The sequence below is a fragment of the Natrix helvetica genome, assembly GCF_964273705.1.
Source record: "Natrix helvetica genome assembly, chromosome: Z".
Classification (NCBI taxonomy): domain Eukaryota; kingdom Metazoa; phylum Chordata; class Lepidosauria; order Squamata; family Natricidae; genus Natrix; species Natrix helvetica.
In genome coordinates this window covers 85,407,477-85,530,387 of record NC_138554.1, presented here as the reverse complement: position 1 = coordinate 85,530,387, position 122,911 = coordinate 85,407,477, and the positions used below count along the sequence as shown (strand labels likewise).

The 122,911-nt window shown below is 39.7% G+C and overlaps 1 protein-coding gene across 2 annotated transcripts; it reads left to right on the top strand.

Annotated features, from left to right (window-relative positions):
- The first annotated feature begins 11,180 nt into the window (after window positions 1–11,180).
- DNAJC13 (DnaJ heat shock protein family (Hsp40) member C13) lies at window positions 11,181–122,699 on the top strand. Of its 2 annotated transcripts, XR_014176804.1 has the most exons (58): window positions 11,181–11,436; window positions 16,772–16,852; window positions 20,237–20,312; window positions 23,099–23,248; window positions 24,950–24,991; window positions 25,997–26,197; window positions 26,579–26,785; window positions 32,654–32,749; window positions 32,980–33,071; window positions 33,757–33,923; window positions 34,038–34,117; window positions 34,224–34,393; window positions 43,652–43,751; window positions 44,334–44,441; window positions 45,671–45,826; window positions 47,609–47,665; window positions 48,238–48,359; window positions 50,490–50,565; window positions 54,476–54,571; window positions 54,733–54,876; window positions 55,830–55,844; window positions 57,555–57,637; window positions 57,721–57,874; window positions 58,510–58,613; window positions 58,701–58,860; window positions 60,347–60,409; window positions 63,372–63,473; window positions 63,851–63,955; window positions 77,224–77,426; window positions 77,722–77,806; window positions 77,978–78,132; window positions 78,920–78,965; window positions 88,059–88,213; window positions 88,409–88,610; window positions 89,143–89,258; window positions 89,536–89,614; window positions 90,861–90,996; window positions 92,909–93,093; window positions 93,853–93,927; window positions 100,571–100,690; window positions 101,120–101,299; window positions 102,888–103,055; window positions 105,255–105,368; window positions 106,639–106,755; window positions 107,099–107,276; window positions 107,541–107,632; window positions 108,436–108,535; window positions 109,392–109,466; window positions 109,582–109,694; window positions 110,057–110,226; window positions 110,917–110,959; window positions 111,451–111,624; window positions 112,788–112,967; window positions 119,139–119,279; window positions 120,493–120,636; window positions 120,852–120,951; window positions 121,355–121,470; window positions 121,910–122,699. XR_014176804.1 is itself a non-coding variant. In XM_081971066.1 (57 exons), the coding sequence occupies exons 2-57, from the start codon at window positions 16,785–16,787 to the stop codon at window positions 122,005–122,007; spliced, it is 6,738 nt and encodes a 2,245-aa protein (XP_081827192.1). In that variant the 5' UTR covers window positions 11,181–11,436; window positions 16,772–16,784; the 3' UTR covers window positions 122,008–122,699. The 2 variants fall into 2 exon arrangements, 1 of the variants encoding a protein (XP_081827192.1); XM_081971066.1 differs by lacking the exon at window positions 121,355–121,470.
- Window positions 122,700–122,911: the final 212 nt, after the last annotated feature.

Below are 122,911 nucleotides of genomic sequence, written 5' to 3'. Positions count from 1 at the left end.
TGCACTGTTGGTATCATGCAAGCATCTTAAACCTATACATGCTATTTAAAAACAATTCTTATTGAGTTTAACGAGGTAAGAAAACAATTTCTAATAAAACAGGATAATTGCCCAAGCGAATAAGCCAAGTTTTATATTAGAATTTTAGATTCTCACCTTTCTTTGTATGAATGTAGTAAAGCAGTTGTGAATTTCAAATGCAAATATATTTAAAGAGCAGATTTTCCCACTTTTCCCACAATTTCATTTTTTTAATAGCATATGCTGTAAAAAGGCTATCCAATATGACACATGTTTGCAGTAGCAGAGTGACAATGTTTAAGTTAGAAGGCCCAATTTAATACTTAACTACGACAGGTATACATGCTTAAAACCTATCATGCTCTAATTCTACAATCTAGAGCATGTGACATTTATTAGACCAATGGCCTTGTACCTGACTCTGACCCATATTTTTTTTTAAAAAAAAAACTAAGCTAGCATACTGTATCTACCAAAGCAGAAAACATTTATTTTAAAAGTAAAAACAATGAATGGAAAATAAAAACAATGCTTGCTCCTGTGCAGTGTTTGATTTAAAATCCGTCTGCCCACCTTTGAAAAAGATCTGCGTAGATCATGCAGCAATAAGAGTATATAAGCCCTCCAAGAAGATAGAAGCCTTCTTAACAAATATAGATTTAAATTAAATATCTTTGACAATTGAGTCTTGGGTATGTAGAAAGTTAGCACCCACCCCTCTCCTAGAAGAATGAAATATTTTAGGAAATATTAAAAAGGCAGAATATTATATTTCCCCTAAAAGAGAAATAGAAATCTTAAGGGAAACAGAAACTCAGAACTTCAGCTCCTTGCCCCCAGCAAATATTTGGTGCCAATTGAGAAGGACTGGGCCAGCCTATCTACAAAACGAAAGGCTTTCAGCTCCAGGGTGATGGGATTAAGACATGACCCTCCATGACATAATAGGATTATCTAGCAGCAGGGCTCACTGCATTGGAAAATCACCTGGGGACATTGCATCACCCTCCAGGCTTCAACCAACAAACATTACCCCACATGGCCCCATGGGAGTCTGATTTCAGCCAATAGAATACATTTCTTGCACAGGAACATAAAGCCCAAGAGCAAGGCCCAAGAGAGGTTATAAATAATCCTCACTCTCCACTCCATGTGGTCAGCTGTTCAGGACCTCAAACCCATGTGGTCCTGTCCATCAATAAACCATCTTTCAAATCAGCCTCCATGTTTCCAGTGTCTTTCTCCCTACTTAGAACTCAACCAGATGGATATTTCTTCCAACAGGTAGCTTAAGGCTAAAGGTAAAAGAAAGAAGTAAAAAACTGTCCTAGGAAATTTTCAGTTAAACTTTTCCAATCCTTTTTAATTAGATGCATTGGACAAGGACAGAGAAATGTAAGCATTGATGATGTATTATGTTTCTAATCTTTGTAAAAATGCACCAACGTTGGATACTTCGCTAAGGAAGGCTTTTTTGTATCCTAAAACTATATGGCTAGTTTTCTGTTTAATTAGATAGCACATCTGAAAGTCAGGAATGTGAAAAGCAAGAGTTGTCTGTTAGGAAGTGGCTGGAGGGAGGGAGAAAGAAGTACAAGAGATTCTCTGGAAACAACCTTGGGAAACAGTCATTTATTGAACTGTCAAGAAATGTTGTGAATGACCTGTTAATTATTTGCAGATTTTACAGTTCAGTGACCTTGATAGCCTTTTGGCCAAAATAATTCTTCTGCTCTGTGAAAATAGACTATGGAACGTTGTCATGTCTAATAATTTTATTGTGTGGATATTGTATTTATCTTTGCCTTAAAGGATGATTAAAAACCACCTATTTATGAATAGATTTTACTTATAGAATTGGAGAATTGGAGGAGATTTAAGAGGTCAAACTTTGAGCTCAGTACAGAATCCACTAGAGAATCTGATGGCTGATTATCTAGATCAGTGGTTCCCAAAGTGGGCGGTACCGCCCCCTGGGGGGCGGTGGGATGGCTTAGGGGGGCGCTAAGAGCAAGGGGGATGGCAGGAGGGCGCTAGGAGGCAAGGGGGCGGCAGAAGAGTGCTGGAGGTGCCCCCCCCAGCGAGCTATTTAGAACCAGTTCGCTCACTTACCCCCACCCATCCAGAAGCTGCTCGCTCGCTCCCCCCGCCCATCTGCACTATGCTAGCCCTGCCCACCGCTCACTGATTGGCTGGCTCACCAATCACCCTGCCTGCCTCTAAGAGCCCTATCTAAACCCAGTTACCTTTCTTTCTGCTTGGCTTTCTATAGATAGGGCTCTTAGAGGCGGGCAGGGTGATTGGTGAGCCAGCCAATCAGTGAGCGGTGGGTAGGGCTAGCATAGTGCAGATGGGCGGGGGGAGCAAGTGATCAAAGAGAGGCCCCTTCGCTTCCCTTCGTTCCCACTTTGTCTCGATGAGGTCGCCGCAGCTGGGTGGTAGGTGACGGGTGGTAGTTTGTGCGGTGCGGCCAGCGCTAGGTGGTAAGCTCCCACCGCTGTCCCCACCGCCGTGCCCATGCTTGCAGGTGGCCATGCAGCCCTGTGCTATAAGCAAGCCAGGGATCCTTGCAAGACTGCTGAATCCTAAGGGAGATGTGAATGGAACCAAAATTTGAAAAAAAACAGGTGAAATTCTTTCTGGAGACCAGAAGCAAACACACATACACACATACAGACACACAGCAAAAGTGTCTGGTTTTGAATATAATCCCTAGTGCTTGGGGAAAAAATAGAGGAACATTTGGATAAACATTTTGAATTAACTTGGAAAGAAAATTGCTAAAATCACTTTTAGCTGTGTTCTGCATTAAGGATTCATTCAGTAGCATTTCTTGTTGAATTAGCAGAGTAATATTTACAACAGCCAGCTAAGATACCGTGTTTCCCCGAAAATAAGACAGGGGCTTATTTTCTTTTGCCCCACGAAAAATGGCCTTGGGTTTATTATAGGGGAGGGCTTATTATTTTCTGGGGCAGGCGAGAAGTGAAGCGCGCCTTTTACCTTTCCAGCTCCGTCGCGTTCCTCGCCATTGTGCTCAGGGAAGCGGCTGGTTAAAAAAAAACACCTTCTCCCGAGTTCAATCAAACTTCTTGAACTCGCAAGAGGTTTTTTTTTTTTTAACCAGGGCTTCCCTGGACACAATGGCGAGGACTGCGACGGACCTGGAAAGGTAAGAGGCGCGCCTCGTGGCCCAACACCGCCCACCTTGCCCCAATGGTAAGGCAGCCTGCCTAGCTCCTTTCCCTGCCGCCCCTTGAGCGAGGGGTGGCAGGTGGGGGGAGGAGAAGCGAAGCGCGCCTTTTACCTTTCCAGCTCCGTCACGTTCCTCGCCATTGTGCTCAGGGAAGCGGCTGGTTAAAAAAAAAAAAACCTCCTCCCGAATTCAATCAAACTTCTTGAACTCGCGAGAGGTTTTTTTTTTTTTACCAGGGCTTCCCTGGACACAATGGCGAGGACTGCGACGGACCTGGAAAGATAAGAGGCGCGCCTCGAGGCCCAACACCGCCCACCTTGCCCCAATGGTAAAGGCAGCCTGCCTGGTTCCCTTCCCTGCCGCCCCTTTAGGGTGGGGGGGGGGGCAGAGAAGCGAAGCGCGCCTCTTACCTCGCTGCGTTCCTCGCCCATTCATCCAGTGAAGTCCCTTGTAAAAAAAAAAACCTCATGAGTTCAACTACGGAAGTTTTTTTTTATTACAAGGGGCTTCAATGGGCGAAAGGGCGAGGAACCCGAAGGAGGTGTCAGTCTCTGGTATCTCTAGGATATGCGTCTGTCTTCTCCCCCCCCCGCCCCCCTCGCTAAAGGGACATTGATGAAGGGAAGAAGCCAGGCAGCCGTTACCATTGGTGGGGTGGGAGCTAGCAGGACAGCAACGCGCCTCGCACCCCATTCCCTCCCGAGCAAAAAGAACAACTCCCACCAAGCCCCAATGATAACGGCTGCCTGGCTGCTTCCCTTCCCCAACCTCCCTTTAGGGAGGGGGTAGCAGTGGGGGGGGGGGGAAGCGACGTATATCTTAGTGCTACCAGAGATTGACAGCTCCGCTGCGTTCCTTGCCGTTTCGTCCAGGGAAGCCCCATGTCAAAAAAAAACCCATGAATTCAACTAGCGAGGTTTTTTTTAACAAGGGGCTTCAATGGGCGAAAGAATGCAGCGGAGCTGTCAATCTCCAGTAGCTCTAGGACACGCGCCTGGCGGCTCCCCCCCCCTACATTGGTAAACGTTGCTACAAATGAGACTCCAAACAAATGATAGAATGGGGGGGGGGACGAAGGCAGAGGACAGAGAATGAAACAGAAAAGGAAGAGAAGGGGGGAGGGAAGGAAGGGAAAGGAAGGCAAAGGACAGAGAAAGAAACATTCTCCCCCCCCCTTCTCTTCCTTTCTTGTTTCTTTCTCTACCCTTTGCCTTCCTTCCCCCCATTCACTTCCTTTGCTCTTTCTTTCTCTGTCCTTTCCCTTCCTTCCCCTTCCTTCCCCCCATTCTCTCCCTTTCCTGTTTCATTCTCTGTCCTTTGCCTTCCTTCCCCCCCTTCTCTTCCTTTCCTGTTTCTTTCTCTGTCCTTTGCCTTCCTTTCCTTCCCCCCTTCTCTTCCTTTCCTGTTTCTTTCTCTATCCTTTGCCTTCCTTTCCTTCCCCCCATTCTCTTCCTTTCGTGTTTCTTTCTCTGTCCTTTGTCTTCCTTTCCCTCCCACCATTCACTTCCTTTCCTGTTTCTTTCTCTGTCCTTTGCCTTCCTTTCCCTTCCCTCCCTCCCCCTTCTCTTCCTTTTCTGTTTCATTCTCTGTCCTCTGCCTTCGTCCCTCCCCATTCTATCATTTGTTTGGAGTCTCATTTGTAGCAACGTTTACCAATGTAGAGGGGGGGGAGCCGCCAGGCGCGTGTCCTAGAGCTACCGGAGATTGACAGCTCCGCTGCGCTCTTTCGCCCATTGAAGCCCCTTGTTAAAAAAAACCTCGCTAGTTGAATTCATGGGTTTTGTTTTTTTTACATGGGGCTTCCCTGGACGAAACGGCAAGGAACGCAGCGGAGCTGTCAATCTCTGGTAGCACTAAGATATGCGTCGCTTTCCCCCCTCCCCACTGCTACCCCCTCCCTAAAGGGAGGTTGGGGAAGGGAAGCAGCCAGGCAGCCGTTATCATTGGGGCTTAGTGGGAGTTGTTCTTTTTGCTCGGGAGGGAATGGGGTGCGAGAGGGATCAGGTGGGGGAGGGGGGATCGCATTGCTGGACTCTTTTTGCAGCGGACTCTTTTTTTCATGGGACGGAATGGGGCGCGAAGCACTTTGCTTCGCCTGCTGCTCCTTTTGCGCTGGGCTCTTTGCAAGGGAGGGAACAGGTTTTTTTTGAAGTGCATTGCTGCCGCGGGATCGGGACAGAACAGGGTTTTTTTGAAGCGTATTGCTAGCCTACCGCTCTTTTTGCGGTGGGCCCTCTTTTTGCCCGGCAAACTGTACCCGTAGGTACGGCAAGAGCTGTGGGGTGCGTGGAGCATGCCCCCCCTCTTCCCACTCCGGTTTGGGGGGGCTTATTTTGGGGGGAGGGGCTTATTTTGGCGCATGCTCTGAAAAACCCGATTGGGTTTATTAGCAGGGCGTGGCTTATTTTCGGGGAAACACGGTAGTTTTATCTGTCTTATAATGTGCGTGGGTAGAGGACCTAGGCATAAGTGCAATGTTTGCCTGTGATTATATAATAAATTCACAGCTTATACATTTGAATTAGATGTTTTTCAATTCATATTTAACCTATACTTGATATACTTGTATTCAATACATAAGGTGTTAATTACGTCAATGGAAGAGATAGGAAACTGCATTAGTGATAATATATGTCTAAAAATGTTTAACTTAAAGAAGTTATAAGGAATCACAAATATGAGTGTGGAAAAAGTAATGTGGATGACCCTTTGCATGAGTTGTATTGGGAAAAATTAAAAAAAATCATCATAATAATAAGTAAAAAAAGAAAATGATTCCCCAAAGAGGTAAAAGGCTACCTTTTGCTAGAGTTATTCTTTGCTTCCAAACTGTTGAGGAAGGGGATTGGACTCCATTGTCTATATTTCCCTTTCCATCCCCATGGTTCTTTAGTGAAAATTATAACCCAAGAACATATAGATCTGTTAAAATGTTCCCATTCTCATTTTCCATATTGAGAATCCCTAGGTACCATGCAATAATCTCATCAAATAATTCAAGCAAATGTTGGTGACATTGAGCTGAAGTCAAAGTTCAAGAAATCGTACCAAGAGTTTTGGTTACAGAAAGAAATTTCTGATCGCTATCCTGCACTATGGACAGTAGTTAAGAAGCTCCTTGTTGCATTTCCAACATCATATTTGGTGGAACGTGGCTTCAGTATGGTCATCCAACTTCTCTCCAAGCAAAAAATTGACTCCAGATTATTGAACGTGGTGATTTAAGATTCCTGCTAAGTGATTTAAAAACCAGACATTGGAAACTGGTATCAAGCCCATCCATCACATTAAGAATTTACTGAACAGTGAAGTAGTTACTAAATTTTACTAAGTTTATTAAATTACTAGTTACTAAAGTTCTTGATAAATGACTATCAGACTTTGAAAACCTGGTATCACTGGATCATGTTCAACAATTTTGTTGAATTAACATTAACTACAAAGGTTTTAAATTAGATTTTGAATAAATGTGCAATTGTTACAGTTTTGAATTTTACTGTTACTATCTTCCCATCGTGCAAACCGCCCAGTCACATGTCCCCCAGCCACACCCACCAAGCCACGCCCACAGAGCCAGTCATAAAAAAAATTGAATTCCACCACTGGATGGGGGGCACTGAGGATAGGTTTGTAGCACCAAGGGGGTGGTGGACTGAAAAAAATTGGGAACCACTGACTTCCGCTTCCGCTGCTGATTGCGACGGGCAGGCTCTGCTTGCCCCGCGCTCTCCTGGTGGGCCCCTCACCCCTTGGGGGGCACAGGACGCCCCGTAGAGGCTTCTGCCGAAGGGGCGGCACCGCGGGGGATCCCCTGAGTCGGCGGCGGCCGGGGGGGACGCATCGCCCTAGGCGTCGGGAAGCATGATGGGGAGGCGCTCCGGCGTCGTGAGGAGGCAGCTGGAAGAATGAGCGATCAGAAGGACGCGGCTGCGGTGCGGTGAGGTGGAAACTCCCCCCCCCCCTCGGACAGGCGGCTGTAAACTGTTTTCGCTCTCAGCCCTAGGGGAGGAGGCAGGGAGAGAGCCAACTAATGACCCCACACTCATAGCAAAGGCGAATTTTGGACTGTAACCCTATAAATGAAATGATGATCTGAAAACCTTGGAAACTTTGAAAACTTTTTATTATGCCTCCTAACCCTGAAGCTGGCAGGGCAAGATGGCACACTTCTGTTGTCTTTATAAACAGTGAAAATTGACTCCACCTATAGAACTTCAGGCTTCCGGTCTTTGTCTCCGTGCTACCCAGACAAATCTCTTGTTGATTTGGATTTTTTGGATTCCCTGGAGTGAAAGACTTATTACTCCATTGCCAGAAAGTGAGACCAGAAAAATCTCCTTCTGCCTGGACCTTTAGTCTCCTGAACTCTCTTGGCGGTTCTACCCCTCTGACTGATCTTTCTCTGCATTGACTCTGAACTCTTTATTGTTCATAAAATGTCACGTAAAAAACCACAACCTGGGAAGCCCAGCTTTGCTGCCTCTGCCCCGACATCTACAGCATCTAGTCCCAGTACACAACCAACGATAACATCTTTGATGCAGCCTAAAATACTGAGACTGATTTTCAACAAATGTTTCAACAAATTCTAGAGGGACAAGAAGAGATAAAAAGGCAATTAAAAGAGATGAAAGAAGAACTTAAAGAGAACCAGGACCAGACCAGTAAAAACTCACAGAGACTGGATCTTTTGGAGGGGGGGACGGCTGAGATGAGGGGGGGGGGGATGGAAGGGGTGCAGAAGGGGAATAAAGAGCTTGAGATCCAACAGATGAAAATAGAATTTGAAAGAATGTCCTTTTACCTTAGATTTCAAAATGTGGTTGAGACAGATGATGAAGATATAAGGGACATTATGACAAGCATTTTAGCTGAATACATTCACAAAGAGAAGCAACAGATGGGGTGGGAACTAGATCTGGTTTATAGAGTAAATTCTGCATATGCTAGAACACACAACGTACCCAGGGAGGTACACATTAAATTTCTTGGAAAGACCACAAGAGATGAAATCCTGAGTGCACAAAGGGGGCAAGTTCTGAAATACCAAGATAGAGAAATAACCATTGTGAAACAGATCCCCAAGAAAGTGAGGGAGAAAAGGAAAAACTATTCGCAACTAGCGAAGAAACTTTACCAGAAGGGGGTGTGGTTCAGATGGCTGATGCCTGAAGGTATGCTAATATTCTGGGAGGATACAAGAATTAGAATTAACACAACCATAGAGGCACAAGCCTTTATGGAAAAAAATAAAGCACTCCTAGATAAACCAGATGATCTTGCACCAGACATACAGGACACGGGAGGGGCCGGAGCTCTGCCAGTGGGGGGAGAAGGGGCAATACCAAGAAAACTCAGATCACAAAAATGAGCAAGAAAATCTGCTTGATATAAAGTGATTGAAATTATTACCTGAATTTATATGCTGACTAAATATTGCTATTTTGTATTGAATTTTGTTTAAATGTATACTATGAGTATGGGGGGAGGGAACACCTGCCGCACACTGCAACTGCCAAAATTTGTAACCTTTTCCATTACCCCTTTCTTTTTTATTCCCTAAAATCAATAAAATTTTGTTTTAAAAAAAATAAATTGGGAACCACTGATCTAGATTCTAGACCTGTGATGACAAACCTATGGCACGCGTGCCACAGGTGGCATGCAGAGCCATATTTGCCGGCATGAGAGCCGTCAGCTGTTAATCTGCCTACTGGAGGACCAGGGGAGGAGGTTTTTGAACATCCAGTTGGCCCATTGGCCGTTTTTCCCCCTCCCCAGGCTCCGGAGGCTTTCCTGAAGTCTGGGGAGGGCAAAAATGGCTTTCCCCAGAGGCCTTCTGGAAGCCAGAAATGGATCATTTCTGAACTTCCAGTTGGTCTGTTGGGTCTTTTTTCACCTTTCCCAGGCTCTGGAGGCATTCCTGAAGCCTGGGGAGGGTGAAAACGGGCCAACTGAAAGTTTGGAAATGATTCATTTCTGGCTTTGGGAGGGCCTCCGGGTGGGCTGGGAGAGGCAATTTCCGCCCTATCTAGGCTTCAGGGAAGCCTCCGGAGGCTGGGGAAGACAAAAACTCATCCTCCGGGCGGGTTATGCACACATGCGCAGGGGGGTTGTGTGCAGATGCGCAGGTAGGCAGCGCACATTTCATTGTGGGTGTGGACACATGCGCGCACCTTTACAAAAGCTTCGCTATCCCTGTTCTAGACCCATAGCAAAGAAGAACTCATTCCTTTGAATATTGTCCTGTTCCATTTCTTGGGCAGTTAAACAGCCAGGAAGTTATCTCTGACATATAATTTGAAATATTCTTTATAGTTTTAATCCATTGGTTCCCGTCCTATAAAACAAGTAAGCAACTTTTACTTTAAAATTTGGTTTCTGTTTTTAAAAAAAAGATTTAGGGATGGAATCATTGCCTTTTTTTCTTACTCAAATTTATAAAGCACTTGTAAAACTTTAATCAAATCCTTTATGCAAATGGAAACTCTACAAATTATCATTACAATCAGATAGAACAACTTTACAGTATTGTCCAATTGGGGTTTTTTTTTTATTTTCAGAAAATAAGGCAGGTGTCATGTCCCAGAGGTCAGGGGAAGGATTGGAGGGATCTCTATCTGAAGTTTCTGTTTCTATTTCCTGCTTGGAAAGATTTCAATTTAAAGTTCCTGTTTCCTGCATTGCTGGGCTGTGAGTTTCCATTTCCTGCTCTACTGTGAGAGGAGTTTTGTTTGCACTGCTTTAAATTGCTTTTTTAAGTGGGAAAATTTAGTTCCTGCCTAGACTTCTTGCTATCACAGACTTTCAATAAAAGTTCCTTTTGGAACAACTGCAGTTTCTTGGGGAAGATTGGAGAAGCAAGACCTTACAGGGAACATTATTTTCTATGTTTGTAATGTCCAGCAACCAAGAAATGAAACCAACCGCTCCAAATTACAGCAGTATCTGACTCTTAACTTAGAAATCAATTTCCCTTATAAAGCTATTGGAAATGTGGGAACAATTGCCATTGGCAACTGCTTCAAAAGAGCAACTTTTTAAAACTTTCAAAACAAAAGCAAGAGATATTTGCAACATGTGTTACAGCGTAAGGTAACAAAATGCATGCTGAGTCAAATAGACAATTTTCTGAGTAAGTAACATTCACATATTAAAACTGTTGGAAGAAATGTCCTTCTGGGTTCGGCTCCAAGTGGGGAAAAAGACACTGGAGAAAAAGAGAAGGGAGGACTGAGATGCTGAGTCCCTGGTCTTATGCCCTATCTGGCCTTTGATCTTCAGTTTGTATTCTGATTGGTTGTCAGACTCCCATGGGGCCATGCAGGGGCTACTCTCTAGGCTGCATTTTGAATCCAGGTTTGGTTGAGTTCTCAGATGCCATGTGGCGAATTGGGTAAAGGGCCAATATTATGCCTTAATCCCATCCCCCTGGAGCAGAAGGGGAGAACTCTTTATTATGTAAAGGGACAGGCTTGGCCTTCTTAATGCCCATTGACAAAGTGGGTGGAGGCGGAAGCTACAGGGAGCTATTCTCAATTTAAAACATGTTTCCTCCTTTTCACATCCAGGGAAATATAATCTGCCTTTTCAATATTTCCTAGGATATTTCATTTTTCTGGGAGAGGGCTGGGTGATAACTTTCTACAAGAATTACAAAATTTTCATTCCATTCTCTCATTTTTTCAAATGATTCTCCAGTCTTGTTTGGCCAATCTACAAAACAAACTTGGCGCTCTATCGATCCTACAACTACCACGTGCCCCCGTTCACCCTACCATCCCCAAAAGCGATCTAACCCGCAACTGTAAGAAACAACCTTCTGTTCGATTTTTACCCTGCTGCCCCACTCGCCCTGTGGAACGTGGCCGTTCCTTTTCTAATAGGAAGCCGTCGACCTTTGCTTTCCTTCTGCTGTTCGTTCTGCGCATGCTCCAATTCCTTGAAAAAGGGAAGCGACGTGAGAAATGGAGGCGCATTCCAGGCAACAGGAGACGGGGGAAAGGGAGGAGCGAACGATCAGCTGAGTTTTAGTTGTCTCGTGATCTGCGGTATCTGCGCGTGCGCATGATGGTTGACTTCCCTGCCCGAGTGAAAATGGCCGCCTCCACAGCTCATCTCTGAATAGTACTAGACGAGTTTCGAGTAGCCGTGAAATCCAGCTAGGAAGAAGCTGCTCCGCAGCACCACTTGAAATTGTTTCTAGTGTTGCTGGCTCGGTACGTTTCTTTGCTATGCAAGGCTTGGGGGAACTACTGCAGCGGGTCAGGGTAAATGGATGGAAAAATGAAAATGGCAAGAGAGATTCAGGAAAAGCTTTGCAAACAAGCGTGGATAGGAAGAGAAAAGGTGTAACTAGGGATTGTCTACCTCTTTTGTGAGCCGAGGCTCTGTTGATTCCATGCACCGTCCAGTCTGCTCCCCATGCACTGAAATAATAAATGAGGAAGAGCAAGTATCCGGCTCTTCTCCTCCCCGCCAACCCAAACTTTTGTATGAAATTGTCGAGCTTTCCTTTAGCTGGGCCGTAGGCAAGAAGTTCATTACCATAGGGGCGTCCATGTATCTGAATTTATTCCCGTAGGTGCTGTAGTATCACACTCCCTTTGGCTGTTTCTTCCCTTTTGGTACATATGCTCCTTGTTTGTAGTTTTCAGGATAGTGAAGGCTGATGCCACAGTATCTCTTCCATGTCGTCTCTTTTCCCTGTCCAACACATGCAGTATCTTTATCTGCTCTTTCAGAAAAGTACCCAGTAGTAGTAGTGATGTAACCTAAGCAGAACAGTTAGTTTATGCTTTTAACTTCCAAACATTTTGGCAATTATGTATGCCAGAATGTTTAGCTTATATTATGAGCTGAAATTGATACAATGGGTTTAAAGTTGCTGTTATGGAAATGTCTTTCTCTCTTAACTATACATAGTGGTTTGAAGTTCTCTGTACTGTATTTTTGCAAGGGCTTGCAGAAAACTTATGGTTCACAAACTTAATCCTAGCTAAGTCAATAGCCTTTTCTAGAAACAGTAAATATGTTTGTGTGTTGCATGTTCTGTTTTTGAAGAAAAATTAAGAGGTGCTCTTGGAGACCCACATATAGAATTATCAGTACTGTACAGCTAACCTTAAACAAAATGTATTTGTTTCTCTTTGCCAGGGAAGGTATTATATAAAAATCTAAAGGGGTTCCAGAATTTTATCTCGTGTATCATTCAAGTGTGAATGTTTATATATATGAGGATTTAAGCGAATGTTTTTCTGATTGCAATTATACAATCATTAGCACCCAGTGTATGATATTACCTTTTGGATTTAGGATTCATAAGTATAGTGTATTTACTTACTCATTAAATTTCCATACTTCCCATCTCACTGTATTTTATGCATTTTCTTTAAAAAAAACTAACCCTATTACATGCATTCTGAGATTTCATTATCTGTAAAATAAGGTTTTCTGCAAAGAAAGAGTTATGCATATGTTAGTTATCTTTTTTATGCCAGTTAACATGCAAATTCTTTAATATGCCATTCTGGATGTAGATAAATTAGGCTGCTATCCCTTTCTACTCTGTTTTACAGTTTCAGGAATAGTTTAATATATATATAGTTTGGTGAAAATGTTTCTAGCTATTTTCAAATGCTATTTGCAGATTGTAATTACCCAAGTTTAGCATCTTTTCCAAAATTCTGTTGCAATTCTGTAAATTACAGTATGTTTCCTTTGATCTTATATTGGCAGCTTAGTCTTAATAACTGTTTTGATATCCCCTGAGTTTATGTCTAGTTTTGCAGTTAATGATTTCAGAATTTTAACAAAGTGAAACGCTATATATGTTGTTCAATAAACTGTGATAACTCAGAACCAAGTTCCACTAGGTTTGGGAAAGCTTTTAATATACAGCTTTAAGAAATATATTCATCCATTATTTGAATAAGATTCTATCAATATCTCTAATTTTACAGATTCAGTTTTGTGTTTTAAATTTAAAGAGGCAAAACATTTTACTTCACTGATTTTCAGATTGATTATTAATAGAAAAAATATTTCCTTTTAAAAAATCCATTATGTTTAATCATCATTGTGTATTTTAGTGCTAACATACTATACATATTTGTAGTTTTATATTGACTTGTTTATTTTGGGATAATATTTGAGCATCGCATTTAAATTTTAATAAAACTAGCCTTCATTTTCAGCTTTTTTCATGAATGAAACAGAACATAAATCAATGAAGACAGCTTACGAAGTATTTTAAATACATTGCAATGTTTTGCTTTTCAGCAGAGTTTTTTCATCTTAGAGAAAAAGATGAAATTTATAAATTAGGTGATCGATAACTTAAAAATAAAGCTTGTTACATTGAGATTTACTTCTTGGTAAGTGGACATTGCCCTTTTTTGTTAACAAAGTTTATATGATGTCATTGACTGCAGTGAAAAACAGTTTAAATGGTGACACACATGTGCGCATGTAGACACATACACTGTGCTGGCAGAGTTTTTTATTTTCCTTTATATGCTGGTGCCTAAGGAATAGCTATAAAAATTAACTAAGTTCATTAAAAACTACTCTGAAAAAAACCTTCATTTAAGTTTGCAACAGTGTTTCATGTTTGTGTCAAAGTAATACCTAATAAAAAGATTTAGCTGAATTTAAGTTTGAAGGAATTACTAAATGTATAATTTAGTAATCTTGAAATGTGAAGGCTGTATGTAGAATATATCTTATAACAGTGCAGACGAAACAAATTAAGAACTGAAGAACAGCGTTTACATGTATAATAAAATGCTATGAATAGAGGAAACATTCTGCTTGTTTAGTTAGAGAATATAAGTACTGCAAAAAGATTTTGGCTCATGTTAAATTTCATAAACTAGTATATATAGGCATACATTTGCACTTGAATTACTAATGAGAACTACATCCTAAACAGAATTTCAAAATAAACATGAGTCACTATATGTGAATACTTTCTTGATTTTTCCACATAACTTATGGTCAGATGCATTTCAGAAGGTTTCAGCCATGTAGGCCACATTTGTTTCCCTCCCATTTAAGACAAAACATTTCTGTAATGAATTATTCTTCAACATATGGAAGGCCTTTTTTTTACTGCATTGTTAGATTTTGAAAAATCTTAAAAATACATAGAAAAGGAAATATAGCTAAAGCTAGTTTATTCCAACACCATTAATTGTTTTTATACCTTTTCCCCTTACAAACCATCCTTCTTTCCATCATATTCTAATATTGCCTAACACCCTGCTTTTTGCTCTTTAAACTTCTCTTCACGTTTTTTAAAAGAATATAATCAATTCCATCCTATTACAACTTTATGCAAAGATACTTCCTCAAGAATCATTTACTTTTGTTTGTTTTATACTTCAGTCCTCATTCTTTCTACACAATAAAATGAAGTATTACTTGTGTATTGGTCATTCACTTTTCAATCTACATTTCTTCACCATTTGTATTTTATTGTTTTACTACACACTTTTAGGTACTTCATTCTAGCTACCTTCAGTTTATTTTTATGTCTTCCATGAAATATTGAGTTCTCATTTCCATATATCAAAATAGGTAGAAGCATTATCTAGTGCAGTGATGGTTAACTTTTTCGGCACTGAGTGCCGAAACAAGCGCTTGCACCAGAGCACTAGAAACCGAAAAAGAGAAGCTGACTGGTGCGCATGTGTGCAGCTCTTCCGGGTTCTGTTGCGTGCATTTGCAGTGGCCAGCTGCTCCTTTCTGGGTTGCAGTGTGCACATCTGCAGCAGAACCCAGAAGAGAGCAGCTGTTGGGTGCACATGTGCCACCCATGCCATACGTTCACCATCAAGGCTCTAGTGCATTGCCGTATTTATTTCCTTTAACAAACATTCCTTTCAACACTTTCTACCTACATTTGCAAATCTTAAAATTTGTCCATCCTTTAGAAATTCTACATTCCTTTTCTTCCTCTGGTGGTTTTTTTCCCTTCCATTTTCCTGTCAAATGCAATTGTTTTTATTTTTGATGCATTGATATTCTTAACTATACTATTTATTATTTGCATTCAAAATATCCATATATTTATGATCATTGTATTCACTTTTGGTACATCTCTGCATAAATATATTAAACTATAGAGTAATCACACTTTTCTGTTTTACTTCCTGCTCAATGTTGAAAGAATGGCTAGGCATGTCATGTAGCCTTACACTTCTTATTTCCACTTTATATCACTTTTATTACAATCTTCTAGTCTTCAATTACTTATTTGAACAAAATATAGCCTCTTCACACTTTCTCTTTTTAAAAGTAACAATTTAAAATTAATATTCCGTCTTGCATCCATTACTCAATGATTAAACAGTAAAAAATTTCCAGCATAAAGCTATACTGTACTTCCAAACTCTTACTCACTGTCACCTTTTGGAGATACTGTTGGAGATTTACTGCAGTGTCTTTCTAGCATTGTGTATATACTCCATTTTTTTTCCAGACTTGATTGGTGTAATGACCTAGAGGTTAAGACACTAACCTCCCACTTGGAAGGTTGAGAGTTCAATCCTAGGCAGAATCAGATGTTTCTCTATCAGGGCAAAAAGAGAAAATACCTGCTGTGAAGTTATCTGCTATGAACTCTGCATAGAGTTAGGAAGGGCATCCAGCCAGTAAACACTCAGCTCCATTCAGATGTCCCGACTCCACCCCAAATAAAGGGATTAAAGGGTTGTAAAACAATTTTCTCAGACTTTTAAATATTTCATCTGATTCCTTAATGTGGGTGATCTTATAGATCTATTTTAAATTTTATATCTGTACTTCTATTGTAATTTATAATTTTTATTGCAGGCATTTAGAAGTCTATTTCAACCATATTGTTCCTTTGTGTCAAAAATTGCAATGTAGTTGGGTGCTTTAATTGCTAAAGCTAAATATATTTGACTGAAATGTTCAAATAGCAAAAGATATTGTAGGAAATGGTTTTAGTATATTGTAACCAATTCTTAGCCCTTGTTATTATATTATTCTTGCTCTTTTTCAAATTTTCTGAAATATTTTTCAAATAATTTGTCTAGTGGCAGGCATGGTATAAAACAGATGATTGAACAGACTTTTAAAGAAAATGCAAAGAAAGTTGGCATGTGTCAGCATAAAACCAAAAGAAAATAAAGAAAATATACAGAAAATTACATGAGATTACAGCACTTCAATTTATATATTCCTTTTACTATCTCTACATCTTAGAACATGTAGCGATAGTAAAAGGAATATACCATCTGAAGTGCTGTAATCTCTCGTAATATGAAATTTAATTAAATTTAGAAAATAAGTCATAACTGAGGTTTATAAACCCAAGTCATGATTGGTAACATAAAGGGGTATTGGGAAATCAGAAAATATGAAATATTATTTTAAAAAATAATATAAGCTTCCCTTTTTAAGCAAAATAAGTATGAGTTCTGCTTAAAGTTTCAAATTAGTATTTAACATTTATTAAACATTAAATTACTAAAGCAGAAATTATTGAAGCTAATATTTTTTTAATACTAAGTTTTTTTGTTACAGGTTGTAGCACAAAATGAACATAATTAGAGAAAATAAAGATTTGGCCTGCTTTTATACAACAAAGCATTCATGGAGAGGAAGGTAAGTAACATAGCTATGAGCTGAAATTTATATTTTGAATTGTCAGTACATGTTGAGAACATGCAGCCTGGCAAGGAGGAGGGAGTATAGAGCTAGCCTGGAGTCATACACAACTGCAAAAAAGCTAGGCCGAACCCCCTCAAGTTCCCTGAAACCTTATATAATTGTTCCCAGAAGTAGACTGCCAGACTGAAAAGTTTCCTGTATTATAGGCAAAACATAATAAAGTAGTCAGCTTGAACTTTACACATATGAGTCTGATTGTTCATGCCTGACAGCACATTAATGCATAAGAGCAAAGAATCACTGGCTTATAGGAACTTTTTAAACTTGTAAGTAATTCTAAACACATATACACTACACCCATACAATGAAATGTAAGTTGGCCTGTAGGCATGGCATGCTGGCTATTAACAGTTATTGGAAAAATTAGGACAAGTAAAAAATACATTTGTAGCATTAAAATATCCTGAAATGGGTATGGAAACACACCACATTTTCTGCATACCCCTATTTTATTAGCAAGTTCTTGCATAATTTTTTTCTGACACCAGCTTATAGTTTTTGTCAGTTGAGTTAAAGATTCAGCAACATATTCACTTCATTTCAAGTGCATTCTTCTCCTTCCCTTTCTTCCTCCTCCTGTCCCTGACATTACTGTTTTTATGAGCCATTCTTTTTCATATATATTATATAATAATTTTCCTATGTAATTGTGTTTTGTATATTGACATTATTATTTTTTCTCATTTTTTAATATTGGTGGCATTTATTTTAGATGATTATTGTATAATAGCCTGATTAACATTTCATACTAAGCCATACATTTGTTTTATCTCTGATTGTTGAATAAAGTGTTGGAATTAACATTAAGCTATGGGTAGATTCACACGTTATCTTAAATGAAAACAAATCATATTATATATACTATTACAGTATATACTTATTGTACAATAAATGTGATAATTTTAATATTGTATAATTTCTATATCATGATGATTTTTAATCCACCTTTATTACTGTATAAGAAACTCAAGGCAGCAAACATACATAATTCTCTTTCCTCCTCCTATTTTCTCCATAACAGTTCTGTGAGATGAGCAGAGCTGAAATAGAATGAATGAATTGCCCAAAGTTACTTAGGCTTTCATGCCTAAGGCAGGATTAGAACTCACAGACTTGGTTTCTAGGCCAGGAATAAACCGCTACACCAAACTGATTCTCATATATTATGGCTATTATAAGATTTATGAACCATAGCAGCATGCTTTAATAAATATAGAACATAAAAATATAACTTGTACACCTTTATATAGTCTAGCACTGTGATGGCAAATCTATGGCACCTTTTTGCGAGCCCTTTCTGCGGGCATGCGAGCCATTGCCCAACTCAGATCCACCACAGATGTGTGCGCACCTCCAACCGGCCAGCTGATTTCCGGGTCTCTGTGATGCCTGCAGGAGACGCATGGGGGAATGGGGGGTTGTCACACGTACATGCGTGGGGAATGGGGGAGCGCAGAGGGTCATGCATGAATGCGGGGGGAGGGGCGTGTGCAGTGCGCCCCCCCCCACCCTGTTTTTGGTCCCAGGAGATTTCAGGGAGGCCTGCAAGGCCCAAAATGGAGCTGCTCAGATTCTCATTCCCCATTGAGTTTGCCAATGAGTTTGCAAGATTGACTCGGCTGCTGCTGGGTCAGGATAACTCCCTAAAAAGCCTGCTTGCTTCTTCTTCTCACCCCTGAGTGGTAATCGCCGAGAAAGGGACCAGGAAGGTGGTGGCATTTGGCTGCGGCACATTTACAAGGGGGGACAACGGCCATTGCTTCTTCACCCCTTTCTCCATCTGATCTTTTCCCTTCCTGGGTGCGCATGTGCCTCCTAAGTACCTTTGGCTTGAAAAATTGCAACAGGCAAGGTCTCTCAGAGACAGTTAATTAACATTGCGCTCCATTGGCTGCTTTCAAGTGTTTTTGGCCATTAAGACAGGGAATGATCAGCTTTTCTCACCCATTTCCTCCTTAAAGGGTAACGTGGATGTGTACAAGTGTGGGGGCTGATGCATTAATGCAGTAACAAGCTCGGCAGTAATAACGCACAGAGTGCACAACCTGTGCAAACATGCCTTGCTTGGGCCTCTTGTACAGTTAAATGAGCCGATTGCTCCTCCGACTTTCCAGAAAAAACTCAGTTCCACCCTCATTTGCTCCGCTTACTTTCTAATTCTTGTTGGGGTGGAAAGGCCCTGGAAATCAGTGGCGGCTCTCCTCTTTAAAAATCACTCAGTCACTCAGTTAAAGTAAGGAGGGAGCCCCCACCCCCGTTTTGGTGCTAGCGGGCCTTCCTGAAGCCTTCTGGGATGAAAAACAGGCTGCGGGATATTCATTTTTTAATGCTCGCCTTTTCCGCTCCAAGGCCAGACCAGAGGCTCCGAATTATGGGTACCAGGTGAAAACTGCCTCTTCTCCAAACGGATGTCCTTTGTGGCCAGTGACATTAGTAATGGAGGCGAGAAACAAGAGCCTAAAGTCAGCCCCGCTCATCAGAAGTACGATGCTTAGGGAAGCCCAGCTGTTTGGATGCTAAATCGTTGCCTTGCTCACTCATTTTCTCAGAAATAGAGGAACGATACCCCTCCCCTCTTTCCGGAAAACACCCCCCCCCTCTTGCTCTTCTCTGGACTTGCATCGCGAGGTGGACGGCTCAACTTCAGGCAGCTTGTAAATGCATGCGGCCAAGCGCCGCCACCTTCCTTGCCCATTTCTCACGATTCCCACTCAGGGGTGGGAGGAAAAAGCAAGCAGGCTTTTTAGGAAGTTATCCTCATCTGGCAGTGGCTGAGAGAGCCCGCCTGTCTGGCTACCTCTCCTTCAATGGAATGGAAGGGAGAACTCCAAATCCCTTTCCCAAGTAGCCGAAAGGAGCATGTGATTCATAATGATTGGAATATTTTAGCTTATTAACTTGGGGATGGCTCTCTCTTTTTGGCCTCCCCCTCCCATTGAGAGCAAACTCATTTGGGGAATGAGGATCTGGGGCAGTTCCCCATTTCAACTCAAGGCTGGGTACCGATCTTCTCTCGTTAGGAGAGAACCAAAGCCATTCCTGTTTTTGGTCCCAGGAGGCTTCAGGGAGGCCTGCTAGCAGCAAAACGGAGCCCGGAGGCACATGCATATGTGGGGGAAACGCGGGGTGATAGCGGGGCATGTAGGAGGCATTGCATTATGGGTATCAGCACTCACATGCATGTTGTCACACATGCACTTTCGGCACCCGAGGAAAAAAATGTTAGCCATCACTAGTCTTGAAGTAAAGGTAATAATATAGGTAACATTCTGTGTATTTTCATGTAAATCTAAAGCCTTGTTTCTCATGCTAATATAGGTATAAACGAGTCTTTTCAGTTGGAACTCATGCCATCACAACATACAATCCTAATACATTAGAAGTTACAAATCAGGTAATAAGAAATATATTCCCCAAAAGAGTATTTATTAACTTCTGTGTGAAAATGGTTCAGAGAATGAAAGGAATATTGTCTCACTTGCATAAATTAATAAAGGTAAAATGAATTTATGCTGCTTGATATATCTTCAGAATAATTAACATTTTTTAAAAAGTCCAGTTAGGAAAATAGCAGCATATATTTTATGACCATTTAGCTCATTTTTCTCTAAGCAGGAATACTGGATTATGGAGTTGGATAACTATTACTTAAAATTAATAAAAGATTGAGTTGGTTTTATGGGATTAGATGATAATAGTAGCTAGTTATTAAAGTGATACTTCATATTTATTAACTTTAATTTCTTAGTTTTCATCCTGTTTGTGGGTTTATTTGAAACTTTATAGATTATAAATTAGAATAATTAGTAATTTATTTTGTACATGATGGCTTAATATTTGCTTTGCAGAAAGTAGAGCTGTAAGATACATAGTGGTGCATAAAAGTTTGTGAATCCTTTTGAAAGTCCAATATTTTTGCCCAAATATAGCCTAAATATCTGTTTTCCACACATCATAAAACTAGATAAAAGGGCACAATTAAACAAATAAGTGAAAAATATTCTTATTTATTGAGGAAAATGGTCCAAAGCTTCATACCGCAGTGGGTAGCAAAAATATGTGAACCTTTGCTTTCAATAACTGTTGTGTGCCTACCTTGGACAGCAGTAGTTAGAACTTCAGATTCTAAAATATAATGAATGTTGATCAGTCCTGTACATTTGCCTATAGCAGGGGTGTCAAACTGGATTTCTTCAAGGGCCGGATCAACATTATAGTTCTCCTCCAGGCTGGTTGGGGGGCAGAGAGCAGGGGGGAGACAGGACGGATGCCTCCTGCAGCACCCTTCTGGCCAAAATGGGGCATGGGGGAACCGCACGTAGCCACGCAAAGTCCCCTCTGCCCCGTTTTCAGCCTGAACAGCCTCCAGCATTTTAGTGGCCAAAACGGAGTGGGCACACCTAATCCTAATCCTCATTTTCACCCTCCATGACTGCCTACTACACTGCCAGTCAAAACGGGCCATGACGAGGCCTCCTTAGGCCTTCTCGTAGCCCGTTTCAAACTCCCCGGCCTTCAGCAGCACTCTGCTGGCCAAAAACGGGCTGTGCGGAGGCCCATTTTGGCCAGCTGAGTTTGACACCCCTGCTTTATACCATTTCAAACAAATGACTGTCCAATCTCTTGTTAAAAACCTCAAGTGATGAAGCACGCACAACTTCTGGCAGCAAGCTGTTTCACTGGTTAATTGTCCTCGTTAGGAAGTTTCTCATTAGTTCCAGGTTGCTTCTCTCCTTAATTATTTTCCAGCCATTGTTTCTTGTCCTGCCACAATAATATCACCGCATATCACAGATGGGATAAGATTCTTACGCTGGAATGCTCTTCACCAAACATCATGTTTTCATTGAGGCTAAAAAGTTTTATTTTGGTCTCATCCAGCCACAGAACATTCTTCACATAACCTTCTGGCTTATCCCTGCAATCTTTCACAAACTGTCAATAGGCAGCAATGTTCTTTTTTGGAGAAGAATGGCTTTATCCTTGCAACCCTGCCATACCTACCACTTTTGTTCAGTGTTTATCTGATAGTGGTCTAAATGAACACTGATATTGAGCAATGCAAAAAATTCCTTATTTGTTGCTCTGAAGGTTTCTGAGGCCTGAAATATTATATGCCATGTTCTTTGAATGATCTGGGTTAGTTGACCACTTTTGGAGAGGGTAATAGTGTTATTGAATTGTCTCCATTTATACGTAGTCTGCCTGACAGTGCACTTATGAAGTCCATACTCTTTGGAAAGAGGTTTATAATATTTTTCAGCCTGATTTTCAGAGGAGAAGAGAAATCTGCCACATTCAAATAAGTGGCTTTAGATCATTTTTTTCAATAAATAATGTTTTTGACTCATCATATTGGGTTCTCTATTTAGTTTTAGGACTTGCATGGAGAACAGATTACATTTTATATCGTATTTATAGAGAAACAAGAGGATTCACAAACCATTAAGCACCACTATAATTAAATTAACCTACACTGATATGTAGGTTATACACATCACATTTCCATATTAACTTATGTAAAAGTTAATATCTTTTTAATTAAACATTTGGGATAATGTGGGTACAATGATTGGGTACCAAATAAATATCCAGTATGAAATCCTTGAAGGGATTGATGTTAGGGGAGCTAAATATGTAAAAAAAAATTAAAAATGATTGCAATGATTAGATATAGAATTAAATGTTTTGTTTATTTGAGAACGTGAATCATAGCTGTCTTTCTTTTTAAATAGAACAATCATTATTATATTATATAATTTACATTATTATACTAATAAATGCAATAGAAATTTATTTTGCTTGGCTGTACATATTTGGGAAATATTAACTAGGAACCTGGAATTTCATAATAGGTGCCTGGAGTTTACCACACAATATGACACTCTTTGAAATGCTTTACCATTCTTCTATGGCCTGCAATTGTAATTCACATCAGCATTTCAGAAGGAACAATTGTCTCTATGTTCACCTTATAATTTACATTTTAAAGCTAGTAGCTTGTAATGACAATATATGAGACATTGGGATAAGATTTTATTTATGTTTAGGAAATAGTTAATTTAAAATGTATTATGTTATCAAGCTAGGGAAATTTTTGAAATAGTACATATTGATGTAAGAATACAAATTCTGTGGGGATAAAATGGAATATTCTCAAATTGTGATTTCTTTACTTAGTGGCCATATGGAGACATTTGTAGCATCAGTCCTGTTGGAAAAGGACAAGGAACAGAATTCAGCCTCACATTTCGTAAAGGAAGTGGTAAAAAATCTGAAACACTTAAGTTTTCTACAGAACACAGAGCAGAACTTCTTACTGAAGCACTGGTAGGATTTATTGATTTAAATAACTAAATTCTTTGGTTTTTTGCACTGTATTTACAGTATAAATAAAATGACAATCTCTTGCACATACTAAAGAACATTATTTTTGGATTTATTTGAATTAGATTTATTTTCATACATTTCTCCTGTTGTTATAATATAAAATGCATATTTTATTAAAGAATGCAGCCTTGGATGCAGATCATGTGCTTCATATTTTATTTATACTATCCGATAGCCTGGAGTTGCTCGGGTATTTATTTTAGGGGGAAAATGTCCGGACCAAATGTAATTGTGATGTTGGATTTTCCCCCTTACCAGAAGGAACCCCCTTGTGGAGTACTGTGAAGCCGTTACCATGGCTACTCCACGCTGTACAGTAGAAGCCATTGAAAAGCACAACAGACTGCATCTTAACAGAATACACATCCTGAGCGGGTATTAGGGGGTGTCTTACCCCCCACAGTATTTTTCTCCAGAGAGTAAGTCATCTGTGTACCAAGTATGGTTGGAATTGCTCGAGGCATTCCAGAGTTACGCTGGAACACAAACACACACACACGCACACTCTCACACACACACAGCCATTTAAATATAAAGAGATAAATAAAGCACAGATCCTCCTTTCTTTAGAAAATCAGACCAGTGAGGTAACTGCAGCTGAGGGAAAATGACTAATTTTAAAGTCACCAGAAAATTCTGGGGCTGAGAGGTCTCTGTCCTTCTTGTTCAATGGTATTAATAATATTGGCTTTCAATTATTTGAAAGCTCTCAAATGAGTTGTTGAAATCAATACAATTGTTTGTTTGATTTTGAATTAATGTGATATATGAAACCAGTTATTCTGCTTTATAAAACATTATTTAAATTAATATACATAAACCAAAGCTCTAGCTCAGTGATGGCGAACCTATGGCACGCGTGCCACAGGTGGCACGTGGAGCCATTTGTCAGGGCATGCGAGGCGCTGCCCTGTCAGCTGGCCAGCGCGCATGCGCGCGCTGGCCAACTGATTTCACCCTTTTTTAAAGCCATTTTTCGCCCTCCCCAGGCTCCAGAGGCTTTATAGGAGCCTGGGGAGGGCGAAAAGAACCCCCCCGCCCCCCGGAGGCCCTCCGGAGGCTTCGGGGACCGTCCGGAGGGTTCCCTGAAGCCTTTGGAACGCTTAAAACGACCCTCCGAGCTTCTGGTTTGCTCGGAGGGTCGTTTTGAGCACTCCAAATCTGTCAGGGAAGCCTCCGGACGGTCCTTGAAGCCTTCGGAGCGCTCAAAACGATCCTCCGAGCAAACCGGAAATCACTTCCGGTTTGCTCGGAGGGTCGTTTTAGGGAAGCCTCCGGAGGGCCTCTGGGGGGTCGTGGGAGGCTCTTTTCGCCCTCCCCAAGCTCCTGTGGAGCCTGGGGAGGGCGAAAAAAGCATGTAAAAATGGGGGTGTTGCTCCTGTTGTGCGCGCATGCGCACTGGAGGAGTATCGCACATTACATTATGGGTGCGGCACGCCCACACACGACTCCCCCGCGCTCCCCCCACTTGTGGCACGCGAGCCAAAAAAGGTTCGCCATCGCTGCTCTAGCTTGTCCAGCAAGTCATTGCTAAAATGAACATTGGTTTATGTTATACAATATAAGGCACACAATTTCCCCAAATAATATAATTTCTACGTGCATCTTTTGTTGATTATTTTTCTTTCCTTTCTGTCTCAGCGATTTAGGACTGATTTTGCCGAAGGAAAAATCACAGGAAGGGCAAGTATTTTTTGTGTTTTGAATAAGAAAATAAATATTAGTTAATTACTTCTTAGATTTCCTTTTATGCTGAAGTTCTCACAGATAATTTAGATTAAATTAGATTACAACACATGTATGCTAAGGGTAAATTAGTATTCTGGAAGTAGCAGAAGAAAAGGGGCCGCTTTCTAAGCAACATTTTTCAAACATGGCGTTTTTACGTTGTGCGGACTTCAACTCTCAGAATTATCCAGCAGTTAGGAGTTAAGTCCACACTCTTAAATTTGATAAGTTTGAAAGATTCACTGAGGTAGAAGAATATATGTCACTTGAAAACAATCTCTGTCTTGTAGGAAATATCTCAGGGAAGGATAAACACAAATCTGAACTCAACTACTGACTATTACTGAAGTAGCAGTAGAATTTTCATTTTCTGTTCCTTCCTGTCAGCTTTACTCTGCTCTGATAATTGTCATGTGATTGCATTGTTCTGCAAAAAGTGGAAATAATCCAAATGTTGTATCTGAGAAAGTAATTTAGCTTTAGTCTGTTTGATTGAATTTTAGAACTTTTAATCAAAAGACAGATTGTAATTATATTTTGAGTTTTCAATGCATTGAAGCCAATTTATTTGAAGCATATTTTTGTAGGACTATGTGAAACATTTTGTTATGCAACATTCCATTTTTTCTCTTGTATTCTTTTTCATGTTGTTATATATTACATGTGTAATATTTCACTGTGTACACAGTATTGAGAACACTGTTGATGCTATTTTTCTGGTATACAGAAACCCTTATATAGAATTAGATGATGAATCTTATTGGCCTCATCCTGAAAAAAATGGCCTGCTTTTGTTTTATGGTTTGATCTCTAAAGGAAAATATAGTTTACGAAGAAGCCCTAGTGTGCTTCTTAGATTTGATCTACTGAAACCATCAGCATTCACAGAATATGTCTATACTTTTTTCAGCTAATAGAATTGTTACACTACATTTTTAAACTATTCCTTTTTTATCATAGAGATACAACAGTTACAAGCACCACTGGAGTGATTCAAGAAAACCTGTAATTCTAGAAGTGACTCCGGGAGGTTTTGACCAAATTAATCCTACAACAAATAAAATCCTGTGTTCTTATGACTATAGATATATTGAAGGATTCGTTGATCTGTCTGATTATCCAGGAGGGTTTTGTATACTTTATGGAGGATTTAGTAGATTAGTAAGTATTATAAAATATCTACTTTACCTACGTTTAACATCTAGTATAATTGTTTGATTGTTCTTAAAAAATGAGATTGTTTTGATATACATTATGTCATAATTACCTAAATAAACTTTTGAACTTAATTACTGTAATTGATTATTAATAAAATATTACTTTTATACAATACTTTTACAACTATTATTTTTTGAAAGAAAACAATTTTTTCTCAGACTATTTTAACTCAGTATTGATAATGCAGCAATGAGTATTGTTTAATATAGCATCACACTTTTTTTTTAGTTTTACACACCACATTGTTTTTTAAACTATAACGTCTTTCATATTTAGCAATATTCTTAGAATATTCATATCAAGGTATTTATTTTAAATTTGCAGCATTTATTTGCTTCTGAGCAAAGGGAAGACATTATTAAAAGTGCAATCGAACATGCTGGCAATTACATTGGCATCTCTTTGAGAACCCGAAAGGAGCCTTTAGAATTTGAGCAATATTTGAATCTTCGTTTTGGGAAATACAGCAGTGATGAATATATTACATCTTTAGCAGAATTTGTGGTCCAAAAGATATCTCCAAGGCATGCGGTAAGATCTATAATCTGCAAGATCTACAAATACTTTTTTATATATGCTTGTTCATTGCTATCATTTATTTTTCCCTATCCAACTTTGTAATAATTCAATCTTGTAGAAGTCTGTAACCTCATACTTTCTATAAAACTATAGACAAAATAAGACCATAGTGAAACCTGCCAGTAATAGTCGCATTAAGCAAGAATGGCACTTAATGACTCTCATCCCGTGCTCTTGCTATTAAACAAACGTGTGTTTTCCAGCACAGGGTGTTTCCACCTGCCCTGTATCTCCAAAGCCACCCCATCTTGGATATCTGTACTCGGAGATATCTGGATCTCCAAAGCCACCCCATCTTGGAGATATCTGCTTCCTTTCCTACTTGGTCCTTCAGGCTTTTCCCTTCCCACCAGGTTTTTGGAGGATTTTCCTTCCCACAATGGGTCTCCACAGGTTTTTGCTCCCTCCCTTTGGGTCTTTGCAAGCCTTTCCCCCCTCCTCCAGAATTCTTACAGTCCTTCAACCTGAATCCCACTGCCCCAGAACCCAGATCCTCTTCACATCTTTTCAAGAACTCTGAAACCTTCCGTCATTGTGTGGGCACGTGGTGGATTTCTGAAAATGGCAGCAGTGTTTACAGCTACCAGAAATCAATTTGGCGATTGGTGGCTGCTTCCAGAATTGCACTATGTGGCTGTGCAACAAAGTTTTGTGCCTCGTTTTCTCCACATTGAAGAATGTTTACTAACTTTCACTGGTTTATATATTTTCTTGTACTTATGTCTCTCACCCCCTTATACAAGCAACAATCAAATAGGATGTGAGGCAGGTCTTCTATCTCTGCCACTCTGCAAATGAAGAGTGTAGGGTATACAATGGAATTACATTGTAGGGTATAGAATAGAATCGCCCATATCTGACCATTGTGTCAGGCTGTTTGAATCTTGCTTGGGTAAATATCTCCCTAAAATGTTTTGGCAGTTGTAACTTCAAAGAGATGTCTACTTGAAAAGTATGTTTGTATTTGTTCAGCCATTTCATGTTACCCATCTTACTAAAGATAGCTATATCATTTTGTGATTCTATATTCTTAATTCTTTGGGCAGCCCTTTTTTTGAGTTGTTCTCCTATTACCCAAGCAACAAGAAGGCCACAGCTTTTTACAAAATTTGTTAGTTTGGTGATCCAGGAGTTCTATAAAACTAGTTTTGTGATTGTAATTTTATTTGCTGTAGTAGACATAACTTGGGGAGTCTATCATTCTCCATTTCATTGACTTTGCACCAGTAGTTATATGCTCTAAATTTGGATAGTGAATGAATTGTATGAATTCTCAATTCAGCTTTAACTACTGCAGCAGATATTCTTGAATCTACACCCAAAATACATCTCAAATGCTGGGACTGCATTTGTTCTGTGGTTGACTATAGACCCCAAACCTCTGCTCCATACAAGAGCATAAGAGTAACCTTAGTTAAATATACTTTAATTAATGGGGCTATGGAGCCGGGGTAACTATGGTTCTTTAGTTTAAGCAGTAAATTCAAAATAGGCATTTGTTCTAAGTGTACTCCGTTGATGAGGGCAAGCCCAAGATCCAGTTTTGTAAAAAGTTACACCTAAATATTACACCTTTACCTGTTCAATTGGTTCACCATCTAATTGTCACCTATGTCTCTGATGATGTTTTCCAAACACCATTATTTTTTTATTTAGATTTAGTAATGATTAGGGAGTTGTCCTGGCAATAAGAGCTGAATCTTCTTAATAGCCTACGGAATCCAGAAATGGGTTCCTATCTATTTGGTCCAATTCGGCCGAATAGGTTGTAAAAATCTGGCGTACCTTTCCGAACCAGTAGTAATGGTAGCCTGCCCCTGAAACACTCCTCTGGTTGCCGCCACCCCACCCCACCCAGTCTCTGCTCTGCAGCTTGCCTGCCTAAAGTGCTGCGCCCCTGATCTGTCTGCTAGGTAAGCCTGCAAGTCGCGGCTTAGCTAGCTGCCCCCGCCCCCTTCCACATGGCCCTGCCATGCTTCCCTGCCTTCCCAGCGTCCCCGTGGCCAGCTTGCGAAGATAGGCAAGTGGAAGGCTGTGTGGAAGGCAGGGAAACATGGCAGGACTACGGGGAAGGGAGCAAGCAGCCTACTCCTTTCCCTTCAGCCTTGCCATGATTCCCTGCCTTCCATGTGGCCTTACCGGCGGTCCTCCATTCCCACTTGCATTCTGAGGTTGGCGTCAAGCGCGGCCTGGCCAGTGGTTGGGTGGTTGGCCCTTGGTGGAAACGCAGATGCTGTGCTGGGGCTGAGAGGGGGGGGGGGCGGCAGCAATGCTGCAGGAGGGCAAGCATATATCCCAGGGCTGTTGCACATGCACCCATTTCTGCAAAGGCAGAACCCCACTCCCCACCCCCCGCTACAGGGTGATCCAAAGAGGGAAGGAGGATGCTACAGAAAAGGCTGCCTTCCACCCGGCCTTCCACCCGGGTGCCTCTCATGCTGGCTCCTCAGGGCTTTGGGCTCCAAAGCAAAGCACTGCCTTCCCACCCAACCCCCTGCCTGCTCCTTGGCTGTGGCGCTGCTTACTGCAAAGAAGTGGAACAAGAAGCAGAAGCTGCTGACGGGTGGGTGAGGCAGCCCCTCATGTAGAGAGCAGGCTGCGGCCAAGTCTCCTTCCCCCCGGAGCACTGGACTTCACACTGGGCCCAAATTGCGCCCCACTGCAAGCATCTCTCAGCCATTTTGTGCAGAGAAAAACCTTGCACAGTAAAGAAAACCTCATGAATCTAGACAATTAACAGCTTCTCAAACTTGGGAAGTTTTTCTTTACTGTGCAAGGTTTTTCCCTGCAAAAACAGCTGAGGGACGCTCGCAGTGGGGCACAATTTGAGGGTAGAAGGGGGCAGGGCGGGCCACGAAATGCTCATCTTATTGAAGGCTGGCAGCTCTGGATCTTGCTGCTTTTTCAGAGTTTTTTTTTTTTAAAAAGCCCCTCCAAATGAGCTTGAAAACCTCCGACGTTGCTTTGGGAAGGGGCAAGCAAATGGGTAGCATTACCCCCACCTCCCCAGGCACTTGCGGCCTCGGAGCAAGTCCCAGCCCTTGCACAGTAAAGAAAAGCTTGCGATTGCCAGAAGTTCTTAATTGCCTTTACTGTGCAAGCGCTGAGAGTTGCTTCAGGCTCCTGAGGCTGCAGGCATCTGGGGAGGAGGGGAATGCTGCCCATCTGCCTGCACCCTCTAGGAGTTTTCAAGCTAGTCTGGAGAGGTGTTTTTTTTAAGGACACCCCAAAAATGCCACAAGATCCAGAGCTGCCAGTCTCTGGTGAGATGTGCATCTCGTGGCCCACACTGCCGCATCACCTGCCACCCCCAAATTGCATCCCACTGCGAGCATCTCTCAACCGTTCTGTGCAGGAAAAACCATGCACAGTAAAGAAAAACTTCCCAAGAATGCGAGAAGCTGTTAATTGCAGCGAAGGGAAGGGACTCGGAGCCTGCTTGGAAGGGAGACAGCGGGCAGCCTGCCTGTCCATCCCTTTCAGGTACTGTGACCCCTGGGAGGGAGTGGGTCAGAGGGGACCATAAAGGGAGCAGCTGCTCTGTGTGAATGGAGAGGAAAAAGTTCAGCTTCTCTCTGCCACTACATTCAATGTTAAGTACTGCAGCAGAGACAATCCGAACTTTTTTCTCACCCTCCATTCACAGCGAAGCTGCTGCAGCCTCTCCCCCCACATTCCCCAGTTATGGGCACAGCAAGCAGTATTCGGGGGGGGGGGGGCTCTGTTTGAGGGAAGAATTTGGTTGCAAAAACGCCAAGGGGTGGGCAGCCTTGGAGGGCTTATTTATCATTTCCCTTTTCCTCTCAGTCCTGCAAAACCAGAAATCTGCCCCCCTCCAAGCAGCAACCGAGACTGTGCAGGGGGAGGAGGGGGACAGGAGAAGGTAATCGGACAGGAGAAGCTGAAAGCCAGGGAAGATGGAGCTATCCCAATTCTGAAGCAAGAGGAGTTTCTGCAAAAAGGAGGGGGAGGGGGCAGCTACAGCTTCCAAAGGCCTTTTAGCCATAATTGCCACAGATTAGATGTTGGGGGGGGGGGGCAAGGAGGAAAGGGGTCCAAAGAGCGCAGCAGCCCGAAGAGGTGCATGTGGGGTTCCACCAGCTGCAAAGCGTGGCACGATGAGCAGAAGCCCCTGCACCCAGTGGGGCAACGCAGCTCCAGGAGCAGCATCCGGTGGAGCCCCGTGCTCACCTCTTCAGGCTTGGAGCAGCATCTCACCTTGATCAACCTGGCTTATGGCACCCTCCGCAGCCCACTCTTCGTAGAGTCGAGTTGGCAGTGGGCAGCAATGCAGAGACTGAGGGAAGGGGGGGGGGGCAGGTAGCAACCTTGTTTTCTACTTGTGGGCCAGAAAGAGAAGCTACCTGTGAGGTAGGCCATGGAACAAAATAAAGGCGCTCTGGGGATCCCCCCCAAAAAAAGACAGCGAAGAGCCCCAGCCTGGCACGCCCCCTCCCTTAACACTTTTCGCCACCTCTTCGGTGGGCGTGGGTTGTTGGGTGGGAGGTTCATGTGACTGAGTGTGAGAGTAATGTCAAGTTGGCCACACCCACTCAGTCACATGTCATGCCCACCGAACCGGTAGTAAAAAAAAATTAAAATCCACCCCTGACATAATCCTACTTGTGAATATGATAATAAAATCATATCATCACCATAAAGCAAGGTGTTACAGTAAGTATTTAGACGTGTGTGTACCATTATCCCTGGCAAGTCATTGATATACAAACTAAATAATAATGGGGCTAGGATACCCCCTTGCCTTACCCCTTTATTTGTGTAAATCCTGTTAGTCAGAGCCCCATTAACCCTATACTGCAACCTCAAACAGGTATTTGTATAAAGGGCTTTAATCAAAACCAGCAGTTTAGGTTCTATTTTAAGATATGTCAGTTTACTCCATAGTACTTCTCTGTTTACCATATCAAATGCTGCTGTAAGGTCTATGAAAGCAGCAAACAGGGGTATCCTCTTATAGGCATATTTGACAATTAGATGGTTCAACACAAAGCAGTTATCAATAGTAGATCGGCTTTGTCTAAAACCTGCTTGTTCTTCTGAGAGGATATTGTTTTCCTCTTCCCAGATTTCACTTCTGTTCAAAAGGTACCTAGCATATATTTTTGCTGCAATGTCAGTCAGGGTAATGGGACTATTTTCTAAAATGAACAGTTTCTGAATACATGTGAAAAATCAATCCCTACAGCAGATTTGTAGTATAATTAAAATATGTCAAGAATCTTAAGGAACCTGTATCTCATTTGCATACATTTATGTAGTTCATGGACCTCAATATATGTTAACATTAAACGTCTTAATACAGTTAGTACTTGGCTTACAATCACAATTAGACCAAGACTTCCGTTGTTAAGTGATACAATCGTTAAGGGAGTTGTACCAAATTTTATTCATTTTTTATCAAGCTTTTAAAGCAAATCACCAGGATTGTTAAGAAATCCAACTTCTCCCATTTATTTTGCTTGTCAGTAGATCCATGAGAAGGTTGCAAAGAATTATTATGTGGCCATTGAATGCTGCAACTGAGATGTTTGGCAACTGGCACATTATTTATGATTCATAAATAACATGCCAATTGCTAAGCCTCTGAATTTTGATCATGTGATCGTGGGGATGCTGCTATATTCATAAATAAAGGATCGGTTGTAAGCAATTTTTTTCAATACCATCATAGCTTAAAATGGTTATAAGGAGAAGATTATCTGCATAAGGAGAGCTTAGTATTTAATTTATTCCATTTAATCTGGTTTATAATTCCTATTTAATTGCATGGTTAATTAAGTAAAAAATGTCTTTTTCAAGGAACCAGTGAAACGGATATTAGCTCTTACAGAAACATGCCTGGTGGAACGTGACCCAGCTACATACAATATTGCAACACTAAAACCTTTAGGAGAGGTAAGAAGTAACAAATGTTTAATAGATTGCAGAAGCATAACCTGACAATCAGCTTCACTTCAAGATTCACTCATTTAGAAACTCTAATACACATAATTTGTGAGTTCATAAATTACATTAAAATTTAGAAAAGATTATGAAATATTGGCATTTGTAATGTGGTATTTAAATATGTATAGAATAATAGATTTAGTGTGACAAGTTCTATTTGATGAACTCTTTCTTTAAAGGTATTTGCGCTAGTATGCGATTCTGAAAATCCACAGCTTTTTACCATAGAATTTATCAAGGGACAAATCCGAAAATACTCTTCAACAGAGAGGTATTTTAAAATATTATTGAATTATCAATTACTTTGTTGGTATGTCAGTTTAGGTAGTATTCTTACATATACCATAGATTACTTATTTTACTTTTCAAAATTAAATAGTTCTTCATATATATAGCTTATGTTTTTATATTGGTAAGAAAAGACACTACTTTTAAATTCCCTTAGCAAATCCTGAAAAAAGTAGAGACAATTAAAATTGTAATCTAGAAAATAAGCTTTACTACAGGTTAATAACTGAAAGTGTATCTAAAATAAAATAAACCTTCCGGTACGCAAGGTAAACAAATCAATCCTGTCCATTTTGGGAGCTAACTTACCCAAGGCATGTCTTTTCAAATAAATATAGACATTGAAGAAATAGAATATGGTCCATTATCTCGTCAACTGCTTTGCCTCAAGCAATACATTTAATTGTTTATTTATCTCCTGTTTTGTCTTGAACTGTTTATCAATTCCTCACATGTCAATTTTGGAAAATGTGTTTCTTTATTCCATCTTCTTGGCAGACATGAGGCAGATGGGTGATGTGGTTTCAGATGTAGCCAAATTGATACTGTATGTTACAGGGCATGTTATGTTTGCAAATGCTGCCTCATATTTTATACAATTCAGTAGAAAAGCATCATGCCTTTGCTGTTCATGACAATATTAGCTAAAAATTAAACAATTTTCCTAGGGATTCACTGTTAGCCAGTTTGCTGGATGGAGTAAGAGCATCTGGTAATAGGGATGTTTGTGTGAAAATGACACCAACAGAAAAAGGGCAGCGGTGGGGTCTTTTGAGTATGCCAGTAGACGAGGAAGTTGAAAGCCTTCATCTAAGATTTTTGGCAGCACCTCCAAGTAAGTATTGTCTTTGGGATTTATATTGCTTTATAAATTAGTTTGTGGTTTTCCTGCAGATCCAGAAAGCAAACTAACTTTTTAAATGTTTGGTTGCTACTTGTTCTATTGCAGATGGCAATTTTGCGGATGCTGTCTTTAGGTTTAATTCTAACATTTCATACAGTGGAGTTCTACATGCAGTCACACAAGATGTAAGTTGAAAATAAACACATCAATCCCTCTTTTCATTATTATTTTTGTTGCTGGTGAAACACGTTCTTTCTTTGTTTTGTTTTTTTTCTTTCTTCCTCCCTTCAGGGTCTCTTTTCCGAAAACAAAGAAAAGCTAATAAATAATGCTATAACAGCATTACTGTCTCAAGAAGGTGACATTACAGCATCTATTGCAGAACTTGAAAGCCAGTTCCAAGCTGTTAGAAGATTAGTTGCCTCCAAAGCTGGATTTCTTGCTTTCACACAACTTCCAAAGTAAGTATTTGAATCTCAATATATATTGTGTCTTCCACAATAATTTGTGATAGTTTTTACTCCTGTTCTGTTATTGATCTCAATGGCATGTATTTTCAGTGTTACACCTATAGCTTGCACTGGAGTAAAAGTAGAGAGAGTTGTTCCTTTAATCCCAAATACAAAGGTTTGTCAAAAAGCAGCAGTCAATAAAGTTAAATTATAACATCTATCCCATTGTAGTTCTATGGGTCCATATGATGATGATCTTATTACAATTTTAATTTAATATATTATCTCATATATCGTATAGCCCACATAACTTTAAAAAAAAATTATTTATAATTTTTCTTTAATGTCCATAAGTGCTTAGTGAAGATTGTATTATCTGTGGCGATGTACCTTATACACCATACTAATAACAATAATACCACTTAGGGATACATAATAATATTTCAACTTCTAACATTTACGTATACATAGTAATAAGTCACTTCCGGGTTGCTCGGAGGTTGGTTTTAAGTGTTCCGAAGGCTTCAGGGAAGCCTCGGGACGTTCCCTGAAGCCTCCCGGGGGGGGCGGGGAGCCACTTTTCGCCCTCCCCAGGCTCCTATAAAGCCTCTGGAGCCTGGGGAAGGCGAAAAATGGCTTTTAAAAAGGTGAACTCAGTAGGCCAGCGCGTGCACACGCGCTGGCCAGCTGACAGGGCAGCGCCTCGCGTGCCCTGACAAATGGCTCCGCGTGCCACTTGTGGCACGCGTGCCATAGGTTCGCCATCACGGCTCTAAGGTATCCAAATTTGTAACTCTTGTTTATTTATTTATTTTTCACCTTCTATCAGATAGTATTAATAATCTAGAATAGTGCACCAAGTTTCCTCAAATCCCGTTCATCCACAAAGTCAAGTATTCGGTTTCAAGGGTAATTGTTGTTAATTATAGTCCACACTGCCTCGAAAACCTTCAAAAGGCTCACCAGTTACTTCCTAGCAGCCAAAAAGCAAATACATATAATACCAAAATAAAAAGGCCTTCCCAGATGTTATTTGCCTTTTCCTGTTTCTTTTCTTTTTCTCCCTCTTTTTCCTTATGTTATCAGACCTAATTTTATAAATTTTCTTTCCAAGGTATTTTCCCACCATGTAGTATCTTTTTCTCCAGCTGATGGCACAGGACGTTCCAGAAGTGGGTTGTTACATTTTTATCTGCCCAAAAGAATGAGTCATAGTTGAAGCCACGCCTCTAGCCCCTTCCTTCTTGGCTCCAATTCTGACTCAGTCTTGCCCGATAGAGACGTAATTTAACTTGCTTGTGAGTTTTTGTTTTAGTTTCTTTTGTGTCATTTTTGTTCTAATTTGGCTTATTTGGAGCTCTAAATTGTTTCCCTCTGATTTTCAATTGGCTTGCCTTAAATTATTTTTCTAAATTACTTTTTGGAGTTCACTGAATGACTACCCAGTTATCTGAGGAGCGCCGCTAGCAGCGCTGGCGATCAGGGCTCTAATTGCAGTTTAATAGCTGATGCAGAGTCGTTTGGTTGGAAGTACTTCTTCGTAAGGGAGAATTGAGATGCCTGCAATTGCTGCTGGTGATCAGGGGCAGAGTCAGGCTGTCAGTAGAGTTGCGGTGTGCTGGGACGCATCGGAGGAGTATCAACACCTTTATGAGGCAGCGGCTACGATCGGCGAAGCCAGGAGCCATGGGTGGTGGCTTGTTCGGAGCAGCTGCGATGTTGGGCCTTGCCAGGTGATCTCGGGGCCAGCCAGCTGTCTGGATGATCGGCAGGCAACGGGCTGCTTTTATGAGTACCGCAGTCCCAGGGGGCAGGCATTTTGGTGAGGTTCTCATGGCGGAGCCATCTTGTTTGGAGCCAGGAGGTGGTGGCCATTCTGTTTTCTTTGTTTTGGCGAATCATGAGGGCGGTGGCCATTTTATTTTGCCTTTTTGCCAGCACAGGGTTCATTGGAGCTGCTGACTCTTCGCTGTGTGTTGCAGAGTCAAGCAGGGCAGCAGCTGGGCTGTGAATTCTCCCAAAGTCGGGATAAGCTGTGTGGCTCCATGCGAGTACCTGCGAAGTATGTGCAGGATGGCTGATTCCCCCGGTGCAGCTTCAGGGCCCTCTAAGCCTGCCTCGTCCTCTTCTTCCAAGAAGGGCCATAAGAAGAAGAAGGCACCTTTGGCAGAACCTAAGGCTACCTCGAAGCAGGATGCTAGCAAGCACAAGGTTAAAGAATGATCCGAGGGTGGGGCAGAGAGACCCATGCTTGGCAGGGGGGACAATGTCTTCTTGCCTCTCACCGATCCCCACCCTCTTTGAGGGAGGTGCAAATGTCCCCCTCTCCCTCTCCTCCCAGGCTTTCTGATTCTCTGAGGGCTAGTTCAATTTCTCCCCATCTTTCGGACGTAGAAAGGGAGGAGGGAGCTGATCATCTTTTTGCATGCTTAGAGCCTGTTTCAAGACCAGCACAAAAACAAAGACTGGCACCTAGACTAGGCCCCAGCCATGTTGAGAGTGAATTCAATGATTTGCCAATCTCTTATTCATCGGGCCATAGCTCATGGCATCGCCTTTCAGGGTCGGTCTCCAGACCAGACAGATGTATAGCTGATGGCAGCTGAGCGTTAGATGGCCCAGGGGCCGGCCACTCACTCTAGCAGAACACAGAGGGCTGTGTCCCCCTCACTAAGGAGTGAGCTGTCTGTCCCGGAGGAGGAAGAGCAGAAGGATCTGGAGCTCTCTGATGATGAGGAATTGGTCCCTTTGCAGGCCTGTTTCCCCCTGGTTTGTTTCATTTCCTGCTGCAGCTGTCAAAATGGAGAAGGAGAAGATGGTCAAGGCTTAGAAGTCCAAAAAGGGCTGTGGAAAAAGGGAGCTATTTGCTGAGCCTACTGCAAAAAAGGAGGAGATTCCTGCACCCAAACTGTTCCTGGATTTAGTCCAAAAGCAATGGGCTAAACCAGGAATCTTCCCGACCCCAGGTGGGAACGCTTCTATAATATGGAACCTGATTTCTCTCAAGCATTGCAGGTCCCAGCAGTGGATGCTCCTGTGAGAGCCTTGTCGTCCCCGGCCTCTCTGGTCGTGGGCAATGTGGTGGACAACTTGAAGGTGGAGAATAAGAGAACAGAACTGGCATTACGTAAGACTTTTCAGGCTGCAACATGGGCAATTAAGGCTGCTTCCTCTGCATCTTTTCTTCAATAGTGCAACATTGATGTGGCTAGAGCAAATGCCGTCGCACAAGGTCATCGCTGTTACCCAGTTTTCGGCAGTCGCCCCCTTGAACGCTGCTAAGTTTGCCTCCAGGGCTCTTTCTTCCTCTGTTTCAGCTAGGAGGATAGTGTGTCTCCAAAACTGGCAGGCGGAAACTAAGACGAAGAGAAGATTGGTGGCGGCCCCGTACACTGGGAAGAACCTGTTTGATGAGACTTTGGACGCAATTCTTATTGAGGATAAGAATAAACGTAATGTTTTGCCTACCACAGCCACTTTCACATATAGGCCTAACTATCCAGGTTCAGATAGTGATTATCAGTACCAACTGATGGGGAGGGGTGGGTTCAGCCTCACCAGGACAGGGCCCAAGATAGGTCTTCCTTCAGGGACAGGTCTCATTTTCAGCCACAGAATAGGTGGCCCTTTCAATGGGTGAGCAGACACCCTTTCCGCAGAAACAAATGATTTAGTGTCTGCTGCTCCCATCGGTGGTCAGCTAGCATTGTTTGCCAACTGGTGGGTCCTAAATACGATCAGATTTGGCTTGCGATTAGAATTCCTTTCCACAACCCCGAACTTCTTCTGAACCTTCATATCCTCCAAGTGTGAGCAAAAGAGGAAGCTGATGCGTCGTGCAATTGCACACTTGGTGGAGAACCAAGCTATTGAGTTGGTCAGACAGGATGAGAAGGGTAAGGGGTTTTACTCCAACCTCATTGTGGTTCCGAAGTCTTTGGGGGGGCGGGGTGGAGAGCGATTCTAGATCTTAAAAGATTGAATTGCTTTTTGGTATATAAAAGGTTCAAGATGGCTTCTCTTTGCTCTATCCTTGAGGGCCTCGGATGAGGATTTCCTGGCATCCATTGATTTAACGGAAGCCTATTTACATATCATGATACTTCACCAACATAAACAGTTCTTTAGGTTTTCTTATGCTGGGATTCACTACCAGTACAGGGCTCTTCCATTTGGTTTAGCATCGGCCCCCAGGACATGCGGCCTATCTCAGATCCATCCCGATCAGGCTTCAATGCTACCTGTATGACATTCCAGGTGGGCTTCTGGAGTGGTCACTTCAGGGCCTTCGCCTGAGTGTTGAGAACCTGCAGAGGTATGGTTTCTCTGTTAACTTTCAAATGAATCATCTAACCTCCATGACCAGACTGCTGCATCTGGGGACAGTCATAGATACTACCGCAGGAATGGTTTTTCTCTCCCAGGAGCGCAGGGCTAACCTGGTGAAGCTAGTTCATCAGGTTCAGAGGGAGAGGCCTGTTCCATTTTCATCCTGTCACAGTTGTTAGGTAAAATTATCTCTTGTATAGATCTTGTTCCCTGGGCGAGGCTTCATTCTAGGGCACTTCAATGGTTCCTTCTCCCATACCAGAGGCGCAAGCGCAGTGCTTCCCCCTTTCCTGTTAGGATTTCCCCACAAGTGGTGGACCTCCCCAGCCTTATCTAAGGGGTGCATCTTTAAGGAATCACAGAGACTCATGCTGACCACTGATGTGAGTCTATACGGCTGGGGGGCTCTCCTGGGGACTCAGCTGGCCCAGGGCCACTGGTCTCCTTCAGATCTTAAGCATAACATTAACTGGCTAGAATTATGGGCAGCTCATCTGGCCCTTCGCCACTTTCAGGCCTTGTAGCAAACAGTCACATCCTGCTGCTGATGGACAATGGGGTGCAAAGGCACATGTGAACAGACAGGGAGGGATGCATTCCAAGGCTCTCTGGAAGGAATCTCAGATGCTAGGCCACTAGGCAGAAGCTAGGCTGCTGGGCAGAGAGGCACCTGTTGTCCATCAAGGCAGAACATATCTCCGGAGATGTGCTACGGTGGACCAGGCAGAATGGCAACTGGATTCAGTGCTGTTTGAGGAAATTTGCTGGAGTTTCGGCTGACCAGAGGTGGATGCTCATCTCCCCAGGTTTTTCACATGGTTCCCGGCTTGGGGAGCGGAGAGGAGCAGTGCCCTGCACAGCAGGTGGCCCCGGGGTTTGCTCTATATGTTCCCTCCTCTTCCTCTCATCCCAGGGGTATTGGGGAAGATAGTGTCAGAAGGGGCAGAGATCATCATGGTTGCCCCCTACTGGCCTCACAGACCTTGGTTTGTGGACCTGGTAGATCTGTCCATTGCCAAACCTTGGAGGAACCCATGGGAGAGGATCTCTCTTTGCCAGGGGGTGCTGGTTCATCCAAAGCCGCAGTAGCTCTAATTGACCACCTGGTGTTTGAGAGGGAGCTCTTGAGGGAAGCGAACTTCTCAAGATTGATCCAGACCATTGTAGCATCTAGGCGTCCCTCCACAGGTAGTATTTACAATGCCACGTGATCGGCAATTTGCAAGTGGTGCCACATGATAAACGTAAACCCTAAGGGTCCTCACATCGTGGAATTCCTTCAGGATGGCTTGGAGAAAGGTCTGTTTCATTAAACTCCACAGACAGGTGGTGGCCTTGTCCACTGTCCTGGTGCTAGATGGCAGGGAGAGCCTGGGTCACCACCTAGTTATCAAACAGTTCCATCAGCGGGGCAGCTAACCTTAGGTCCCTGGTGGTTCACAGATTTCCATCATAGGCCCTGTCCATGGTCCTCTTGGCTTTTGAGCCGTTGAGGACTGTTTCCTTGCAGGTTCACAGTAAAGGTGGCCTTTTTGATAGCTGTCACGTCTGCAAGGCGGATATCAGAGCTGGAGGCTCTCTCAGTGAGAGAGGACCTCTGTGCTTTTCATCCCAACACAGTCGTGCTGAGACTTGACCCCACCTTCATTCCCAAAGTTAACTCATATTTTCAGAGGGCATAGGAGAATGTTCTCCCGGATTTTTGTCCCAATCCCACTCATGATAGGGAAAAATCCTGGCATAAGTTGGATGTGCGGAGGACTCTCCATATCTACATCAAGCGGATTGCACTAGGAGGACAGAGGCATTGTTTGTCTTGTTCCAGCCATCTGCAGTGGGTTCTAGAGTGTCACCTTCCACCATTGGGCATTGGTTGCAAGCTTGTATTGCCTGGACCTAAGAGGCTTAGGGTAAACCTGTACCTCAGGGGAACACGGCACATTCAACTAGGAGCACTACTAATACGGCAGCGTGGAACACTCAAGCCCCAATTGGGGACAGTTGCAGGGCGGCTACATGGGCTTCTCCATCGCCCTTCATAAAGCACTATCGGTTGGATGCCTTTGCATCTGCCTAGGCATCTTTTGGCCGAAGGGTGCTTCAAAGAATACATAATCCATTGGGAACTACGGACCAGTGAGTCATCCTAGGGACTGCCGCTTTGGTATGTCCCACTTCTGGATCGTCCTGCGCCATCAGCTGGAGAAGGAATGTTGGTCCTATCTGAACATTCTTAGCGTGGTGCAGGACAGTCCAGTTCCTGTTAGTTAGGTCCATAGTCCACTGGGCTGGGTGAGCTGCGGGGCAGGGGCTGCTCTTCTTTTGTTTCCTAGTTGGAGCTGCATCTTCGTCAGAATTGGAGCCAAGAAAGAAGGGGCTAGAGGCGTGGCTTTAACTATGACTCAGTCTCTTGGGTAGATAAAGATGTAACATCCCACTTCTGGACTGTCCTGCGCCACGCTGAAAAGAACGTTCAGGTAGGAGCAACGTTCCTTTTCATCAGTAGGTGGCACCTCTGCTCTAAGTTCAGCATTAAATGAAGCAAAGTTAGAACAGCTGATTGAGAGAAAAAAAAACATCAATTTTTCTTTATACTATTTATTTCAGTATTCGGACAGTATTATCTGCAAATTAAATCACTTTCACAATACTACAAGTTCCAGTCCAATCTTTCTATATTTTGAAACTTCATAGCCTTCCATTAAAATTTGTTTCTCTTTTGGGTCTGTAATCTATCTGCATGTGTTAACTCACTGCTTTCTCAGCGTTTTGGAGAGTATTTTTAAAAAATTCTTTTATTTGGGTTTAAGGCTCTAATATAGAAGTTGAAAATCATCTCAACCAGTTCCAATCCTCTGTTCACGAACTGCTCCAAGCTCATAATCTTCTTGTCCCAGTCTGGCCATAATTGCCAGAATTTCTGCAGCTGATCAGGAATGTTTCATTGGCTATTGACAAATAGTCTGTCCTATCTTCACCACCCCTCTAGGGTGGCTTTGGCCCCTTAGGGTCTCCTGGCAAGCAGGTATTGGCTAGATTTTGCGGAGCCCTCCTAGCCCACTGCAACACCAATCAGTCAATCTCTTGTTCACATATCTTTTATACACACACCCCGACGCATGCGCGCGCACACACACACACATATTTGCTGACGCTTTATTTAAACCAGTGGTTCCCAACCCTTTTTTGGCCATGCCCCACCTAAGCATAGTTAAAATCCTGGTGTCCTGTCCGTCCGTCCCCCGTGACATATAATTCTTACTTTACTCAAAAAGTGAACTTTACTCACATGGAGGAAGCCTAAAAGGACATTAACTTGGTTTAAACAAGGTTCAAATTGCCCCCATTAAAAATCAAATTGCCCCCCTGTGGAGTGTGCGCCCCACATTGGGAACCACTGATTTAAACTTAATGAGTATATGAGTGATTGCACGATCTCTGTAGATACTAACCAATTTCGTTGTATTTAAGTACAATGACAATAAAGATTATACTTATACTTATGCCATATGTCAGAGGTCCCCAACCCTTGGTCCGTAGACTGGTATTAGTGGTTCATTGGGAACCGCACAAGCGGCGGGTGAGCATGCAAAGCTCCATTTGCACAAATAACAAACCATCTCCATTTTGCACATTAAATCATTCTACCACCACCACCACACCCCGGGCAGCCGCTGATAGTTGGTGGAGCCAGAAAGATCGGGGACTGCTGCCATATGCTAAATAAGTAGAGTTGATTCTGGTCTTTAAATTATTAATCTTTAATATTTTGTTGAAAGTATTATATAGTCCTGTTGGATTGATCCCCTTAACTATAGTAGATAATTTTGACTCCATCTGTTAAAAAAAATTCAAAAAACTATTTCTAGGAAATCACTTTCTGTAGCTTTTCCTGGAACTTTTTGCCATTATGCTTAGAGCAATTTTGAAACAGGAATTCTAGATGTACAAGGCAAGTTGGATTATGATGCTTGTCCCTGCGATGTATTTATTGGCAGCCAGTTTTTAAAATACAAATAGACTAGTTATTTGGATAAGATCTTTGTTTTGATCAGTTTATATTGTCTTGTTCTAACAGTGTCTCCACAGCATTATTGGAAGGAAATACAGGAAATCCTGTAACTAATTATAGTACTCCTGTAATATAAATGGAAAATGCAACTCACATTCTGTTAGTTCAAAGTAACTTTTGTTTACAATTGATTTCTCCTCTTCTATCTAAATGCCCAGGACATTTTGATTTATTCTACTAAAATTATCTATTCAAAGAATTCTGTGCCAATGTTGCCAACTTTTGTTATACTGCTTATAACCATGATGGCAAACCTATAGCACGCGGGCACCCAAGCTATTGCCCAGCTCAGCTCCACCATGCATATGTGCATGCCTCTCGCCGGCCAGCTGATTTTTGGGACTGCTGCACATGCGGGAGGTGTATGCACATGCACGAAGGGATTGGGGTTGCACATTTCCCCGCAACCTGTTTTTGGTCCCAGGAGGCTTCAGGGAGGCCTGTTAGACCCAGAATAGGGCGCAGTGGGGTGGTCGCGCATGCATGCGCGGAGGGTGGGAAGAGCATGGGGTCGCGCATGCATGCATAGGGGTCGAGGTGCATGGTGTGTGTGTGTCATGTGCACATTGCATTATGGGTGAGGGCACATTTTTGACACGTGAGGACAAAAAGATTAGCCATCACTGGCCTATAAACTCCAGCTTAGTATGAACTAATTGCTAATCGATATGCAATGTTTTTTCTATGGCAATATTCTTTTTCCTTTCCTTTGAGCTATTATCTATCTGCCTTCAGTTTAATGTTATGTTGTTAGAGCTTTTCACTTAAGCTGAACTGAACATTTCAAATTAATGGAATTGTTTAATTTTGAGTTTTAATGCTGATTGGGATAATTTATGTAATACATTGCCTTATTGTTTTGAAAGATTTCGAGAGCGCCTGGGTGTAAAGGTAGTAAAGGCTCTTAAAAGAAACAATGATGGAGTTACCCATGCTTCGATTGATATGCTTTGTGCCCTGATGTGTGTAAGTACTTATGTATAGTAGAATATTTGTGATCAAATTTAGAGGCAGTGATTCTTAAAATGAAGGGGTTTATAAAATGCTGAACTGGATTCAATTGTATTGTTTCATCTGGACAATCTAATACACGATTTAAATAGCTTTTACCAATTTAATTTCCTTTACATGTAATTCATATAAAATTAATAGATGTTCAAGTCAGTATGGATGGACTTTGGAGAAACTACTTAGATCATTATGATTTAACCTACAAAGGGGGTAATTTTAAGAAAAGAAGTATTTGCTTTTTTCAATTAAGCCGAGGGTTTCTTTTTGTGGACCCAGCTAGGAAGAAAAAAACTAAAGGAATTTCAGGAAGTTGGCATTGTTTTTAAATGACTTCACTGACATCTTGTGCTAATTGTAATGGAAAGATTTTAAATTAAAATTGCTATGCAAGATGGATTCATGCCTGTATTACATCATTTCAATATTATATTTGTTTTATAAAATTATTAGAGACTTGATATGTTTCCATTTTTATCATTTTTATATTATAATTCACATAATTATAGCTTTATAGTAATGATATATTTTTATCCATAGCCTATGCATGATGACTATGACTTGAGGCAAGAACAGTTAAACAAGGCATCACTTCTTTCTTCAAAGAAATTCTTGGAAAACTTGTTGGAGAAATTTAATTCCCATGTGGTCAGTGTTTTACATCACTCAAATATTTAGAAATTATGTGTATGAGATATGCAGTAAAAGGTCTCTTTAATTAGATAGCTCAGAAATTTGAAGAGTTTCAGTTAATTTTTAGAAGGGGCAAGATGCTACATATTGATTTTATGGTTCTATTGTGTTACAATTATGTCTGCAGTTATATTTGAAAAATCAGATTATAAGTAAATTGTGTAGTGTCCATAAGCATCAAGAATCTATAAACTCTTCTTTTGGGTAGCCCTTTGTTCTGTATGACTTTATATTTTAAATGCTATCTAAATTAAAAAATAATAAGCTAGCATATTACTAAGTAAAAACAGCTAGCATAAATTGTTCTGAGAGAGATGTGCATACAAGAATTCAACTTCTTACTTAATTTTATTGAATAACTGCATATGTAATCATAAACTGTTTTGGTGTTATCCAGGCTGAAGTATCTTATAAATAAATTGATGTGTGACTTCAAGATTTGTTTTAGGGGTTCCCACCTTATCCCCTCTGAATACACTTCTGCTAAAATGTGTTTTCTAATTAATATCTGTTAATACAACCATTTTGTGACTAGATAAACTTCCCTATTGTTATTTTCTGAGCATACCAACAGTATATGTTCAGCATTAGAAATGTGCCTATCTGAAAAGCTTACTTGTCTGTTTTTTAAAAATTCTGAGGTAATTGAAATCAAATACCTAATGAGATATCACCTAGTACTGTGGTTGTATAGCGTAAGGTGAATATAGTTGTTGAAAACAAAGAAGTGACTGCAATCACTGCAGATTATTTTGTGATATTTTTTTGAAAATTAACCATAATATCCTATGGACTTTAATCCTTTTTGAACATAAATTATGTCCAGCAAGGACAATAGCTTGTGCATAAAAATTGGACATAATTTAACAGTATAAATGAAGTAATTTCGTTTCACAGACAATTTTAATAAGTTTATTTATTCTTTTTAATGACCTGTGCTGCCTCATTGGAATGTGTTTTTGCAGTTACATATGCATGCAGCTTATGCCTACAAAAGTTTTATTGGAAAGAGAGAAATTTCCAGAATCAGAAGCGGTAGTTTTATTCTGCCTGCTGTTCCTTTGGAGTTAAAGTGATAGTCTTATATTCAGCTCATCTTCCTTTGAAGTAAAAAAAAAATAGTTCATGAGTATTTGACTTTTTTCTGTAAAATCTTTTTAAATGAATACATTTTTCATTTCTAGGAATATGGAACAGGTGCCCTAGTTATTAGTTCGCTTCTGGACTTCCTTACTTTTGCACTTTGTGCTCCTTATAGTGAAACAACAGAAGGGCAGCAGTTTGATATGTTATTAGAGATGGTTGCATCTAATGGAAGAACCCTCTTCAAGCTCTTTCAGGTTAATATGGTGTTAAGGAACAATTCAGAAATCATTTAATTTTGTTCCCTTTGTTAATTGTACATTTTTATATGAATTGAACTTTTTAATTTGATTATATCAAACTAACAAAGAAAAGTATGCATGCAAAGGTGTTAATATCATGTAACTTTATGACTTGGGGCTGGGTTATTTGAGGGAGTGTCTCTCTCTTCCCAGTTGTTTCTCCCTCTCCAATCTGCTCAACGTAGCATTCTTCAGATCCTGACTGGTCATGCCGGTCAGCGGGGCCTACATGTATCTTTTCTTCTATAGCATCTCCCTTAAGTAATCTTTTCTTTCTGGAGATCAGAATGGCCCTGACCTTGCTGGGTTTTTGTGAATCCATAAAGAACTGGCTCTCTGCTCAGTGCTTGGGGCCCCAAGTATGTAAGAGAGATGTTTTGCAGTTAATTTTTGGCTGTGATGTACTTTTGTGTTTGTGTTATTTTAATTATTTCTAATTTTAAAACTTTGTTCTCTGACCAGAATCACCTGGTGAGATTGACAACCTTATAAATTAACTAATTAATGCTTCAGAATGAATATTGTAAAGAGGGAAAATAATATTGTAAATGGAATGTATAACTTACATATATTTGCATTATATTTTAAAGAAAATATAAAAATCTGATTTCTTGCTGAAAATCGGGTAGATTTCCCTTTCCAGCATTGATCATTCTTGTATCCATCTCCTATGTGGATCCACAATTTCTGGTTTTTTAATGGATTTACTCTCCCCATCCCAATTTGCTATGAAATAATTTAAAATTGACACAAGAAAATGTCATCTATTCTTTATTCCATGACTCAACATATCCTTGTAAATATTTCATGTTAAACATAGAAAAATAATTTCTCATTATTTAAAGCAGTCCATCCTGTCCAGATTTATAAGAGCAGGCCACTCAAATGGTTGTATAAATAAATAATACAACTTTTCCTATCAACAATCAAGTCTGAAGAAGGTAACCGGTTTTAAGAACAACTAATATGATATAATATGATATATTATATACAGTGGTGGGTTCCTGCCGGATCGCACCGGATCGCGCGCGCTCCCTTTCAGCGCTCCACCTGGCTCGCGCGCTCCCTTCCAGCGCTACACCTGGCTCGCGCGCTCCCTTTCAGCGCTACACCTGGCTCGCGCGCTCCCTTCCGGCGCTAAAGCCGGAAGTACAGTTTTGCCCGGCCCTGGCGAAGCAACGACGCCTGCCTGCGCTCCACCAGCTCGGCTGGGAACGGAGATGTTTCCTCAGCGGAGCGGGGCGCCTGAAAAGTCTTTTCAGGCGCTCCGCTCCGCTGAGGAAACATCTCCGTTCCCAGCCGAGCTGGTGGAGCGCAGGCAGGCGTCGTTGCTTCGCCAGGGGCGGGGCAAGACTGTACTTCCGGCTTTAGCGCCGGAAGGGAGCGCGCGAGCCAGGTGTAGCGCTGAAAGGGAGCGTGCGAGCCAGGTGGAGCGCTGAAAGGGAGCGTGCGAGCCAGGTGGAGCGCTGAAAGGGAGCGCGCGCGATCCGGTGCGATCCAGCAGGAACCCACCACTGATTATATACCATAATATGATTTTGCCACACTGGGATTGTTAAGCCCTTGGAATCTAAATTAAATAGGAGCTGATCTGCTATAGAACTTGAAGGCTCTCAATTGCAGTCCTATAAAACTGTTTATCACTTAATGACAGTCACACACATACCCCTCATAGTTTTAGATTTAACAATTCACTATATCTCTGCTATATTGCTGTCTTATGCATTATTTTCACAGCATCCTTCCATGGCCATTGTGAAAGGAGCTGGACTGGTTATGAAGGCAATAATAGAAGTAAGGCTTGTTTTAAAAGTTTTATTTAAAAAAACAGGGTACATTTGAGTGGTAAATAACTTGTATAAAATAAACATATGAAGAAATATGATGAATTTTCTGAAATATTTTCTTCCATGATAATTATAATTCTTTATATTGCTATTTTTTTCTTATAGGGACGTTTTTGACTACAGGTGAATTTCAGCTGTTAAAACCTTTGTATGGCAATATTTGTGAAAATATAAATACACAATATTAATGGAATCAATTAGGCATTGCAACAAATAACATTACCCTTTATGGTCTTACTATATTTCAGGAAATGTCTTGAATTATTTTGTAAACTTCAGTATGATGATAAAAGTATTCCTTTTTCCAAGGCTACTTTTATATTTTTAAAGATGAAATAATTATACCAGTTACATTCAGATTTGCTTCAAATGCTTCTTGTCACAGAAGAAATAATAACAAAGTATTGATATGAGCAATTAGCTTTTAATATTAACAGTGTTATATGTGCAGGTAGTTACTTCTAGTTCTAAAAACTGCAAAATAATTGTTTTTTAAATTTTATTCAATTTTTCCCAAAGGAGGGAGATAAAGAAATAGCAACTAAAATGCAAGAACTTGCTCTCAGTGAAGGTGCCTTACCTCGCCACTTGCATAGCGCTATGTTTACTATAAGCACAGATCAAAGGATGCGTACCAATAGGTGAGTCCAGACTTAAATTACCTGTTTAAATGCTCTAAGACAGTGATGGCTAACCTTTTTACCATTGCGTGCCAAAAGTGCGGGGAGCATGGGGGGTGGTCATGTACATGTGTGCCCACACCATAATTCTATGTGCCCTCCCCCTGCACATGCGCGCATGACACCACCAACCACCCCCACTCCCTGCTTTTGGCACGCGATGGCATGGTGGACCCGTTTTTCACTCTCCCCATGCTCCAGATAATTTCTAGGAGCCTGAGGAGGGCAAAAACAGCATCCCCTGGCCCCCCCCCGGCCGACTGGCCCATTTTCCGATTTGCATGTTGGGCCGTTTTTCGCCCTCCGACAAGAGAAAAACAGCCCAATTAACAAACTGGAAGTCAGTTTCAGGGAAGCTGAATATCTCAGGGGTTGCCACAATATCTCAGGGGTTGCCACAAAGAAGAGGGAGTCAAACTATTCTCCAAGGCACCTGAGGGTAGAACAAGAAGCAATGGGTGGAAACTAATCAAGGAGAGAAGCAACTTAGAACTGAGGAGAAATTTCCTGACAGAACAATTAATCAGTGGAACAGCTTGCCTCCAGAAGTTGTGAATGCCCCAACACTGGAAGTCTTTAAAAAGATGTTGGATAGCCATCTGTCTGAAACGGTATAGGGTTTCCTGCCTAGGCAGGGGGTTGGACTAGAAGACCTCCAAGGTCCCTTCCAACTCTACTATTGTATTATTGTATTGTATTAAGCCTCCAGAAGGCGAAAAACAACCAAAAATGAAAGCTGAAATTAGCTGGCCAGCACGCGCGCACATGCTGGAGCTGACAGGGCAACACTTTGCGTGCCCTAAGAAATGGCTCTTCATGCCACCTGTGACAAGTGTGCCATAGGTTCGCCATCACGGCTCTAAGGCCTTTGGTGCAGTGATCTTTGTCTTTTATACTGAAACTGATTGCTGCAGAAGAACTATATGCTGAAAGAATATGCATTCAATACTCTGCTGTTTCTTCCCAGTTGTTTGTTTGATTTATACCTCACCTTTATTTTATACAACTCAAGACAGTATCTATAATGCTTCCTATATTCTCCACAGAAACAACCTATCATGTAGCTTGGATTGGGAGTGAGCAATATCACCTAGCCAGTTTCTGAATTTGAGAGAGGATTAGTATTTATACCCTCCTAGTTTTAGCAGTTAATCATTACATTAAATGATTATAATTATTTCTACTACAGTATTGAATACAGTCCTCAACTTGCAAACACAATTGAGCCCAAAATTTCTGTTGTTAAGCAAGATACTAAATGAATTTTACCCCAATTTATCTTTTTTGCCATGGTTAAGGAAATCACAGCACTTGTTAAGTTAATAATACTGTGTTAAGTGAATCTGGGTTCACCATTGACTTTGCTTATAAGAATGTTGTAAAATATGATCACATGATCCTGTCATAAATACATGCCAGTTGCCAAGTGTCTGCATTTGATCACGTGGCCATGGGGATTCTGCAATGGTTGTAAGGATGAAAAATGGTCACGTCACTTTTTCAGCATCATTGTAACTTCTAAAGGTCACAAAATGAATTGTTGTAAATTGAAGACCACCTATACTGTCTGGATTGTTTTTCAATTGGTACTTGCCTTTGGTAGTAATTTCCCACAGTGATCTATCTTCCTTTCTTTTTGGCTTGGGGTTGTTCTTCCTTTATGTTGATATCACTATCAGTAGTATTATCTTCTTATTAAATTAAACAATTTCTACTACTACTACAATTTAACTTACATACAGAGTTCACAGAAGCTGCATTCTTTTAAACTGGGGACTTAATCATCCTGCCAAATACCTGTCCTATTTTTATTTCTCGTAAAACACTTGAAACATCATTTTGGAAGTTGATAGATTGAAAGTTGTTGTAATGTGTAATGGTAGTAAGTTGCCTTTTAACATTGATTGGGTTTTTTAAAATACAATGTTTACTGAATCACAAGGCTTTAGAATGAGGTAATTTACACAGCAGTTTTAATTTGGAAGATAATTGAAGATTCTGAATAGTTACTGAGTAATAGTACTGTTGGAAGACTGTTGTCTTTGAACTTCATTTTTTTCTAATAAAATGTTTTTCCACTTTAATTCTTAGACAGCTGAGTAGACATCTAGTGGGTCTTTGGACAGCTGAAAATACAACTGCTTTGAACTTACTGAAACGTATCTTGGTAAGTGAAAATGTTTCTCGAGAAAGCTTTTTTATTTATGACGCTTCAGCTGTTTCTCAGCAATAGACATTTTAAACAGCTTTATGAAAAGTATTCTAGTAGAAACTTTTGTTACATATTTTTAGATTGGTAAAGGTGGGACAGTACAATACTGGTGGGTTTGCAGGAAAAGCAACTCACATCCGGGAGGCAAGAGCGATTCACAATGACGCAGGATTGCATTGTGGCTCCGTGTTGTAATGGGGTCCAGGAAGAGGGGGGCCAAACTCCCCAATTGTGAAGCAATTGTGCTAAATTTCACTGTGCTGCGCAAGGTGCTGCAAGAGTAGTGGGCAGACCATGGAGGCAGCAACAGCAAATGTACCACAATGAAGGTGGACTGATGTTTCAGCAAGTTTATGGACGCTTACTGTGTTTCCCCGAAAATGCGACAGGCCACGAAATATGGCCTAGGGCTTATTAAAAGGGAGGGGTTATTATTTTTGGGTTGCTGGGTGGCTGCTCCCTTGCGACTGGGTTCCTGAAGAGCTGGGCCCAGCCTCAGGGTCGAATGGCTGTGTTGCGCTATCACAGCAGCAATACAGCAGCCATGAGGTGACCAATCTCGCGAGCAGCCGCCTGGCAACCCCCCTTTCCAGCCGGGTACAGCGCCGTGGACCGACCTAGCAGTACCAAGCAACGCAAGCGCCTGTTCGCCGCCCTCCGCCTCCCACGGCTCGGTGCCTTCAGAATGCCCCGAGATGAGTGAATGGGGCTCTGCATGGCTGGAGAGGAGGGTTGCGCAGCGTCTTTTCCGCTCCCCACTCGCACAAAGGGCATCTCCGCTGCTGGCACCGCCCGCTGCCTGTTTTTTTTTTTAAAGCACAGAGGACGGATGCCGCTCTGGGAATACGCTCTATGTTTGTGGGCTGCAGATCGTACAATAGAGTGTACTCCCAGAGCGGCATCCATCCTCTGTGCTTTCAAAAAAATCCCAAGCGGCGGGCAGCAGCGGAGGTGCCTTTCGCGTGAGCAGGGAGCGGAAAAACCACTGCGCAACCCTCCTCTCCAGCCATGCAGAGCCCCATTCACTCACCTAGGGGCATTCCGAAGACACCAAACCACAGGAGGCGAAGGGCGGCAAACAGGTGCTCGTGTTGCTTGGTGCCTTCCGGGTACTGCTAGGTTGGTCAGCGGCGCTGTACCTGCCTGGAAAGGGGGGTTGCCGAGTGGCTGCTCGCAAGCTTGGTAACCTCATGGCTGCTGCATTGCTGCTGCGACAGCGCAACACAGCCATTCGACCCTGAGGCTGTGCCTGGCTCTTTGGGAGTCTGCTCACAAGAGAGCAGCTGCCCAGCAACCCTCCCTCTTCAGCTGGGCACAGCACCGCTGACCGACCTAGCGGTACCCCGAAAGCACCAAGCAACGCAAGCGCCTTTGCCCCCACCTCGTTCCCGTGGCTAGGCGCCTTCGGGACACTGCTAGGTTGGTGAGCGGTGCTCTGCCTAGCCGGAGGAGGGGTTGTCCAGGGGGCTTATTTTTGGGGGTGGGCTTATATTTTTGCCCACGCGAAAAATGTGGCAAGGCTTTAGTTTCAGGACAGGTTGTATTTTCGAGGAAACACGGTAGTACCTGCACTAAGGTTCTGGCCATCACCACTGCTGCGACAGTGTGACAGCTCTTTCATCCCTCTGCCACGACAGGGAGCCATAGCAGAGGGATGAAAGACCCCCAATGCATTTCTGTAGATGCAGGTTGCTGACACCCAGCCTAGAAGATATCTTACATATGAACAAACACTTCTGCAGTACTATAACTGTAGATTTTCAAATAGCAAATCATTGCACTAACACAGTGCTTCTCAATTATTTTCTGTCATGCCCCCCCTAGGAAGAAGAAAACATTTCGCGCCCCCCCCCCCCGCGCGACTGTAAATAGTATAATTTGTCTATAAAATTGTTATAAGTACACCTCTGCATAACATAGCACACCGGTCTTTCCTCGTCTCCCACCGTAGTCACATGCTTTCTTTCCTCTTTCCCTCTTACTTGTCTATCCTTCCTTCCACCCTCCCTTCCTCCTTCCCTTCCTTCCTGCCTCCCTTCCAGTTCCCTCCTTCCTCTTTCCCCCTGCCTGCCTGCCTTCTTTCCTCTTTCCCTATCCTCCTATCCTTCCTTTCTCCCTCCCTCCTTCCCTGCCTCCCTTCCAGTTCCATTCTTCCCTCCTTCCTTCTGCCTCCTTCCTGCCTGCTTGCCTTCTTTCCTCTTTCCCTCTTGCTTGTCTATCCTTCCTTCCACCCTCCCTTCCTCCTTCCCTTCCTTCCTGCCTCCCTTCCAGTTCCCTCCTTCCTCTTTCCCCCTGCCTGCCTGCCTTCTTTCCTCTTTCCCTATCCTCCTATCCTTCCTTTCTCCCTCCCTCCTTCCCTGCCTCCCTTCCAGTTCCATTCTTCCCTCCTTCCTTCTGCCTCCTTCCTGCCTGCTTGCCTTCTTTCCTCTTTCCCTCTTGCTTGTCTATCCTTACTCCCTCCTCCCTTTCTTCCCTCCCTCCCTGCCAGCAGCTCCTCCAGCATCCCAGCTGGAAGCAGCAGCACAACAGTCGCCGTTACCAGGGGCGAAGGGGTGGCGGTGGCAAGATCGGGCGACCGCCGCCCCTTTGTCCCTTCCCCAACAGCGGCTGTTGCGCTTCCGCTTCCAGACGGAATGCTGGCGGTGGAGCTGCTGGCGGGGAGGCGAGCTACCTGCATAAAGACGCCGCCGAGGGCATGGCAGAATATATCCCGGCTTGAAGTGGCAGCGCTGGGGACTGCTCAGAGACTCATCAGAGCCGCGGGCTGGAGCTGTGCAAAAAGTCTGCTTGGGCTGGTGGGGGGGAGAGGGAGGGAAGCCTGGGACAGCCATGCTTCCCTCCCTCCCACCCCCGCCCGAGCAGGCTTCTTGCACAGCTCCAGCCCGCGGCTCCAATGAAAATCCACAGTCCGAAGTGCTGCCACTTCCAGGCGGGATATATTATGCCTCGCCCACGCCGCCGCCGTTGCACCCAGATAGAAAGGGAGCCTTCGCGCCCCCCTTTACGGAGCCTCGCGCCCCCCCCAGGGGGGGCGCCCCACTATTTGAGAACCGCTGCACTAACAGAAGCTTTTCCATGTTTCAACAAAATTCATGTTAGGCAGAGCAGAAATAGTTTTCAGTTTGAAAGATGCCTCTGAATTGTATTATGAATGTGGATTTAGTAGCAGAGCTTTTTCCAAAAGAATTTTATAATTTATTTCTCAAACATGAGACCTATGCCCCTACTGTTTGCCCAATCTTTTAAACTTTGAGAATTCTCATAGATGGGTTTTTAAAAAACAAAAACAAAAAAAAATGGTAGCATAACCAAGGCATAATTAGGCATAACTAAGCCCCATATAGCTTTTTTATTCTTGACCATTTCTAGTAGCTCTATTTATTTATTTTATTTTATTTGTTGCATTTATTTTGTCGCCTATTTGCACATAGCGACTCAAGGCAGCTTACAGGATATAAAACATAATTTAAAACAACAAAATAATGAAAAAGGATCAAATAAATTAATATAATAAAATAAAATCGCCCCAGCAACAGCAGATCATATGAGTATTGATAATGTTGAAATGTTTTTAGAGAATGTAAGATATATACACATGGAAATCCCTACCTATGGAAAAACATTTTGTGGTAGTGATGACTCTGTGATGCATGGAAAATGAGATAACTTAATAAAATGGCACTAAAACATCTGATTACAAATAATAGTTGAATAAAATAAAGATGTATATTATGGGTATCAAATAGTAATTGATGCTTAAATTTGTAGAAAATTATAACAAATCTTGAATTAATTATAAGTTTTGATAAGTAATGTAATTGCATTTGATGCTTTTTGTTCATCATTTGTATGTATGTGGCTTTAGCCATCAGGTTTACTTGCTTACTTGGACAGTAATGACCCTGTTCCAGAAAAGGACTGGGACCGGATGCATATTAGGGATAACTTAAAAATTGCAAATGTAAGTATGAAATGTTCCTCTTTAATTGTTTTACTGTATACCTGATTTAAAATATCACGGCTTTAAGTGAAGGTAAAAATGATTTAGTTCAATTTTCATTATTTCTGTGGATAATTGATTTCTATAAATTAATTTTGGTGATTGATGAACTTTCTCTATAGGATCAGTATGGGAAGCCTAATAAAGTGCCAGAATGGCAACGACTTGCAGGAAAAGCTGCTAAAGGGGTTGAAAAATTTGCTAAAGAAAAGGTGGATTTGGTTTTGATGCACTGGCGAGACAAAATGGGAATAGCACAAAAAGAGGTATAATACTATTATTTTTTGTTCATGTTAATATGATTTCTTTCCGTTTCAGTTGTTTCTCTAGATGTGCTTGGTTGTGTTCATTTTGAATGTATTATCAATATATTCTTATCTACAGAAAAATTGAAGATAGTTTTTTCTATTAAAGATGATGCCTAATCAAGCCTAATATTTGGGAAATTGGTATTTAAGATAACTGCTGTTTATAAAGGTGAAATATAAGTTTAAGGGAACACCTGTATAATTTGAGTAGTTAATATATTTAGGTGTATGAAAATATCTCTGTATGACAAATTTGTCTTAGAATTTGCTTTCCTTCCATTCTTCTGCTTACTTATATATTTATGTACCTGTTTACTGCATATAATTGTTTATGGGTTTTTATGTTACATGGTTGTGATCTGATTTACACTCTGTTCTTAGCCATAATGTGATTTATGTTTTGGCTGAATAGTCTGTAAGTAAACCACAGTTTTTTCTGAAGAGGAAGTTGTACAAGATACTAATCCAAAAACAAACTAACTTCAGTATGGATTAATGTACTAAATATATGATGTTTGATGTTGACATAATAGAAATAGATAGACGCATTGTAAGTAGTCTTATTATCCATTTGGTTCAGAGTACTAGATACATCAATTTATGAAATTACGAATATAACTAACATATATTATGTAATTTCAATTGTGGCCACACATAAGGTTCTAGGCTCTTTTTTGTCATTAAATGACATTACAGTTTCCAATGGTAATGTTTTCTATTACTTGAACATCCCCTCCCACTAGCAGTATGGTTAGTAGAAGTTGGGGGTGTGATCTAAGGTTCTCAGCCCATACTGCTATTATATACAAATACCTTATTTGTAGGAGGTTGTTCTAAAATATTAAAACCTTTGAGAGGCATTTCTGTTAAACATAAATTTTGTTTTTCTTTTATTTCCCAAATACAACCAGGATAGAAACAATATGGTGAGTCTTTATTCTTTTCTGCAAACTGCCTTGAATTAGCTTAGTGTATTGTATAAAATTGATTAAAACTATTGCTTAATAGTTAAGTTTGGCTTATTATTGATGTTTCAGCTCTATAAAAATATAGAAGTTTTCATTGCTAACATTTCTATTTTGGTATTCTTCTCCAAATTGATTGCCTTATATTTCAAGTTATTTTCATAAACATTGTAAAGAAGTTGCTTTCTCACACATCATGTAACAACATAGTTAAGTGGTTTTATACCATACTTTGCAGTGAATTGTTAAGAGTCCATAAAAATGAAAAAGAAGCTATAGGTACAGACTACAACTGGGATCAGAGCTTCCTTTGTAAGTTGATGTGATCATAAAGCAAATCATCACATGATCAGACCCAATTTTGCAACCATTTTTACTTTGGCCATTAAGCAAATAAATGTGGTTGTTAAGTGAAGCATGGACTCATTAAGTGAATCAAACAGTTGTAAATGAATCTGGTTTCCTCAACTGATGTTGCTTGTCAGAAGGTAGCTGGGAAGGTTACAGATTGTGATCTCATGACTGCCAGATATTACAACCATTGTTAATGGGATCTGGTTTCCAAGCATCTGAATTGCTAAAAGTCTGTAGAGATTCTCAGTCATCCAGATCATGGTTGTCCCAAAGGTGCTTTTTCAGGAGGCAACTGGGCTTTCTTGTTTTTTTTATTTTGAAGACGTTTTACTTCTCATCCAAAAAGTTTTTTCAGCTCTGACAGGACAATGAGGAATGGAAGGATTTATATTCCTTTCAGACAGCTGGTCATTTGCATCCTTTTAGAGGGTCGTTGAAGCACTTGGAAGTTTATCTATGTCTTCAGGGTCACTTAGGTAGTGCTCCTGGTTCCTGTAGTTTGCAATCTTTTCCTTTGGAAATCCATTCCTACTCCCACATCATTCAAGGGTTGTTCATCCCAAACTGTATAGCTAAAAGTCTGTAGAGATTTTCAGTCATTCAGGTCATGGTTGTCTCAAAGGTGCTTTTTCAGGAGGCAACTGGACTTTTTGTTTTTTCTTTTGAAGATATTTCACTTCTCATCTATAGAAGCTGAAGAAGCTTCTTGGATTGCAGACTACAGGAACCAGTAACACTACTCAGGTGATCCTAAAGACACAGATAAACCTTCAAGTGCTTCAACGACCCTCTAAAAGGATGTAGATTACCAGCTTCCTGCAAGGAATATAAATCCTTCCATTCCCCACTGTCCTTTCAGAGCTGAAGAAGCTTCATGGATGAGAAGCGAAAGTCTTCAAAAGACAAAACAAGAAAGTACAGTTGCCTTCTGAAAAAGCACCTTTGGGATAAACATCTGAATTGTGATCACATGACTGGGGAGTGTGTGACAAGCGTAACTTCAAAGATGTCACTTTTGCTAAGGCCATTGTTGGTTTAAACTATCATTAAACAAACAGGTTGTAAATCAAGGCTGTCTGTAGTGCAAAACAGAAATAATTGAGGCCATATTTGCCTCGTTTCTTAATTTTAATAAAATTGATCCATATTGATATGATGGCCTTACTGCTTTAGATGGGGGGAAATGTACCTATTATTTTTGAGAAAGCTTCTACTTTTCAAAAAAGGAAAGCTTTGTATTTCCATGAAATGTATGAACTCATTTCACTGTATGTTCAGTTATTTTCTGGACATAATTTGATTGACTTTATTTTGTAGAACCTCAATCAGAAGCCAGTAATACTGAGGAAACGAAGGCAAAGGATAAAAATACAAGCCAACTGGGATCTCTTTTATTACCGGTAAATTCAGAAAGAAATGTTGTGCCTCTTTATCATTTTTTAAAATTATCATTTAAAATCTGTTTCTTACACTGTTTGCATAGATTTCTCCAAGATCACGCTAGATCCAATTTGATCTGGAATTTCAAAACAAGGGAAGAATTAAGAGATTCCTTAGAGACTGAAATGCGGGCATTTCAGATTGACAGAGAACTTGGCAGCACCAATGTCATTTCCTGGAATCACCATGAATTTGAAGTATGTCTTCATCTGATATTTATCCCATGAAATTAGAAACTTAGATTATTTTGTATCTAAACATCTTGCCATTTCTAAACTATTAGTACATAAAATTCTGATTAAAATTATTTACATAGATATAAATCAGAGCTCTTTCTATTTAAAAAAAATCCTATTTGAATTATAATCATTGGGAGTATTATAAAAGTAAGAAAATTTAGCCTATCAAGTTAAGCCCCATATGCCCCAGTCCTGGTTATCTATGGAATTGTCCAGTGGCTTCTGCTGATACACTATGATTATGATTCAGATTCTTTCCATCGTAAGTGATGTACAGGGTCCAAAAAGTAAAGCTTCTCTGTTGCTTCCTCACTTATTAGAAATTGTCTGCCTCTTGAGATCAGAGTACCCTCTGGTATAGTTTAAAGAAAGTCATGGAAGCTGCTCTTTAAAAAAAAAAGACATAAGAGCATACCTGATAAATTAGAACTCTCGTCTTTACCTATGGTTTGCATATTTTTATACATACATATGAGAATGTTTCTTACAAACAACCTCAATTTTGTACAAAAAAATTCTGAGATTTTATATTAATTTCATTTCTCATCCATAGACATTGTATTAGAACCTTCTCTATTTTCTCTTTGTAAAAGGTGAAATATGAATGCTTGTCAGAAGAAATTAAAATAGGGGATTATTATTTGAGATTGCTTTTAGAAGAAGATGAGAGTGAGGAAAGTGAAGCAATAAAAAAATCGTAAGTTGTTATTTTCTTAACACTAAGAGTTGCATTTAAGATGTAAAGACTAAGTCTTAAACCATTCTTTATCCTTTTTCTTGACAGATATGAATTTTTCAATGAGTTGTATCATCGTTTTCTGCTCACTCCTAAAATAAATATGAAATGTCTCTGCTTACAAGCCCTGGCTATTGTATATGGTAGATGCTATGAGGAGATAGGTCCATTTGGTGATACTAAATACATTGTAGGGATGTTGGAAAGAGTAAGTATTTCCTAAATTATTGCACAATTTTGAAAAGTAGGTAGTAAATGTAATTTATTAATGTCTCTCTCCAAATTTGGCTAGCAAGCAGCTAAGATTTGTCTTTGAATATTTTTCATGAGAATATAAATCAATATTATTTACTGAATTCCTCTAGCATAGACATTACTAGAACTGATGTTTTTATAGTATCTGTTCCTGTGTTTCAAAGGCATTAAAATACGTTAGATAATCATGAATTGTAGTCAATAAAGCCAAGTCGAAAAATACATTTTGTAGATTTTGCCATAATCATAATAACATTTTTCTGAATCCCTCCCTTGAAAGATATTTCAACTTCAACATTATCTAGTTTTGGGGCATCACATTTTTGGATGACATGTGACACATGCAGGCAGGCAAAGAGGCATATGTATGTAGGAAGAACTGTCATTGTCATTTGAATTTGCTGGTTTTAATAGTTAGGGTTCTGTGGAACTCTTTATATATGTGCTTTGTCATTACTGTTCTCAGTATCCCTGTTCCCACAACCTTATTTGGATTAGTAAGATTTATGTACTGTGGGATTTACCAAAGAAGTGTCACTAGACTAAATTAATTAACATTTATTTTATCTTAAACGGTCATGCATAGAGTTAATTGATTCCTTGCAGGCAGTTGTGCTATAAGAAATCCTAAATATAATCAGTTTACCTATACTGCATTCTCCTTCAAATAAACAAACGAATGGGAAGAAAAACAGCTGAAAAATCCCTCCCATGACAATTTGTTCCAAAGACTTGGTAGCATACCTCCCATAAATTGCCTGGAATGGCCAAACCACTCTATTGACTGACTGCTAGAACAATGAGAATCTAGCTGATTAGTGGCCATACTGTGAAACTTTGTACATGCTCTCTAGGAAAAAGAATTCATGGGATACTAGATATGTACTGGAGGAAATAAGCAGAGCTATGTGTTTTCCAGGAAATGATATTTGCTTTAACTGGTGTGATATTGTGATTGCTTTAACCATTGATTAGAAGCTTTAATTGGGTTGATGACTTGCCTTATTGTGTTTGTTGTAGAAACAAGGCTATTATTTCCAAAAGTCATAGTATTTTCATTATTTTCAGTCTTTGGAGATTGCAAGATAATGATATTTAAGTGTGTTGCTAATGATGCATTAAAGCAGAGGTGTCAAACTCAAGGTCCGTAGGCTGGATCCAGCCCACGTGGTCAGATCTGGCCTGCAGTGCTGTCCTGGTCTACCCAATGCAAAGAGGAAAGGTTGTGCCAGCAGTATGGGGAGTGGCGTGAAACTGGCCATGCCCACCCAGTTGGCCATGCTCACCCAGTCAGCCACGCCCCTGAGATCAACCCCAGCCCTGATGCAGCCCTCAATGAAATTGAGTTTGACATCCCTACATTAAAGGAGCTGAGATAGTGTTTAATCACACATTTTCATGCTTTTTCTGTTAAAAAATAAGCCGTATATTTTTTATAGTGTACTGACAGACTGGAACGGGACCGGCTGATAATATTCCTTAACAAACTGATTCTTAATAAGGTGAGCAAGAATTCAAACAACTTACATTGAAAGTGCTAACCATGTACAGATCTGCCAAACAACAGGCTTTTTTATTATAAATATAAAATAATGGAAAACATATACTTGTATTAATGATGATATTATTTTATATCATATAATATATAAGCTTTATTTGTATGTTTTATAACAAGGCAACCATTTGATAGAATTATTTTACAGTGGGTGGATTAATTTCATCTTAATGTTTGTTTAAGGAGTATTTGAGACAAACTATTTTGGCTACATTATGAATAGTGTTATTTGTGATGCTGAGCTTGTCAGCTGGATAGCTGAAAGTCCAGGTTTGAAATCCGAGCACCAAACAAAAGGATGATCTCTCATTACTTGCTCCAACACCTGCTAACTTAGCAGTTCAAAAGCATGCAAATGCAAGTAGATAAATAAGTACTACTTTGGTGGAATCCTGGTTGCATGATCATAGAAGGGTCTTCAGACAACGCTGGCTTCCTTAGCTAAGAAATGGTGATGAGCACCACCCCTGGAGTCAGGCTCAACAAGACAAAGGAAACCTTTATCTTTACTTTTAAAAATAGATTTTTGATAAATAAAATGCAAATGAGTTAGGGTCATAAGAATGTATTGGGCTATTCAGGATCAGCCTAGTGTCATAAAATACATTTATTTAATCAATAATCTTTTGGCTGAAATGTAAGATTATATAGATAGATCTCAGTTAACAACCATATGTCAGGGTTCCAAATAGCATCCAAAAGTAAATCAGAGTCTGAGGCAAAGGATTCCTCAAAGTTCCAATTTATTAAGAGAGCCATGTTGGCACATTTTGGGAAACCCCAAATCTGAAAGATTCCAGGTTTTCCTACCCAGCTGAAAGTTTAAGATCTTGCCCCTACACCCACAGGTCCATCACATGGTCCAATCTTCCCCTGCCCCGCTGGCAGCTTCCACCCATTCAGTTCCGGCCAGGTATAGAGACAAAGGATGACCTTGACTTCCTAGAAATAATTTTGTTATGGCTACATATCATGCTACTCCATATAATCCTCCCTCACATTTTCCCACAATAGAAAATGCATAATAGAATAATAGAAAGTGTGGCAGGCCTAACGTCCAAAAAGGAAAATATGGTTTTCAGGCTTGACACCATAATTGGGACCAGTAACTCCACTGCTAAGTGACATAGCTTTAAAGAGAACTATCATGTGACCTTGCTCCCTTAACAGCAGAACTTCTAATTGCAGTTGTTAGCAAACCATTTGAGGCCATTAAGCGCAACATCACATAATCACACTTGTGACTTTCTGCCAGCTTTTGTATTTGTTAAAAGCCAGTAGGGAAGTTCACAAATGATGATTACATGACTGCAGGACACTTTGGCCATCATAATAGCACATCAGTTGCCAAGCACCTGAATTTTGATCGCACAGCCATGAGAATGCTGTGATGGCCCTTGTTAAGTCCCATTGTAACTTTGAACAGTTGATACATCATTTGTTGCTAAGCAAGGACCAGCTGTATGTATGATTCAATGATGATAAAGAAAAAGTCAGGGGTTAGGCTTTCAGAATTAAAATAAAAATTAGTGGTTGAATATTTATAGGTTTATAAATTGTTCATTTTCCTGTAAAGTAATATATAATGTTCTGTTTTTCAATTTACACATGAAATGCATGCTAGAAATGAGGAACTTGTTTAATAGATGTACTATTCATCTTATAAAGTTAGTCTTCTTAACATTTTCACCTTTCCAGCCATAGATTCCAATAAAATAATCGAATGGATAATAACATAATTCATGACTAATTCTCTTTTAATTTTCTGGAGAATATTGTTTTTTGTAAATCATGAAAACATAGCACTTAGTAAATGTATGACAGCTGAGATAAATTTATAACTACATTATTTGTTTTGTTTGGACAATCCATCTAAATATAAAAATAAACTGCAGTATAATAATTATAGAAAAAGGGTTCATTTATTAACTACAAGAGATAAACATATTATATCCTTTCCTGAGGCATATGCCCCATGTGCTGAAAACCCAAGACCGGATTATTGCAAACATGTCCACCATGGACAGCTCTTGAACAGTCCAGAAATTAAGACTGGCTAAAAATGCTTCAACCAAGATGACCACAGATGACTTCTAAATAATCATTGTTTTGGTTCAAACCTGGAACAAACTTCACATTTTTGAAGTTCTGCCAAATTCTTTCAACAGAATGTCAGAGCCTGGATGATTTTGGTTGTTTCAAAAATTTAGAAGCAGGACAGTGGGATATCATAGGAGTTGACAGAGAAAAGGCTAGCTGTGTTTTTTTTACCACTTTTTGATATATTTTTAGCCATTGAAATTGTTCAGCACATATTTTTGCTAAATAAATGCTATACTTATGCTAAATAAATACTAGGTTTTTAAAAGAAACTTATTTTCACTTCACACTTTTTTAAATCTGCTATAAAATAATGGTAAGGACATATGTCAGGGCTAGTAATGTATCCGTCTAATGAATTTTATAGCCTTTATGGTTAAAAGTAGGATTTCTCTGGGAAATCACATTTTTAAAAAGTAAAAATTAATATAGGAGAATTTTGGAACCTCAACTAATCAATTATTGTTAATAAAAATAAAGAGGGGTGCCGTTACCAAAATATATATTAATGGTTAACAGTGAAATCAAATACCAATCGTTCATTATTTATTCAATAATTTATTGAAATGTAATATTACTAATAAAATCAGCAAACTATGTAAAATGAAAGATTATAAATAAATGGAAGTTAATTTGTGTTTTCTTCTTGTTTGTTTTGTTTGTTTGTTTTTATTGGATTTATATGCCGCCCTTCTCCCAAAGGACTCACTTACCTTAAGATTAGTAGTCTTACAATAAAAATTAAACCAGAAAAAAATTATTTTTAAAAGTACGTGAATTCTTACAAATTCTTTACACTCCTATTACAGAAAAATGTTAAAGAGCTTATGGACTCAAATGGTATCAGAATCCTTGTGGATCTCCTTACTCTGGCCCATCTTCACACAAACAGAGCAACAGTACCATTCCAAGTATGGCATTTTTATTTTTTTAAGTTTGTATAAAATAAATAAGTGCAGATTCTCATAAAAACAAAAATAGTTATCACATTGGAATTAATTTGAAACTTAGCCTGTTCAAAATTGGGAAGTTACTTAATGTGTTTTTTAAGACGGGTTTGACCACTAATTGACTACTAATTAAGACACCTGTCATCTAAAGTTCATCCACCCTTCCCTTTATAGTTAAGTTCTCATGCTTTGGTCCAGTAACTTGAAAAAATGATGAGTCCAACTATGTGTACATTTTCTAACAAGACAGTGACATTTGTACATATAAATTGCTTCTTAAATATATGTAAAATCTATTTTTCTAGTTACATGATGCAAAACCTAATTTTCTTTTTAAGAGCAATGTTATTGAAGCAGCACCAGATATGAAAAGAGAGAGTGAAAAAGAATGGTATTATGGCAATGCAGAGAAAGAGAGAAGAGGCCCATACAGCTTTAATGAGGTATCTTTCAAACACGTTGTTTCATATTGAAAATAATATAGTGTTGTCTCATGACCTTGTAATCTTTGTCAGAAAGGAGAATGTTTATAAATGGTGGGGTCCTAAGTACTTGCTGAGCTTGTTGGGTTTTTTTTGCATTCATTATTGGCATTGACATTGTAATAGGTATTGACTAGGTAATATCATCAGTGCTAATAGGGATGGGAGTTTGCTCTCAATATTTATTATAGTGGCTCGTCCTGTCAGTGTTGGGAATGGCCTTGGTAGTTCTGTGATTGGGCTGTTTACTGTTAACAGTTTCTTGATTGGCATATTGAGATAATATGTATTTGATGTCAAATGAGGCAGGAGAACATTTTACATAGTTACTCAACTATGCCACGAACAACAGCTAAGCATAATGTATATATGGTTTGAACAACGCAAGTGGCAACTATACACTTGGATTTCACCAAAGGGGAACATCGAAACTAAATTGACCACATATTATGCCAGAAGAGGTGGAAAAGTCTCATCCCCATTGTGAAAACATTCTTTGATGCAGATTGTGGATCAGATCATGAACTGTTAGCTGCCAAGGTAAGGTTCAGGTGTTGCAGTGTCAAACATCCACCCATGATTCAGAGATTTGATGTCGAGAAGATTCCCTGCATATGCAGTTGAAGTTAAGTTAAAAATAGATAACAGAAGTTAAGAACAGATTTGAACTCCAACTTCCCCAAAAGGCAACCAATTATGGGCCAACTGTCATTAAAGTAACCCAAAACATATTACATACCGTCACTAACGTATCCCAATTGTCACTGAAACAGCACAAGAACACTGCATACAAGAAACCAACAAAATTGGCCAGAATGATATAACAAAATGCAAAAGAGAGAAGGAAAGAAACAGCTATTGGTGACAGGGAAGAAATGCAAAGACTAAATGCAAAGTTCCAGAGACAGGCAAGATAAAATAAGGAGAACTATTGGGCTGAACAATGTAAGAAACTAGGCCATTAAAGGTCATGCAAGAGAGTGTTTCACTTATATGAAGAAGACCGGAAACCTTTTTATGGTAAAAAAAGTTGAGAGTAGGTAATGGCAGGAATTGCATGATCAATTAGCAATTAAAGAACAATGTCAGCAATATGCAAAGCAACTTTATACAAAAACAAGGCAAAGCCGTAAGAAAAGAAGGTGACTTACCAGAAATGGAACCAGATATCCTGGAGAAATAAATTGTGTGGGTACTCAACCAGCTGCCTAACCACAAAACCCTAGGAGTTGATGGAATTCTTGCAGACCTGCTGAGAACACTGCCAACAAAACAGTGCTTGCCAAAGAAATGTAATACAAAAAACAGTTTCAACCACTGAACGTGATAATACTCATGAGTAAAATTATTTTGAAGATAATCCAGAAATATTTGAATTCAGTCACCAATAGTTGATGTACAAACAAGATTTTAGTATTGAAAATGAATGCTATAATATACCGAGTGACATGGTAAGACTGCCAGGCTCTCCATGGATTGTTGTTGGGCCTAGGAGGCGGCGAAGAGAGCGAAAGTAGAAGCGGGGATGCAGAGCTGGTTTGCTAGTTCGGTTACGGAAGCAGCCTCACAGACCAGCATTACCAAGCATTTTTCTAACCAACTCTAGATCCTTTGTCCTCAAAACTGATGAACTAGAGCTATGGATGGCAACGAATAAGCTCATTCGTGACTGCTGTGTGATGATAATCACAGAGACCTGGCTTCATCCACGTACCGGATGCGCCAGTGGAGCTAACTAACTGCACCACACACTGCTTTGATAGAAACAGCAACTCTGGTAAAAGCAAAGGTGGAGGACTTTGTATTTACAAACATAATAACTGGTGTACTAACAGTAGAGTTGCTTATACTCACTGTTCTGCAGATGTGGAATTCTTAACTGTCATTTTTCGGCCATTTTATTTACCTAGAGAGATTTCTGTTATAGTTATCACTGATGTCTATATTCCACCTGATGCAAATGTTAGTGCAGCGCTCTCTAAGTTACATGACGCCATCGAGAGGCAAACTTACTCTGAGGGTGCTTTTATTATGGCTGGGAATTTTAATCAAGCCAGTCTAAAGTCTGTTCTCCCTAGGTTTGTGCAGTATGTGCAGTGTACCACCAGAGGTAAGAATACTCTAGACCATATGTACTCAAACTTAAGACAGACACATAGAGCAATCCTCCTCTCCCATCTGGGTACGTCTGACCACATCTCTCTTCTACTGTGCCCAAAGCATATCCCCCTTAGGAAAAGCATACGACTAGTCTTGAAAACTGTCAAAATCTGGCCAGAGGGAGCACTCTGCCAGTTGCAGGACTGCTTTGAGGCTACCGAGTGGAGTATATTTGAACATTTGGAGCTGCAAGAATTCACTGACACTGTACTCTCATATATTAAAACATGCACAGACAATGTAACAGTGAATAAGCGCATCAGAGTTTACAGTAATCATAAACTCTGGATATCAGCAGAGATACAATCACTTCTGAGAGCCCGAAACTCCACCTTCAAGGTAGGAAACGAAGACAAATACAATAAAGCCAGGGCAAACTTGAAAAGAGGCATTAAAGCGGCTAAACAGAAATACAAACAAAAGGTAGAGAAGTATCTGGAAGATAATAACTCAAGACAGGTGTGGCAAGGGCTACAACACCTAATCAACTATAAGAGCATACGAAAAAAATAGCCAATGCTAATGCCTTGCTAGTAGAAGAGCTAAATAGCTTCTTTACCCACTTTGAGGTCAAAAGATCAGTCTGTGGCTCTAGCCCAAAAGCCCTCTGACCTCCAGCCACTCACTCTGGATGAATATCAAGTGAGAGCTGAGCTGAAGGCTGTAAATCCTAACAAAGCTGCAGGTCCAGACGGGGTGTTGGGGAAAGTGGTAAAAACCTGTGCTGACCAATTAACAGGGGTCCTGACAAGGATTTTTAACCTCTCTCTGCAACAGGCTAGAGTCCCATCATGCTTGAAAGCAGCCACAATTATCCCAGTTCTGAAGAAAGCAGCCATAAAAAGCTTGAATGACCATAGACCCATTGCACTGACGTCTATAGTGATGAAGTGCTTTGAGAGACTGGTCCTACAACACCTCAGGTCCTGCCTTCCATCAAATTTTGATCAACACCAGTTTGCTTATAGAAGCAACAGGTCGACAGGGGATGCCATCATCACTGCTCTACATATTGCACTGAGCCACCTTGAGAAATCTGGGAATTATGTCAGAATGCTTTCTATAGACTATAGCTCGGCCTTTAACACCATCTTACCAGGAATTCTCATTGAAAAGTTGACTGACCTGAATTTCCCTCCCCTCACTTGTGAATGGATCAAAGACTTCCTGACGGATCGTCCACAAACAGTAAGGGTTGGGTCCTTTACATCTTCCACGCTGAAGCTCAGGACAGACTCTCCTCAGGGCTGTGTGCTCAGCCCCTACCTGTACTCGCTGTATACATATGACTGCATATCCTCTGATCCATCCAACATCATAATAAAGTTTGCAGATGACACAGCGGTGCTGGGTCTCATAACTGGAGGGGACAAATCAGCATACAGGGAAGAAGTTCAGAAGGTATCCGCATGGTGCTCAAGAAACAACTTACAACTAAATACTAGTAAGACAAAGGAAATGGTGCTAGATTTCCAGAAGCACAGAGAGGAACCTGCCCCACTGTATATCGAGGGAGGCTGTATGGAGAGGGTTTCCTCTTTTAAATTCTTGGGAGTGTTTATTAGTCAAGATCTCACCTGGAAAAACAACACATCTCTGGTGATTGGAAAGGCCCAACAGAGACTTCATTTACTTAGAGTCCTGCGAAAAAATCAGGTGCAACAACAATTGATTACCTCTTTCTATTGGTCCACCGTAGAAAGTGTCTTCACATATTGTATTACAGTATGGTATGCTGGTTTTAACAGCTGTGGACAGGAAGGCACTACAGAGAGTGATCAATTTGGCACAAGAAACCATTGGTTGCCCTCTGACACCATTGGATGACATCGCCAGATCTCGCTACTTTAGCAGAGTAAGGAAGATACTCAGAGATGATTCACACCCTGGTCAGTGTCTCTTTGCACTTCTGCCATCAGGCAGAAGACATCAAAGTATAGCCAACCGAACAAATAGGTTTAAAGATAATTTCTATCCTTGGGCTGTGAGCAATGTTCCCTCTAAGGTGCATGGCTGCGCAGCCGCGCACGTGGCAAGAAAACACCGCGCAGCAGTTTTCAACTGCCGCGCAGTGATTTCTATTGCCACAGGCTCCCGAAGCTGGGGAGGTCCTTTGCAGGCAGCTAGAACGGGCCGCCCGCAAAAGACTTCCCCGGACTTGCTTTGATGAGCACGGGGCGACTGAGGGTAGTTGTGAAGCCCCAAAGCCCCCGCCGCCACCGGAATAACTGCTGCCGCCACCTCCTCCTTCTCTAACAGCACTGCCGGATTTGCCGCCCGGCGCTGCGGCTGACTTGAAGCAGCCAAAGCTCCAGCCGGCATCCCCATGCGTGGCAGCGCCGCCTCCCCTCCGCTTGGAGCACCTGAGCTCAGCGCCGCGTTACCCCTGCCCCCTCCTCGTCCGCCGTGCTTTTGAGGAGCCATGAGGCTGCGGGAGCCAGTAGGAAGGCGGGGGGGAGCAGGGGGAAAAAAAGCCTCATGGCTCCTCAAAAGCACGGAGGAGGAGGAGGGGGCAGGGGTAACGCGGCGCTGAGCTCAGGTGCAAATCTGGTGGTGCTGTTGGAGGAGGAGGAGGTAGCAGCAGTTATTCTGGTGGCAGCTCGTCGGCATCTTCAGCAGCAGCCCTGCCCACGATGAAGAAACCAAAGATGGAGCAGATCCACGCAGATGACGTCACTGCAACATGACTGGAGGAGGAATTCTGGAAGTTGAAGTCCACAAGTCTTAAAGCTGTCAGGTTTGAAGATCTTTGCGTTTTTTTCTAAAGGGTTAGGGGAGCAAGGGTCTTGTAACTTGACAGTTTTAAGACTTGCATGCTTCAATGCCAGAGTTCCTGAGCCAACATGACTGGAGGAGGAATTCTGGGAGTTGAAGTCCACAAGTCTTAAAGCTGTCAGGTTTGAAGACCCCTGGGGGTTTTTTCTAAAGGGTTAGGGGTGCAAGGGTCTTGTAACTTGACAGCTTTAAGACTTGCGTGCTTCAAATGCCAGTTTCTGAGCCAACATTTTGGTTGCTAAGCAGGAGCGTTGTTAAGTGATATTATATAACACTTTTATTTAAGCGGGTACCTTGAAGAAACATAACTTTGAGTTTCAAATAATACTGATTTCGTTGTTGTCTTAGGTGACATCTGTGAAAAAAATTCAGGTGTTCAGGCATGAAAATGTGCCGCTCAAACACTATACTTTTCTGCTCACATTGAAAAAAAATTAGAGGGAACATTGGCTGTGAGACTTTTAAATACAGCCAGAATCACTCCATGCACACACTAGTTTTTTTTCTTTTTCTTTCTTTTTTCGTTTCTGTTATAATTTTGCACCAGTGAGGTTAAAACCAATTTCGTTGTATTTAAGTACAATGACAATAAAGATTATACTTATACTTACTTATACTTATAATGCATAATCATATGCCAATCTGCATTGGATAATGGAAAAAGTAAAGGAATACCAAAAAGTGTCAGGGTTCCAAATAGCATCCAAAAGTAAATCAGAGTCCAAGGCAAAGTATTGCTCAAAGTTCCAATTTATTAAAAGAGCCATATTGGCACATCTGGGAAAATCCAAATCTGAAAGCTTTCTGGTTTTTCCCATCTAGTTGAAAGTTCAAGATCTTGCCCCTACACCCACAAGTCCATCACATGATCCAATCGCCCACTGCCACGCTGGCAGTTCTACCCATCCAATTCTGGTCAGGTGCAGAGGTACAGAGACAAAGGATGACCTTGGCTTTCTAGAAAGAATTTTGTTGTGGCTACATAGTATGTGACTCCTTACAATCCCCCCTTTCATTTTCCCACAATAGAAAATGCATAGCAGAATAATGAAAGTGTGGCAGGCTAAAGACCCCAAAGAAAATACGGCTGCAGGCCCAACAGGCGGCCTCTCCTCAGAAGAAAAGTGTATCTTGAAAAGAGAATAATGTGGGGGTTAACATGAGAATAACTAACCATCTCCCCCCCCCCGGGGGGGTGCTTTGGCTTATCAGGAAATTTATAATGGAATTGTTTCACTAACTTGCCAGCTTTTACATTCCAACCTTTCATCCATGTAGCTTCAGACAAAAGCTACTCCTTCCAATGCACTAAATACTGTAACTGATCTCTATATAATCTAGAGTCTACAATTTTCTTCACTTCATAGTGAGTTTCTCCTTGTACCACTACTGGAGGAGGGGGAGACTGGGTCATTGGTCTTAGGTTGGACCAGTCACAGGTTTCAGCAAGCTATAATGGAAGGTGGGGTGAATTTTCCCTAGAATTCTTTGCAGACTGAGCTGAACCGTAACTGGATTAATTATTTTCACTATTGGGAAGGTACCTAAAAATTTCAGCCTTAATTTCTTGCTAGGCATTCTTAACTTTATGTATTTGGTAGACAAGAAAACTTTATCCCCCACACGGAAGTGGGGTAGGAGTGAGCAGTGCTTATCAGCTTGTTTCTTGTACTCTTCTGCTGCTTCTGCCAGAGCTTTTTTCATATTCTCCCATTCCTTTTTAAGAGCGTTCATCCATTCACTCAGAGACACGGAGGAAGGGGGCACTCTGGGCAGTTCAGGCATGGGAACAAATTCCATTCCACTGTTAACTTGAAAAGGAGTTAATCCAGTGCTGCTGTGGACAGCGTTGTTATACACGACTTCAGCGAAAGGTAGCAAATCTGACCAGTTGTCCTGCTGATAATCCACATAACAACTGATGTATTGTTCCAGCATCACATTAGCTCTTTCTGTTGCTCCATTAATGCTCAGATGGAAGGCCGAGTTAAGTCCTTGCATGGACTCAATGGACCTCAGGAACTCCCTCCAGAACTTGGTGGTGAACTGAACTCCGCGGTCTGAGATGCTTCTCCTGGGTACTCCGTGTAGGTGATAAATGTGTTTAACAAACATCTTCACTAGCTGCTTTGCGGTAATCCTGAGCAAGACATGAAATGAGCTTGCTTGGAAAATAAATCAATGACTGTCCAAATTACTTCATTCCCGCCGCTGTTTGGACTTCTGCGATGAAATCCATTGCAATCTCTTCCCATGGTCAGTTAAGACTGGCCACCTGTTGCAGTAATCCAGAGGGCTTGCCTGGCTGTATTTTCATGGTTGCACAAGTGGCACAGCTTTTCATGTAGTCGTCTACTTCTGCTTTCATTTTTGGCCACCAAAATTGATGTCTGGTGAGGTGGAGCGTTTTTAGGAATTCCAATTTTGCATTGTGGCTTCACTGAAGTACTTCCAGCCTCACGTTCGCAGGAAGTTACAGTTTGGATCCTTTCCAGGCTAAGTCATCTCTCATCGTCAGGATGCCTTTGTTGTCGTTGAGCCAGGGGTCGATTGGCAGCTCCAATTTCATTGCTGTGGTCAGCTTGTTCTGGCCACAAGTAGGCTGCCGCCTTGTCTGACCTCTGGTGGTGAGTTGAGCCACCTTTTGGCTTGGGGGAATGATGGGGTGAATCACTTCTGTCATACTGCGGTTTTCTTGATAAGGCATCTGCCAGCAAGTTCTTCCCTGCAGAGATGTGCTTCAGTTCGAATTTAAACCTTCTGAAGTATTGTGCCCAGCAAACTTTCTTTGGAGATAGTTTGTGGGGACTTTTGAAGAGTTCATGATTTTTATGGTCAGTCCAGACCTTGAATGGCACATCCTCCTCCTCTAGGAAATGTCTCCAGGTGAGTAGGGCCCACTGGACCACATAGGTTACTTTCTCTCAAATGGACCACCTTCTTTTCGTGGTGGTGAGTTTTTTTGAGACATAAGCGCAAGAGTTGTTCCTCTTTGTTCTTTTGCAACAGAACTGCCGCTACAGCCACATCACTGATATCTGCCTAGATTATAATTCCTGTTTTGGGTCGGGGTGTTGCAGAATGGATTCTTTGGTAAAGAGCTGTTTTAATTTTTCAAATGCTTTTTGACAGTCTATTGTTCACTTAATAGATTGATTCGGCTTTGGCTTTGTCAAGGAAGGACCTCTTTTTAACAGTTTAGTCAAGGGCAGGACCACTTCTGTAAAAGCTGGATGAATTGCCTATAAAAGTTAGAAAATCCCAGGAAGCTTTGTAGCTGTTTGCAGGTGCGTGGGGGTTGCTAATCTAATATCGCTTTCACTCTTTCTGGGTCCGTCTCTATCCCCTCACTGGAAATACAATAGCCAAGGTAATCCAGCGAAGTTTTGTGGAATTCACACTTTGATAGTTTAGTATAGAGCTTGGTGGCTAGAAGTTTTTTCAGGACCTGCTGCACCAGCTTTACGTGCTCTTCTAGAGTCTCAGGAAAGACGAGAATGTTATCAAGGTAAACGAGCACCCCTTCGTACAGGTGATCATGCAGCACTTCATTAATGAACTGCATGAACACTGCAGGGGACCCTTGTACCCCAAATGGCATGAGTTTGAATTGGAAGCTACTAAGGGGGCAATTAAAAGCAGTCTTCCATTTATCTCCCTCCCTGATACATATCCGGTAATAGGCCTCTCTCAAGTCCAGTTTGGTGAACATTTTGCCTTTAGCCAAGTGGTTCAACATGTCTTTCATGAGGGGTAGAGCATAGGTATTTTTTATGCAAACGACTTTGATCCCCTGGAAGTCAATGCATAGCCTCACACAAACACACCTCTCCCTGTCTGTCTTCTCTTTGAAAAGCACAGGGGCTGCTACTTCTGACTTGGCTGGTTGGATGAAGCCCCGCTTCCAATTGGTATCAATGTATTTTCTTAATTCCGCCATCTCCTTAGGATCCATGGAGTACATTTTTGGCTTCGGTAGGATTGCCTCAGACACAAACTCTATCGCGCAATCAATGGGTTGGTGAGGGGGGAGATAATTGCAATCTTCCTCACTGAAAACCCCTGCCAGATTCCAGTATTCTTTTGGTATTTGCTAGATGCCTGAGAGTTTAGTATCTGTTGCAGGGGCTGCAGGCTCTTGATGGTCTGCTTTAAGCCGTTAGATGGTCCAGGTGGCCTTCTCGCTTTACGGGGGGTAGCAGCCCAATGCCTAGGGTCAATTTTCAATCACCGTCCTCTCACTTTATAGTAGGTGCCCATTTGTCCAACCATGCAAGCCCCAAGATGATTGATTCATTCATTTTTTGGTGCTATGATGAATCTGAGAAGTTCATAGTGGCGCCCTATCTGCAACTTCACCAAGTCAGTAATTAGCTTGGGGGGGGGGGGGGGGCTTCAATTAGCACCCTGTCCACTTGCTCAAACCGAATGGGATTTGCCAAGGATCCTGTGCATATGCCCAGCTGCTGCACGATGGACATGTTGATTAAGCACCGGGTGCAGCCCGTGTCCACAATTGCCTCAACTTCCCCTTCTACCCCAGTCTCAGGCACTATGAGTTTGGCTTTGATGGCAAAGGGGCAGATGGGTGCACTTACCATCGGGTGTCTTTGCTGCTTTTTTCTTCCTCTGAACTGAGAGGGTTTTTCCCATCTGGCAGAATCTCCGTCTACTCAGTCTGGGGATCGGATCCTTCCGTTTGTTGGGCAAGACTACTCTTTTTGGGTCATTTTGGGGGGTCTTTTTTTGTCCCACTGGCGGCTTGGGTGTGCACTTGTGGAATTGGAGTCGGGGCCAAGCATTCCAACGTTCTGTGCCCATGTTGACCACACCAGTAACATTTTATTGCTCCTGCAGACTTGTGGGGAGGCGTTTCGGCTTGCTTCATTTGTGTTCAGCGGTCCAAAGGTCTTCTAGCTGGCTTTTTGGCTATGGGCTTTCGATGGGGGGTGAAGTTCGTGATTCAGAATGACTGCGGTATTGTACCAATTCTGGATCTGTTCTGGCACCCCCATATGCTGCATGCTTTTCTCAATTCAGGATCTAAGGCATCTTTGAACATGTGCACAAGGAGTCATTCTGGCCAGTCCTTAGTTTTCTGGCCGCCCTTCTAAATTCCCAAACTAATTCCTTCACAGGATGGCCAGCCTGTCACAATCCTTGGCTCTGCTCTTCTGCTTCCACTTGTTGGGCCACATTGCTAAATCGGATTCATCAGCTGAACAAACCCATCTGCATCTTCTAATTCAGGAGCTGCCTTGTTGTGGACCTCAGCCACCCATTCAGTCGCTTCCCCTTCATTCATCCTGTCAATTACCACTGAAATCAGCTCTTGGTCGGAAGAGTATTGATCCCCAAATTGATCAATGTGTACCCAAACTCGATTTAGGAAGTAGGCTAGCTTCCCAGGAGTTGCATCAAATGTTTCCTGAAATCGGGATGGTGGGGCAGGTTTTTGGACTTCCATGAGCAGTTGGGTGGGTGCTTGGGGCTGGAGCCCCCCTCACGGCGCTGCTCCCTGCGGCGGCGGTTGGGCTGGGACCTGTTGAGGGGTCACTCCCTGGGATTGTCCTGGGCCAGTTATCTGAAACGGTGCCATTTGCTGAGGAGGAGCAGGCGTCCATCCCGGGAAGAAGACCCATCCCGGTGGGACTTGACTCGCAGGCTGCAACTCAAACATTGGTGGCTGGCTAGTGGGCAAAATTCCCCACCCCCTCAGCTGCTGCCTGGGTTGACTTCCCCATCCCGGTTGATGGACCGTCTGCGACAGAGGGTCGCAGACAGAGGGCACTGCCGTTAGTCTTATTCCAGTGACGAGGTTTTGGGCTGACCTGCTTTTTGCTGTATGGAAGGAGGGTAAATCCCCACTCCATTGCATTGCATAGACTCGACCCGGGAAGGAGAACATTTGCTGGGCCATGGTGCACCTGGGTGGTTTGGAGCTAAGGCAAGGGTTGATTCCACTCACATTAAACTGTCCAAATTGGTCTGGGAGGCCAGTCAGAGACTGACTGTGTGATGGTGGCTGGGATCCCAATAATTGGAGCACCCGGTTGGCGTCTGCTTTGGTCCCCTCCACTTGTGGGTCGAGGCTGATCCTGCACCAACCTGTGGCTCCAACAGCAACTCCTTAGGGGAAGTAAATCCCATGGCTTCATCTTGCAGAGTTAGGTCCGATTGCCAGGGATGCCTAGGGGCCGACTCTTTGTGCCTGGCTCCCAGCTGGTGTTCCCTGTCCGCGGCCTTCGTGGCTTCTACCTCAGCTTTTGACATAGATAGGTGATCCGTCATCTGCTGCTTTCTCTGTGGGCTTCTTCTGTTCCTCATCTTCCCTGAGTCTTTACGCCGCCTGGGCTCAAGTCAGTGCTGGGGCTCAGGGCCCTGTACAGCACTCCAAAATTCGGGGTAGCTGGTGAAGTATTTTAATGCAGATTCGGGTTAATGTCAGGATTCCAAATAGCATCCCAAAGTAAATCAAAGTCCAAGGCAAAGTATTGCTCAAAGTTCCAATTTATTAAGAGAGCCATGTTGGAACATCTGGGAAAAAAACAAATCTGAAAGCTTCCCGGTTTTCCCCACGTAGTTGAAAGTTCAAGATCTTGCCCCCATACCCACAAGTCCATCACATGGTCCAATCTCCCACTGCCATCCTGGCAGTTCCACCCATCCCAGTCAGGTGCAGAGGTGCAGAGACAAAGACCTTAGCTTTCTAGAAAGAATTTTGTTGTGGCTACATATTATGTGACTTCTTATAATCCTCCCTCCCATTTTCCCACAATAGAAAATGCATAGCAGAATAATGAAAGTGTGGCAGGCCAAAGACCCAAAAGAAAAGATGGCTGCAGGCCTGACAAAAAGATCTCTACATGTGTTTCATTGATTACACAAAAGCCATGGTGTTGACCATGAGAAGTCTGGAATTGCCTCAAAGAAGTGAAAATATCATCACATCACATCCAGCTCATTCAGTCATTGTACTCTGTTCAGGTAGCCACTGTAGGAATGGAATATGGAAACAGAAAATATTCAGAATTTAAAAAGGTGTTTGACAAGTTTGCATTCTGTCATGCTATTCAACATGTACACAGAAATATATTTGAGAAGTGCACATTTGGAGGACTTTAACCTTTGGGTTTAAAATCAGTGGTAAGACTATCAGCAATCTCCGATATGTAGATGATACAACATTGCTCACAGAAAACAAGAAGAAATGGAGTGGTTAATTCTGAGTCAAAGCTGAAAGTGAAAAATTTGGATTACAACTTAACATCAAGAAAACAAAGGTCAAAGTGTAGATCAACAATGAGACTATCAAAATAGTAATGGAATTCATCTTCCTCAGCTATAAAATTGATCAAAATGATGATTGCAGCCCTGAGAATAGAAGGTGTATTTGGAAGAACTGCAATGTATGGAATGAGTAACATCTGAAGAGTAAAGACATTAGCCTCACAACCAAATGCACATTTGTTAAACCAATATTTTTTCCAGTTGCAACTGCAACTGCAAAAATAACAAAGAAATAACAAACAATGGAAAATATCACTTGAAGACAAGATTGCCAAACAGAAGCTATCATACTTTGGTCATGTCATCAGAGCTGACTTGCTTGGAAAGTCAATCAGTCTGGGAGTGATCAGCGGTAAAAGAAGGGGCCACCCTAGTATCCATTGGCTGGACAGTATAAAGGATGACATGGCAGAGGCAGTATGAGACAGAGCAGCATGGAGAGTGCTGATCCATATAGTGGTTGAAGGTCGGACATGACTGGATGGCTGATGATGACAACGACAATGAGCTTAGAAGTCCACCCATGAAGTTATTAGGAATAACCAGCTCATCTATGCATTTGCATGATGGATTTTCAGGGGGGGGCAGTTGCTTTCTTTTATTATTTTCTGTTCCTTGAAAATGAAAAACAAAACTAGAGTGAGGATTGCTACCAAGGAGTTTATTGGGGAAAGTTACATTCAGCCTAAGTGATCAGTATTTTTTATAGTTGAGCTATTTTTTCCCAAATCAAATATTCTAATGAACCTGGAATGATTGTCTATTTTTATTTTGATTTATAACATAGTAGAGATTTGGGCTGTTTGATTAGTCCTTTAGATTTGCCCAGATTGTCTTTGGCAAGATAAAGTATTTTTACATATCTGCTTACATAGATTAATGTAAACGTAATTTTAAGTATCTTGTAATATATTCACTACTGTTTGCAAAAACTGAACGTTTGTCAAGGTTCAGAATACTGTTTTGAAAACAGAATTCATTATAGTATTCAATTTCTAATTCAGATGCAGGAATTGTGGACAGAAGGAAAATTGACTTCAAAAACACGTTGCTGGGCCCAAGGCATGGATGGATGGCGACCATTGCAAGTTATTCCTCAGTTGAAATGGTGTCTACTGGCCACTGGACAAGCTGTGCTAAATGAGACAGATCTGGCTACACTTATTCTCAACATGCTTGTCACAATGTGTAACTATTTTCCCAGCAGGTAAAGAACTTAGATTTTAGGCCGCTAATATTTGTCGTTATTGCAAATGTCTTAAATGGTCCATTCCTGGGAATGAAGACAGTGAAAAAACTGTTCAAGAAGCCACACCAAAAAACATAATTCTTCACTCTAAAAGTGGAGAATAATAAAACTCATATGTTGAGCTAGTAAAGAGTTTGTTCTAGGAAAAAACAAGTATGTGAAGCACAAAAGAATGTATACTAATTAGTCAAAAGACAATAGAAGCACATGATTTTATACTAATATACTGATTAAAAAAATATATTTATTCTAGAGATCAGGATAATGCTATTATAAGACCTTTACCCAAGGTGAAGAGGCTTCTCTCAGACAACACTTGCCTTCCCCATATCATTCAGGTAAATTGACATTCCATCTTGCCTTTCAGACATACTTCATTTCCTGCTTAATTTTCAATATGCTATACATGCTATACATGTTTATGGGTTTTATTAACTAAGTAATGTTTTAGATAGTAACTGAGCAATATTTTAATTTGAAATGAATATTTAACTTTTTTTACACCACAGCTTTTGCTGACTTTTGATCCCATTCTTGTTGAGAAGGTTGCCATATTACTCTTCCATATCACACAAGACAACCCGCAGTTACCTCGTCTTTATCTCAGTGGAATATTCTTCTTCATTATGATGTACACTGGTTCCAATGTACTCCCTGTTGCAAGGTGAAAATAAAATTTCCATATCTCTCTGGGTTGGTTTGGGTAACATGCAATCTAGCAATCCATGTCTTTTATTTTTTATTTAGCATGATGTTCAATCCAAGATCAGTATGGAAACCTGACTTAATGGTCAGTCAAAAGATCCAACTATTTCCTGTTCATTTTGTCATTTTCCCACCAGTCTCTAGAAGAAATGAGAAAGATATATAATATACAAACAGCAAACCATGAGTACACAAACCAGAATTTGTAAATCAACTGGAGCCCATAATTTCAAATTGTGTTTTATTATGAACCACTGTATTTTATAAAACCATTGTGTTTTATTGTTCTTTCTGTGGACAGATATCTTTACTCTCCACATTATCTCTTAACAATATATGCAGACCAAGCCATTATATTATAGTGGTGATATGGGTCAATCTGATAATGAGGCATTCCCTAAATAATATAGTATTAAATTACTAATAAGAATTAAAGTTTAGAGCATTCTTTCTCAACATTTTTTTCTAGGGAAACCCTTTGAAATAATTCTTGGTTAACATCTGCATAAAAAATTATCTAAAGCTCATGGTATATTAATATAATCAGTAAGCTGAATTAAGGAGCATAAAAATTCTAACTACTGTAAACCTTAGCATTATGATATGTGCAAACTTAATAAAACTTTTTTAAAATCATGATTTCTTACTGAACCCTGGAACTCTTCAGAAAATGAGAAAAGCTAGCTTAATAGAAGTACTTGAATTATAGAATTCATAACATTTAATCAAATACATTTATCTTTTAGGTTTTTGAAGTATACACATTCAAAACAAGCTTTCAAATCTGAAGAGGTAAGATATATAAATAGTAAAAACCAGCATTTAAAATTTCTGCAAATAAGCCAATCCTAATATTGTATTAAGCATTATTTTGGTTATTTTTGTCTCTTAATTTTGAGGGTTTTGTTTTCTACAAACAAAATATTTTTACCTTTTACTAATGCTATAATTGTTGATCTACTGATGATAAAATTTATCTATATCTAATTATTTTACACCAAGGAATTCTGTTTATATAGTGCTCAAATAAATTATTTTGTTAATTTATAATGTCAGAAATCAACAATTCTAAAGAAAGTAAGTAGTTTGCATTGCAGTATTAATATAGTAAACAAAATCCTCAAGAAAATAATTATTATGACACTTTGATAGAAAGGAAAACTGAAGAAATATTTGTGTTTAAATATTTGAGTAAAATAGAATTCTAGGTAATGAAAATAAGGTGCTTGATGGATTTAAACTAGAGCACTCCACACTAGGCATTTGATTTATTTTACACCCTCTGATAACAAAACAACTAATGCCAAGAAACTGTTTACCATATTTTTAGATCTCAATGCTGCTTTTGACTTTATAAACAGGAAAATTTTGTGGAAGAAATTGGCTAAGTTAAACATGGAACCCAGATTCTACTCTTACCCTTTTCTTGGTTAGGGCCCTCTACTCAAACACTTGTTTGCAAGCCCGTATAGATGTTATTGCTTCCCCCTAGTGGGGTTGGACAGAATTGTATCCCGAGCCCCAGTGCTTTTTAATCTATGTTAATGTTCAAAATAGTCCAAAGATCCATAATAAATTCATTAATATTCTTCTATAGACACACTCTCAAATTGATATCAGAAGACTAATGTGAAAGCTAAATATCTGTTGTGCTCTTAATTTTCTAAATATCAATAAAATCAAATGTAAAATGATGGTATTTAGCAAAAAAAAAGTGTGAAATATAATTGATAGATAAATGAGGAACCTATTGAACAAATTATTTTTTTTACTTATTTAGGTGAGGTTTTTACCAATACAGAGGTATGGGTAAATCATTTTAAAAGAAGCTCAGCAAAAGTTGAGACAAGTACGAAAAGACTATATAAATTATATAATAATTATCCAGGTATCCACTTCATATATAATCGATTCATAATTAAAGATTTTGCATACTGGTAGAAGATGCATTCAATGGAACAGGGGTGGGTTTCAAAAAACTTACTACCAGTTCTGTGGGTGTGGCTTGATGGTCATGTGATGGTAGGCTTAACTTGTAGGTCTTGTGGCTGGGCAGGCGTGGCTTCGTGGTCATGTGACTGGTTGGTGTAGCTGGTTGGTCATGTGCCTGGGTGGGTGTGGCCAACTTGATGTCACTCACATCAAGGGATGCCTTGCCTGGCCTCTTCTTGGCTGAAAGGCCTCTAGAGATACAATTTCTCTGTCTATTTATTTACTATTAAACATCCAAAATATACTGTTTAATCCTAGGTATATATGCCATATGTATACATACATATTACATAGTATAAAATGTGTATAGGTACACAAAAAGATATACATTATCTACTGTATGTGTATGTATACACACAAACACAGACATACACAGAGCTCTTCTAAAACTATACACATTGAACCTCACTTAACTACATTTGGAAAAAAACACCCAGAGTCCACTTTCTGCCACAGATTTAACTATAACTTGTGTACATTAGAACATTACACACATCTTCAGATGTTTTTCCCTAGCTTGCACATGACTGTTATGTGGTGAAAATGTGGTAAAACTCACTTAACAATGCTTTTGCTTAGCAACCAAAATGTTGGGCTCAGTTGTGGTCATAACTCACAATTGACTATCTCTGCCTTCCTCTGCACGGCAGCCTTGTCCTAGTAAACTCCTTCTCCTTTTTGGCAATTTTCCACTCTGTTAGAGGCACCAAAATAATCCAGATGATATGAGGTTTCCTGCTGGGGCAGGAGGGAGTAGATGACCTCTGAGATCCCTTCCAGTCCTAGATTGCTGTGCTGTTTCAAAGCATCTTCTGAAGCCAGGTCTAGTGCCAGGGTGAGCGGTCCTTCCTTCCTCTCCTTTCTCTCTCTCTCTCCCTTCCTTCCTCTTTCTTTTTCTTTCTTTCTTTCTCTTTCTTAGTTTCTTTCTTTCCTCTCTCTTTCTCTTTCTTTTGTCTCTCTCTCTCTCTCTCACGTTTTAGGAATCACATCTAAAGGACCTCTAGAAGATATACATCTCGTTCAAAACTGATTGTACTCCATGACAAAAGCTTTAGCTCAGATTTGTTAACTTGACTATAAACTATCCCATTTAGATAATTTAGGTTTTTTTTAAAGAATGTTGAAATGAGTAAAACAATGTAGGAAAGAAAGAAGGAAGGAAAGAAAGAAAGAAAGAAAAAGAAAGAAAGAAAGAAAGAAAGAAGGGAGGAAGAGAGAGAAAGAAAGAAAGAAAGAAGTGTTCAGTTCTTAATGTTTGAAATGTATCTTCTTAATAACATACTAGTAATAATGCATTAGAATATTTCCTTTCTCCCTCCCTAACTCCCTCAAAATTATTTGGGGCCACATGCAATCCTTCCCTCCTTCTTTCTTCTCTCTTTAAGTGGGGAGCCTGGTCTTTGGGTTCCCACACTCAGTTCCCCTAAAAATCCACTGCTTGGCAGCGGGCACAAACCCACTTCTTCCTTCCCAATCTGCTGGGTGCCAAAGCCCCAGCGATTCTTCTGTTGACTTGATCAAAGCAGCGGAAAAGAGTGAGGGGGGAGGTGAGTGGAAGCAGTGGATGGACCCATCCAAAGGTGTGTTTGCGCACACACCTTTGGAGACAAAAATTAGAAAGGGATTCACGCTCCCTCTTTCTTTCATACTGGATTCACTCCAAAGTTTTTAAAGACTCCCCCGTTCATACACAGACCTTCCTGCCCCTCTCTCTCTCCTATTGGATTCACTCTGAAGTTTTTTTAAATCTCCCCCATGCATACACACACCTTCCTGCCACTCTCTCTCTCCCTCTTTCTCTCCTACTGGATTCACTTTGAAGTTTTTTTAATCTCCCCCCTCCCCCGACCACCCGAATATGTGCATGTGCACCGGGACATCCATCCACCCTCCTGGAGCGCCATCGCTGCACCTCTTGGCCTAGCGCAGTGGCAGAAGGAAGAAACGGAGCAGGGCCAGTGCTCTGGACCAGAGGGGGGAGGCGATGGCCCAGCAAGCTCCAAGCGGCAGGGTATTGCACCCCCTCCCACCCCTCGCCTGGCCATGCAGCTGCAAAGGTTGCTGGCTGCCCCCTCGTCCCTGGGAGGGGAGTAGGCTAGCTCAAATGCTTACTTGTGTGTAGGCAGGAAACGCTGTGCGTGCATGTGCAGTTCAATTAAAATTGTTCTGCGCATTCACACAACTTAAAAAACAAGATGACACCACTGACTGGAGAACCGTTTCAGAGGCATGAGAGGCCTGGGTAACTGCTAGTTCCAGTGACCCAGGCTGCCAAGCCACTATCGGTTCGGTTGAACCAGTCCGAACCGGTAGGAACCCACCTCTGCAATGGACCCTTATAAACTATCCAATACATGTTTAGCGGAATAAATAAGTGTGGCTCAGCCCAATTCCTGGATTTTTAAAAATTATTTCCCAGCATGGATTTTTCATCCAGTATTCTCAATTGTCTCTCAGGCAAAGGAAATTTTTAAACATAAAGTTTTTAAAACATATCAGACTGATGTACAGTTACTGGCAACAAATAGTTCTTTTAGCTAAGAACAAAACTATTTTTCAACTTGAAAAATACCTGTCAATAAGCCTAACCCAATTCTCAAAAAGGTTCTAGTCTAGCATTGATTTGAATTGCTAGATTCCATAGACCTTTCTATGATCTATCATATCATGAGAGGACATGTATATGTGGTGTCTCAGCCATTAAACATATTGATCATTTATTGTTTGCCTTTGATACTTAACATCCCTACTTGAAAGCACAGCTCACTAGAATCTATACATTTTGAGCAGAACTGTTAATATTTTAGTTAAGACAATTGGTCTAAAAACCTGTTATATTGAACAATTAAGGTATCCTGTAAAGATGATCAATTTGCCTGAATACTGATTCTTTATATTTTCCATATATATTTTATTTCTATATTTTCCTCTCTTTTTTTGCAAGAAATTTTTATTTTTATTAAACAAACAGCACACAAAAAATCATAATCTTACATTACATCTTGTAAAAAGTGTGTCAATTGGTTACAATTAGCTTTCATGCATCTCTTCCACAATCATTACTTATATTCATATCAAATGTCAAAGATTCTTAATGAGTCTTACTATCAACACAGCATAGTTCTCAATTGACTGAAGTTGTTTTAGTGTCCTTTTGCCTAAAATAATCCATAGTTAAAAACACAACCACCTGATGGCATTTCATTAATTATTACAAAATCATCCAATAGCCTTAAACCTTTATAACATATTCTAAATAAAGATTAGTTGACAAAGTTTCTAAGCCTTTTTTTTTCCAAGTCACTGTTTACAATTTGAGTCCAGGTTCCTTTTGTTATGGTAGTGTGTGTGTGTGTGTGTGTGTGTGTGTGTGTGTATTATGTATGTATGTAAGTATTTGTGTTACAACCCCTGGTATGCCTAAATATACAACCCCTGGTATGCCTAAATACACACACACACACACACACACACACATATATATATATATATATATACATACATATACACACACACACACACACATCATTAACTGTATCCCTTATCGTTATTATTCCATTATTAGTTGTTATAATTAATATTGGTTAACAGAAGATCCTTTACTGTTTATATCCATTTTCTTCTCATCAAACCAACACATATGTGTACCTTATTGCCAATATCGATTATTTATTTAACATAACAATCTAAAAGTTACTAAATCACTACTTACTAATTATAAAACTTAGTTAATTTTTTGTTATCAACTTTCATATATCCAATAATTTTTATAACATATTCAAAATAAGAATTAATTAACAAAATTTCTAAACCTTTTTTCCCAAATCACTGTTTGCAATTTATATCCAAATTCCTTATATTAAACCAGTACATATATATGTCGTTAATTATATCTCTTATCACTTCTTTATTATTGTTATCATTAATATTTGTTAACAAAACCATTTATTACTTATATCCAACTTCCTCACCTCCAGCCAACATAAATATGTACCTTGTTACCATTATCAACTATTTATTTAACAAAGCAATCTAAAAATTACTAAATTCCTACTTACTAATCACCAAACTTAGCTACTTTTTTATTATCAACTTTCATATATCAACCTGTATTCTTCCAGAAGGCATATAGTTTTATTTCTTTTGCCATTTGTGGAGTTAATCTTCTGTTTATTTCCTTGGTAAAAATTTTATGGATATCTCTCCGCACCTTGTTACTTGTTGCATCTCTCAGGTAATCTCGGCGCCCTCTATTTGTACTTTAATTAATTTATCTTTGATTGTCAATCATGCTTCTGATAAGATTTCTCTCCTTAAAACCATCATTTTTTTCTCTTTTTTCTTCTTCTGTGCTTTGAGATTTGGGATAGAGCTCCAGTCCATCAAATTCCCTTTTTGATACTCCCATTTTTTCACTTTCAACCACTTTCATTCCACAAACCAAATCATTAGTTTTCTTATTTTGTATTCATTTTTCTCTTCAATTTTTGGGGCTATATATATATATGTGTGTGTGTATATATTTAGCTTAAACACAAAATCATTTATAATCTTCACAAGAAAGAGGTTCCATTTTTTCCCCTCTCCCAGTGCCGATAAGACTCTCAAAGGAAGCTATGTAAACATTTTGTGCCCTTGGCTCTTATCACTTTTAATTACAGAACTTTGAAGTACAAAGACAGTGAAATCAAAGGAGAAACAGGAACAAATGCGTGGTTTCAGAAACTCTAGCCTCCAAGCAGCAGTATTGCTTTCTTTCACTCTCTGATGTTGTCTCAGATTTAGGGGAAACAAAATTCTTAAATGGAGTTTAATAGCAAATAATAGAAGATTTTTGTTAAGAGTAGAGAAAGAGATTTTAATCCTTAAGTTAAAAAATAAAGCAATATTTTTATATTTTATTTTTAAGATTGTTAAATCTATGAGTTTCTTTGGGGGATTCTCGCCACCAGTGTGGAAGCTGGTAAAAAAATTTCTGTACACCCTTTTACCCTTCCCTATATATTTTAAAACCAATAAAAATTTTGCAATTAAAATAAATAAATAAATAAATAAAACAAGAAAAAGTCAAAGAAGAAAAACCGGTCCGTTCCCTTTAAGAAGAGGAGAGAGAAAAAAAGTTGTGAGCATTTCAATCCACAAAGTGTAATTACAAAAGGAGAAAAAAAGCATACTAATCAAAACAATCCAATGGAGATAATTCCACCGCTTACTTCTTCTGCTTAAGGATTTAATTTAGCATAAAAAAAGAAGTTCTTTTGGACAGTCTTTTTCAAAACAGAAGGAATCCTCACCAGATGGACACACTTTCTCTTTCCATTTCCTTCCGTTCCGGAGCTGTCCCAACTTCATCAGCCTGGGCTGCCTTTTGTCTCCAACTTGAAGGGCTTCTCTGGGATCGATCAGGGACTTGCAGGGTCCCTGAGATCAGCAAGACATGGTCTTCTTGTTCACCGTCTCTTCGGGACGGTTTAGGTCCGATTGGACCACCCAGCGGCAAAAGTATCGGCGGCGGTCTCAGAGCATCGAGATCGCATGTCCGTACCATTGGGACATTGGTTCCTCCCCACCTTCTATATTTTCCTTTTATCTATTTTATCCTGGAAATACAGTACTGTGCAAAAGTTGTAGGCAGGTGTGAAAAAATGCTGTAAAAAAAGAATGCTTTCAGACATATAAATAATGATTGTTTATTTTTGTCAATTTTCAAAATGCAAAGTGAGTGAACAAAAGAAAAATCTAAATCAAATCAATATTTGGTGTGACCACCCTTTGCCTTCAAAACAGCAGCAATTCTTCTAGGTACACTTGCACACAGTTTTTTTAAAAAGAATTTTATTGGTTTTTAAACATTTATGGGGAAAGATAAAAGGGTACATAGAAAATTTTGGCAGCTCCCGTGCTAGTGGTAGAAATCCCCCCAAATCTCACAATTTTTACAATATTAAAGACAACGTATAAAAGATAAGCAAAAACAGAATCTTGTTCTACATTATATCATCTTGCACACAGTTTTTGAAGGAACTTGGCTGGTAGGTTCCAAACATCTTGGAGAACTAACCACAGATCTTCTGTGGATGTAGGCTTTCTCACATCCTTCTGTCTCTTCATGTAATCCCAGACACACTCGATGATGTTGAGATCAGGGCTCTGTGGGGGGCATGCCATCACTTCCAGTACTTCTTGTTCTTCTTTACGCTGAAGATAGTTCTTAATGACTGTGACTGTATGCTTGGGGTCGTTGTCTTGCTGCAGAATAAATTTGGGGCCAATCATACGCCTCCTTGTATTGCATGTTGGATAAGTATCTGCCCGTTTTTCTCAGCATTGAGAACACCATTAATCCTGACCAAATCTCCAACTCCATTTGCCGAAATGCAGCCCCAAACGTTCAAGGAACCTCCATCATGCTTCACTGTTGCCTGCAGACACTCATTATTGTATCGCTCTCCATCCCTTCGACAAACAAACTGCCTTCTGCTACAGCCAAATATTTCAAATTTTGACTCATCAGTCCAGAGTACCTGCTGCCATTTTTCTGCACCCCAGTTACTATGCTTTCGTGCTTGGCCTTGTTCCCACGTCAGAGGTATTGCTTTTTGGCTGCAACTCTTTCATAAAGACCACTTCTGGCCAGACCTCTCCGGACAGTAGATGGGTGTACCTGGGTCCCACAGGTTTCTGCCAGTTCTGAGCTGATGGCACTGCTGGACATCCTCTGATTTCGAAGGGTAATAAGCTTGATGTGTCTTTCATCAAATTTCCTTGGCCGACCACTGCGTCTACAATCCTCAACGTTGCCCATTTCTTTGTGCGTCTTCAAAAGAGCTTAAACAGCACATCTTGAAATCCCTGCTTTGAAATCTTTGTCTGGGAGAGACCTTGTTGATGCAGTATAGCTACCTTGTCTTGTTGCTATGCTCAATCTTGCCATGACATGAAACTGTCTTTCACAACCTCATCTTGGTAGCAGAGTTTAGCTGTTCCCCACCCAGTTTTAAGCCTCCTACACAGCTGTTTCTGTTTTAGTTCATGATAGGGTTTCAACCTACGTGTGACATTGATGATCATTAGCACCTGTTTGGTATAATTGGTTGATCATACACCTGACTATAATCCTACAAAATCCCTCACTTTGTGCAAGTGTTCCTATGAGAATGGATGCTGGTTTGAAGGCAAAGGGTGGTCACACCAAATATTGATTTGATTTAGATTTTTCTTTTGTTTGCTCACTTTGCATTTTGAGAATTAACAAAAATAAACAATCATTATTTATATGTCTGAAAGCATTCTTTGTTTACAGCATTTTTTCACGTCTGCCTCAAACTTTTGCACAGTACTGTATATCCTGTATTTCATTTTTGCTTTATGTTTTTGATATGGTTGTAGGTCATAAGGCTAATCATTCAATAAACTATCTCATTTGTATTTAAGTAAATAAAATTTCAAGTAAATAAAGGTGCTGTTCAGCATTTTGGACCTGCTAAATTTGAAATCCTGTTGACTAAAATTAAAATCTGGCATAAATAGGGGACATCATGATAGTTAAATCAATTATTTTGCTGCTTTTATTAGGTTGTAAGCAGGAAATTACCAGCATGCATGCGCGGGGGAACCTTTACCTTACCTTTACCATAAGCTGCCTAGAGCCACCGCTAGATAAAATGGGCAGCATTCAAATATAATAAATAAAACATAAATATCTCACACATTTAAGAATAAATTATACTGAACATCTGCAAAAGTATTCACAATTTTGTTACTAGAAAATAAGTAACTTTTTAATATTAGCATGTCTATTTTTTAAATAAATTTATTTTTTATTTAAATGTTTTATGTTTTAATGTTAACATGTTTATTTACACTTATTTGTGTTCCTGATTTCTTTTTTAGGCAAAAGGGCAAGATATAGTTCAGAGAAGCATTTTGGGGCATATTCTCCCAGAAGCTATGGTGTGTTATTTGGAAAACTATGAACCAGAAAAATTTTCTGAAATTTTTTTGGGTGAATTTGATACTCCGGAAGCCATTTGGAGCAATGAAATGAGGTAATTAACTTAACATATCCTGTAAAACAAAATGCACATTTCATTATATTCCCATTGAAAATTGCTGCTGATAATTAATTCATTTGATATCTTTGTAGCTTGTCACAAAGTAGCAGATTTAATGTCTAATAAGAAAATCAGTGCCTGAAAGAATTTTAATGTTTCTTTGATTAAAGAGATATTTGCAATTTGCAGGCGGCTAATGATAGAGAAGATAGCGGCACACCTTGCTGACTTCACTCCTCGTCTTCAAAGTAATACAAGAGCACTTTACCAGTACTGCCCCATACCAGTTATCAGTTATCCTCAACTGGAAAATGAGCTGTTTTGCAATATTTATTACCTCAGACATCTTTGTGATAAGCTTCGGTTTCCTGATTGGCCAATTAAAGATCCTGTAAGTCAATTTGTGGTCATCTTCCTAGTTTCTAACATTATGGACTTAAGAAATATATGGAGGTATGCCAAGAGACGTGCAATCGCTATCCTCATGGCTGTCAGGCTGATTATGCTCCAATTATGACATATATGTTTAATTTAAATTGTTGACATTGTTTTTTCAAATTTGCAAAAAATAAGAAATACAAGGAAAAATAAGATAATAGTTTTTTCCGTACCATTCTTCTTGAAAAATACTCTTTGAAAGAACTTTTGTGACCATGTTATTGAAAATTAGCATCATAGTCATTTATCATTATGAAGTCATGAAAAGTATAATGTAAGGAATTTTTAAGCAGAACCCTCCCCCCCCAAACCAGAAAATTCTAGAACCATCCATTTGCTATGATCACCCTGCCTACTGTGGTCCACTCCACCATCCCAAATTTGTTAAGTATAGCTACCATCCATAGTTAGAAATATTAGAAGTTGTGAATACTGCATAAAAAGCCCTTACATGGAAAAGCTAAATAGAAATCTTCTATATTCAGGTTAAACTCTTAAAAGACACTCTAGAAACCTGGAGGAAGGAGGTTGAAAAGAAGGCACCTACAATGTCCATAGATGATGCTTATGAAGTTCTGAATCTACCAAAGGGTCAAGGGCTGTAAGTTTCTAGTTATAAAATATAATTACATAAAGTATAATTGAAATCCTTAACGGATTTAAGCCTTTATACTGCTGTCTGAATTCAGCATAGAGTAATGTACAGACAAATTATACAAAACATATAATTTGAGTGGATCAGATCAACTATTTCATAGACTCTATTGCCAAAATTAAAATTTAATGTTATAGATGCAAAAGGTCTACAAATGCATTTTTTTCTTCTGACTAACAAGACTATTGAATTGTATACATATAATCTTTTATGTACTTTATAGACATGATGAAAGTAAGATCAGGAAAGCTTATTTTAAACTGGCTCAGAAATACCATCCTGACAAGAATCCAGAAGGTCGGGTAAGTGTCTTATATTAAATATGCGTGATGCTTAGAGGAAGTGTTGTATCCTAATCCAGTAACAGAACCTTTAGTATGTTAAGTGTTCCCACTTACTTTACAAAATAGAATACATTAATATATGCATTCCTTTGTATATTCTTAGTTCTCGCTTTCATCCAAAATCCATATTAACTAACATTTATTAGGCCAGATCTGAAGTTACAAATTCATTTACAAGTTTCTAAATATTCTTAATTAAACAATATTATAAATAAAGATTCATGAATTAGGAAGGGGGATGACGCTATGGAGAATCTGAAATAGGTCAGTAAATTGCATTGAAAAAAAATTCTTAGAATATCTACATTTACCATTTAAGCTTTCCTATCCTATGCTTAGGCTAACTTGACTCTAAGCTAACATAAAGAAATCCAATCTGAACGGTTGTCATTTCTTTGTTGAATAATTTCCTTGCATCTGTGCCCTTCCACATTTTTGTCCCAATAAATTAATGGGCAATTCTTTCTTTCATGTAGTTAAATATTCCTGAAGATATTTTCATACAGGTAGTCCTTGGCTTATAACATAATTGAGCATGAATCTTTGGCCATAGTTGTTGCAGTCATCAGTTGAATCACCGTGATACAATTTTACAACTGTTTTTACTAAGCGAGTCAGTGAGTGATTGTTAAGCAAATCACATAGTCATAAATCCAAATCCAGTTTATCTAGTGGGTGCTTTTTGCTGGAAAAGTTGCAAAATGCAATAATTAGAGTTGCTGGCAAGCTCTAACTCAGTTGAAAGGCGTTATTTTCTCTGTGATGTGTCCGGTGAATTGCTGGAGATAATCTATAAGGAAGGAAAGATCACCACCTAACATTTGAGGAAAAGAGTCTTTCAAACTGCAGTAGGACAAGCAGAGGGAGATCAAACTTGAGGTGACAGGGGTGTGAATAAAGGCTAAATATTGTCAGAGTTAAGATTAGTTTATTACTGCCTTTAGAAATCATAATTCCCTGTTCTGGTATCAGGCAATCAAGTTGTGGACAAGTTATGAGTTATGCTGTAGCAAGTACTGTATTTAGTATTTGCATATAGCAAAAATTTTTGACAGAATAATAGATTGTAGAATAAAAAAAGAAGGAACAGCATTACTGAAAATTATGTGTTATGTATACTTACTCCTAAAAACTTAACTTCTTTTGTGACATTATTAAATTCATTTTCAGATAATATTTTCTTTATCTTTTTTTTAAACTACAGGATATGTTTGAAAAGGTCAATAAAGGATATGAGTTTCTCTGCACAAAGTCCTCTAAAATTGTTGATGGTCCAGATCCTGAGAATATAATTCTGATTTTGAAAACTCAGAGTATCCTTTTTAACAGACACAGAGAAGGTAATTAGATCTAGTAACCAATGCATTAGTAAAAATTTAGCAAATACATACCTTCACAGTTATTAAAGAACTTCAGTGCTAGAATACTGCAATCCTTAGGGATTATTAACAACCATACATAAGCAAAATTGCTGGAGTTTCAATTTTATGTAGATTCTCATCTTGTAGTTAATGAATGAAGTTTAATATACAGTTCCAAATGAATATATCAAACTAAAAATAGTGAAAAATATACCCATGCAGTTATATCAAAATATTTTAGTGTGATAATTTTATATTAAATGTATTTTCTCTCAAAAATAGAGAGGAACTTGTTACAAAATGTGAAGCTTGATATAAAGTAAAAAATAATTGATTGCAAAACTTGATAAAATATTTGATATTTGATAAAATACTTGATAAAATAGAAAAATGTGCGTTAGACATTATCACCACCGGGTGGATTAGTAACTGGCTGACCAGCCACACTCAACATGCACTCCTCAATAGAACCGCATCTACATAGAGGGAAGTATACACTGGGTTGGTCCAAGGCTCTGTTTTAGGTCCAGTACTCTTCAACATCTTCATCAATGATTTGGACAAGGGGGTAGATGAGAAGTTCATCAAATTTGCAGAAAACACCAATTTAGCAGGAATAACCAACACTCCAGAAGATAGGCTTAATATACAGACTTGAACATTGGACGCTATCTAACAAAATGAAATTCAATGGTGAAAAAAGTAAGGTTCTACATTTAGGCAAGAAAAACAAAGTGCACAGGTACAGTATATGTGGTACCTTGCTCAATAGTAGTAACTGTGGGAGGGATCTTGGAATCCTAGTGGACAACCATTTAAATATGAGCCAGTAGTGTGCAGCAGCTGCTAAAAAAGCCAACACAGTTATAGGCTGCATAAATAGAGGGATAGAATCAAGATCACGTGAAGTGTTAATACCACTTTATAAGGCCTTGGTAAAGCCACACTTGGAATATTGCATCTAGTTTTGGTCGCCACAGTGTAAAAAAGATGTGGAGACTCTAGAAAGAGTGCAGAGAAGAGCAACAAAGATGATTAGGGGGCTGGATATTCAAACATATAAAGAACGGTTGCTTGATAGTTCATCAGTATCTAGTCTGATGAAAAGGACTAGGGGTGACATGATAGCAGTGTTCTGATATCGGGTTGCCACAGAGAAGAGGGAATCAAACTATTCTCTAAGGCACCTGAGGGTAGGACAAGAAGCAATGGGTGAAAACTAATCAAGGAGAGAAGCAACTTAGAACTGAGGAAAAAGTATTGACAGTTAGAATAATTAATCAGTGGAACAACTTGCCTCAGAAGTTGTAAATGCTCCCAACACTGGAAGTTTTTAAGAAGATACTGGATAACCATTTGTCTGAAGTGGTGCAGGGTTTCCTGCCTGAGCGGGGCTGGACTAGAAGACCTCCAAGGTTCCTTCAAACTCACGTATTCTATGTCTAAAACAGAAGGGCAACTTCTATATTTTTACAAGTAATTCTAGTTCACTTTCCCCCAAAGCAATATGTTTCAACCATATTCTTGCTTGAGAAATTTATTGAGTTATCAGAAATCTTTAGTGTTATCTCCAACTTTGTGTGTGGAATAGATTTTGATGTGACATACAAAGAAGAATGAATTCCAGATAATTTTATACATTTATTAAACTTTCTTTAGTTTTAATTATTAACATTTCTGAGGAAATATCATTTTTGTTTTAGAAAAGAAAAGCCAGCAAAAGATATTACATGTTAGGGTTCTCAGTGGGATTCAATGACCCTTCTAAAATATTAATAGCAGGAATATTTTAAAAATCATAGAAATATAATTTGTGGCATAGAATAACTAGAATCCTAACTTCAAAGATTTCGTTGCGGATATTGATTTCTGACATTCTGTTCCTTTCCAGATTTAAAGCCATATAAGTATGCAGGCTATCCAATGTTGATTAAGACAATCATAATAGAAACTTCAGACAACCTCCTGTTTTCCAAAGAGTCTCCTCTGTTGCCAGCTGCCGCAGAATTAGCCTTCTACACAGTCAATTGTTCAGCACTTAATGCAGAAGAACTAAGGAGAGAGAATGGAATAGAGGTACATTCAAACTTACTAATAGAAATTTTTGTTGTATTATATTCTACAAAGGGGACAAATGGATTTTAAGAATGATTATTACTAAATATGTTCAGTAATTTTAATTTGCTCTTACAGGCACTGTGGTATAAATACAAAGTTTAAAACATAAAACTGCCTTTGAGTTTGTACAAACAGAAATGGTTTTAAAGCTCTGCTGTTTTTATTTCACATTGTAGAATACTAGAAATGTTTATGAGCAAATAAATATTTGGGCTATTAAATCTCACTTTGTAGCAGGAATAGATATCATAGTGCCATAATGTTACAGACTTCTTCATCTGCCATAAATCTGTGCCTCTGCTGCTGCTGGCTGAGATTAATAGGATTTGGTGTGGAAATACTAGGTTGTCTACGTCTGTATTATATTTTTAAAATATTGTTCAGAGTTGTTATACATACCCTGTTTCCCCCAAAATAAGACCTCCCCAGATAATAAACCCAATTGGGCTTTTGAGCATATGCTAAAATAAGCCATCTCCCGAAAATAAGCCTTCCCCAAAAATATTGCAACCCAACAGCAGCCATGAGGTTACCATGCTCGCCGCCCCTGCACCTCAAAAATAATGACCTCTCCTAAAATAAGGCCAAGTGCTTATTTCCTGGGTCAAAAGAAAATAAGACCCTGTCTTATTTTCAGGGAAACATGGTAGCTTTCTATGACCAACTTTTGATAGTTTTCCATCTGACAATCTACAAAACAAATGTCTATTCTTACAGGTTTTGCAAGAGGCTTTTAATCGTTGTGTTGCAGTCCTAACACGTTCTAGTAAGCCAGAGGATATGTCAGTCCAGGTAATTCTTAAAGAAATCCTATCATTTACACTGGTATGTGGTCTAAAATATAAATAAAATACCAACTGTACAGGACACTACAAAGATAGATTAGAAGAGCAGTCCATTTTGCTCAAGCACCAATACCATTTTTTTATAATTTCTATTATTATTTCATTTTTATGACTGCCCAACTCACTGAAGCAACTCTAAGTAGATAGCAGCATGTTAAAACACAATACAAATAGGCATCAAGCCAATAGCACCTTTGGAAGTCTTCTGTTCCAACCCCCTACTCAAGCAGGAGATCCAATACCAAGTCAGACAAATGGCTGTCCAGTCTCTTCTTAAAACCTCCAGTAATGGAGCATCCACAACTTCTCAAGGCAAGTCATTCCATTGATAAATTATTCTCACTGTCAGGAAATTTCTCCTTAGTTTTAGATTGGATCTCCCTTTAGTAAGTTTCAATTCATTGTTTTTTGTCCTGCCTGTGCATTTGGTTTTTCTTGCCTAAGGGTAAAACATTACTTTTCTTACCACTGAATTTCATTTTGTTGGATTCAGCCCAATATTCCAGTCTGTAAAGGCCATTCTGGATTTTGAGTTTATTTTATAAAGTATTGGGTATTACCACCAGTTTGGTGTCATCTGCAAATTTGATGAGTTTCTTTCTATCCCCTCATCTAAATAATTTATGAAGAGAAGACTTCCGGTTCCTGCTGGCGACGGACATGTGTCCGCCGCTCGTCTCCCCGGTTGGCTCCATAAGGAGCACAGGGGGCCTTGGAGGGGTCCCCTGCCGAAGAGCGGCTTGCTGAAGCCTCTCGGAATCGGCGGCAGACGGTGGGGGTGCTTTTCAGCTTTGCCTAGGAGCCGGGGAGCGGAGGGGGGGTGAGGGACAGCTTTGGGCTGTCCGCTCTTTCGCCGAATGGCTCTGGAGGAAAGAGCTTACTTGGAGAAGCGCGGCTGGATCCTGGTGGTGGGGGATTCATCCTGAACTCTTCGATCGTCATTAAAAGAAAAGCAGCAGACTTCTGTAAGTTTATGTTCAACCTATTTGAATGGAGATTAGAGGGGGGTGTTTCTTCCTTCTACCCCCCTCGGATTAAGCGGCGTTTGAACTATCTCTCTTGAAGAGAGAGAACAAAGGCACTTGAACTAACTAACTGTGAAAGATCGCTATCACAATTGCTAGAGATGATTGCTGAGCTGTTTTCTTTTAAAAAGCTTTATAGAGATGTCTGTTTCTTCTCCTTGTGAAAAGAGGAGCCAAGATGGCGCCCGCCCTTCTTTGTTTGTGTACTTATAAATGAAGTCTGCCTTTTGAAACTACCTTCAAAAAAAAAAAACTTTGGAGCTGCCTTATTACTCTCTCTCTGAGGGAAACCGGGACCCCTCCCTGCTACGTGCCTTTCTGAACTCTGACTATCTGATCTCCTTCTTTTGGTTTATCTCGGTGCCTTGGAACTGTGAAGGAGAGTTAGCATTTCGCTTTCAGATTTGTTTGCCTCTTGGGATTAGCACAGCTGTGCAATCCTCGGACGCCATCTTCTTTGGAAAAGACTTATACACATTTCTGAATTTTAGACAAATGGGGCCTAAGAGACCACCGACGGGCAAGTCATTTTCGGCCCCCTCATCTGCCTCCTCCAGTCCGAGTATGCAACAAACAAAAATTACCTCATTGTTACAGCAAGAAGGGACTGGAGAAGGCCCAAAAGAACTATCTGTTTCTCAAATGTTTCAAGAACTTATGAGGGGTCAAAATGAATTGAAAAAAGAAATGACAGAGCTTAAAGAGGAACTCAGAGATGTTAAACATCATATTGCAGAAAATAAACAGAGAATTGTGATGTTGGAGGAGAGTACGGCTGGGCTGGGGGAGGAGGTTAAAGCAATCCGGAAGGGAAATGTAGACCTGGAAAACTTTCTGGCAAAAATAGAATTTGAAAGAATGTCCTTCTTTCTCAGATTCCAGAACCTACCAGAGACAGAAAATGAAGACCTTAAGGATATTATGAGTACAATTTTAGCAGAATACATCAAGAGAGACAAAAAACAGCTGTGGGATATGGACCTGGTTTATAGAATAAATTCAGCACTTGCTAGATATCATAATGTTCCAAGGGAGGTGCATGTTAAATTCCTCAGGAGGACCACAAGGGATGAGGTGCTTGGGACCCAAAGGGAGAGACCATTGAAATATAAAGATGAAGAAATTACCATTCTTAAGCAGATTCTGAAAAAGATAAGAGAGAGAAGGAGGAAGTATTCCTCATTATCAAAGAAGTTATACAATAAAGGAATTTGGTTTAGATGGTTATTGCCAGAGGGAATGTTGATCTTCTGGGAGGGAAATAGGATTAAAATTAACACATTGCAGGAGGCTGAAGCCTTCATTAAAAAGCATCTCTCCCTCCTAGAGGACAAACACAGCGAAGGTAGTGAAAAGGACAGCAAAGTACAAGACAAGGGGGGGGGGCTGAGGCTCCCTCTGGGGACAGGGAGGAAGGAGCAATATTGAAAAGGCTCAGATCACAAAACTAAAAGTATTTGAAATAACAGTAATTGGTGATACTCTAGAAAGTGACAAAGGAAAATGAATGAACACAGGGTTGACAATATAGAATAAAACTTTGTTTTCTGCTTATCTTTTATATTTTGTTTTTAAGATTGTAAAAATTGTGAGTTTTGGATGGATTTCTATCACTAGTGTGGGAGCTGCCAAACATTTTTATATATCCCCTACCTTTCCCCATAAATGTATAAAAACCAATAAAAAAATTTTGGGAAAAAAATAATTTATGAAGAGTACTGGGCCTAAGATGTAGCCTTGGGGTACCCCGCTGCATACATCCCTCAATATATGTTTGTTTGTTTTATTGGATTTATATGTCGCCCTTCTCCCAAAGGGCTCAGGGCGGCTTACAACATTAAAAAACACACATCACAAAAATTAAAAAGAAATTAGATACATATCCAAAAAACAAACCCAATTAATAGGACAATACATTTAAAAAATGAGATAAAATTAACAGGCCAGGCCGGCTTGCTGGAAAAGCCAACTTTTTAGGGCACGTCGGAAGGACCGGAGGTCAGGGATTATGCGAAGCTCCAGGGGCAGCTCATTCCAGAGGGAAGGCGCTCCCACAGAGAAGGCTCTCCCCCTGGGGGTCACCAGCCGACACTGTCTGGCTGAAGGCACCCTGAGGAGGCCAACTCTGTGGGATCGTACTGCACGGTGGGAAGCTACTGGTGGCAGTAGGTGGTCTCGCAGGTACCCTGGACCTATGCCATGGAGCGCTTTAAATGTCATAATTAATACCTTGAATCCCACCCGGAAAACAACCGGCAACCAGTGCAGGCCGCCTAAAAGGGGTGTAACATGGGAGCACCTAGGACCCGCGCAGCCGCATTGTGGACCAGCTGAAGCCTCCGGCTGCTCTTCAAGGGCAGCCCCATGTAGAGAGCGTTGCAGTAGTCCAGGCGAGAAAGGACGAGGGCATGAGTGACTGTGCACAGAGCATCCTGATCAAGGAAGGGGTGCAACTGACATACCAGGCGAACCTGGTAAAAGGCCCCCCTAGTCACGGCCGTCAGGTGTTTTTCTAAACTAAGCCGCATATCCAGGAGGACTCCCAGATTGCTGGCCTTCTCTGAAGGGGCTAAAATTTGTCCCCCTATCATCAAAGATGGAACAAGATGCACAAATCGGGATGACGGAAACCACAGCCACTCAGTCTTAGAGGGATTGAGCCTGAGCCTGTTCCTCCCCATCCAGATCCGCACAGCCTCCAGGCATCGGAACATCACGTCGAGGGCATCGTTTGGGTGGTTTGGGGTAGAGATGAAAAGTTGGGTATCATCAGCATATTGATGATACTGTACCCCAAAACCACGGATGATCTCGCCCAGCGGTTTCATATATATGTTGAACAGGAGGGGTGAGAGAACCGACCCCTGGGGCACCCCACAAGTGACGCGCCTGGGGGTCGATCCCTGCCCTCCAGTCAACACAAACTGCGACCGATCCGACAGGAAGGAGGAGAACCACCATAAGACGGTGCCCCCCACTCCCAACCCCCCGAGTCGTCGCAGTAGGATACCATGGTCGATGGTATCGAAAGCCGCCGAGAGGTCTAATAGGACCAGGACAGAGGAACAGCCCCTGTCCCGGGCCTGCCAGAGATCATCGTCCAACGCGACCAATGCCGTCTCCATGCTGTACCCGGGCCTGAAACCCGACTGAAACGGATCCAGGTAGACAGCTTCATCCAGGTACTGGGGAAGCTGACATGCTACCACACTCTCGACAACCTTTGCTACAAAGCGAAGGTTGGAGACCGGATGATAGTTGGCTAAAGAAGCTGGGTCCAGGGAAGGCTTCTTAAGGAGAGGCCTCACCACTGCCTCCTTCAAGGTGATGGGAAAGAACCCCTCTCTCAATGAAGTGTTGATAATTGCCTGGAGCCAGCCTCGTGTCACCTCCCGGGAAGCCGAAACTAACCAAGAGGGACACGGGTCCAGCATACAAGTGGCAGCACTGAGTCTCCCCATAATCCTGTCCGTGCCCTCGGGAGTGACAGGATCAAACTCATCCCAGATTGTTTCCACAAGATTCATCCCCGTCGGCTCACCCGAATCTACCCAGTCAGAGTCCAGCCTGTCCGGATCTGAGTGATTTTATCCTGCAGATACTGAACAAATTCTTCAGCCCTACCCTGCAAGGGGTCTTCCCCAGTTCCTTGGTTAAGTAAGGAGTGGGTCACCCTAAACAGGGCGGCTGGGTGGATATCTGCGGACACGATAAGAGCGGAAAAATGTTGCCGTTTTGCCGCTTCTATCGCCACTAAGTAGGATTTAATATGAATTCTTACTAGTGTTCGATCAGATTCGGACCGGCTGGCCCTCCAGCCACTCTCTAGGTGTCTTTTCTGGCGTTTCATCTCCTGGAACTCCTCAGTAAACCATGGAGCCACCCGGGATCGACACCGGGTAAGAGGCCACAAAGGCACAACGTGATCCAAGGCCCAAGTGGCTGCCCTATCCCAGGCTTCCACTAGGGCTTCGGTCGAGTTGTGAGCAAGGGATTCAGGAGAAGTCACAAGCTCCATCAGGAACTTTTCGGGGTCCATCAGGTGCCTGGGGTGGAACCATCTAGTCGGTTCCGCCTCCTTGCGGCAAGGGGTAGCAGTATGGAAGTCAAGCCTGATGAGGAAATGATCAGACCATGACAAGGGTTGAATAGAAATATCCTCTAAATCTAGATCATTCATCCACTGCCCAGGGACAAAAATCAGGTCGAGCGTGTGTCCCCCATTATGGGTGGGGTCTTGAATTAACTGTGTTAGGTCCATAGCTGTCATGGAAGCCATGAACTCCCGAGCTGACTCGGATGTCTCGCCAATGGAAGGCAGATTGAAATCCCCCAGGACCATAAGCCTGGGGAAATCAACCGCCAATCCAGCTAACACATCCAGCAGCTCCCGCAGGACCGATAAAACATAGCAGGGAGACAGGTACGTAACAAAAAGGCCCACCTGAGCTCCAAGGCACCACTTCACAAAAAGGGACTCACACCCGCCTATCTGAGGCACAGTGACCTCCTGAGGTCTGGGACATATAGATGTAATTCCATTAAGGATTAGACATTGAGTATGGTTGGTCAGCCACTTATTAATCCATCTGGTGGTAATGCTATCTAGTCCACATTTTTTTATTTTACCAAGTAGCAATTTGTGGTCCACTTTGTTAAATATCTTACTAAAGTCCAAACACAAACAACATTTCGGTAGTCAGTTTGTCAAAGAACGTAATAACACACCATTTATCAAAGAATATCTGACAAAACTTATAATTTTTGCTTATAATTTTGCTTACCTCTAAGTGTTGGCAGATTTGTTGTTTTATTCTTATTTTTTCCAGGATTTTCTCCGGTATTGATGTTAGGCTGATTGGTCTTTATAGTTTCTTTGGACTGGAAAATCATTCATAGAAAATCAAAGTTGTGATTGTCTTATTCCAAATGTTCCCTTCTAAACAATCAAGAATCCTAAGAAAAAGACACTTTTAAATATGAAAATAATTATTGAAAAAAACCACTTAACTACATTTCTACAAGCAGGGCAACTGTTAAAAGGGGCAGAAATAGAGAAAACTAAAGCAAACAGTGACCACTTCACTTCTTTAAGCCTCAAATAAAAACCAGGATGTAAGAAACTAATAATATATAAATATACAATAATGTATAGTCCTTGACTTACAATTACAATTGAGCCCAAACTTTATGTTGCTAAGTGAGACAATTGTCAATTTTGCCTATTTCACTTAGCTGTTGTTGTTCAGTTAGGTTCTTAAGTGAATTTGGTTTCCTCAATGACTTTGTATCTGAACCAGTTACCAAGCATCTGAATTTTTATCATGTGACAATAGGATGCTGCACAATGGTCATATGTATGAAAAATGGTCATAAATGACTTTTTTTGTGTCTCTGTAACTTCAAAAAGTCATTAAATGAATGGTTGTAAGTCAAGAACTACCTAATGTTCTCATTAGAAAAACACTGATTGGACCCAAATTTAGTCTCATTTACTGAGATACAAATTGAAAAGTTAATGGGGCTTACAGTGCTCATCAGGCTCATTTTTTTTTCTATTCATAGGTGTGTGGACACATTAGCAAATGTTACAGCGTGGCTGCTCAGTTTGAAGATTGCAGAGAGAAAATTACTGAAATGCCCAATATTATTAAGGACCTCTGCAGAGTGCTGTATTATGGGAAGGTAAACTCTTGCTTGGCAGCTGTGTTAATGCTCCAACTCTTTCAAAACAGTTCCTGTATGGATATGGATGCTGTGTAATTTTATAAGAGAGTCTCATTCAGAAGAGATTCATATTTCTTAGCGTGTGAAGAATACATTTTTATCTTAGCCTGCTAAACTAATTTTGTTAAACATAGTAAGCTTCTGGCATCAGTAGACTATTTATCTTATTGCACATCAATTATACTATTATACTATATTATATTATATTATATTATATTATATTATGTATACTATAATATAAGCAATTATGCTATAAGCAATACATTTGGGGGGAAGTAGAAATATGCAAGGAACTATGGCATTTTACATTAGTAGATCTCTTAATTCCTACTAAATTTCAACAGCTGTCACTAAAATCCAAAAACAAATGTATTTATTCCTGCTTAGAACATTCCACGTGTGGCTTCAATCGGAGTTGAATGTGTCAGCTCATTTGCAGTGGATTATTGGCTACAGACACATCTGTTCCAAGCTGGCGTTCTGTGGTATTTATTAGGCTACCTCTTTAACTATGATTATACACTGGAAGAGAGTGGCATTAAAAAGAGTGAAGACTCTAATCAGCAGGTAATCATTATGCATTGCTAATAGATTGCTGATTTTTAAAATAATGAAATATTACATTTTAAATTTTCTGAAAAATATTTTTAGCATGCTCTTAGGAATGTACAGATTAATTTTAAATCTTTAGGATTGTTTAATATGCTTTAAATAAACCCTTGAATGTGTATTGTGGATTTTAGATAAATAATTGAAGATGCATTCCAACAGAGTGAATGAATGAATGAATGAATGAATGAATGAATGAATGAATGAATGAATGAATGAATGAATAAATAAATAAATAAATAACGCAATACTCAGTGTTCTCCTTCTGTTGGTACAAAGCAGAGTATAGTAATAGCAGAGATGGGGGAGAGATAGGTGGATAAGGAGAATTAAATGGAGACAATGCCTTACCTTATTCCAAGAATGGCTTGGATCTGGGTGAATCAGAATTGTCAGAATTGTCTTTGCTAAGCAAAATTGTTGTGTGACATTTCACTTAGCAACCACATCATTTAGCAATGGAGTAATCAATCCCAACTAAGATTGTTCAGTGAGGACTACTTGTAACCTACAGTAATTATATTTCCTGGAAGATTCAGGAAGGATTCAGGGATTCAAGATTCCCAAAGATTCAAGATACAAATGACAATCACAAAATGCAGTGATTTGAAAACCTGAGCTTTTGCACAAGCATCTTAAAAGAGGATAGTCTAGAAAAATGTACTGTATTTTTTGGAGTATAAGATGCACCGGAGTATAAGATACACCTTAGTTTTGGGGGAGGAAAATTGGGAGGGGGGGGAATTCTGCCTACCAGGTATTCATTTTCAACACCAGAAAAGCAAGCAAACACAATAGTATAATAAGACATTTTTTGCCACTTTTTTCTTTCCCCAGGCGGTCTGGGAAACTTAATAAGTTTAACTAGATGTCTGGGCATTCAGCCTAAAGCTCCTAGTAAAAATGTAACAAAGCTGAATCAACAAATCAGCCCAGCATTTGCCTGAAGGAAACCATTGAGAAAACTCAGATAGCCAATAGGAAAAATCCCTGCCTTGCCCTTAAAGGGATTATCGGCCCAAAAATAGAAATCACAGTCACAGGAACTCTCTGCCTTGCCCTTGAGAGGATTATTTCCCCAAAATAGAAACTGAACAAAAGAAGTACCTCTTAAGGCAATCTTCATACTCTGAAAAATACAGTAAATTATTATGCTGCTGCTTCAGCTTGAAAACCCTCATGTACTACCAGCAAAGTAATTTTATAACTTACCATGTGAAGCTTCTGCAGTCTCTATCTTGGTTGTGATCTGAAGCTGTTCTTCCTTATCAATATTGTATTTATTTCCATGTAGCTCTTTACCAAAGAGTCATGGAAATTTCACAATAAGAGGCATTCCAATTTCTATTCTTTTCCATTACTCCTTCAGAAAAGGAGTAGGAACATTCTCCTGAATAGCGACACTAGTCATAGAATTAATGGCAATTACCAGAATTGTTAAGATTCAAGCTTTATATCTTTTGCATCTAGATTCTTTCTGTAAAGAGAGAAGATTATATTAGAATAGATAACAAGTATTGGATTTATTCATATTTTCTGTTCATAGGAAGTAGCTAATACCCTTGCCAAACTCAGTCTCCTTGCTTTGAGTCGGCTTGGTGGATACCTTTCTGAAGAGCAAACTACACCTGAGAATCCAGCAATCAGAAAAAGTCTTGGTGTCCTGTTGACCCCTTACATTACAAGGAAACTTGCTGTGGTCAGTCCTGTTGAGGTACATGAAAAGTGACATTTTATTACAGCAGTGCTTTTATTTAACAAAGATACTGAACCATGTTCTAAAATATATAATGTGTTACCCTGTTTCCCTGAAAATAAGATCTCCCCAGATAATAATCAGGCTTTTGAGCATATGAGCTAAAATACGTCCTCCCTGAAAATATTGCAACACAGCAGCAGCCATGAGATAACTACGCTTGCCGCCTCCTGCACCTGAAAAAAATAAGACCTCCCCCAAAATAAGGCCAAGCGCTTATTTTTGTGGTCAAAAGAAAATAAGTCCTTGTCTTATTTTTGGGAAAACACAGTAGTTTTAATAGTGACAGGATATGAAAATATTCTATTATAACAGTATTAGAAAGTAAACCTTGCACAGGCCTTTAGTTTTCATTATTTTAGCTTCTGTTTATTACTCAAAATATTTGAAAAATATAGGAATTTGTTTCACCGTGCCTTTTTAATTTGTCACGTCTTGTTTCTGGTCAGGTCCTAATAGAGAGTGGTTAATGCTAAAAGTTTCATCACAGCTTCCATCTGCCACATGAAACTTGCTTAAAATAGCTCTTGAGTGCTACATATGGTAAATGAATGTACTGCAGACTGAACCACATTACGTATTTATTGCTGTCATATTGCTCAAGTGCTCTTTGTGGAAACCATACATTCGCAATAGTGATTTGAAGTTGAAGTTGACTTGTATGACAAGACATACAAGTTTTCTTTTTTCATTTTTTGTCTGTTTGTTTGAAAACTGAAAGCAACTTAAATGGAGTCTCCTCTAATTTTATTCTCCAAAAGAATAACATGTTAAATAGCTAGACAGAGAGAAAATACTTGACCCAAAGTTACCCAATAAACTCTGTAATTGAGAGAGATCTTCATACATCCAACACCTTACTAACTGCACTATGGCAGCACATCTCTTAATTTATACAACAACTGCAGAGCAAAGACAGTTTCATATGTTTTATGTAGTATCCATATAATAAAAATGAGATTAATAAACTAGAGTTGAATTTTTAAATGGAAAAAAATATTTCATCTGCATATATTAAAGATTACACAAAAGGAGATAAGCAGGGTATTATGCAATTTAGAACCAAAATTGTAAACTTCAGAATATGTTTAATACTCTATTAAGCTTATCAGAATAACTATTGTGAGAAGAGAAATAAGTTATTAATGTTTTTATTTATTATTAATTTTATAAATTTTCACAATCCTAAAGGATTCCTGACATTTCACAAATATACTATTAAACATGCACAATCCAATTAAATAAACATTGAATACAAATCATTTAAACAACCAATCTGTAATACCTAGGCAAGAACGTATCAGAAGCTTTCTGGAAACCCTTCATTTTGAGCTTTTTTCAGAAAGCAGTGAGAATGGGAGCTACCCTAATGTTCACTGGGAGTCCATTTCAAAGAACTGTGATTGCCCCTGAAAAATAGTACTTCCATAAGCCTTAGTCACCACCTAATCAGAAACTACTAATGGCTTCCCTCAGCTGTAGCAAATTGGCCAGCCAGTTCCATTGGGACAATGGAGTTCTGCAGACAACTTGGCTTTCAAGCCATTTAGGGCTTTGTAAATTAACACCAGAACTTTAAATTGCACTGTTGATAACCAGCAAAGAGTCTAAATGCTGACCAATACATTGCCAGATTTGGAATCAGTTGAAGCTTCTGACTTGCTTGAAAGGCAATATATAAAGCTATATGAAGAAACAGAGCTGCTCATCCAGGAGAACATGCAAGATACAAATTTGTCCTTTTCTCTTTCCTTTACTTCTCATGAGCCACCACTAGACCATGCAGAGAATGATGGTGAATAAACGGTTACTTCATCTTGCTCCAAACTGAAGGAGACAGGGCTTTAGATCATCAACCCAAGCTGAAGTAGTGATGTAAATCAGCATATTGCAATTTGATGATAGTGGACTTCAATCTGCTGAACCACCCCTCCTAGTATACCATGTAAATATTAAATAGGAATAAATAGAAGACTGACCACTGAATCCACCTCTCCTTCACCCCAGGACTAAAATCAGCCACTGAGGAAAGAGCAGAAATAATGTAACCTCCAATCCCCAACATTACCCCCATGCAAGTGGTCCGGAAGGATACTATGGTTGATAGTATCAATTTTCTTATCTTTGATATGTTTTTTAATTAAATATTTTATATAGATTCTGAAAATGCTCAACAGCAATACAGAGAGCCCTTACTTGATTTGGAATAATCGGACAAGAATTGAACTCCTTGAATTCTTGGAATCTCAGCAGGAAAGCATGATTAAAACAGTGAGGCATTTTTTTTAAAATTGTTAGGATGGCATGTTGGGGGATTAAGTTTGATACTGTAAGGTGCATATGAATGAATGAATTATTTTCAGATGTACTGGGCTATAATGTATATTGATTATTTTAATATGAAAAAACTTTGTGAAAAGCATCTTGAGTTTTTCAATGTTTTTGCTCAACAAAATATATATCTAAATTTGTTGAACATGATTATATGTTTTTGTAGATATTTTTATAATGACGCACACAGATATGTTAATATACAGTGAATCTTCCATTTAATAGACAAATGAATCTTGAATACAACAGATTGGTCTGTCCAGAAATCTTGAAATAATAAAAAGGTTTCATCCAAAATAATTTGGAAGAAGCATTTAAATCTATTAATTTGACATCATATACAGCAATTTTCATCATTTGCATAATGACATTATTACATGCATGGCATAAATGCAAATCAGTGATATCATTGCACAAAGGCAGTAAATGGCATAATTTGTGATTTAATTAACATTTGGAAATACATCCACTTCCCATCAATTAATCTATTAAATTGAAGTTTTACTGCACTTCTTGTATAGTTTAAAATTGTTGGTATTTTTGTTTGTCTTCCAATATCTACATTCAAAAGTAATAGAGCTGAGCATACCTCCTGTTTTTATCTGTCTACAATGCTAGTCTCTTATGAAGTAAACAAGAAGTAAGATTCTGAAATCAACTGCAGGTAGGTAGTCCTTGACTTACAACTACAATTGAGACTGAAATTTTGGTTGTGGTAGTCATAAATCAAGGCACCCACCGACTACATCCCATTTTACAACTCTTTTTATGGCATTCATTAAGTGAATAATGGGATCATAAGTCCGAATCACATAGTTGTTAAGCAAATGACACAATCATAAATACAAACCCATTCTCTGAATAGGTACTTTTTGCCACAAATTGATAAAACTGTTTTTCAGGATCCTGCAACCAGTTGAAAATGTGAACTGGTTGCCAAGCACCCAAAATGCTTGGGCGGGAGGCGGGTGCAATATTTTATGATGCCGTTAAGTGCATTATAGGCAATAAAGCACCTATTCCAAAGGACCAGTCATAAGTCAAGGGCTACCTATATCATTTTCATAATTTTAGATATAATTATAATAGAGATTGTACTGCTTTTAAATCAATTTTCATTTAAGATTTTTCATTACAGCAACCAGTAAATCATTTTTAAGAGTATAATTCATTAAGTGCAAATTCTGAGATAATATTTTTATTTCTAAAGGGTGAATGTGATAAAAGTTATGGATCTGAATTTATCTTCAGTGATCATGCAAAAGAACTTATTGTAGGAGAGATTTTTGTCAGAGTTTACAATGAAGTTCCTACATTCCAGTTAGAGGTAAGAGTCTTTAGGTTGAAAATAGAAGTGTTGGTGAACAAATTATTTATAAGAATCACATATTTTAGAACAGACAGGTAATTTAGTAATTTCCAGAATTTTGGTATTCAATTCCTATCAGCCATAACTAATATGATATATGGGATTTCCAAGTGTTTGGAGAATATCATTTTGATTATTTAGGTTATAAAAATCATTTGGTTGCCTAATAAAGTTAAGAAAGGATGGTAGTCTATAATAAAAATGTGTTTTGTTTATGCCTTAACTCAACTTGTGTAAAGTTTCAAAAATATGTTTTCTTTTTATTTACCTATTGAAACTTAATTCTTGTATTATCCTGCAGCTTCCAAAAGCATTTGCTGCAAGCCTTTTGGATTATGTAGGGTCACAAGCCCAGTATCTTCATACATTAATGGCCATAACTCAGACAGGGAAAGTTGAATCTAACCAACACGGAGAAAGACTCAGAAGAGTTGAAATGGCTCTGGAAGCCCTGAGAAATGTGATAAAGCACAACCCAGGTAAGTGAGACATGCTGGACATTTTTTAAGAGAGGGGTGTGTGTGTGTGTGAGAGAGAGAGAGAGAGAGAGAGAGAGAGAGAGAGAGAGAGAGAGAGCGAGCGTGTGTATATGTTTATACATACACATAAGTACATACTCCGTTTTAAAAAAATCTGGGAATTTAGATGCAAACTCAATTATACATCTTATCAATAAATGACAGTTGAATTTTAATGAAGTCTTTAAAAACTATTCATTAAAATTCATTTTTTTATTTCTGTAGGTTCAGAATGTGAATGTATAGGTCACTTTAAACTGCTATTTTCCCTTCTACGTGTCCATGGAGCTGGTCAAGTGCAACAGTTGGCTCTGGAGGTATAATAATGGTTACTGTTACCATTTTTTAAATGTTATAGAGTCTTGATTATATTTTGTAGTTTAGCCTTCATCAGCTTAATACCTCCAGTATGATGTAGTACAACTTTTGTGTTAGAGCAATAGATTGGAGACTGCTGATATTAATGAACCAAAGTTATACGAAGCCAGTATTGATTCTGATACTGAAAATAGTAAATTGCTTTCTGGACAAAACAGATATGGTTCAAGGCCAAATATCATTAATGCTTACCATTCAGAATACTAACTTCTGGAAAAGTGCCAGCCACTCCCAGAACAGCCAGATCAACAAGGTCTGGAAGAGAAATGGAATCTTCTAAATCTGGCTCCCCCATTGACTCTGCTTGTCAGAAGGTTGCAAAAGGTGATCATGTGTGCCTGGAACACTGCAACTGTCAGAAATATAAATCATTTGCCAAGAGTCTGAATTTTGATCACATCTTGGGATGCTGCAATAGTTGTAAATGTGAAAAATGGTGATAAGTCAGTGCCATCGTAACTTCAGTAACTAAACAAACTTGTAAGTTGAGTGTTTATTATTAAACTCTTTTTTGATTAATTGGAATAGGCTAAAAGACAGGGAGCAAGCAAATTGAAACAAAAAAAGTAAATTCAGATGGAATGGAGATTTCTTATGGTTGAGGAAGAACCATTTTTGTTGCTATAAAAATTCATTTTTAAAATTCAGAGTAGCTATATTTTTCAACATACATTCCATATTTGTTCTAGACCCATCCAAACCAGGCTAAAGCTTGCTAATCTAGTTTTATTTTCTTTAACAGGTGGTGAACATAGTGACAAGTAACCAAGATTGTGTAAATAATATTGCAGAAGCAATGGTTCTTTCCAACTTACTAGCTCTCTTGCATTCATTGCCTTCAAGTATGTGGATCACATTTTAATTTATTTAGGTTCTCTCTTGTTTGCTCTTTAGCTAAATAGTAGAAAAAGAGGAAAATTTAGATACAAAAAACAATTTCTGTCTTGAAGAGTATACTTGTGTTATTTTATCTAAGAATAATAAAGACCCAATTTCTCTTTTAAAGCTAATTCTTGGAAAATTAATATCAAGTGTTGTGTCTTACTGTAGCTGACCATATATTAACCTAGTCTTAAAAGAGTTCTCAGGTCAAACATGATTTTTGGTTATTTCAGGAATATCATATTCTTGGCAACAGTATGAAAACTCTTTGCTATAACCTTCAGTTAGGATGGTGGTTGTTTTTTTCTCCTATTTTCCATTTGGGCTTCCATCTATATAATAATCAGGTGTATACTGTGTATATCTTTTTAAGATCAGCCAAGTTTGCCAAAGTGTTGCTGCCTGCTAGAAAGTCCCATAAAATATTGCCAATTAGATAATTAAAACGAAGGCATAAGGGATATTTTTATTAGCTTAATTACTATATCATGCTTTTGACAGTAAAGCAGCTGCTGAATTTTGGATAGTCACATAGCAATAATGTCTTCCTTAAGTAGATGCACATTAGATACAGAAAGAATTCAGTTGAATTATTAGCATTACAAGACAGATATATCATGAAAGTTAATTATTCCAGTTGCAATATATTTTATACTGTTTTATACTGTCCACCTGTCACATGCCTTATGTAAAACAAATAAACCAAAGGAAATTCTATAAATCTAATATATAACTTTAAACAAACAATATTGTATTCTCTTAGTCTATGTCAAATAGCTAACTATAAAGTTTTACAATTTTTTTTAATTTTGGCAGGTCGGCAGCTAGTTCTTGAAACTCTGTATGCTTTGACATCTAGTACCAAAATAGTTAAAGAAGCTATGCTAAAAGGTACGTCAACTGTCATTGTTTTGCTGTGGTATTATTACAAGTTTTTGTTGCATTCAAAATTAACAGCTCCAAACTTCCTGTAATTAGAAATATTAGCAGTTCTGTACTTTTTTAGGTGCATTAATCTACTTACTTGATATGTTCTGTAATTCAACACATCCACAAGTTCGATCTCAGACAGCAGAGCTTTTTGCTAAAATGACAACAGACAAGCTGGTTGGTCCAAAGGTAAGTATAGCATCATCAGTAGATTTCACAGATGTTTTAAAAGCAACCCAAGACATACATACTATATAGTATATACGTAATGCCTTGGATTTGGCTTGAAATAAATGTAAATCTTCTCAGAAATGTTGGATCCGGGATTGCAGGACTTGAAATAATTGAATGTATGGCAAGAAATAAATAGCAGGCACGTGAGCTTGGCAATTGCCCTGTGACGAAGGCATCACTTCTAGTAATTTATTCAGAAAAAAACTTACTTTATTTCATTCCACTGATACAATCCACTTGTTTGATTAACTGGAACAGTAATAGCTATGACAAATTTGTAAGCTCCATGTCTGTGTGTGTGTGTATTTTTTCCTTAGGTTAGAATTATCTTAATGAAATTTCTACCTGGTGTCTTCATGGATGCTATGAGAGATAATCCTGAAGCTGCTGTTCACATTTTTGAAGGAACACATGAAAATCCAGAGTTAATATGGAATGACAACTCCAGAGAGAAAGTATCCACGACCGTTCGCGAAATGATGCTAGAGTATGTCACAATAAAAATAATTTCTTCCCAACAAATCTGCTACTTTGAAAACAATTTCTTTCTGTAGGTTTAAAATGTTTAATGTCTTTGGTGCTCTCTAAGCTGGCTTGTTTTCTTGCAGACATTTCATTACCCTTAAGTAGGTAACATAAGTTCTAATAAGGAGTGCTATGTGCTGTCAGTTTATATTATGGTGACTGTGTGGATGGGGGCAGTCTTAGAGATTCTTTGATTGTGCTGTTTGTTGATAGTTTTTTGGCAGAGTTTTTTAATTGGGGCATTGCTTACTTGATTGTTGGTTCAAGTTGACCTTGGAGTTAATCTATGTTGATCTGAGTACTAGTTACTGGAGGGAGGTGCTGAAGTCTTTCTCTTGGGCTGGTTGATTGTCTCAGCAGACAACAAGCAGACAAATCATCAGAATATAAACTGACAGCAAACAGCACTCCTTACTAGCACTGATGATGTTACCTAGTCGGGGTAATGAGACATCTACAAAAAAACAAGCAAGCTCAGAGAGCACCAAGAACACTTATTTCAACCCTGAGTTACAAATATTCTCCTTTGTTGGTATTTAATGTCTGGTTTTTTTAAAAAAAATCAAATTCTTAAAATAATTCAGCTGAAGATTGCACATTGCTAGCCTGAGTCTGTTTCCAGAGAAAATAGTTTTCTTTCCTCTTTTTAAAGGCACTTTAAACTGCAAAAGGACAACCCTGACATTAACTGGAAGGTAAAAACATCTTAATATAAATATAATTAAAATATTTACATTTTGTTTTATATTGTTGCTTATGTCCTGTCCATTTTCATTCTGTGCCTGCACTGATTCTTTCATTGCCTGCACTGATTGTCATATTGGGACTTTGTGGAACATATTTCTTAAAGCTGGTACACTCAAAATACATCAGTATGCAACCCTTATAATTTCCAACTAATGTGGCTATTTACAGGGCAATATTGGGGAAGTGGCAACAGTATATTTTATCATGTATTAAATAACTAAGTTGAAGTTCCTCTTTTCCCTAATCACCAGCTATCCAACTGTCCATTATAGACTTCCTATTAAATTATCAGATTTGCAAAGCAATCTAGTACAGATGCTTAGTTTCAGTTTTAGATATCTTATTTCTTTCTTCCTTTTGCCTATAAATAAAAAATAGCTGAACCTTTTATGTCAGGGAAATAGAATAACTTTTTTTCTCTTTTTTTGGGTTGATTTAGTTGCCTGAAGACTTTGCTGTTATATATGGGGAAGCAGAGGGTGAACTGTCTGTAGGAGGTGTCTTCTTAAGAATCTTTATTGCCCAGCCAGCCTGGGTTCTACGGAAACCTAGAGAATTTCTCATTGCCCTATTAGAAAAATTCACTGAACTACTGGAGAAGAATAATCCTCATGTAAGTTTAGTTTTTCAGTTTGACTTCAACTTTGTGTAATTGTTACCATATTTTGGAGTATAAGACGCACCAAGGTTTTGAAGAGGCAAATTAAAAAGTTTTTTCATTGCAAACCTTCCAAAAACGGCCCATTTTTCACAAAAGCGGGCCTGTTTTGTTTTTGTTTTTAAAGAGCATGAATAGCCCTTAGGAGGCTTGTAGAGTGTTCGGCGGGGGGGTGGGGTGGAGAGCGGGCATTAGGAAGCTTATAGAGTGCTCCTGGGAGCTAGGGGGGAAACATTTCTGCTCATTTCTGCTTTCCCCAGCCCCCAGGAGGTCTCTGAAAGCCTCCTACAAGCTATGCATGGCCATTTTGGTGAAGGGGGTGGGATTTCAGAAGGCAAAAAATGATGTATTCAGTGTATAAGAGACACCCAGATTTTCACCCTCTTTTTTGAGGGAAAAAGATGTGTCTTATACTCCAAAAAATACGGTAATTTAAATTTTTGAAAATGATAGAATCCTTCTCATTCATAGAAAAAGAAATAAATTTAGGAAGAAATAAATTTGAATTATTTTCTAGCTAATATTCACTAATTTAAAATTGAGTATTTCTGTTGATAGCAGCATTCACTTAAGTAGACTTACATTAGAGTTAATGAAATTTTACTTTTGAATAAATAAATTAGCTTTTTTATTCTTTGTTCTGGTAATAGGATATTTTATATTGATTAACAGTTCAAGATGATAAAAGACATACTATAGATTGAAATCAGTGAAGCCTATGAAAATAGTTTTTCAAATGTCGAAAATAAACTAGCAGCAGTATATCATGGAATGTATGCATGATTGATTCATTATTCATAACAACTTGTGTACATAACAATTAAATCGATTTATGCAGCTTGAATTTTCTCCAGTGTAAGTTCCAAACCATGAAAACTATCTGGAGTATAGATTTATCAAAAAAAGAAGCTGTGTTTTGAATACAGTTTAAAAATATTTCATTCATGTAAAACCTGTTATTGCTGTTTACTCATGTTTTTCAATCAGATTAATATAAGTATAAGTATAATCTTTATTGTCATTGTACTTAAATACAACAAAATTGGTTGTAATATGATTAAAGTTTAACCTGCTATATGTGCCATTGTATAATTTACTTTCTTTGTGTTTTGAAACAGGGGGAAACTTTGGAAACAATAACAACAGCAACAGTATGCCTCTTTAGTGCTCAGCCTCAGCTAGCAGACCAGGTTCCCCCACTGGGTCATCTTCCCAAGATTCTTCAAGCTATGAATCATAAGAACAATGCTATTCCTAAAAGTGCTATGCGAGTCATACACATACTATCCGATAATGAGGTATACAGCCTTAAGTCACAATAAAAGGTGTATGTTTGTCAGGGTAGGCCTTTTTTTGGGAGTTGGCAACAGAATAACAGAGTTGGAAGGGACCTTGGGGGTCTTCTAGTCCAACCCCCTACTAAGGCAGGAAACCCTACACCACTTCAAACAAATGGTTATCCAATATCTTCTTTAAAACGTCCAGTGTTGGAGTATTTACAACTTCTGGAGGCAAGCTGTTCCACTGATTAATTGTTCTAACTGTCAGGAAATTTCTCCTTAGTTCTAAGTTGCTTCTCTCCTTGATTAGTTTCCACTCATTGTTTCTTTTCCTGCCCCCTCAGGTGCTTTGGAGAATAGCTTGACTCCCTCTTCTTTGTGAGAGCTCCTGAGATATTGGAACACTGCTATCATGTCACCCCTAGTCCTTCTTTTTATTAAACTAGACATACTCAGTTCCAGCAACCGTTCTGCATATGTTTTAGCTTCCAGTCCCCTAATCATCTTTGTTGCTCTTCTCTGCACTCTTTCTACATCGTGGCAATGTATTCCAAGTGTGGCCTTACCAAGGCATTATAAAGTGGTATTAACACTTCACATGATCTTGATTCTATCCCTCTGTTATGCAGCTGCTGCACATGGCTGACTCATATTTAAATGGTTGTCCACTAGGACTCCAAGATCCCTCTCACAGTTACTACTATTGAACGAGCTATCAGATATACTTTACCTGTACATTTTACTTTTCTTGCCTAAATGTAGAATCTTACTTTTTTCACCATTGAATTTCATTTTGTTAGACAGTGCCCAATGTTCAAGTCTGTCAAGATCCTTCTGTATCTTAAGCCTATCTTCTGGAGTGTTAGCTATTCCTGCTAGCTTGGTGTTGTCTGCAAATTTGATGAGTTTCCCATCTATCCCCGCATCCAAGTCATTAATGAAGATGTTGAAGGGTACTGGACCTAAAACAGAGCCTTGGGGTATTCCGCTGCATACTTCCCTCCATGTAGATGCAGTTCCATTGAGGACTACATGTTGAGTGTGGTTGGTCAACCAGTTGTGAAATCATCTGGTGGTGATGCTGTCTAACTAATTTTTCTATTTTATCTAGTAGTAGGTTATGGTCTATTTATCAAATGCCTTACTGAAATCCAAGTAAATTATATCGACAGTATTCATCCGATCCACTAATTTTGTCACTTTAACAAAATCAAAGAATGCAGTAAGATTAGTCTGGCATGATCTGTTTTTGACAAACCCATGTTGGCTTTTGGTTATTACTTTGTTTGCTTCTAGGTTTTCACTGATTTATTGCTTGATTATCTTTTCCAGATTCTTCCCTAGGATTAAAGTCAGGCTGATAGGTCTGTAGTTTCCCCTTTTATAAAGATGGGAACTACACCTGCTCTTTTCCAGTCCTCTGGCAGTTCCCCGGTGCTCCAGGATCTTTGAAAGATATAGTTCAGTGGTTCTGAGATCTCATCTGCCAGTTCCTTCAGAACCTTGGGGTGTAATCCATCTGTTCCTGGTGATTTGAATTAGTCTAGGGTAGACAGGTGCTTACTTACCTTTTTCTTCTCTATTTTAACTTATATTCCCAATCTGTTTTTTGTGGTGCTGTTTTTGATAGGTTGGACTGTTTTTTTCCCTTTGTTTAAAGACAGTTGCAAAAAACAAGTTAAGTAGTACTGCTTTCTCCCTGTTGCATCTTTTGCAAAACTCAGAAACTGGCATGGCCAAGCCTTCTGTGCAAGAGATGAACACATTTCCAAAGTTTGGGCACATTGAACCTTTTGTCCCTGCAACATATAAAGATTATCCTGCTTTATGCCCTGTACACATACATTCCCATTTCTTTTTATGAAACACTTCCCATTTACAAATGTGGTCTCATATCCATGCTTGTCTAAGCTAGAGACACTCAGTAAATTATGCTCCATTTCAGGCACACACAATACATTGCTAAACTCTTCCTTCAGATATGGAATCACCACACTGCCTTTTCCAGGGACTTTTGCCTTCTGGCCATTCCCTAAGGCCACTGCATCACCTCCAGCTGGATCCATTCTGAAAAATAATTTTGAATTATTAACAATTGTTTGATTAGCCCCACTGTCTATTAGCCATTTGTCCCTGCTGTTACAATAGCCAACTTTGGCAACAGCAACTTATCCATCTGTTTTCTGTTTTCTTTGCAAACAGTCTTTCTTCAAATGAGTCTTATCACCACAGATGATACACCACCATTCTGTTGCTTTCTTTGTAGAAAAACTTTGCTGGACTGTAATCCATCTCTGCAGATGTCTCGTCTGTCGCTTCTCCTTTGCAGAGATCTTGTCTGTTTTGGTTCTCTCTCTACTCCTTCGACCCCCACCTCAGGAATTTCTCCTTGTGGCTTCTCCTAACATGCTATTTGTTCTCCTCAGAAATTAAACAGGCTTTAAGGGCCTCCAAATGCAACTCTTGCTCTGGTTTGCACTCAAAAACAGCTGAAACAATGTCCCATGTTTTATAAAGCTATTTAACACCAGCAGCACCTTTTGAGATTCAGAAATCTGCATCCCACGCTGTTCCAACTCAATGAATAAAATATGCATGTTCAACAAATGCTGCTCCATAGAATTATGTGGCTGCAGCCTGGCTCTGTACAATTTTCTCGATAAGTACACAATATTGCATGCTGATGCACTCATGTGCACACTTCTCAATTTCAGCCAAACTTCATTTGCAGTCTTCAAGTCAGCTACATTCAAAAATTGTTCATCTTCTAAACTTAAGATGATATAGGCTAGTCCCTTATCATGCTGCCTCTGGTCAGCTGCTACTAATGGTGCCTGGGTGGATTAACAACTATAACCCAGAGCTCCTTAAGGAAACATTCCATCTTTGCAACCCAAATAATATAATTCTTCTGCCCCAAACGAGGCAGAGAGCTCTCCCTGAATTCAACAGCCATCCTGCAAGCTTTCTCTGCCTTGTCCTCTTTTACTGTAACACAGGCAGTCCCTCAGCTTCATTACATTTCAGTCTTGATGTGCTCTGGGCCCATAACATGTCAGAGTTTTTTGTTTTGTTTTGTTTTGCAGCAGCAGCACATCCAGCAAGCACACATAAGTAAATGAATATCATCAGGATTCAATTATATATAAGAAACTTCTTTATATACAGTATCAAACAGCAGAATTCAGCATACAATATCAGGAACACAAGCAATATTCATAAAAGCAAGTCATTACAGAGTAGAGAGATACAGAGGCCTACATTGTACAGAAGGCTGAGCAAAGTTACAGAGACCTAACCAACTCTTATATACAGTTCAGCAAGTCTAAGCCGCCCCCAGATTCCAAACTGTCTCTTATGGCCCCATACAAACAAATACTGTGTTTCACTATTCAAACAGTCCCCATTGACTGTTACCATATCTATTCCAGTCTATGAACATACTCTGACAGTTCTGCTTTCTCCCTGCTTTCTCCACCTTCTTGGCACTTTCTCCCAGCAATGGATGAATTGTTTCCTTAAGTTTTTTCTTGTTTTTAAATTTTGGAAGAAGCTTTTTATTATTTTTTACTTTTGTCGCAAGTACTTTGTCTATTGTGAGCCTTAGCTTTCCTCATTTCATCTTTGCAGGCTCCGGCTATTTGCTGATATTCTGCTTTAGTTATGTGCCCCTCTTTCCACTTGTTATACCTGTTCTTTTTATCTTTCAATTGTTAGAGAGTTATTTATGCAGCCATGCTGGTTTCTTTTGAGAGCAGTTATTTTTCTTCTTCATTGGTATTGTGCTAGATTGGGCTTTTATAATCTCACTTTTCAAAATTATGCAAGGTTCTTGTTTTCCCTTTGAGGATTCTCATCCATGGAATCCTTCCCAAGCTCTCTCTAAGTATATGGAAATTAGCTCTCTTAAATCCAGTTTGACTTTGTTCTATTACTTGTGCTTGCATAATGTTGAATTCCAATATTGCATGATCACTTGCCCCAAGGTTCCTGTGGCTTCAATACCTTCTATCATTTCATCTCTGTTCCCTTCTCTACTCTTTGGGAAACAAAATTGTCTGCTCGGTTAGGAACCTGTTGGATCTTCCACTTGGTGCAGAGTTTGTCTCCCAGTTGATATCAAAATAGTTAAAATCCCCCATTACTCTGTAAACCGCTTAGAGCTGTAAAAGCACTATGAAGTGGTATATAAGTCTAAGTGCTATTGCAATTACTATTGTGATCTGCTTAGTACATACCTTAGTTAGCTGACCAGCAAAAAGTTCATCTATTTCCTCTTTGGTTGGGTGACTTATAGTTTACACCTATGGCAATGTCATTTTTTCTCCCTTGATATTGACCCAAATGCATTCAAGATAATTTTCTTCATTGTTGTGCTCTATTTCTTTAGAGATGTGGTTACTTTTTATATATAGTGCAACTCCATCTCCTCTTTATTTGGTCTATTTCTTTTAAATAATTTAAATCCCTCTAGCTTTATGTTCCATTAGTGGGTTTCATCCCACCAAGTTTCTGTAATGGCAACAATATCATATCTACCCTCATTTACTTGAATTTCTAATTCACCCTGTTTATTCCTCATACTCCGTGCATTGGTATATATAAGTCCAATTTGATTGACCCTGTGTTTACTGTCTACATAACCTATGTTGTGCCTGACTGCCCTTAGTTTCTTGCTACCGTTTAATTAGTGCACGAACAGAGTATCAATATGGCCATTTTTTGAAGGCAGGTCTTTAAATGCCACTGCTTGTGTCCTTTTGCCTGTATCTATTCATTGAATGTAGTACCAATGGTCAACTGCTTATTGTAGGAAATAAAAAGACAGCGAAGGGACATAATTAAATGAATCATCAGCCCACATTTGTTACGTTCCAATATTAATTGACTAGATTCTTGAATAGGGTTGAACAATAAATCTTAACTGCATCTTAACATATGATTCTGATTCTTTGTGCTTGACATTAATCTAGACCAGTGATGGTGTACCTTTATTGGCTCACGTGCCAAAAGTGGGGGGAGGGCAGGGGGGGGTCACGCATGGGCGTGCCACACCCATAATGCAATGTGCTATCCCCAGCGTGTATGCGCGTATGACCAGTGCTCCCCCCTCCTCCCTAAAGCCTCTGTAGCACAAAAAACTGGCCCTATGGGCAAACCGGAAGTTTGTGGGAACAGACTTCTGGTTGGTTCGTAGGACCGATTTAGCCCTCCGGAGCCTTCAGGGGTCTTCCAGAGGCTTTCCTGAAGGCTCTGGAGGGCAAAAAACTACCCTACGAGCAAACCAGAAGTCTTCTGGTTTGTCTGTAGGGCCGTTTTTAGTCCTCCGGAGCCTTCAGGGACCTTCAGGAGGCTTTCCTGAAGGCTCTGGAGAATGAAAAATGGTCCTATGGACAAACCGGAAGTAAACGTCCAGTTTGCTCATAGGGTCGTTTTTGTCCTCCAGAGCCCCTGAAGGTCATTTTTTGTCCTCCGGAAGGCCCCTAAAGGCTCCAGAGGGCTAAAACTGGCCTCACGAGCAAACCAGAAGTCCATTCCTAAACTTCTGGTTTGCCCGTAGGGCCAGGTTTTTTCCCTCCAGAGGCTTCAGGAGCTCCTAAAGCCTCTGGGGAGGGGGGCAGGGGAGGCTGTTTTCTCCCTCCCCAGGCTCCTATAAAGCCTCTGGAGCCTGGGGAGGGTGAAAAATGGCCTCAAAAAAAGGCTGAAGTCAGGTGACCAGCACGCACATGCATGCTGGCCAGCTGACAGGGCAACACCTCACGTGCCCTGACAAATGGCTCCGCATGCCACCTGTGGCACACGTGACATAAGTTCACCATCCCGGATCTAGACAATGTTCAGTTATAAACTGGCAGTTGATAATGGTCGATGGAATTCAAGAGGGGTTGGACTTAGACCATTTGTGGGAAAGTAATGACTTTAGGCTGATACTTTTTAAATTCCATTGTTCCAGCTTTGCCTGTTCATCTCCTACACGTATTCCAATTAGTAGAGTGCAAGTAAGCTTTCTAATGGACAGACTGAAATGGAATATAGAAAAAAGCTCCTAAGATTGTTCCTAATATTTCACATATTTCACAATACTACACATATTTCTACTGAGGTCTCTCTGAATCCTCATCAGGAATTCAAATCAATCTTTAACTTGGGTAGTTGTAAAATATTAATATTTTACTTTTGTTTTTATAGCTTTGTGTTCGTTCAATGGCAGTGTTAGAGACAATTTGCCCTTTGATGAATGGAATGAAGAAAAGATCAGATAATGTTGGCATAGCTTGTGAAGCACTTAATCGAATGTTTCAAAGGGAACAAAATGATCTAGTAGTCCAAGTAAGCAAATCTTGTAACTTTCTAATAAAATGGCACTTTATTTGTGGTTACAGTTGTGCATTTTGTTTCTTATTTATTTATACTTCTTTATGTCCCTGTTTCCTTATCCCAAGTGGCTCTGGGTGGCTTGCAATAATATAAAATCATAAATCTAAAAACATTAAAAGCATTAAAACTAAGGTTAACAATTAAATAAGTTAAATCCAAGAATGTGGATGGTACAGGAGTGGACTTTTGTCTCTCATTCAATCAACCAGCTCTAGCATTGCACGCCTCCACGGGGGCACAGAGAGAGCCAGGTTTTAAGACTTCTCCAGAAGAGTGGACGGGGATCTAAATTCTGGAGGTAATGGATCATGACAGAGAACACTTTTCTCCTTGACTCTGCTGATTACAATTCCTTGGATTATCAGACACTGTATTGTCAACAATGTTACTTGATGAGAATTAAGATGGTGGACATTTTTGTTTAGGATTATGTTGTTACTATCAAACGTTAGGAATATGGTATGAACCCTCAAGAAATGACAGATTCCTCAGCATTTACATTTCAGTCAAAATTGACAGGTATATAAGTAATGAAAGTATACGAGTTTAAGAGACATAGAAAAGTTGAAAAAGTTTCAGAGAGGAATTTCATTATGATCATAGGCTGGAAATCAAGCCCTCTGATGAATTGTTAAAGAAACTGAGGATTCATAGCTTCCATAAAGAATGATTCACGATATGCTAGTTGTTTATGAAAATATATTGTCATGTGTAGGACAAACCTATTCTCTTAATACAGAGAGATGAAATTAAAAGAGAGGATTCAGACCAAATATTAAGAGACATTCTTGGCAGAACATTAAGCTGTTCACCTAAAACAGAGGTGGGGAACTATGGCCCCTTTATGACTTTTGGACTTCATCTTACAGAATTCCTCACCTGCATAGCCATAAAAGGGGCATAGTTCCCCACCTCTGGCCCAAAACTATTGTATCCCTCAAACAAGTTGGATAATCCCTGTTAAGAAAACATTCTTACACAGGATTACACAACATCCATAAATTCCTTCCAGCTCATATTCCATGATTCCACATTTGAACTCAATGTATATTCATTTGCTATTGAAATATTTTTAACTTCAGCTAAATGCAATAGGAAGGCTCACAGAAGTCTTAATCAAAATGTCTTAGTTTGAATTTAAGAATATGCTCACATTGTCTTGCAGGCCTTGAAAGCAGATTTAGTACCCTATCTCCTAAAATTGCTTGAAGGTGTTGGCCTTGAGAATCTGGAAAGCCCTTCAGCTACAAAAGCTCAAATTGTTAAAGCACTTAAATCAATGACTCGCAGTTTACAATATGGAGAACAGGTAAAATCCCAAACATGTCTTAAATTCATTTTAAAGCATATGGAATAAGGATTGTAACTTTTATTTTGAAAATACGTTCTTCTGATTGGTGAAGTTATAAAAACTGAGGATTTGGTAAAACCAAAAGTGACACTAAGCCAATTTCCATAAGGATAAGTGAGCCTCTCCAACCTGTACAGCAAGTACAATTTTTCTCTATTTTCTCTCTTTTGTAGGTGAATGAAATCCTGTCTCAATCTTCTATATGGAGTGCCTTCAAAGATCAGAAACATGATTTGTTCATATCTGAAACTCAGACAGCAGGATACCTCACTGGTCAGTGTACTTCTACAGTGAGGGTTGTTGATGTCCTTCCCTGTCTTTTGTCCTTGAAAGATTGCTTAATTGACTTCTAGTTGGTTTTCATGTATAGAGTTGTTAATGGAATTGTTACATAATGCAATACAGACTAAAGTGATGCTCCCATTCATCATTTCTTCTGATGGTTCACATCTGAATAGATGATTGTGAAAGCAATAACAAATACTTAAGGGGTCTAAGGAATAAATAAAAAGGTGACTTCCTTTCGAATCCAGCTTTAATTCTCGGATTACAGGATTATGTTTCAAGCATCAGACCACAAAGCATTCCCAAAATGTGATAAAGTTATGCTTCACTTTTTGCTTCAAGGTGCTTTGCCATCTGTACTTCCCTTGCTTCTGGTTTTTTTCTTCTTCAGGTATCTCCTCTCCTTCCCTTCTATCTGGTAGCAGTCCCCTTCATCTCAGAAGTGGGCTTTAGATCTTCTTTTGGCAGGCAGCTTGCTAAACTTCTCTCTTGCATTCACTAAAGCAGGTAGATACCATTTTGCTCAGTGCATGTAGCCTCTGCGCTATCCCACAGATTATGCTTACAAGATGCATGATGTACCACTGTAGTGAACATAGGCTGTTTTAAATTGGTACAAAATGCTGTAGTTGCTGCTGTCCTTTTGGGGTGATTGACTTCAGGGTTCCAAATTACAACTGTCTAAATAAGAATGTTTTTATTTATGTGTAAAAACCTATTTTCAGTTATGTCAAAACATTATCTAAATAATGCTTGAAGATACATATAGGAAGGATGGAAATCTGAACTCTGATAGCAGACTGCTTATAATTATTCTAGCTAAAGGAATTTGACAACAAAACACTGTCATGTCACAGATAAAACAAGTAATCTTAGTCTGGTCTGAACTGATCTAACAATATACTCAACATTGTTGTTGTTGTTGTTTTCTCTCCTTGTGGAACAGGCCCTGGAGTTGCTGGCTATCTTACCGCAGGGAGGCCTTCATCTATTATGCCCAATGTTCCACCTCCTGTCGATCACGAAGCTGGAGATATTGGCTAAGGGATATGAATGGCCTACACAAGGGACTCAAAGGCAAAGATTTATTTGGTTAAACCTGTAGAATAAATTTTCTCTGCCTTTCCCAGTTTCAAAACAGTGTTATTCCTTTTTCTATGAATATTTTTTTTAGAAAATTTACAATTCTACTGCATTGTAACATAAAAAAGTACTTTGTGGATCAGCCTAAAAGAGTACACAATTTTTTTTCTTGCTGTACATAATCACATTTATTTCTTATATTTTTGTTTACAAGACTGTGAATCAAAACAATTTTCCTAATATTTTGTATTATATTAATTAACATGACTGAAGTTGAACTGCAGTCTCAAAAAATTGGCTAAATCATTTGATCCCCCTAAATTGCACTAGAAGTTTATTTCTTCAATGCTTCAAGTTGGACTTGATCATCCTCTGAGAACTTGACTGGCTTGATGTTGTTTGTCTACATCCCCAATCACTAGCATAAATAAGATCCTGGTGTGTTTAACTGGCTTTACCAAATCAAAAACTAAAATACAGCAAAATGATATTTAAAAATTACATGGTATATAAAAAAGTATTGTGTCATTGTGATATGTTCTATACATTATTCAGTATATAAAACTTTCTATATTGAATGTACATTATACAAATCATTCATATGTACATAAAATTTAAAAGAATAAAGGGAACTGTAAGCCTTGTTGAAACAAGCTTGTATTACTGGTTCATTTCTTGATAAAACTAAAAGGAAAATCAAGATACCTTTATGAATACTGATCTAAATAGGTGTTTTTTTCTGGCTTTGGTGGGATGAGGTAAGAGAATTAGTCAGTTATTTTCAGAGTTCTAGTTAGACATCACAAGAACGGTCAACAACAGAGACAAAAACAGACATTTCTACAAAACATAACTTGGGAATTGT

Bases quoted from the DNA above. Each gene is read 5' to 3' on its own strand.
- DNAJC13 (XM_081971066.1), top strand. From the start codon at position 16,785: ATGAACATAATTAGAGAAAATAAAGATTTGGCCTGCTTTTATACAACA. The intron at 32,750-32,979 runs GTAAGAAGTAAC...CTTTCTTTAAAG, and splicing joins CACTAAAACCTTTAGGAGAG to GTATTTGCGCTAGTATGCGA. The intron at 57,638-57,720 runs GTAAATTCAGAA...CTGTTTGCATAG, and splicing joins TGGGATCTCTTTTATTACCG to ATTTCTCCAAGATCACGCTA.